General features: G+C 39.3%; 1 protein-coding gene across 1 annotated transcript; it reads right to left on the minus strand.

The window, feature by feature from the left end:
* Positions 1–34,451: 34,451 nt before the first annotated feature.
* On the minus strand, positions 34,452–96,283 carry B3GLCT (beta 3-glucosyltransferase). The gene is made up of 15 exons (XM_040543875.1): positions 96,013–96,283; positions 87,255–87,316; positions 85,822–85,861; positions 77,721–77,830; positions 65,818–65,894; positions 62,302–62,413; positions 57,511–57,647; positions 56,126–56,189; positions 50,576–50,707; positions 49,549–49,618; positions 45,041–45,154; positions 42,722–42,821; positions 41,615–41,734; positions 39,200–39,344; positions 34,452–36,086 (listed from the first exon to the last, which is right to left on the minus strand). Exons 1-15 carry the CDS (start codon positions 96,098–96,100, stop codon positions 35,919–35,921), a joined length of 1,539 nt encoding a protein of 512 aa, XP_040399809.1. The 5' UTR covers positions 96,101–96,283; the 3' UTR covers positions 34,452–35,918.
* Positions 96,284–113,154: the final 16,871 nt, after the last annotated feature.

A 113,154-nucleotide genomic window follows, 5' to 3' on the forward strand; every position in this document is an offset into this window, starting at 1 on the left:
CTGGGTGATGCTCTAGCACTAAATGAGTTAAAAATGCTATTCACATTTCTTTCCTCCAGCTGAATCTGTGCTTCAATTACCTCCCACTTCACCTTCATAATTTGCAACAAATTTGTAGCGGTTCCAAATGATTATGGCCAATTTCCCAGCCAGCAATTTCAATAATAAACAGAATTAGATATTTTATTTACCTCAGTCAGGTTTAGATTTCCCATACATGCTTAAATCTTATTTCGACAACTGTTTCTACAGAAGCCTGATTTGAAGGAATGGAAGTGACAGGTGGCGGTACCAATAATTTCTACTTCTATGAGGTTTCCCACAGCTCAAATAGTTTCGATTAATGTCTGTGCTTCTCACTCTCTATCCATCATCACTCATACATCAGAGAGATCTGACTGTTCAGATAAGTAAATAACCTTTCCCTCTTCAGTCTAGTTCAAGTGTAGATATCTCTAATTTCTAGAATAGTAAAAATAAGTCATTTTATGGACAAGGACTTTGGGTTCTTACTTAGTTTTATGTATGCTGTTCGTCCTAACACTAGTCTTCCTCAGGGACAACTCCCAAAAGATCTTCAATAGAAAATATTCTGTAATAATCGTTCTGATAAAAAAACTTATTTTCCCCCTTCCTCTCCAGGTCACACATACTCCTTACAGAGTGTACCACAAGCAAAATTATTTCAGCTGCTGTAGTTGGAAACGGGCTGTACGGCTTTTAAATAACATGCTGCAATAATTCAGTACAGAATTAAAAAGCATGTTATCATAAGACCCATTCACAAATAGACAGGAAAACCTACCAAAATTTAGTGGGTAGCTATTTGGACCTATTGATTTTAAAACTCATCTTTTTAGCAAAGAATACAGTGTTCCTCAGCTGTACACTTCATGCACTCTGTTTCTCATATTTGGCTATCATAAGATCTTGACAAGGTGTTTGGAGACTCTAATCTAATGTATTAAAAATGCTGGTTCTTCTTCAGTGGAAGAATTTCATAATTAGAAAGCTTTATAGTAGTCAGTGAACCTTATTATGTTCAGAAGAATTCCATATTTTGCTCCAACATCTTCCTCCAGAAATAATAATCATCTGGCAACCCATGCAGCCTACCACATGTGGTGGGAAGAAGCGGTACCCATTTAGATGGGACTCACAGCTTGTTAACTAGGTTCCCTCTGCAGTCCATCAATTCTGTCCATAAATCTGTAACACTGATATGTCTAGGATGGGATTAATTGTTTTCTGGAGATGCTAATCTCACTCTTTCTCCCCCTTCTCCCTTTTATTGAGCAGAGGTAGCCCTAATGACTAGCTTAAATCACTCTCTGTCTTATTTATTTATTTGTTTGTTTGTTTGTTTATTTATTTATTTTTATTTATAGTAAGGGCTAGACAAGTTATGTAAGTATAGGGTTTCCCTTTTCTCACCCATTCTTCAGAAAACTTGTGATTTCTGTAACCTGGGAGCATCCTTTGACACCACCAGCCTTTACTGACAATCTTAGATGGTAGACCAATCTTAAGATGGTAGTTCACCAATATTTCTGGTTTCCCCTAAACCGGTTGGTCTGGGATTCAGCTGTAGTCTAAGCCACCTAACTTTGTGTGTCTCTACAGTGGGTTTACATGTGATCACACTACAATCACAGCGAGGGGAGATCTGGTTCTTGCTGTTGGAGACAGCAGACTGTTTTCCCAGGCTGGGATGTACCTACAAACACCAGTCTGTCAGTGGCAAGCCACTGGAAGTGGTTGGCACAGCACATAATGCGATATCACACCGACAGGCTTTTGGGCTTTAATATTGCTCAGGCAAGCACCAATCTCTGCTGACACCAACAGAGTCTCAGCCCCACTGGAAAGATGTCTCAGCCCTGTCTTCTCTTCTGCCCGAGATGTGGCTGCTCTGTACAGCTAGGGAGGTGATATCTGGTTTGCTTGCACCCTGCAGGGCTCACTGTGTACCAGAGAAGGGAAACTTCTGCAGAATTTGAGAAATCCACTTTGACAGGGTGCAAATTCATCTACTTGTCTTTGCCACCGAGCTAACACAGCTGCTGACACAGTAGTTGTCTATTGATGATCAGACACACAGCTGAGGTGAGAGTAAAATCTGTAGAAAAGATTATTTGTCTGGTGGCTGAGACACAAAAGCTCCAGATTTGAGACAACGTGATTAAAACTGAGTATTTGTTAGGAGCTACAGTGACTGCTGCTGAAAAACACCATCTCACCATTGGATGTCAGAGAGATGCAGCCTGGTATTGACATGTCCCAGCAGTCACTGAGGGCAGGGGTAAAGAGACCTTTGCTCTGTTACGCAGTAGGTTTGGACTGAGAAACTCTAGCTATTTGCAGTTACATTTTTGTACTGCTTTTTACAGGTAACTGGTCTATGAGAGCTCAGTACTGAACACACCAAGTTGAAGAAGACTCGGATGAATAAAATGCCAATGGAAGGCATCTCCAAAACCCAACCCAGGCCACATGGAGCATAAGAAACCTCCCAAGATGCCTCCCCTGATACCCCTGCCCTCCCCTGATGCCAAACATAGCCCTGATGCCTCAACGAAATGCTTAAAATATGTGGCATAAATACACAATGCAATGCTCCGGCTAGGGAAGGATACAAGTGGCTTGTGCAGCAAATAATTTCAACAATATATTGAGTAATTAGTTGGCTGGCCTTTTTGTCTATTTCCTTTCTGAATTTTATGTGTAAAATCTCTTTTGTCTGGCTTCAAAAGAGTTTCTGGGCTCCTGCAATGTCACCATTTTATTGCCAACTCATCACCAAGCTCCAGTTCTTGTCCATCCTCCTCCCTGACCCTTGGCATCTGTATTCAATGCCCACACCTGGTTTTCTCAAAGCTTCCTGCATGCACAAACCAGCTGCTCCTTCCTACTCAGTCCATTCCTGATTCAGGTAAAGGTCAGGTTTTTTTATTAACCTTACATGTAATACACGTGATTTTAAACATTCTCCTGAGTATGCATGAAAATAGTTTTACTTGAATAAAGCTCAGCAGCAATTTTGCATTGGCAACATTGAAAAGGAAAAAAAAATGGTGTAACTAGATAAATACTGCTGACTGCCTTACACACTAAAGTTCATACATGATGTTTTCTGTCTATGGTCTAATATATAGTAAATTATAATTATCTTTCTTTAAATTAATAAAAAATTAAGGATAATTTCAATGAAGGAGTGATGAGGCATACCACCTAAGGACTTAACTCCCAGAAATCTGTAACTCCTAGTTTTTCACTAAAATTTGTCTGTGGAATGAGTTATGGCATGGAGTTCTGAAGAACAGCAGGTTTGAAGCTGGGTATAGCTAATTACTTTCATTTCAGCGACATTTCTTGGTTTGCAAGAAATGTCCTTAATTACTACATTATTACAAAAATTAAGGATTCTCTCTTGTGGCAATAGCACTTCAAAAATAGCACCTAGTGGTTTTATTAGTATAGTTTGAACCTGGAATCAAAGTTTTATGTTATTCTTGTCCATAACAATTCCTTTAACTTGTATGGAGTGAGATGAACCAAGTCAGATTTTCTATCTCAGAGAAAATGCAGTTCGAAAAGGCAGTTATCATTGTCAAATGCTACACATGATCCTCAACGAAAAGCTTCTTTGTAGAACTAGTGTCATGAGCTGCACATGAAATTTTCTTCTCTTTGGAAATGCACATAGTTAGGCAGCAGGACATCCTCATTGTGCCTCAAGCTTTTATCTTCAAGAGATCTTTTCAATATGCTGGTCCTGAAGGCTTTGCTGACAATAGCTGACAAATGTAGACTCAGGCTCCCTCACCTTACAGAAGCTTACCAGAACTAGTAAGAATTCTCTTCCACATAAAATTCCAGTTTTCTTCTTGGAAGGTTTTAAATGGTTTCTTCCACATCTGGACGCAAAGTTGAAATGCCTATGTTTCTACAGAAAGAAAATTCAAAAATATTTTCATTTGGGCATAGCATTTGTTTTTGTAACACAAAAACCTTAGACTTTGAGAAAGTAGGATCAAAATAGTATGATCTTATATAATATTAAACACAATGTACTTAAAATATGTAAGCATAGAAGTATATACTATATACAGATAAATACATATATGTAATATCTAACACAATGTACTTAAAATCATATTTAAGTATATAAGTATATAGTATGTGCAGGAAAATTAACACTAATGACAAAAATTGATATTGCATTTTGAAGCAAAGTAGGGCAAATTATTATATCATTATATTTGTATTTATATATATATTTACATATTTTTTCTTCTTTTTTTTCCATTAAATTACTTCTGCAGAAATGCTTTTGTTGTATCAAAACTACATTTTTCTGATGAATATTTTACCACCAGTACTTTTTAAGTAGCTGTGCTGATTTGATTGTTTATAGGAGAGTAGATTGCACTGGAGAGAAGTCCAAAATGTAGGTCCTCTTAACACATGTAATCTGCAAGCAGATATCTTGAGGACACTCACTGACAATCTTCCACTTGTTTTTTTCCTCTACTAAATGTTCCTTTCTACCTGAGACTTGTGAGCTCTCTTCATTTAAATGAGATTGTGGGAGTATTTAGTATTGAAACCTCAATGCTCACTTTTACAATAGTACCTTGACTGTATCGAATGTTCGGAGCCTCACACACTACCCTCTCAAATTCTGGAAAACAATGAAACCTAGTTTCAACTTAGTGGAATAAAATATTGCTAAAGTTACAATGAATGCTTTTTTAAAAATAATTACCTCATTGCATTTTTTTTATTTATTTCAAGGCTGCATGGGCTGCCACCAAACACCTATCCCTAGCAATGACTTCTTCTGCCACCTTTTTCTTTGGGCCAGCGTCATCAGAGGTGATCAGAAATGTCATTCAGATAGTATGGGACTTGAAATCTTCTCTTCCTGAGGCCATGTCACAATATCATATCCTGGACCTTTATCCTGGCATCTGCTAGTCACTCATAAATGTCAAATTTCTGAAAAAAATAATATGATGAAAAGGACTCCTGTGTGATATTGGTGAAGCACTCCAAATATTTCAGTGTGTTGTCAAGGAAAGGCTTCATTTTGGTTAATGATTACTTCTTTAATTCTGATCATGTCGATGTAAGTATTAAGATCTCATTAAAATGCTATAGAAGATGTAGAAAACAGTATTTTAAAATTGGTATTTGAATATAATTTAACTGATTCAAAAATGAAGTAAAAAATGGACATTTTGCCATTAAAATTTGAAATGGTAGATTTTATTTTTGTTGGCAAGGGAGTAAAAACAATTTCTGTAAGAAAAAAAACAATTCTTAAAGAAAAACTATTTGAGCCATTTCTTGAATCCTTTATTCCAACAACAAAGCACATTTTTAATTGCTCTTAGTTGTGGGGAATGTAACAACATACTTATATAAACATATTTATGCACACATATGCATTATATATATATGTGTATATATATAAATGCATATCAGCCAAGATAAAAGGCTAAACACAACTCTTCTCTGGGAATGTGATGAGTGAAACCAAACTTTGTAGTAAAGCAAATACAAAGCAAAAAATACAAATAAAATATTGCTTTTCACTAATAACTAAAGGATAGCATCACAGGTTTCTGGAAACCTCCTTAAATTGGATTTTGGTGCCCAAGTCCTACTCATTGACTCGGCAGTGATCAATCTTCTGTGATCCTGAAATCAACAGCTACTCCCACAAATAGTGTGAGAGGTCCCATGGCAGCTGGAGTTAGGCTGCAGGGATGCTCATTGCTGGTAAAAAACTGAGGAGAAGAAAGAAAGTGAAAGAAGATCATGATTAATATTTGCAGTCTGCATCTCACTCTACTAATTAATTCCTTGTAGTCAGATAGATTGTACTATTTTTCCCATTTTCTTACTTGTCGTAATAGTGTCAGTCAAAGCATTACTATGGCAACATTGGTCTCTCTGCATTATAATATATGGTCATAAATTGAGACCCCAATGCTTCTCCATGACAAGATGACATTTTACTATTGACTGTAGAACCAATTTAGAATTGAATTTGAAAATAAGCACAGGGTTGAAAATGGAAAATGTAATTAGAACATGCCCTAAGTTAGGACTCCAAGTCAGACATTGTCATAAACAGATCTTGCTTCCATCATTTAGTTATAAACTCCAACCCTCTGTCCCTTACTGAATGGGAATGGGAATGCTCAGTTGTTAACAAGAGAGTTATTCATGGGTACAAATGGGCTGAAGTGGGGCCTGAGGAGAGGAGGAGGGTTTCCCCTTGGGTTACGCATTATTAAGAAGAGCTTGGAGAGGAGATATGTATGTAATGCATGGAGAAGGGAAGAGCACACCTGTGAGATCACAAACCAAGCACACCTCTTTTTTGACCTTCTAGAGTGAGGATGTGCAAACCAGAAAGCTCCCTTTGCAACCCAGAAGACAATTTCCAGATTTGAAAAGGAATAAGGAGGAGGGGGAGAGGAGCAGCTCAACATTTGGGGGAATAACTGGCACAGTTCTCTGCAGCAGGTTTTTCTGAGAAAGACAGGTTTTGCTCTTACAAAACGCAGGCATCAGACTGGATTTATCATCATAAATAGAACAATGTGGACGTGCCTCCTGTGTTGAGGCATCTTTCACACTGGGCTGAGGATCCAGCAGGAAAACCTTCCTCTCATCACTTACGTGCTGGCATGAAGAGAACCTGCAGAGTGCAGGGAGATAAGCCTCAGCTGCTCAGCAAATGCACGACGTACCTCAGCGAGTACATTATACAAATAAACTGATATTTGATGGGTTTGCAATTTAATCGTGAAAGCTTATGGAGTGGAACACTGTTAACAGCATAAAAGGCATTAGTTGGTGGGTGTTTCTGTGATGAACCTAGAAAGTAGGCTCAGCAGCTGTCCTCATTTTCTCCTCATTGATTTTTTTCTCCAGTGGCGAGTTCAATCCGTGCCGTGGCTCCACAGTTGCCATATGCTCCTTGACCTGCTGTGCAATTCCGGTACATCCTCTGAGATGGGGGCAAGGCAACTGGGAGCAGCCGTGCACTCGGGGTCCCTTGTGCTGCCCCTGAGCCTGTGCCAAGGGAAGGGCATGCGTAACGGGCACATTGCTCTCCTCCAAGGCAGCCGAGTGATGCAAGCTGGCAGCTTGCAAATAAGAAACGGGCACAGCCACTCAAAATGAATATGAATAACAAGCTGTGTGTTCAATTGCCTGGCTCACTTTTTGAACCACCTTTCCAAGCCTGTTAGGTTTACGTTAAATGCTTGATATTGGACTCACCGTTTCTGAAGCCAGCCCATTCTACTAGCTGGAGTTTTGCTCCTACTCATCACGCTGAACCATGATTCTTATTCCCTCCTCAGATTTCTCTTTCTGTAGCCTTCTCCTGACCTTCCATCCTGCCTTTGACTTCATGCCCCAAAACTACCCCACCAAACACAAAGTCAGTTTATGCATTTAGAGACTAGATTGTTTTCAAGCTGCCCCCACACTTACTGAATTGCAACTGTGCATCTTTTTTTTTTCCTTCTTTCACTCCACATGACTTAAGAAGTGCTTTCCATTTATTGAAATGTAAAGAAAATGTAAGGTAATTGCAGGGTATAATTTAGCTTGCCTTTTGGCAGTTTTTCACTCTATCTCAATGCTTTCTGATCTCTAAGGCTGAAGAGGATTTGAGTTAATTTATGGCCACTTTGCTCTGCAGAAGCCTGGAGTGCTCGTACAATCAGTTCTGATGTCTTCAGCGCTGGAGGAAATGGCCTCCAGGTGACAATAACCATTTGAACCACTTTTGGTAGAGCTATGTGAGCACGATTTTTAACACCATCTAGCACCTTGCAGCGTTTAATGACTTTGTAAATCAAAGAAGAGTACCCTTAGACTGGTATCCTGTAGAAATAGATGGGAAGCAATACTTTATCCGAATACAGTGCCCCGGTCTAAAAATTGAGGCAAAAAAGAAATAATAATAATTTAAAACTCCAACTAACTTGTGACATTGGTAAATACTGATTATCCATGTTTCTGAACTGTAAAGAAAACTATAAAAAACACAAAGAGTAAAGATGTCTTCTGATAATAATCCTGTGACTACGACGGGATTATTTTTCTGCCTCTAATATCATACAACAAATGCTGGAGGAAGTTGCAACAGTAAAAAAGACAGAAAGATATATTCTGCTGTTTTAATTAAAAATTATTACAAAACTTGGTTTTATTAGTATCAATACAATATCAATCCATATCTCCTGGGGAAGATATCCTGTATTTCTCATTTATGAATGAAGAGAGGCATGGAGAAATATATTAAATCAGAGCCAGGAATTTTAAAAGTGGGTAGCTGGTCTTACTTCAAATTAAAAAGTGATGTTATACAAATCATTTCTATTTTTATTGACAAAACTCTCTAAGCAGCAAAATTATTTATGTGCTTTGCTGTTGCAGAAAGTTTCCCAGTCCTTTCGCACGGTTGAAAATAAAACTCATGTTACAATGTCATATCCAAAATATGAACACCATGACAGTTATCTAGAAGTGGTCATAAATTTTTTGGCCATGTTGATGTAATAAAGAACATCTCTGGCAACTACAGCTAGAAAAATATCTGCTCCCATAAGAAAATATTCTCCCAACCAGAAAACCTCTCATCTGTGTTTCTTTTCAGTGCTTCCTCAGCCAAGATGAAGTCTTGTGTTTGTGTTGTTTCAGTTACATTATTACTCCACAGGTTGTGAATCACCATAAAAAACTGCACTACCCACCCAGCCCTAAAGGACAGAGAGCAGGAACACAACGTGCCGCCGCTGCATTTCGCCATGGGAGAAAAATCAATACCTGGAAAACATCTGTAAATTTCCTGCTAGGAGCTTTCAATATATCATATGGTAGCAAGATGGGATACGCTTTGCCGCTGAGGTATACAAGGTATGTCAGCCTCCACTCTGAAGAATAACCCAGAAGCTGTAAATAAACCTCTTTTCCCAGTATCTCTGAAAGGAATAAAGCAGATGCATAGACCTGGCGGCTGTTCCCTCATCTCCTGTTGTAAGCTCAGGCATTTGAATCTGGAGCTTGCTCCTGGTATTCTCCCTCCCCGGTCCAAGGGCATCCTTAATATCACAATAGACAGGAGTCACTTATCCATCACTGTAGCTCTGCAAGGCATCTCCTGATGTATATTTCAAGCAAGATGTGTTTGTTCCCCAATTCAGCATTAATTTATTATCACCCTTCATACAGGCCATGAGACTGGCTACAGTACCTGTAAGCTTGAATTCAGTGCAATGTTCAGGTAGATGACTCTGAGCATGCAATAATTTCTTAAAGGGAAAATCACAGCACTAGCTTCGGAGAAGCAGGATATTTGTTTTTCTTAATTAGAGTAGAAATTTCTATACTCTCATTTTCCTGCTTTATCTTTTTCAGTGTTCAGATTTAACACAATAGTGACTATATGACTCACATGGATGAGTGTCAAATGTAAATGCGGGTCTGTAAAAAGGATCACCCTACAGCAAGGCCACGGAGAAGTTTTGGTATGCAAGGCTGTTGGTCCTGTCACTGCAGTATTTCATGCTGATAGAAGCAAAAGAATGAACATTATTAGACTGACGATGAGCCAAGCGTTATCACTTTTATTCCATTTAAGAACTCAGTCAGAGGAAAGACAAGTTCAATTGAATAAGCAGGTGTAAGAAGTAACGGCTACGTTTCCTCTGCTGTTACCTCGAAGCCCCACTCTGTGTAAGAAGGAATGAATTTAAGGGATGAGAAAAAGCCCTTCCAGGAATGTACATGAAACAAGGTACTGTAGGGGTGAGCATATCCTGAGTCCAGGGAAAACCAGAGGGGAAGAACTAATGAGGATTGTTGAAATATTTTAAGGTCTTTCATTCCAAATATCTATATTTTATAATTAGGTTCTAATAATTTTGTACTAAGAAATATTCATTAATAAATGCAAGTTTGTTAGCAATGTTTTAATCTGTGTTTATTATTATTATTAAAAGGAATTATAAATTGAGGTCTGTACCAATCCTAGTACATAAAAGAGCTCTCCAGTAGCATATATGTAAAGGAATGCTTTGACAAAACAAAACAAAACAAAATTTAAAAAAATGTAAGAATGATAATATCTGAATTATAATTTGCTGGCACATGTATTAAAGCAATCTATGTTCTAACTGTGTGTTGCTCACTTGAATATAAAGCAGGAAGATAATTTATAGGATATTTTCAGAATTGCAGAAGTGCCAGTACCTTTCAGTTGAACTATGGAGAGAAAAGTAACTTAATAGTATGAGACAGTGAGAAATCGACATTTTTGGCTGGAACACTGTGTATCATTGACTATAGGACATCATATCTCTATTAAAATAGAATAGACGAAGAGTGTCTGAAGAGAGCTGGTAGCCCAGAACTCATGGGTACAATGTGTTATGCTTCTCATTGAGGAGAAGGAAAATCGTGCTCCAAAGGTGGAAGGTTAAATGGAGAGGTTTTGTGTTTTGAAAGCACTCTGAGAACTACCATGGAGAAACATCCTTGAACGAGTACACCAATAAAGCATTCTCAAACCAGTCAATGACAACACCAGGTTTGAGCATTATCTTTTAAGAGTTCCCCGGGAGTCCAAGTGAGTGGGGATACAGCAAAGATCAAGATGGAAAAATGTGTTTCTAGTAAAGAGATTAATATTCACAAGGAAACAAAACCACAGCATTTGCCAGCTATGCTTACTATGCTTCAGTGTTTCTCTTGGTGAAGTGCTAGGATTTGGCCCTGGTTCAGCTGAAATCAGGAGTAATAGTCTCTGAAGGGAATGGAGAGAGGGCCGTGGAGTGGGGCAGGCACAGACAGAAAAAATATTAAGAAAGTTTCATTCTTCCTTAGGACTTATTACATTTTTTTATTATTATTTATTATACTTTCTCTCTCTCTCTCTCTCTGTGTGTGTAGCCTGATTTGTCTATATGTACTTTGAATAGGGAAACAAAATATTTTATCTGTAACTATTTCATGTGTCTCTATATTTTCTTTTTGTATATTGCACTTAGGGCCAGATTCTGTCATTCTATCCACGTTAGCAGGTAACTTTGCTTCAGTGCATGAACAAGCCCATACAAATCAGTGAGCAAGGGTTTAAAGCAGTTTTTTACAGTTCAGTGGATGGAACAACTCACTGCTCCTAATGGAGCAACTGTTGGGATCCATGGGGGAAGCATTTAATTTTTCCTTGGTAATGTAAGTTAAGACATCATTGGAAACAACTAATTTTGGTGAAAATTCGGTACCTCCCTTACCCAAAATGCTTCGTACTCAGACTGTTGAATTGTGATCTTTTTTTTATTTTCTCTACTGGGAGTGCTCTTCTGGGCAGCAAAATGATGGATACTGAAGTTGTCGATATTAAAGCTGTCGAGAAAGGTGCTGAGAGAATGTTTAGAAAAGAAGCGAGGAGATACTTGTATACCATTGCTGAGCTCAACGTGTACATTATTATCTTGTGAACAGCTGGCTTTTTAGTAAGACTGTAAAATAGAGTTTTCCACTCCACAATGTCACAAAATGAGTTTTCCAGAAGAGTGTCAATACAGCAAAGGTAAAGTGGGTGAGATAAGAGCTTTGGTGTTTTTAGCAGGAAGAGAACTCATTTCTTTTTTTTTTTTTTTTTTATCCCAATCTTCGAACCTAGCTTATTTTACTCAGCATCTTTGAAGATATGAACGTGCATGCATTCCTTCATAATAAATGCTTCTTTGCAATTAGCACAGCTAAATGCATCATCACTGGTTGTGATCCACAGATTCAGGAGGGATCAGGCTGCTGCTGGCTCTGATCAGTCAGAGGCAAAGAAATGAAAGCACAGGCAGCTACGGCCACAGTGCAGTGGGTGTCTGTGGGACACCAAATGAATAAAGTAAAAATGTAACACAACATGCTGTGAGAAGGTGCCCAGGATAATTTGGACTGAGAAACGAAATAGGAGAATGAGAATGTCTTAAAATAAGACATTTTCTAATGGTCAGGAAGCAACTGAAGAACAGCACTCAGCACTCATTGAACACTATCTAGAATACTCCAGTTTTGGGCCCCAGTCTGAATTCCTGCTTTGAACATGAGACCTTCTGACATCCCTGCCAAACCTGAAAGATTTAATGGTCCTTATGTGGGTTACGACAATGGTTACATGACCAAGTAAGATATAGCCCAAAAGAGAAGGCATTGGATTTTAAAGGAAGCATAGGACTGTTTTGTAACTGTCAATAAGGAGATAATTGCCCCGAGATTTACTATAGTTTATTTGGGAAAAGGTTTTTACTTCCTTCTGGTTGACTTGCAGATATAGGAGAGCATTCAAAAGGAACAGATCACAAAAACATTGCTGTCATGGCTTCAAATAATTTTATTTTTCCCTAGGAGTCTGCATACACAAAATGGCAAAAGGGCTGCTGCACTCAAGCAGGGTAGCAAAAGTTAGCTGTGGTAATTCACTCTATTCTGACAGCAAATTAAATAATCCTGTCCTTTGTGAGCAATAGCTAAAATATACAGGGCTTTTTTTTTTTTTTTTTTTCTCCTTATGAAGATAGATTCCCTAGAGTAAATAGGCTCATCTCTCAACAGAGGAAACAAAGCCCTCGTTGAAAAGGCTGTTTTCTTCATAGGCGCTGATGCCTCAAATACAGTGACATCAAAGCTTTTGTAAGGTATGTTTGTCACTATAAAATTGAAGAGGGGAATTATCGATTGCTTGCTGGACTGCTTTGAAGACGCCAAACTATCTCCTTTTGGAATATTTGAAAATGAGGTGAAGCTATTCACTTTGGTGTCGCATACCAGCAAAAGAAAAGTGACAGAGAGCATTTGTGGTAGATTGCTGCCTGCGGCATGGCAGCGGGTGTGCTATGGGGTGCTTGTTGCTTCCTTCAGAAGCAGCCCATGCCGACCACTTTCACCTGCCCAAAGAGCTTTGGACTTGAAAGGTATTGAGTTTTGTCAACTTTGAAGATATGAAGTGAGGCACTTTCTCACTTGATTGTTCTTCCTCATTTTGTACCTTTGTCCTAAAATCCTTACCAGTTGCCACTAGGTATTTTTCTATTATAGACGAGATGGTTCTACTGCAATTAAGTTCCAGAAGAAAGGATGAAGGTGGGAAAGGTGAAGAGAGTCTTTCACTGTGTGAGCACTATTTCACTTTCACAAGGTACGCAATATGACTCCGTGATGCAATTTTACAATTACAACAGTCCGAACTTGTATGTCTGTGGTCTATAACATCATGATTGGAAGACAGCCTAACACAAAGATTTAAATTTGTTTAGTCAGGTGCTTATCTGCAAATATATCATAACAAAGCAAAACAAACAAATTCCTTAAACCATAAATGGAGTTCACTCGGAGGTAAACACAGTTGTTTTCCCATTTTGACCTCAGGAAAAGAAATATATATTGAGAGAATGCCAGTAAATTGCTGGCTTTCAATCAATAATAGGCACTGAGGAAGGACACGGCAGCAAATAAGAAATCTAAATGTTTTCATTTGCACAGTGGTAGCAGGGGGCTTCTATGTGATAGCCTCATAAATACAGGATACTTCAGAGTTACTGTGTCTTTAGTCATCAGTTTTTACAGAGACATTTTATTTCTCTAGGTAGCTTTATAAGTGCAATGCCTGTTTTTTTTTTTTTTTTTTTTTTTTTTTTTTTGTTTGGTTGTTTCTTTGTTGTTGCTTGGTTGTTTGGTCGGTTGTTTTCTGTTTGGTTTTGTTTGTTTTGTTTGTTTTGTTTTTCTTTCTGCAAAGGATGATTTGGGGTGGTTTTACTCAGTTCATCAGTTAAGCAACTGTTTCACCATTCTCCAGCTAGGATTGTCCCCCTCCTCCTTCTTCTACCTCCAGGGATGGGCAGTCCTCAGCTCAGGAGGAAAAGGGATTTTGGATGCATTTTGGGAGGGACATTGAGCATCACATCCTGGGGTATTCTTATGGAAAGAAAATCCTTCTGCATATATATATATATATATATATATATATATATTTCTTTCCGAGAATACTGTGTTCTCCACTGCTTTGGAAGAAAGCTAGGCTTGTTCTTCAGAAGGTGTTAAAGACTGTGACTTCACAGACATGTCTGCACATATTCAACAGGTCTGACATTTCAATTCAGGATATTTTACCCTTTTAAGCACATATGAACAGAATCTGAGCAGGCAGCTAGATTGGACTGTGTTCACCTGTTTTCCAGTCTGACTGCACCTTCTGTCAGAATTTGGTAATTTAGTGTAAAGATAAAGAAGTAGATTATCCCATGTGGAAGGGAAACACAGCGTCTCTCCCAGGGGCCCACCGCATTGGTCAAGTTATTCCTTGCTCAGAGGAGGCATCTTAGGAAGTTAATGCCCATGAATGATGCACTGGGGGCAGCAGCCTCTCTGTACATGCCAGACACCTTGCCATGCCTCTCAGCTGGTTGGATGTGTCCTCTTGCTTTGCAGTTCTTCACCCCATGCTGTAGACACCTCTGGGAACTGGCTGTGCAGCTGATAAAAGTACCTATGAAGATATTTGTTAGCTAATACATATACTCACCTGAAAGAAACAGTGTGGAAAAAAATACTCTTTTAAATCTCAGCAATAAAAATGAAGTCCCTCCAGTTTTCTAATTTCCTTTGTTTTATCATAGCTGCTATCTAGACAATAAATAGACAATAAGAAGCTGCAATTAGAAATAAGCAATTGATCTTACCCAGACAATGTCAAATTTATTTAAATCAACGTAAAAGCCTTCTCTGAAAGGCTTAAGTGTGATGACATCACTCTTATTATCTGTTAGATGATGTTTAACTAGATGAAAATTGCCATTTTTTACTTGTTTGTTCAAAATAAAAGAAGATTTACATTGGTGGTTGTCTGTACCTGTTACAATATCTGTAAAGGTAAATCCTAGAGAGTCTTGAAGTCACTGGGTGTAGTAGACAAAAACAATCTATTGGGTAGATGTACAGGAAGATTTGACAGGGTTAAAACCGTATGCTTACAAATTATTTTTAACAGCAGCCTTCTTCATAGCAATGAAAAAGGGAAAATGCATTTTTCAAGGGCTGAGGCAAAAGCATTGCAAGACAACACTGCAGACACGCTCAGTTTCAACCCAAGCAAAAGTCAAGATGGTGCTCTTATCTAAAGTGGCTGAGAGAGGAGGCTGGAGAAGACAGTCTGAACTGAGCACTGAACTTCTGTGAGCACTGCCAGAAAGAAGGCAAAGTTTTATTTTAAACAGGCATCTGGAAAAGACACTTATGTATGCAGCTAATCACAGAGACAGCCATTGGAGCTGTGCTACTGATGAGAATTACCAGAATGCATGTGCCAACGGGGGAACTGGCCACCAGACTGTGGCTGGACCTCCAAAGGACACTCTGGAGGCCAGGACAACCAGTAGGCCAAGAGGATGGCATGGGAGTAACACCATTGCAGACAGCACGGAAAGTACCATTTCAAGAATAGCACAGGTCTAGTTTTATGATATGGTTGAGAGGAGCCATTTCAGAGGTATTCTGAGCAGACAGACAGGAACACAGGTGGCTTTCAGGAAATTCAGGAGGCAAATGTAGACAGCACAGTCTTAAGGAACTTAAAGATGAATAGGAAGAAATCCATGGAGCAGTTGTTAGAAGTTATGCCACAATTCAAAACCAGAGCACAGAAAAGGGACCCATTAGATTAGGGCAGATGATGCCCATGGATGGGAAGGTGAGAAGCTTGTCCCAGCTTTTTTATAAAATCCTGGACAATCTCCACCTAACGGCCTCCACTATGGATTGCCAAATCATTGAGTTTCCAGCTGTCCTGGAAGCCCCAGTTGCTAACTAGGGATACTTCTGCATTAACAAGTTTTGATGACCTACTTTGTCAATCCAGGTATGTCTCTGTCACTTCTCTATGCCACCTATTGCTTACATTCTGCTGTAGGTGAAAAAAACTAATCTGTGGAGATAAGTAACAAAGAGACAAAGAACAACTCCTGCCTTGGTTCTTCCCTACCCTCCTCATTTGATACTCACTCATGCAGAGGCAGACTGAATATCGATCACTTTCCTGTCCATAATTTAGTAACCTGACTTGTTGTAAACACCCTTCAGTCTTCAAAACGAGATGAGTAGAGGATCTTCTTGATTCTCCTTGAGTGTGGAGAGAACTTGACATTTTTTAGGTCAAAAACACAAATAACATTTGGAATGTGCATCCCAAGCAAGGGATAAATGCTTGTAAAACCAGAGCTGTGGTTTTTGATCTTAGGTGAATAATACAGAATCAGGTGAGTATTCACCTCAAAAAGAATATGAAGTGAGTCCGTGGAGAACAAGAAGTAGACTGTGGAATTCAGAAAGTATCAGAATAAAATTTTAGAAGAATAAAATTGAGTTAAATTAGGCCATGCAGAGCTAAAATGAAAAGTGAGAGAGTTTCGATCATGTAAATGAAAGAGGAAATCTGTGGTCTGACCCCAGCGCCAAAGGAATGCCTTGTGCCAGTTTTCAGACTCCCACTGAGACTCTCAGCAAGCCAAAGCAGCCCCTCTGGTTCACAATTACAGCATGAAGTATATTTCATTTCACAGAATCACAGAACTGTAGGGGTTGGAAGGAACCTCCAGAGATCATCGGGTCCAACCCCCCTGCCAAAGCAGGTTCCATAGAGCAGGTTGCCCAGGTAGGCGTCCAGATGGGCCTTGAATATCTCCAGAGAAGGAGACTCCACAACCTCCCTGGGCAGCCTGTCGCAGTGCTCCGTCACCCTCACCGTAATGAAGTGCCCCCTCATATTCAGCTGGAACCTCCTGGGCTTCAGTTTGTGCCCATTGCCTCTCGTCCTGTCACTGGGCACAAAACAGGCCCACCTCTCAGCCTGCCCTTGTATGACAGGTGCTCCAGGCCTCTAATCAGAAATAGTGCTTGTGTTTCAGGGAAAACCTAAATGTGAGCTGGTTTTGCTTCAACCTTATTTGAATCTGTACCATTTTAAAGCTGCTGGGAAGGCAGAAAGGCAGGCAGGCAGGCAGGCAGGAAAGAAGGAAGGAAGGAGGACGTTATTTGCAAATATTAAATAGCAAAGAGTTTGTTTGGGGACTTAAAGTAATTCTTAGGAGCAGGGTATGGGCTTATGTTTGTTCTGATTTATGTGTAGAAATGGGGAGTCAGCTTCCAAACTGGCTTGTGTCACTGCGTGGCCCCAGTGGAGCTGTCGTACTCCAGGCTTGCACAGGGCACAAACCAGGAAATAATTTGACTCAAGCTAATAGTAACTCAAACAAAGGGCTTTACATAGCAAAACATTGGGCCAGCAGATTATAAACAGTCCCCTAGTAATGCTATATTTCAAATTTCTTGACTCTTTACAGACTACAGGAGAAGCATCAGTTAAGAGGGGATGAGCCAGCTTGTCCTCTCAGCTAATGGTGTAGGAGGGTGGGGGGGATAATTCATTTTGTTGCTGTGATGTATTTTAAGGTCACCACTGGAAAAACATTGCTAAGTACAATTAGCAATTTTAAAAAGAAAGAAAGAGGTGAAAATGGAGGGCAGGAAAGATCCCAAATCCCTTAACTGACATATGAAAAGTTTAAGAAAACAAGCTGGGAGCCTGCTTTACTTGCAGTCACTGGACTGTGCTGATGGGAGGCCCTTGCAGGGTGACTTCCACAGGACTCTGGAGGCTGATATTCACAGCTCCATTGGACAAACAAGCCAGAACAATACTAACACGATAAATGTTCTATGTTAAATTTTCATAAAATTCTCATTTTTATTATCTTTACATGAAATTGGGCAACTGAGTTTCTGGGAAACAGTGTGGAGATTTACTACACTTGAAGTGAGCTTTGTCTCAGTCAAGAGTCAAAAAATGATCATACTCTGACTGGTTTTACGCTCAGTAATAAATGCAGGTAGCAGGTCAGCAGCCCAAATACAGCAGCTATTATATTTATTTGCAAAAATTATGTGAAGTTCTGTACTAGGATTACCAGACACTTTTCTGATGGCCTATAATTGTGCTGAATTTAGTGCTCTCAACTGTTTGAACAGCTTTCATACGGTTAATATTAGACATTTTGAAATGTTGGATTTAATTGTTTATACATGCAAAGCCATCAATAACTGGTGAACCAAACCATTTTTTCAGATTGACCACATATTCTTTTTATTTATTTTTTTTCCTGAAATAAAAGAATTCTCTGCAGCAATTTTATCAAAATAGAATTAGATGCTGGCACTGGAAAATTGTTTGGAAGAGGATGTAATTAATGATTTGTAAGATTTAGATCTGCATGGTACCTTTTATAACTCATCTCTGTTTTGCCTGATACCATGTTTTTACCAGATACCATGTTTTACCTGATGGCTGCTAGAAGTGTCTTAACTGAGGCTGCTTAAAAATGACATGTTCTTCATGATATGTTCAGTGACATTTCCCCTTTGCCTAATTAGCACAGAGTGCTAATTATTTTGATAGTGCATAGCCAAACCAGCCCGGGAAACAGAGCTGATTTCTGTCCTACCTCCTATCAAACATTACTCATCATTTGAACTCTAGTCGAAGAACTCCAGACCTAGTTCTCATTTATGGCTTTTTAAATAATAAGAATCAAAACCCTGATCTTGATTAAGAGCTAATTATTGAAACTCGAAGAAACATTTTTATCTGGTAGTGTTAAAGATGTGATCTTCAAAGATGTGCAGCTCACACTGATATCCTGAAAGGTGCAAGTGATCACTTTGTAGTGGGACTATTAAAGCTGGCAAGACTTGAAGTGGTCCTGGGCCTGCTCTGTCTTGCAGGAGATGGGAGGTATTTTGTTTGTTAGAGCTTTTCTTACATTTAGACTCCTGCTTTCAAGCATCTATGTGTGATTTCACTTATCTATGGATAACTTTCCCTTGAAACTGGATACCTGTGGTAAAAGCCCTGTAAGGCCTCACACCTGTTAAAAGAGCTCTGCAGTAAGGGATCCCATACACTTAAGGAAGGAAAAAAAAACATAGAAAAATGACAAGGACAGAAACGTGGATGAGGCTATAGGGTTTGGGGAGAGGAAGATTTTGTTCTATCTCCACAACCAGATCCCTGATCCACCATCTCATGTTCTACATCAGGGCTGAAGACAGGATGGGAGATGTTTTCAGTGTGGTTAAAATCCTGCAAAAACTGTAAGTCATTCAACCATTGGACTTACTTGTCAGAAGTCTGAAAAATAAGATTACTCAAATGACAGAATCCCTCCCCATATGATATCATTCAAAATATACTGCACCTATTTTTTGATGAAAAACCAGCCCAGAGCAGCGTCACCAGCTTTGACACAGAAACAGGATTGGCATCTCCTTCACTTGGAGCAATCAGTTGCTCCATGCATGTGCCAAACAGTGCCCAGAAATCAAACTAAATAATGCAATAATTAAATGGAAAGTTTCCAGAGCAAATATGTTGGATTTTAGTTATTCCCATCCATTTATTCCTTATGAACCTACCACATTAAAACAGTCTGCTTGTAGGCAATGTTTCCAAGAAGAATTTTTTTTCTGAAGGTTCTCTCCAGCCAATTCCTTGTTGAAAACAAACAGAAACAGAAACAAAAACATGTGCCAATGGTGCTGATACCAGGGAAGTGGGGACATAAGCAAGCTGAGGACAGTGTTCAGCACTGCTCTGATTCAGATGGAGGACAGCATGTGGGTCTTAAACAGCTTCAGGTTCCTTTCCTCAGTCTTTCTTACAGGGGAACAGAGTTAAACTGTGTTCTAAATAACTCCAGCTAACCACTTTAAGAGAGCTCCACATCTTCAAAAGAACCTGATAAAACGCACAAGCTAACATGCATTATTTAAGAGCAGTTGTTGCCATAATGACTGTGTGCAAAGAGTAACAGAGCCACAAATCCCAGGCACCACATCCTACAACAAAACCCGTGCGGATGTAACCCTAGGACCTCATTAGCCTAATGGGACTTACTACAGCTAAGAAACATGTTGACAAGGGGCAATGGCTTTAACATCTTGCCGTCCAAAACTCGGTTTTTCCCCTTACTTCTGTCTGCTCGGTCCAGCCCTGGGAATTTTGCCACTGAGATCTGGCTTGTAATAGCTGGATCGGCTCAGTTTTCTGAGTGCTTAGGGAAACTGTTAATGCCTGCACTGAGTGCTAGGCAGTGGCCAGTGACACTTTGGGATATGTCTGGCCCAACAAGGGAAAAGCACAGTGCAAGTGATAGCTGGTGCTAATGAAATCTGCCTCCTTCGAATCTATGCAATATTGGCCTGTGCAATATTGATTCATTCAGAGTTTCCTCCTGAGAGTACAATTATAATGCAGAGACAGCTCATGGCGGTGTATCAGAGCTACATACACAGCAGACACACATCAGTAAGACAGAGAAGACAAAAAGAAAGCACTAGGCAGAGCTCCAGAAGCACCACTTACAAGGTCTTAATGACAGCTACAAAAGGGAGCTTTCTGGGTGCTGTTTTAGAAGGGAAAAGACTCAAACTTGTTCAGTTTTTCGCAGGCCAGACACTTAGGTCATTTGCATTTTGGCTAGCTGCTCACTGAGAAGCAGTAAGTAGAGACTGCATAGAAGCTTGAATGATATTCAGCGAGAAAAAGGACTCTGAAAGCACCAGGTCATACATATTCTGCTTTCCGTTACTTGATAAAAGAGTTTTTACCAAATAACTCCCAGGACTTTATGTAAAGGCAGCTCGCAGAGGTATTCACACACATGAAGGAGGTTTCAAGAGCGTTTCCTCAAGTGGATCTGATCACTGTACTCATTTCCCTCATCTCGCTAAGGGTGAAGCACTGTTATTCATGTACAACCTCCACAGAAATCTCCATTTGGGCAAAAGCTCAGTTTGCGTGGCCTTTGAGAGCTGAACAAAGCGCTACCTCTCTATTTGATCCCAAGCACAGTCCCTGGAGTAGGTCTGGGCTTAGGTATGTTTGTGTTGGAGCCCTACCCACTGTTTCCTCCGAGCAAACCCAGCCTCAGAGCCTGCTTTTATTTTTCCATCAGCCACAAGGCAGTCATCGTGCTCACTGTGACAGACAACCTCACATTAATCATGGGAGATAAGCTGTCAGGCAGCTCTGCCTTCCACCCAGCTGATGTTGCAGCTCCCATCTGTCTTCCTTCCTTTTCTTTGAAAGCAAACAGTTCACCTTGGCTTTAAATCTGCACATTAAATCAAGAGGAATACCTGTCTTTTTTTAGCCTTTGAAAATATTTTAATCTGTTCCTTTCCGACAGACAGATATAGCTAGAATTACCACTAATGGGTTTCAATACACAAAGTTTTATGACTTGGTGGCTGACACTGCTTATATCATGTGGATTTTTATTTACATAATTGTGTTTGTCTTGATTCCCCAAGCTGATATTTATTAGCACAGAAGAACTGGCAGAGCTGATATAAGGAGCAGTATTTAAAATATATTTGTCAGCCAAAATGAATCTGTGATACAATGTACCTCTCTGTGGGTTTCATAGAAAAAGCCTTATTGAAGAGCTTTTTTGCAGGGGTTGTGCAATTATCCTGCTCTTAAATACAAACATATATGTGTACCAAACCAGTACTCAGTACTCATCTATCAAGTATAATACATGAGCATAGATAAAATTAACTGTAACCAAAATAATTAGCTTTCCAGAGATACAGGTTGTTCCTGTGGCCAGAAAACTGAGGTAAAATAAAACGGAGACACACTTCACTGAAGGTGGTTTAGTTTCAGGTGTTTGGCTTTAGACATCTGTGGCTTTACAGATTCCCCTGGACTTGTCTGCACTTTAACAGCCACGAGCCTGAGGTACCAGTTGATGTCTGAAGCTATTGCATCTCACCAGGCACAAAGTAACTTGCCTGTGGTCACACATGGTTTTGCAAAGACCCCAAACTTATTTTTCCTGTCCTGCCCACCTCAACCAATATGCATCCTATACCCATTGTCATGCTGGTGGGCTACTGCTGCTTCTGCAACACAGCTGCTCTGGCATCTGCTCTGTGCACCCCACTGGTGCTGCTCAGGATGGAGGGATACCCCAGGAGATGGCAGAGGGAAGGGACTTTGGCAGTCCTATAGAGGCTTCTCACTGCAGTCTCATAGCCTGTAGTGGTCCTTGGGGGGGATGATTTGTGTCCTCTCTCTGTCTGTGGGGTTTCATCCCATTTGTCAGGATGGCAAAGCTCTGGCAGGAGGAGGTGAGCAATAGGTGTATGCAGGGAGAAGTGCTTGGGCCTCGAAGGTGAGCTGGGGAGGGAGTTCATGGGATCACCCCACGTGTACAAGGAGATAGGCACTGCCTGCAAACCTGCAGGTGGGGAGGAGAAGGAATTTTTATGGCTGACTGCTATTAAAAAACCTTTCCCAAAGATAAACCATTACTGAGGCCTGGTTTTGAGTGAAATTTTGCTTAGCATCATAACTAAATCATTACAAAGAAGGATTTCAGTAGAAAAAGCTATGGTTAAAAATAATTGAGATGCCATCAATCTTTGAATATTTGAGACTATTTAAACCTTTTTTCCTCTTAATGTGGGGGAAGAAGCTTGCTGTGCCCAGGGGAACAAGCCCTGTCATGAGGAGCCTGAGGCTGCTCTGGTGTCACCTCCTGAACCAAAGCAGCGTGGACCCAAGCATACAGTCTGTGCTTCACCTAATTATTACTGCCCTGACAAACACTTAGATGCAGCTCCCAAGAATGAGAAGAACCAGCACCCAGAATGCTCTCCTCATTGTGAACACAGTCAGGAAGCATTTTGAAGTTGTTTCCTTACTGCCTTAATATAGCACTGCCTTTTACTAGACACAGGTTGAAAGCCCACTGTCAAGTCCCACAAGAGCCCACTGACATGCTGTGGACCACCTCCTGCTCTTCTCAACGCCATGGGACACCGTCTGAAGGCAGAGCCACCACGGGGTTGTCCAGGCCTTTTGGCACTTCTGAATTAAGACAGCTGCTCAGTGCATTTAGCTGCAGACTCTTGGTCACAGCAGAGAGCAAAACAGCCTGATTTCCTGGGAAAATTATGTTAAAAGGAGTCCCGCAGGCTATGGAGAATTTTCTCCCAGTTTTGCATAGAAATTATACGACAGCAGTGTTCATTGGCACTGCTGAATTTTGCCGGGTGCAGAGGAATTGATTAATGACAAATTTCTAACTGTGCTTTGATCTTCAACGGGCAGCAAAAATCCCCCCTTTTCATTTTTATAGCACTGAGCTCTGTTCCTCCTATAAAGCTATTCCACTTTGACTGTATTCACCAGGCATTTCTAATTCCTCTTCATGATAACCCTTTGGCCAAATCCTGAACACATTCAGCAGTTACATACAGGAACCTTACCACCAGGTAAGGGGCTGGCTGTTAAAGTGCAGAGAAGAGATTTGCCAAGGTGCTGCGAAGTGCAGAAGGCAGCTGAGTGCTGTTATGCAAGGAAACATCAGATTTTATTTTTGCAGACTATTTCATGCAGCAGGGACTGGAAGAAGTGTTGATGCTCTGTGGACCTGGGGTGCTTCCTTACATCGTTCCTGTCAGCTGATGGCACGAATATCTCCTCTGTGGGAGAAAAGCAAAGTAAATATGCTGGTATGTGAGTGCATGGAAACAAGTGCAAAATGGCAGGTGGGAGGAGCAGGAGAACAAATCTGAGGTGCTCTGGGCATTTCCTACCCATCAGATAGCCTTGGTCTGAACAAGACAGCTGTGATGATGTAAAGGGCACTCCACATTGCTAAAGTCCCCTCAGCCTCCCTGCTAAATCTCTGTGTGGATGATGGGTTTATTAGGCCATAAACAAGCCTAGGTAGGAGGAAAAAGAGAAAAATATTTTGGCAGGGAAGCCAAATAACACTGCATGAAAAAGAGCCTCTAAGAGTCTGGTAAGCCATGGGATCTCTGAAGCAGTACTGGGTCTGAGAGACAAGTGGTGGAAAAGTTTGAAGGGTTTTAGGAGGAACCTGCAGACTTGAGATTATTCCTGCAGGACTGATGAAGTCTAGAGCTTTGCAGCACCCTGGGGAGAAGCCCCACCAGGTTAATCCACCTCAGCTGTTTTCACAGGATATTTCTCCCTGCCTGGCTGACAGGTCTGATCTATACCCCCAAAAAAAGAATGAGAGAAACAAACAAAAAATATACTCTACCCTGTGAGTAAATCTGTCTCTTTTTCTTTTTTTTTAATTTCCCATATTTGTAAATAAAATGACCTGAGACACTTGCCCAGCAAAGATTATAATGTTTGTTGTTCAATAGCTTGTGGTTTAAAAGTCTCGCTTCCCACTGCTAGGAGCACAGGACAGCCGTGAGGACGGACAGCCCAGTGCTGCCCAGGAAGGATGCTGTCACTCAGGAGCAGAGGCTGCAGGGAGAGATTAGAGGCATGAGGCTCGCTCGGGAAAGGGTGCTGAGGCAGGGCATTCCAGGGAGTCCACGCATCCTGCTGTAACCATCGGTGATCTCCAATCTCTTTGAACCTATCCTGAAAATACTTAAAAGTTTATAACAGTATTTCAAGCTATCCGTCACACCCTTAATAATTTTTAAACATTTTTGATAGTTTATTGAGGAAAAGAGCTCCTATGCCACATGGATGTGTATTTCTTGAGTAATTAATATTATCCTCCAGGGGATGACTCAGTCAACTCAAACGTGATTTGTATGTGTAATGTGGACTATTTCTGCTTGTGCAATTCTGTGAGACGTATAAGATGTATGAGTAAATGCATTTTAAGATACATTCTAGGAAGACAGAATTAAGGCAGTCTTGCAACATTACTCCCTGTGCCTGAGATGTAGAAGCCCAATATCCACTCACAGTTATCACATTTCTTTCTTTACTTTGGTCTTGCAGTTACTCTGAGGGGATGTGAATGACTCTGTGCTGCAGAGATGCTCTGTGTCCACAATGATCTGGCTGTAACTTTGCTAAACACTGCTCAGTAGGAAGCTGGGTAAGCTCAGCCTTGCCATCTGTGCGGCACCTCATACCTTTCTTTCTGCCAGCAGATCTGGCAGCTGTTCAGCCAGTGGAGAGGAAGACCTGGGATTTACACACTGCTCCTCCAGATGTACTCTGTGCAAAGTGGAACACCTTCAGCAGCAGCCCGTCCACCACTGCTGCTCCGTGTAGTCCAGTGGCTCCAGGTAGTACAGGGGGGTCCTGCTTAAAGCATAGAGATTAGCGTTCAGGTTCCATTTCAGATGACATCCCACCTTGTAGGTGATGCTCTCACCACCATCTGCTTGGGTAGTGAAAGGTCTTGTGCTCTGGGTGGGGTTCATTAACGTAGCCTATCACCAGCAGTAGATGCAGAAATGTCTCGTCTGTAAATCCCAGTGAAGGCTCAACATCAGTGCACGCTCACAACTGAGGACAATCTGCCTGTTCTCACTAACAGGTGCTCGGGTGTCTGAACAGCTTAGACAGAAATGGTTGCAGCTGTGAAGTCTAAGCCTTAAATGCTTGGATCCCTTTGGGGAACTTCAGCCTGTGGAATGCAGGCACATCAGGAAGGGTTTTAGCCAACAAAGGCATTAGGCACACCTGAAAAAAAAATGCACAGGCCAGGATAAATCATTAGCTGTATGCTCATGGATATTGTACCATTTCCCAGTTCAGATGTAAATAAAGGTACTTATTGGTGGCCACTAGGTAAAATGAGTTCCCCAAAGCTATTGAACACTGTGGGTTAACAGAAACAGGTGTCTTTGAAATGGGTCTTATATATGTACAAATGTGGTAAAGAAACACTTCTATATATTGTCTTTGAGCACCTGCTCCATTGAGATTGTCACTGAAATGCAGGGTTTCTTTATTTGCAGATGGGAGAGGAGAATATGGCTTGGACATCTGGAAATCTGCAATTAATTACTATATTTTTCACTATTCAGGGGGACTTAATGGAGAATTTTTCTGAGGGTTAGAGTCATTACAGAAAACCGTATTCAGATCTTAAAAGATGAAACAGCTTTAAGATTGTCTTCTCTAAGCTACGACCTACAGATCATGTCCCTGAGAGCTGTCTAAAAGACAGGCATAATTACATTATATTTTTAAGTGATTTGAGTGAGAAACTTTGTTCTTCACAGCCCAGCCTGCAAATGCCTGTCCCTTCAACCAGCAATCAGTAATTCCTCTGAAGGCTGATACGGGGCTGCAGAAAGCCAACACCAGAGAGCAGCTCCTTGGAAGAGAGCAGTAATTCGGAGCTCCCTTGCCGGTCCTGGTGTGCCCTGCACTTAGCAGTGGGGCTGCCAATTAGCTAGTTGACATGCTTTGAAGATATAAATTGGTTCCTCGGTTCCATCAGGGCAATGAATGAAGCACTGCAATTTTTTTTTTCACAGTGGAAGCAATTGCTTGTGAATATTAAAGGAGATATCTGCCTGCACCAGTCTGTATTCTGATTCCCCTTAGGTGCTTTGATGCGCAGCCTCAGCAGCGAGCACTTCTCTTCTTGCACCCATGCAGAGGCCGTGGTAGGGAGAAACCTCAATCCAACCAGCGAATAACCAAAGTGTGCACTCTTAACAAGCAGCCCACCTGTGAGCTGGTGTGAGCAAGGTACGTCCACACAGGATGCGATGGCAGCCACAGACCCAGCGGGGAGCTGGAGCAGGTCACCAAGCCTCCCCAGCCCCTCCGTGTCACAGCTCCACCTTCCAGGCAGCACAGTCCCTAGGAACCCTCATGCCAGATACTGGTAATGAGCCCTGTGAGGGGAAAGAGTTGTAATTGAAAACAGCCTCTCCTTCATGAGCAGAAGATTTAAAACCTGCACATCACTGCGGTAATTGGCCAATTAATTTCCCACAGGATGAAAGCAGTGGGAGGACCACAGGAAAAAGGGAGAGGGAAAAAGAGGGAGGCAAAATCAAGGTAACAGGAGAGACGGGCTGAGCTGTGACTCGAAGTAAGTGATACAGACAGGCTGAGCTGCTTCCTATGGGGCCACAAGCTGCAGATAAGCCCTTCCGTGGAAAGCTCCTAGGGCACCACTAGCCAAGCAGGGGAAAGGAATGGGCACCTGGGTGGGGGGCTTGCCCTGCACAGACGTGTAGGGTGCATGGACCCAGGGTCGGGGCCCTGCAGAGTTCCTGTGCTGCTACTGAAAAAAGTGGGAGTATTTTGTATAAATGTTACATTTGAACCTCTCTGACATTTTCCCCTCAGTGCTAATTATTCCCAGCAGCTTCCCACCATGCAGCAAATGCCTGGCACTGTGACAATTGCTAAAAATGTGTAAATAGACTCTGGAGGAAAGTGCCTGGAGTCACCTTGCAAAGTTAAAGAGAACCTGTCAACTAAGTAAAAATAAGTCAGATCTCAACCCATATTCAGCAGCTTCAAAGACCTCTCAGAGGCAGAGGCTCAGGGAGGATCTTATCAATGTGTGTAAGTATCTGGTGGGAAAGTATAGATTAGGTGGAGCCAAAGTCTTCTCAGTGATGCCCAGTGCCAGGACAGGAGGCCATGGGCACAGCCGGGCACCCAGGAGGCTCCCTCTGAGCCCCAGGCAGCACTTCTGTGCTGGGCGGGTGACGGAGCCCTGGCACAGGCTTCCCAGAGAGGCTGTGGGGACTCCTCCTTGGGGATCTCCAGAAGCTGCCTGGACGTGGTCCTGGGCAGCCTGCTCTGGGTGTCCCTGCTTGGGCAGGGGTGGCACCAGGGGTGTCCAGGGGTGCCTGGACTACTCTGTGATTCTGAGTTTGTGTAAATGTTGTTCTCTGGGAAGTAGCTGTGACAGGTACTCTTAGAGGTAACTAAAACATGGAGGGTCTGCTCACCCAGAAGCAGCTAGTACAGCATTGCCTCCAGTCCTGTCAGCAGTGTGATTAATGCTGACTGGAGTCAATGAAATACTCACCAGGAGCTGAGCTCTGTCTTCTTCACCTTCTCACACCAGGATAAATGGCCTGGCTCTGTTCACAGCTCCAGCATTAAAGAGACTTTGCAGGATTTAAAAAGCTAGAGTTCCTGCCATGTACAAGTGGAAAGTACAGACAAAGCCAAGCAACTTCGCTGCTTGGAGCTTCAGCTTTCAGGAAGCAAGTGCCTCAGAGCAGGGTCTGGACAATGGTGGCACTGTACAGGCCCAAGGCTGTGTCTCCACCCAGCTCCCTCCCTCATCTCTCTGCCAGTTTCCTGTGGTTTTAGCAATAAATTACCATCTTTAGAGACAAATTGTGGCAGGAACTGCAGCGTGTCAGAGGACACCACGAGCCCTGGGGAGATCTCACTCCTGAATTACCGGAGTTTTCTGAATGCTAGTTCTAATGTAAATTCAGGCCTGATGGGCCTGTGGGCTGTGCAGACCTGCAGCCAGTGGCAGTACTGCTCCATGGCTTGTCACGGTTCCCCTCATGCCTGTTTGTCAGAGCTGTGCCAAAGGAGCTGCTTGCACAAAGGTGTTCAAGAACATTTGGTCTCAGCTGGACATGTAGTCAAAAGTGTGCCTTGTGTCCATTCCTTTCAACCTGTGAAGCCAGAAAGTCAGGGTGTGGCAAAGCACACGAGAGTGGGATGTATCTTCAGATGGCCATCCAAACTACTCCAAATGAGGCCAGGCAGCGCCTACCAGAGTGTCAGCAACCTAAAAGGAGGCTTTGCAGTCCTTTTAGTGAAGTTCAGGACAGTTTTGCCAAGCCAAACCCCATTCCTGGATACTTGTGGGCTTGAGGGAGCAGCAGTTCCAAGGACATCTGGAAGGAAGCTGTGGCCTCACAGGGCTGTCAAAGTGAATGCTGGAGCGTGTCCAAGAAGTTTGGTCCAAGATCCATCAGAATGGACAGAGCTTTCTTAAGATCTGGGGCATGCAGCCTCTATGGTGTGATGTCAAGGGAAACAAAACAGGTCAGCTGAACACCTCGTTTGAAGGAAACCGTCATAAGCACAGGAAAAGGTTCAGATATCTGAAGGTGCATCCTACTGATGAAGAAGATTTCTAGGGATAATCTGTCATTGTTTTTAATAACTTTTAACATATGTCCAGCAGAAACAGTGGCTATCAGATCACCTTCATGAATAGCTGTGACAGTTAGTAGGATGTCCAGAAACCTAAAGGAAGCTGCTGTGACAGATGTCAGGCCTGCAGAGGTGGGGCATCCTTCATGAAAAACATTAACTGGGCCCCACCAAAATATAAGAACTGTGAGATGTGGAAACCTTTAAAGAGTTTTTATTGGAGGGTGATCAGTGGAAATGACCCACAAAGAACTGAGTCCCTCAGCCCTAGCAGGCAGCACAAAAAAATGGAAATGTAAGTCCCTTAAAGGAGACCTGGAGTTCCTTAGCACTCGGAAGAGAAGGCAGAGTCTGCTAGGTAGCCATGGGTGGCCACCAGGCCAAAAGATTTCACCCAACACCTTAGCTGTGAGGGATGACAGGGTTGCATAGCAGCTCCCCCCAGGCACTGTGTGAGCAAATGTGGCAGGAAGGGGAAGGGGCCTTGGGTTTCTCTTTGCCACATTAGGAAAGCTGGTGAAGAGAATTTTTTCATCCAGGAGGAGGTTTATTGAGTTATGATGCTTTGTCTGATGAAACTGGAAGTCAGCCAAATGAAGGAGAGACATAAATTATTCCTACGAAACATGGGATTTAGAAAGAACACAGGTTCAGCCCTGCCTTGCAGCAGACTATCTGTCATTTCTAGTTAGACTTTGGTGCAGATTGACCTCAAAGCACTTTGTATTAAAATATAGTCCCGAGGAGATCAAACCATAACTAGCCCACGTGATAAAGAGACTACTGACAGATGGTTCTGATGCTGTTGACGTATCAGCTCCAAAGCTTGTTCACTTCCTGGCATGAAAAGTTGCTCAGTTTCTCTGGGATCCTAAAACCACATTCAGCAAGGAGAGCTTGGCTGACTGCCCTGCAGAGCCTGGGCTTTGGGATCCTTGTCTTTAGCATGTTCCTTAAGTTATGGTGAATCATCACTTAAGTTTGAATGTAAGGTCCATCATGGTCTATCATCCAAGCCTTGGCAAGAGTTTTCTTGTCTGGGCTCCTCAGGCACTGACAGAGCAGAGGAAAGCAGGGATTTGACAGATGCTCTGTTTTGACTATTCAGCTCAGAGGTGGCTCCGGACTTACACGACCACGGGATGCTCTGATGCTCTGTGTACACAGCGACTGAAGCACTACCCATAACCACCATCAGAAGAAACCAAAAACCCAAAGTCTCCACTTCGAACTAAACTGTATGCATACAAGTATTACATGGAAAGAGTCACAGTGAGGACAAAGGTCTATTAGCCTGGTGTATCTGCCCAGTTTTAAGTATTGGTAGTTCAGAGCCTTAGCTTGAAGTTGTTTTTTGTTTGTTTGTTTTTGAAACCATTGTGTTTATAAGTTATTTATAGACCTTTGTTCTGTGATTTTGTACAAGTCCTTTTCAAGTCCTTTTGCAGTTTTCAGCCTCTGCCACAGCCTGTGCTGTCAGGTCCTGCAGTTTAGTTTTATGCTGTGGGAAGAGTCCTTGCCTGTCTTGAAACTACTCCGACAAGTTCATTATCAGAGTGTGACAAATCACTCCCTACTCACCCTTGCTGTATCACTCATAATTAAGGGGACCCCTGCTCCACTCGTGCCTTTTCAAATGGATAATTCTTAGCTGTTTAGTCTTCCCCTGTACAACTTCCCCATGTTCTTACAGATCCCTATCACCCTTTGCATTGTTTCTCGCTGTCTTTAAAAACAAAAATGAGCAATGGAATATGTTACTTTTTAATCCAAAAGTATGATGTTTCCTACTTAAATGAGTGTTGACAAGTAAACAGCTCAAGGGGCCATAAGAATCTGACTTATCTCGTTGCATTTAAAGTTTCTGTTCAATCTCTCTTCACATCTCATACAAGCAATGACAATTCAACAAGCCTGGCCACAACGTCACTTGTTGGGATCTATTCAGTCCCTCAGCTGGATGGTTCTGCAGTACCATCTTGTGTTTTTCAGTGCATCCAGTAGAGTGCTGTGGTGCTTGAATAATGCTTGCCAAGAACAGCGTTGTTGTTACGTTTGCCCATGGAGCTGCAAGCTGCATTAGCTGTGGTGTTTCAAATCTACTGTAACTTCTGCTATTTTGGGATCTTGCCTGTGGGCAGGTGGATGAAAAGGCAGGAGTTAACCCACCTCCACTCGGAGCCTGAGCGCTGCAGAGGCTGGGGAATGGTGCTAGATTTACACATGAAGAACCAAAGCAATGGTGTGCAGCAGGAAGCTAACCATAATGAAGGTAAATCCACAATCCTTCATGCTGGCAGGGACACAAATGATAAAACTCCTCACAAAGGCTTGTTAAGACCAACTGTAACATGACCTAAAACCTACGAGCATACACGTGCATGCACCAATGTGAAGACATAAAAGCTGCACAGACTGTGGGACTGTGGTATGTTCTTACAGCTTCACCTCAGTATATCTTTACTTTCTGCATTTCTACAACCTCTACCCTGTTCGTTGCAACCCATCTGACATTCCAGGACACTCTTGCAAGGAACCAGAAATATCTTAAGAATGCAGTGGCTGAATTGCTAGCAAAGGTCACGAACGCACCCATAGGCAGTGGCTATGAGGATGCTGGAAGGGCAGCAGATGTTTTATCAGATTTTGAAAGACTGTCAGGACAATTACAGGCTTCTAAGAGGAGCATTTGTTGAAGCGTTAATTATACCACTTAGATGAACAAGTGGCAAGACTTGATGGAGGCGAGCCAGCTCTTGTAAAACAAAATCATGTCTTATTCTGATAGGACTTTTAATCTTTTTTCAGACATTCAAACTGCACTTGACAGAGTTCTTCACATGGAGATAATGACTTGGTAATTATGGGATGATTGTCCACATTTTATTGAGTTAAAAATGTATTTCAGTGTTTATTAAGCATCAAGTAATTCCACAGCTAGTATTTGTAAGATCAGAAGCATTTTAGTTCTTATAATCCATTAACAGGAAAATTCCAGTATAAACAAACCATAATGGCAAGAGAAAGAACAAATGATTAACTTGGTTTGTCAGGACGAGTCACACCAAGAACTTATCAGCAGAGCCACATGAATGGGCAGAAGGAGGCCACAGGCCTGCTGTGTTGGCTGAACCGAAGTTCGTGACCTGCTCCACGTGAGAAGATCCCTCAGGGAAGTATCTCTGAAAACCACAGCCATACTTGTTTCCAAACACAAGTTGTGTTTTCCAAACACAAAGGAAGGGTTGGTGGGGAAAGGGAAGGTCAAAGGTGCAGCCTTGGCTGCAGTGACCATGAAATAGTGGAGTTCAGGATCCTGAGGGCAGCAAGGAGGGTGCACAGCAAGCTCACGACCCGAGACATTGGGTGAGCAGACTTTGGCTTCTTCAGGGATCTGCTTGGTAGAGTACCATGGGACAAGGCCCCGTGGGGAGGATGGGCCCAAGAAAGCCGGTTAATATTCAAGGGTCACCTCCTCCAAGTTCAAGAGCCATCCAACCCAACGAAGAGGAAGTCAGGCAACAATGCCAGGAGGCCTGCATGGAGGAGCAAGGAGCTCCTGGCCAAACTCAACTTCCCCTCCAGTCAACATTGGTGAAGCTGCATTTGGAATACTGCATCCAGTTCTGGGCCTCCCAGTACAAAAAAGACAAAGACATACTGGAAAAAGCCCGTCAAAGGGTCAACCAAGATGATCAGGAGCCTGGAGAACCTCTTCTGTGAAGAAAGGCTGATAGAACTGGGGCTGCTCAGCCTGGAGAAGAGGAGGCTCAGGGGGATCTCATCCGTATCCCTAAATCCCTGAAGGGAGGGTGCAGAGAGGACGGAGCCAGGCTCTGCTCAGCGGTGCCCAGTGCCAGGACAGGAGGCCATGGGCACAGCCGGGCACCCAGGAGGCTCCCTCTGAGCCCCAGGCAGCACTTCTGTGCTGGGCGGGTGACGGAGCCCTGGCACAGGCTGCCCAGAGAGGCTGTGGGGACTCCTCCTTGGGGATCTCCAGAAGCCGCCTGGACGTGGTCCTGGGCAGCCTGCTCTGGGTGTCCCTGCTTGGGCAGGGGTGGCACCAGGGGCCAAGCAGCCTCAGCCCTTCTGTGATTATGTGAAACACTGGATTCGTAGCCCTCATTCTCACATTCAATCAAGTGTGAGACTCAAACATTTCATCACTCACCACTTGTGTGTCCTGCTATATTAAAGACATCAGTATTTCAAGATTGTTTTTGTCTCCTAAATGCAAAGAGAATTCCATGAAAGAAACAGCTTAATACATGTGAATAAACGTGTTATAAACACATTAAAAGGAATCAGTCAATAAGGATCCCCATGTGTTTTTTTTGTTTATTTCACAATACAGTTCTGGAACTTCTCAGAAAAGGGAACTTCATACAACTTTACAATCCCATTTTAATTTGCTTGCTACAGAAGTGATTTGTGAATTTCCTTCTCTTGCTTTGCTTTAACATTACACCATTTATAATCCTCTTGTTTTTCTTTAAAAATCCTAGTACTGCTCAAGCTTATTACAGACCAATTTTGTCCAGATTTCAGATAGTAACTGCCTTGCTGAGTCTTCTAAAACTAATTATAGAAGGCTTCAATTTTGAGAGTTTTTTTCAGAAACTCTGTTTGAAAAAAAAATCTTGCATTTTTCAGTTCATGGAGTAAAATGTCACTTTTGCCATGCTGCTGCTAGGGATGCATATCATTAATTACGTCTAAAAATTTAGAATGACTTTTTGGGACAGGATACTTGAGTAAATTACTGCTTCATTGTTTTCAAAACTATGAAGACTGGAATCAGAAGTCTTATACTCACTAATACCTCCAGAATTCTTGCAGTAAAGCCCAGAGGAAACGGCAAGAGAAAAGGTGGACTTTAAAAGCTACTACCACCTTAGTCACATCAGAAGGAAATGTTTAAGTAAGTAACCAAGCAATGAGTGAGTTGGTGTCTTCCAGTTAAGACAGAAGCACAGAAGTGCAACACAGTATGGATCCAAAGCTTACCAGCTTTGCCTGACCTATTCTGCCTCCACGAGGCCCAAGGAGATGTGAAATGTCACCAGTTTGAAGTTGGAAGTGAATGAACTATGTGATTAGACCTTTGAAGAATGTGATAAATGATAGCATCATTATAGATGGAATTTTGTGATAGCATCAAGACTGCCAATCACATGAGGAGTCCACTGCAAAAGCATTTTTCATTTGTACAAAAATAGAGGCTTGAAAATTAACCTCATCTGGGGAAGTATGTAAGAACAGAATATGAAATCAAACAAAAATCTTTAAACACTCTTTTAGTACAACTGACCATCGAATATTATTCAGCTGATAAAATTATGATGCAGGTGCTTAAAGAATCCTGTACTCTCTCTGCAAAAAGGAAGAAGGCACAAAAGGTTAAACAAGAATGCTTTTATTCAGCTCTCACAGTTCTAAACAGTAAACATAATTAACGATACATCCATGGTACCAGACAGCATACTCCTGGTATCAGTAAAATGTCTACTGTTTAAGGCACTGATAGTGGGAAGGAAAAAAAAATACATAACATGGATTGCTCCTATTTAATCAGTATTTGAATCTATTATGAATATGTGCTTGCTATTCAAATGCTTCTAATTCCACAAACTACATTCACAAACAAGTGTTTATACAACTTCAGTAATTACTGAAACAGGAATCAGTGGCTCCCCTGTTTAGGCGTAAGAACAAGTATTGCATTACTCTGAATGGAATCAATTTTTAACCTACCAAAAAAAAAAAAAAATCCAGAAACAAACCCACAAATGACTTCAGCAGTATGGCTTTAAGGCCCTGTATTTGGTTACAATATAGCAAGCAAAGTTAAATAACAGCATACAAGTGCCATAGTCTGTTCTCGTGAAGTAACAGTTTTACAGTATAAAAATTAGTTCAAAACATACTAATGCCAGTTTTTGTACAAACATTTTTACAAAACTGAATTGCTCAAAGAAAAAAAAAATCAAGAACATTTAAATATGAATCACTTTTTACATGTTTTAAGCATAAAATTACTTATCTTGGTGATATAAATTAGAAATCCTACAAACTTTTTAAAGCTGGCATCCACATACTACTGAAATGCACACGTCAGAAATACTGAAGTGTTAGTTTGTCGAAAATCCTTAAGAGTCACATTTATACTTGCCAAATAGATACACCGCGATTTAGGTTTCTAAAGGAGCCACAGTGACCTCCCGTGGCCACTTAAGAAATCCCAGTCCTTAACTTTTTCGTCTATTTTGAACACGACATTCCTCAGAAATGCTAATCAACTTTAAGGTAAAATAGTAGTTCACACTTGGTCCACCTATCCAAGGGAACTACAGTATTTCTGTTTGAAACGAGTATCAAGGAACATGGCCTTCACAGAATCCAGCTCCTGGCCACAGAAACAAAGTCATGTCTCCCCTCTATCAGGAACCTGTTCCAGAACGGTGTAGAGAACTGTTTTCTGCAGGTCAAGCAGACACAAAGTTCAATAGATGTTTAACAGATGTTCAGTATTAGGCTCCCAAATAAAGAACTTCAGTTTTTGCAAGAACAAAGGAAGGAAATGTGAACTGATGCTGACTAAAAGTCCAAAAGAGAACACAGATAAAGCTGTAGGAGACATTTTAAATGTGTGGCAAGTTCATTGGTATATAAAGCCCTAAAAGAGAAACCAAACTAACAGAAGAATCCAAATGTCAACTACATGCCTTCTTCCATTGCTCTGAAGGAATGTAGCAACCAGGAACAAAACAACAACATCTATATTACAAACAGATGATCAATGTAAGAAAAGCACAAAAATCACAGTAGTGTCAGCCTCTCATCTGCAGTACATTCATCAACAACCTGCTGCTTATAAATCCTCCCTGTTGTAACCAACTTTCTTTCCACTGAGTACCTCTTCTGCGTTTGGTGCCAGCCATGTAAAATATACCTTCACTGGATCGATATTCCAATGCTTGTGAAATGATACTGGAATCTGGTGAGAAAGGTAGTCCTTTGGGTAGTCCATTGGCCGTGCCTAAGAAGGAAGAACAAAGCAAAAGCACCAGTAATCAGTTACGAAGGATAATTTTAGAATCAGAAAGTATCACCGCTCAGTGGCCTCCATTTCATAACAAAGCAACGTGGCATTGACAAACTATATAGGATGACAACAAAGGTCATTTTACATCATCCTGTTAAATTACAGGCATTAGTTTAGATCTTAAACTCATGCTGCAGTCATCATGCTATGAAGTACACTGACAGTAACTCTGCCCTGTTTCTTGAAATTAAATGGCTGCTATCTATGAATGCAAGCAGCAAGCAGCATTGTTTGTATCACATCTGTTTAAACATTCAGTTTGGATTCAATAACGAGAAAATAATTTTACCAAATGTTCTCTTTGTTTCTGCTCTTACTGAGAGATGTCAGCACTGCCAGTGTGATTGTAGGATCCTAAATATAGCAACTGAAATGTATGAAGTTTTATGATGGCAAAAGATCACCAAATGCAGGTGATATCGTGGTGCCAGGAAACTGCATCATTTTTCTTGATCACATCACATAAGAAGAGACAGAATTACAACAAATGCACATAATGCAGCTGACTTCCTAATGTGCCAAGCATGTTTTATTTTCTCTGGCAATTTGATGGCAGGTAAATGCATTATTATATAAACTAGCCTAATCTGTAGTGGTCTCTGTAAACTAACTAGTTTTTTTTTTTTTTCCTAAATAAAAATTTTGTATAGAGAAACGCAAGAAAGGCATGCAAAAACTTACTCAGAGAGCACTGTTTCAACATTTTAAAAACGATTTATTAAAAGATGCATTAATTTTTTTAGAAGTAAAAGAAAATTGAATCAATGAGTTGATGCTGAAGCTCGTAACTGATTTAGTTCTGTACATTTCACCTACTTATAGTCACATTAATGAATTCTACACGCTGCATTCTTCATGCTCTTTCATGTACACCCACTCATAAAACCAGACAAGGGAATTTGACATTACGAAATCTGAGCTGTTTTTTTTTCTCCCCCTCTTATGCTTAGACCACGGACTACTTATTTAAAGAATTAAAATAAAATAATTCAGTGCAATCAAGAGGGAGCCCCAAATAATTTTATGGTTTACAGAAAATCCAATTCTGGTTTCTTGATTTTAAAAATATTTGTTTAATAATAGTGAAATTCAGAGAATAAGCACACTCCATTTTTATTCGGTAGTCTTCCCCCTCAGGCTTAGCTTTTGTTTAAGGTATGCTAAATTAGAATTTGTTATAAGTGACAGTAAAGGTGTATTACAATTCAACTGTAATTTTCTACATGGAAAATCAAACTGCTAGGATTTAACTTTCAAAGTGATTCTGTATCAAATGTATGCTATTAAGGATTACAAAGAAGTGCTTTGTTTTGTTGTGTAAGTGCCACTCCTACAAATCTGTAAAATGAGTTCTATTCTTTCCAGCACTCATTTAAAAAACAAAAACAAACACCACCCCCAGCCTCTACAAGCAAATTATTCAATAATTCTGTTGATGAAGATGCATTACTTGCTTTCTTTCATGCTTATACTGAAAGAAGTGATGATAAACCAGGAAAGAAAAATCAATACGATTTTATATGCACAAAGAATTAGAATTCTGAATGGTGTGTTCTAAGTCATCCCATTTCCCTAAATAGTAAAAGTAATCAGAAAGAAAATCTCAATACAGGAAAAGCTGATAATTTAATTAGCAAACTTCTTCCTCCCTCCCTGACAGCTGCTTTGAATTACTTAATTTTTCAAGCAGCCTATTATCTTAATTTCAGTTTATATTCAGCCACAGATCTTCCCATTTTTTTAAACTAGATTAACATCTGAAAAACATCCAACATTTTACTGATTTAAATGCTGATTTTTTAAAAAAAGTTTTGCCCTGTTTGGAAAAATCACAAGTGCTTCTTCTCTTTACTACCATGGGAGGAAGGCAAAGTGTTTATTTGGTTCACGATGCAACAAATCTCTCTGGGACTCAGTGCATCATGTTTTCCACTACGATATCACAGTTAGATTATGAAAAATTCTGGAAAACAGAAAAAAAAAGATTCAAATCTATTCCAATCCTCTTCTCCCAGACTGGAGAATATGCTCACAAGAAAATTATGTTTTGTGACCTTCTTCTCTTGTGCTAGCATAGGCCAATTTATTGAAAGATATTTCTATGATTCTTCAGAACCCACCATCAAAACAACAGTTACAGGAACACTTTAACATTATATTCATATACACTCAGTAATAAGATGTTTCAGAATACTAAATTCTGAATCACTAGAAAAATTGGCTAAGTAGATGTATTGGGTTTACATAGCAAGGGTATGGTGGTGGGGGGCTGCAGGGGTGAGGAGCTGCCCCATGTTAAGTAAGAGCCAGCTCCAGCTGATGGCCAGAGCCAATCCAGGGAGCAACGCTGGTTGGGCCTCTGGGAGAACAGATTGAAGGAAGCTAAAATCTTCTGCACAACAGCAGCTGGGAGAGAGATGAGTGAGAAATGAGAGAGAACCAGCCCTGCAGCCCCCCCAAGGTGAGTGCAGCAGGAGGGCAGGAGGTGCTCCAGGCATGCAGCAGCAGTTCCCCTGCGGCCCGTGGAGAGGCCCCTGGTGGAGCAGGCTGTCCCCCTGCAGCCCATGGGTCCCACATGGAGCAGATCTCCACGCTGCAGCCCGTGGAGGAGCCCCCGGTGGAGCAGGGGGATGTGGCCTGGAGGAGGCTGCGGCCCATGGAGAGCCCCCGCAGGAGCAGGCCCCGGGCCGGAGCTGCAGCCCGTGGAGAGGAGCCCACGCAGGAGCAGGGGGTCTGGGGGGGAGCTGCCGCCCGTGGGGGACCCGTGCTGGAGCAATTTGCTCCTGGGGGATGGACCCTGTGGTACAGAGCCGTGTGGAAGCAGTTCTTGAAGAGCTGCTGCCTGTGGGCAGCCCCCGCAGGCTCAGTTTGGGAAGGACGGCATCCCATGGGAGGAGATGTTCTGGAGAGAATAAAGCTACAGCAATAGCATCTTGGTTATAGTTATTACACATTGGTCTGCTTTGTAATATTTATGAGTCACATTTTATGTGTATACTTAAAAGAACAAAATGTATTATAAACGCTAGTAAAAATAACTCTCTGACCTGATGGAAGAGTGGACTATGTGTTATAGGGATTCCTAAGCCACTGAAACACATCCCAAGAACCATATCATCAGGCGCGTCCATGCTGTAACACCGGCATTTACTAGCAAGTAGTTTCTGAACAGCTGTTCTGCTGAAAACCATCCTGAATTTAAAAGAAAAAAAGAGTATTATACAATAAGTACTAGAGAAGCCAAACGACTGTAAATTATTAAATATTAATTATAAATATTATTCATACATATTATAAAATTGAAAGACAACAAGTAGCCCTCTAGTGCAGCTTATCAGAAATTTCAAAATTTGAGAAGTCAGTACTGACAACTAATGCAAGAGGCATTGTCTGAAAGATAATTACTTCACATAAAGAAAATGAATTATTCTGTTATTCCAACAGTTACTTATCAGCAGTAAAAACGGTGGCTAGCTAATTACTCTTGCATTTCGCCAGGACTTTCTCTTCTACCTTACTCAAATATATTGTCTAGTTACTTCTCATGTAACCATTAAAAGGAAAAGAACTCAATCTGAATTGTCATTCCTTGAATCCTCTGCTGTACAGAATTCTCTTTATAAATGAAAAATGTTCCTTGAAGCTATTTAAAAGGCTTTTCTGCTCACCTTCTCTTGCTCATCTAAATACGAAGAGCCCCACAGCTGTTAGATTGTTATCACTAAAATAAGCCTCCAATAGACCAGAAACATGACGGTGTCTTAAATTCAACAGCTGAGGGAATATACTCTTGTCTAGCATTCCATAGCTGTCTTTTCTGAAGTTACATCATCCACACAGTTCAATACATGGTACTCCAGCTACTACAAATTACACTAACTAGATTCACACTCCAAAATTGCTACACAGCTTCATGAGTTCGTTCACAACATGACAATCCTTTGCTTGATACAGGGACACGGCAAAACTTGTAGAAATACTTAGGCTAAGGCAAAAAGCCAGGCCTGAGAATATTGTCAGACTGGAGTTGTAGAGTATTTCACATTAGCATTGCAACTTTGAAGACAGATCAACTGCTTGTATCATGAAAAGACAAAAAATGGCGAGCACAATAGGAAGTCGTATTTCAGTATTCAGATCAGAGAAAGAAAAGTCAGCTAAAGCCTTGAAAAAAAGAATCAGCACTTGTCACCAGCACGTGTTGCTATGCAGAAGGTGTGGTGTAAATTGCCCACATCTGGGGAAGATACTTGCTAGTTGATTATCTGGATCGTGTCCCTTCATTTATATAGAATTCTTCACTTTAGACAAACCTCAAAATTAGAGTATGGAGCAAGACGCGTGATCTGTGCCTTCATCTGCTCAAACCCAAGAATAAAAATAATCCCCAAAATTATACATCTAGATGACAGAACAGAAACTCAGACATGCAGAGGTGTAGGACTGGTAGCTAACGAACAGCAAGGTCTTTCTCAACTCTAGCATAAACTCTACTTGAGCGAGATCTTCTGCAACTATGCAAAACAATGAGAAGGTGAGTCAGCGGATCTTCATTTACTCATGGATGGATAAGAAAACTGGTAAGTTATTATAGTCATTACTTTTCACACAGAACGACGCTAAGGCTATTTGGATGTCCACACTACTTGCTTTAGACACAGATAGACAGATCAGAATCTTAAGATGGTTCTCATTGTAATAGGAGCCAAACCAAAAGATCATGCACACATTAATTTAAACCAAATTCTATATACAATCACAGCAGCCCATCTCTCTCATGCATGAGACCAACCCACAATGTTCTCTTTCTATGAGAAATTGCTTTCCAGGACATAAATATCAAGCTCCTTGCCCAGCTACCTCTCCATAAATCATTGCATGAAGTTCAAAAACAGAAACTGAATCATCATCATTTTTATCCATGCTTGGACACAGAAAAAAAAAAAAAAAGAAACGGGAAGGAATGTTTTCATTGCAGCAATTTGTATCACTAAGTGTGCTTCTTTAGGTTCTCCTGCAAACTCCACCACAGTTCAGTTCAGGAGTGTATTTTTTTAGGCAAGTATCCCAATTGTCTCTGCTCACAACACTTTGAATCACATTGTGAGATGGTCTGAGTGTGCAGAAAGAATTCTATCAAATGAAACTGAGCTGTATGATCTGCTTCAAGAGAACATGTGGTGCTGATAACTGGTAACTGTTCACAGGAACGCTCAAGCTAAAATGAACCCCCTTAAACATGCATGACGCTCAGCACCAACTTCTTTGCTCTACAAACCTGTTCCTACTGGGCTGCACAGCTTCTTGCTAGTTGCGATATTTAGGTCTTTGAGCATCACTACATTTTAGTTGTACTGAGCAACATCACAGTTCCTGTTGCAACTGATTTGTATTGTAATTCAAAGCATTTGCATTCAAACTAGGAACTGATGCAGTTCTCAACAGGAATTTAAATACATTACCCTCCTCCTCCAGTGATGTAACTATATCCTCCTGTTCCCAAGCCGTAACCGTAACGCTCTCCAAGAAATACTGGTTCATTTGGGTCATAGCAGCTGAGCAATTTTCGGAGCCTGAATATACTGTAAGAGGAAAATCCATTGAAAAGAGAAAATAAACCATACAGATACTTGTTTTGGAAAAGACATTGCTAGCCTAAGTGGCATTCTAGTAAATAGCACAAAACTGACAGGAGAAATCCAGAAGTTCTACAGAAAGCAGAGATACCAACTTTTTAACAGAAATTTATGATGGACTATTTACTGAGATATGATTGTTTGATTTGCTCAAATGATGAATCGATTAGCTTAGAAATAGTTTTCTGAAGAAGCAGGCCACATTTCTCAGCAGAACTGTCTGATATCAGAGAAAATAGAAAATTATTTTTTCCGAACAACGGTAAGAACTTTGCAAATGATCACTGGCTCAGGAATTAAAAGAAAAAAAGCTAGCTTTAATTATATGAATACTGCTTTATCTACATTTACAGCTTCTTCCAAATTCTTCTGGCATAATTTGATGTAAAGTATTATCTTGAACCACATATTCTCATGTTCATGACTATGTGACCTGATGGCTGATTACTGTGCCTTATTTTTCTTATACTGCAGTGTCGGTTTTCATGCAAATGGGATCTGATTTTCTACAAAGGCAAGTCCCTAAATATAGTTCTAGGTGGCTCTGACAATTGACTACATAATCTTTCTCGCGTATCATTTATGCAAGCAACGCAAGTTAAAAACCACATTATTAGCATTATTAGTATTAGCAAATTACTAAAACCAATCAGCTTGTACATGTCTACACTAAAGAATCATGCTGTGCAACCTCCAAATTTTGAGACTATAGGATTACGTAGTAACACTATGCACACAGTTTTTTTCAAGTTAGAAGACTACATTGTTTTTAATATCAGTGAAGGAAAAGGGGCAATTTTCTTCCTTGAAGGAATACAAAGGTACATAACTAAAAATACAGTTGTATATCTTAAATACAGGAGAAGAGATGAATACTGCTAAAACTGCTACCAACATGAACATTGGTGATTTCTGAAATATTGCAACATATACCTTATCAGTGTGTCATCATCCACTATGACTAACCAAGGAGTTCTGGGAGAGCTATGATTCAAAAACCTTTCCAAAATGGCAAAAGTTTTTCCACAGTGACCTAAAGGAAGAGGAATAACAGAAAATATGATTTAAATATGATGAGATTTTGTAATAAACAATTATTCATGAATTAAAAGGATATTTTACAGCACTATGCAAAACATTTTGGAAATGACAGGCAAAATATTCGAGATGCAAGTTAATTTATATCCTTTGTTATGCTGAATGGTTATTTGTACAAATAGTTCCAACACAATCATTGCTTTCTACGCAGGAACATACTTAATGAAGGATGCTGAAGTATGAAAGTTCTTTGATTATAAAAACCTAGAAAATAAACTATATTTGAGCTATCCTATTGAACTGTTGGACAGTTTGGGGCAAATTACTACTCTTAATTTCTGAAAATATAAAATGAGGAGATTATGACAGAAATATCTTCTGCAAAGTACTCCAAGATATTTTCGTAGTATTTCATGATGCATCTGGTCCATTGTTTGTACATAAATATTTCACAGAATCATAGAATCATAGAATGGTTTAGGCTGGAAGGTACCATAAAGACCATTAAGTTCCACGCCCCCTGCCATGGGCAGGAACACCTCCCACCAGACCAGGCTGCCCAAAGGTTTGCAGAGGCCCACCTCTTGAGCCCATCAGGATCCGTCTGGATGGCATCCCTTCCCTGCAGCATGTTGACTGCACCACACAGCTCGGTGTCATGAGCAAACTCGCTGAGGATGCACTTGATCCCACTGCCCATGTCACTGACAGTTAAACAGTGCTGGTCCCAGTACTCAGTTCCCTGAGGAACACCACTCATTACTCATCTCCACCTGGACATTGAGCCATTGACCGCAACTCTTCGAATGCGACCATCCAGCCAATTCCTTACCCACAAAGCGGTCCATCCATCAAATCCATGTCTCTCAGATTTAGAGACAAGGTTGTCATTGGGACAGTGTCAAATGCTTTGCACAATCCAGGTAGATGATGTCGGTTGCTCTTCCCCTATCCACCAATGCCGTAACCCCATCACAGAAGGCCACCAGATTTGTCAGGCATGATCTGTCCTTAGCAAAGCCATGTTCGCTTAGGTCTACATTTATCTACTGTACTTATAACCAGCAACTCAGGTCCCCGTAAACTCCTCCAAGGAGAGGTCTTAACATTTAAGATCAGACTACAGTGAAATTGAGAGGTAAAACACCCTTTACTAGGAGTTGAAAGGTGAGACATCCTGCTTTAGAACGAGCAGGACAATAAAAACATGAATCTTCAGACTTCTACAGAATCCTTCTTAGATCTTGGAAAAGTCTAACTGCAAACAGTCTTTATTCATCTAGATTACAAATGACAGTGTAAAGCAATTATTGCTATCAATATTACAATTACTAAACAAGAATTAAAAAATAAGGATGGAATGCTGTATTCGAAGTTACACCCAGTTAGAATATCTTGAACAAATGCACTAACTCTCTGCTTAAGAAATAAAATAAGCCTTAGTTCTGCTGATTTTGTGAAACCACAAACATAATTTATTTTAATTCCTATTCTCTGTCTGCCTCTGATAAACTGTATGGAAAAAAGGACAGCTGGAAATAATCCAGAGATCAGAACAACTGAATTAGTGGGTCAGATAAAGCTAATGGGCCACAGCTTGGACACCTCTAATTGAGAAGGTAATAGCCTGTAGCAGAGACCATAAGCCTAACAACAATAGAACATTAAACCCTAAAATGAATAAATTCATTGAAGCCATCATATCCACAGCTTTTTTTCCTATTCAAAGCAAATGAGCACTTTAAAAATCACATCATTTATAATAATAAAAAAAAAACCTTCCAATATTAACATTTAGCTTTTGAATCCAAATTGAGGCGTACTACACACAAGCATACGATACTTGAATACCATATGGGAAGTAATTTATGTTCAGAAAGCAGTTGGCACTGTCTGAGGCCTTTGGTCATAAATCCAAAGTGAGCCCAGGTTAATTACACCATTTTTTGTTTCTTCGAGTATGTCAGCACACCCTCCTTTCAAACTCACAGTAGGTTTCTACTCAAAAAAAATACAATATTCTATCTAGATGGGTGAACTTTACTCTCCATCCATTTTCTGTGTGACAAAAGCATTCTTTTAGTTTTAGCTGCAGGAATGTGCTATAGAAACACACAATTTCTAGATGTCATCCTATGAAACATGCATATCATCCTGAAACATGCCATCTTTACACAGTCACTCGTGCAAAAGTGAGAACAGCCACCGGCTCACCTCTTTCAGTATTAGGTACGCCTAAATCTATAGTAGGAATGGAGATGTCTGCGTAATCACTGTAGTATTCAATAAGTGCAGCTTCTTTTTCCCAAGTCTGCTTTACAACTGGTACTGCAAAACAATTGTTGACATTGAAACGTAAGTAACTGCTAGATTAAAATGTTGATGTCCTTGTTAACTGACATATTCCTTCACACTGTAAATAATATTTCCAATACAACAATTTCCAGAAAATAGTATTTCCAGTAGAGCATCAAGGTTGTAAGCATTCATTCTTTTTTCCTTCCTACAATATTTAGGGAAACATTTTTACATTTTTATGTCATCTAGCCAGGACAGTTTTATTTACACCATAATGAATTTCCTTTAAGAATATGACTATAGTTTCATTCATATTACACTGAAAATGGTGACGTTTACATTTGTGCAAGCCCAACTATGGAATTCATTACTCTTACACTTGCTGTGTTAGACTTTATAGCATATATCAGCAAGAACACTATTAGAGACCAATCATTCTTCCAGTATTGAAACTGTCACATTATAAAACACAGCATATCCAACTGTACAGCATATAAAATACTCTGAATCATAAGCAGACCAAATGCATCTTTTGAAACACTACATATCTATCTTTTGAAACACTATATATCTATCTTTTGAAACACTATATACCTAATATTTGACAGCAACACCATGTTAATTTCAGAAGCACCTATCTCTGGAGGCACACTAGCAAAAGAACATTTATAAATAGACAACCAATTTTTATCCCCTGCAGATTCTACTCAAAGAAGGACTGTTTAACGCTCATCTACAAGAACAACTCTTTCCTTATTAGTTTGCCATTTGACTTAAACATTTAAAATTCATCACACCAAATTCTAGTAAAGATGCTACAAGTGTTTAAATTATTGTCAGCCCCAAAGCAGTCTGACAGTGGGACTTGATGACCTTTGTACATCCCTTCCAGATGGAACTATTCTGTTCTATATCCTCAAGTGAATGAATTATGATTAACACACACAAAAACAAAACCAACACAGAATGGTAGCAAAACCTCTAGGATGTTTGGAGGAGAGTGATCAGCTTAACATCAATGATCTTGCTTATATTTTAAAAATTAAGAGGTCAGGACTTAGATGAGCAACTACTCTGAAACATCATGCTTCTGCCCTCATTGTTTGCCTGCTCTATGTTCCGTTAAGTCTTATTAGGAGTTGCTAGTTATTTAATTGGTCACCAAAGCCCTAAATCCCAAGCATTTTACCTGTGTATAATTTCAGTAATTTTCTACGCTAGAAAAACTACTTTCCTACTAGGAGGAAATATTTATGTAAATTCCCTTTGCCACTATTTAACCGTGATGCTTGTGAGTAACTGATTTCAGCCCCTTGCTGGAACCATCCTTCACCTAAATGTTTGCTGGCTACTTACATGCTTGCTTCCCTCTATTCTGATCACATAAGGATTAATTGTAGGATTAATTATTGATCGACCAACAGTCAGTTTGATAAGATTAAAATGAATTAGAAGGGGACTGTTAGGATAGAGTAGTAAGAACTCAATCCACTAATAGAAAAGGCTGTAGTATATGCAAAAAAATGCAATTCCACCTCTGTAGCAATGTGCAATAGAAAATTGTGCTTTAAAAAGTTTAAGACACTTAAAACTGCCCACAATTTTTGCATTAAAACCTAAAGGGAATTGTGTACAAAAAATATGTTCATACAATATTATGGTGAAGTTCTGAAATGCAAAGTCAGAAATTTCACAATACATTAACTTTACCTCCTAAATAGTAGTGCTAAATAATATTACTATATAGTAATATTATTATATATATAATAAATATAGTATCTATATAGCATATAGATCATATAACTGCATAACCATGCACTAATTGGCAGACAATACCATGTAAAACTTATTTCATCCAGAATAAAAAAAAAATCAAGTAGAGAGGAAATGATTTTCTTATTTCGTCAAAGCGTTCCACTTCAAAGACATTTCTCAGAAGAACAAAACCAGAAAGCTTTCACAAACTAAGGCCCGAAAACAGAAATGTCTCAGATATACAAAACTCTTCTAACCTTCATGTGGTAGCAGAGGCACACCTTTAAAGGTTTTTTTTTTTCCACTCTTCTCCAAATAAGGACCTAAACCTCAGTACAGTGCTTTAACATACAGAACTATTTGCTGTTAGGGACTAAGCCCCTCAGTTTTTTTGGTGGAGTCCCCTTTGTATAAACAAACAAAAGAAAAAGTTCACTGAAGTGGGGACCTGCATGTCACCTTAGTTAAATGTTCTAATAACGGAGCTACTAGCTAAAGCATCTCTTTTCCTTGCTTGTTTTGATGGAAGTGTCACCATCCAGACTAATGACTACTGTAAATTAAATTCCACAAAAAGTTCCAATTTTTAACAACATGTTTTCCGAGAAAAAAAAGATATTTGAAAATTTCTGACCAACCACTGCTTCAAATATTTATCACTATGTGTTAGTACTAGGGATCACAAGGAACTTTAATACCACACTGCAGAGATACTTACAGAAGGTCATCTCTAAGCTCTTAATTTCATTTTTGTTGTGCAATTTCTAGAACCCTGATGTATGTTTGCAGTCTTGAAATCTTCTTATATTACCATATACAGTGTGTGTATGGAGAGTTATATTTGAATTAAATACTTAAATTTAGCTACTTTTGTACATCAAGCTCCAAGCCTTACTGTTGTATTTATGTAGATTTTGGTATACAATAAAAAAAATGACTTACCAGGTAAAAGGAGCTCTCTGAAGCTGGCATCCATTAATCATTCAAAATCTTGAGTAAGATTATCCTCTATTGCATAACACTGGAAACTGTGAGGAAAGTTCAAGAATTTTCCTCAGTCTTCAACAGGTGTTTCTTGAAGGATATTTATTTATGCTACCTTTTTGAAGTCATATGTTCCTTTTTGACCTTCTAGAAGGTGTTTGTTTTTTTTAATTTTGATTCAAGAAATTAAACATGGATCCAGAAAGGAGAACTCTTCAGTGAACTCCAGTTACAGGACAGTCAATTTTGTTTTGTCAAAAGCTATTTGCTAAAAATATCCAAATGACTATCACAAAACAGTGGAAAGAGGCATTCATCAAGTGCGGTAACAACATCAACAAAATTATTAAAATATTTTCAGAGAAAAAAAAGCACCTGGTAAATAATCTAAATTTAAAAGTGACAGAACCTACAGTTTTAGATGCATCAGTATATGGGGACTTAGTTAAGAAAAGAGCTTTTATCTTCATCCTGTCCTCTGACAATAGGTGTGGCAAACACCCCACAGAATACTAGCCCTTACTTCATTTTTTTCCCCAACAATAATCACTTTAAGCTTATGAACAAAGTATGCTGACACTACTACATACCTGGAGTATTCAAGGGCATACAAAATTAAAATAAATCCATAAATTAATAATAAATAATAAAACCTGAATTTCTTTATTAACAGAATGTCTAGAAAGTAAAATAGAATGTGGCATCAAGTAGGTAGAATGTCTACTGTTAATTTGGAATTTTTCCTTCCAAATTTTGTATACACTTTATCTACCTCGACTTAGCTAAGCCTTACTGTTTATTAGCTGAAGCTGACTGTCTCTGTGTCTTTATTTTCCTGGTGCCTGAGGCAGAAGTTAATACCCACTGTACAGATTTGTTTGGGCTATGCTACTTTTTTTTTTTAAAACCATGGAAATCATGGTTCATGGTCATATTTTCATGGTGACTATCATTACTTGTAGAACACCACAATTTCCAGATGAAATACTACAGTGTTGCACACTTGAGAGATTCTTGATCCGGACCATGGCTTCAACAAAGTACTACAGCTGATAGATTTCTACGAGAGAGAGAATTTCCCATTCCAAGCATTATAAAACACCTGTGCACAACCAATTGCTTAGGGTGACAACAAGTAAAAGCAATATGACAGCATAAGCCACTCAATCTCCCTTTTATCCTGCTCTCCAGTCCAATAAAAGAACAAGTGGAGAGAGCTTTCATCTTACTCAAATTCCTGAAGCAGTCACCACTGAGTTGCACAAGTGTCATTGCTAGCACATAGAACAGAACTGAATCAACTAGCAGGGGAACACACTGAAGGATATAAAAAGTGGCAGTATTAATATCACAATAGCACCAAGTTACATCAATATAATTATGCATATTTGTAATACAGGTATTCAATTTTAATATTGTCAACCAATATCTAGCTATGAAATACCAAACTACTGTAACTTTGTCTTAAACATTTTGCAGCCTTCCTGAAGAACTCTGAATAGGAAAACAAAAAACTACCTAAAGAATAATTCAGTAAGACTTCTGAAGCTTTCATGCTTCCCAGTGAATTTTGCAAATATTTAGTCCTAAGAGCAACACGGACAGCATGTATCAGCTTGTTTTTATATATTAATTTCATAAACTATATTGTATAGACCTACTACCTTGACTAACCAACAACTTACTTCTGTCTCCATGAAATTTCCGACATGTTTTTACAGCAACAAAGACATCTTCCTTTTTCACTGGCTCTTTCTATTTGGACAGAACAAAAATGAATTTTGTAATTGCAGGCTCTGCCTTTAACATTTTATAGGATATGTATGTCCATACATATAATAAAACAGAAGATACCTTTTCATTGTACAGAGTATCAAGTCAAATAGTGTATTAGTAATAAAGTAGAACTGAAATTTTTGTCTCTTGAAAAAGGATCATTAACAGTTTAAAATTCCTAGAATAACATTATTGAAATACTTTTTCTGTTGATATAGTATTCTAACATGAACTAAAAAATCTATCATTAGGAAAAGAAAATGAGTGGTGAAACTTGTTGCACTAAGAATGATTTGTCTGAAAAAAAAAGTTTTGTTTTTTTTTTTTTTTAACTTCTTTGTGAACTATATGATGATCATAAAAAGAAGCTTAAACACTACACATGAGAAAACTGAATTTCCTCAACTCCACAAAAGACAAAAAAAATCATTTAACCACCTTTATTTTCCTTTTTGGCACCTAGAATTTTGCTCTCCTGGAATCGTGGAACACTTTTATACCTCTAGCAACAGTTAATGCATAACATCATAAATGTATTCTCCTAGAGGTAGAAGAGATGGATTGTACATTAATGTACCAAATACTGTATTACATTTTATCGTTAGCCTAAACAAGTTTTAGATTTCCATCTGTGGGGAAAAAAAAAAAAAGAATATCTGTACTTTAGTATCTCACAGAAACACACAGAATTACTTTAAAGATCATAGGCTGCTAAAGCATTGTGGTAAAAAGACCCATTAAAGCATATGTGATAATGGTTTGCCAGGAAATATCCTGTGCCATGGAAGGCTGAAAACAAAGACAAATGCCACAACAAACTTTTTTTTTTTGAAAAATATTTTCTTAAGCTTTGAAATGTTTTAAAGTAAAATATTATGTATTTTAGTAAGAGTTTTACCTTAACTAAGCAAGTGGTATTTAAAGTTTGGAACTTACACAAAGTGGCAGAAAATTACTGAATGTTGTAGCACACTGATCAACCTTATACGAGTTCACGTCATCTGTGCAGAACTCAGGCACTGGTGTAAGATGGGGTCCATCCCCTTTCTGCCAAATATACAGGGCAATCTATCAAACCAGAAAGCATTTATATCAGTAAGAAAAATTCAATAAACATATTTGGGGCTTACAAAAAAAAACACATTACAAGTTAAGCTTAACAAAGGAAATGGAAAATATGAGATGCCAGAGAGGATCTGCCTTTATTGATTTACTAGCTGGATACTTTACTTCTTGCTTACATTTCTAGAGCCAACATCTATTTTTTTGCTATAACAAATTCTATACATACTCAAGCTTTAAAGGATTAAATTAGTTTAATATATTCAAGCACGTCAAAACAACTGATCTCTAACTTTTGTAAGAAGAGGTGGAATGAATATTTGCACTGTCCTTTAAATTAAACACAAGTTCTTATTTTGTTGCTTTTTGGAAATTATTTTGATAATTTGGAATAGGTAGGGCTACTTCTTCCTATGTAGGAGTTTTCAGCTTTTCAAAAGAGATACATTCTCTAGTGACAATTTGAAATTAAATTTAAAATTTAAAATCAGCGATGACATTGAGAAGTTGTAAAATACACTGAAAGAAAATGTAGTAAATATTCTAAACTATAGTAGAGCCTTGTCTATTTTAAACGGAGCAACAACCAAAAAGGCAGCAAAAATTTACAGAAAAAAGCGGAAGAGGCAAACCAGCGATGCCTGAAGCTGACAAAGAAAATACCCTTTGAGTTTATGTTACTAATTTTATTACAAATTAAATGAATACTTCAATCTGTATTTTCTCAAACATCAAGAACACCCAGACTTGCCCAAAATTTGTATTGCAAACCTTTTACACTGCTTATAATGCCAGACTAAATATTCATGCATAAAAATTCTATGCTGGGTGCCTTCCTCAGACCAGTTAAAAGATTAACTTCAGTTCATCTAAAATTGTTCAAAAATTTGCTAGAACAAAGTGAAGTTTCTCAAAATCTAGAAGGCAGAAAAGAGCATCTCATTAAGTATGTGAATTCAGAGCTTCCCAGCTGCACTGACATTCACTTTGAATGCTTAAACTCAAGGACAGCTCAAAGATGTGAAAGCATCTTCCACTTTGTACAAGAGCTCTTTGAGCATAGACTGACGATGTAGGAATCCCCAGGTTGCTTCCGCCTAACTGTCAGAAATTACAGTTTCTACTTTTGAAAAGGTTGCTATGCCAACAAACCATGGACATTCTGGGAAGACTCTCCATGCTGCCTCATGAAACAGAGTTAGTGTGCAAAAATTAAGAGTCAAGGAACCAACACAGTGTAGCAAAGAGGAGTCTGACTCTACCATACAGGGTGAGTGGGACTCCTCCATGCAAAGAAAATCAATCTTGGGTTTTCAAATGTTCCCAGAGACCCTTGCATGAAAAATAAGTGTGTGTTTCACTGGAATATGGGACTAGACCCAGCACATACCAAAGGCAATGAAATTGAGTCTCCTCCTCACTGTTTCATACCTGCTTGGGAAGTAGGAACCATTGGTTTAAAATCCCCTCAGGTTATGCAGGGCCAGAATACAGATCCTCTTTTAGGGGTAATTCACCATTAATCTATTATTAAGAGAGCAAAATATTTTCTCCTCACCAGTGTTTGAGAAGAACTCAGTGCAAACCAAGAGCATTAACTATGGTCTGGACATACCCAGGTCATCACAAATTAGAGACTTCTGATCTCAGCCCTATCAACAGACTGAGTCACAGAATCACAGAGGGGTGAGGCTGGCAGGGACCTCTGGTGGTCTCTTTGTCCAGCTCCCTGCCCCAAGCAGGGACACCCAGAGCAGGCTGCCCAGGACCACGTCCAGGCGGCTTCTGGAGATCCCCAAGGAGGAGACCCCACAGCCTCTCTGGGCAGCCTGTGCCAGGGCTCCGTCACCCGCCCAGCACAGAAGTGCTGCCTGGGGCTCAGAGGGAGCCTCCTGGGTGCCCGGCTGTGCCCATGGCCTCCTGTCCTGGCGCTGGGCACCGCTGAGCAGAGCCTGGCTCCGTCCTCTCTGCACCCTCCCTTCAGGGATTTAGGGACATGGATGAGATCCCCCTGAGCCTCCTCTTCTCCAGGCTGAGCAGTCCCAGCACTCTCAGACTCTCCTCATAGAAAAGGTGCTCCAGTCCCTGCATCATCTTTGTGGCCCTATGTTGGTCCATTTCCAGTATGTCCATTTACCTCTTGCACAGGGTAGATCCCAAACTGGACACCAGGTGGACCTTCATCAATGCTGAGTAGAGTGGAAGAAGGATCATTTCTCTTTAGCTGCTGGCAGTATTTTGCCTAATGCAGTCAAAAACACTGCTAGCTTTCTTAGTGGCAAGGGCACATTGCTGACTCGTTGAAGAATCTCAGCATCCTCAGAAAAATCCAGTAACCTATGCACAGCCAATTCTGGAACTTAGGGGGAATAAAAGAGAAGGACTGCTAGGACTGGAGGCAGGCTTGAGAACAGAACTGCATTCTTGAAACTTAAGCTTAGAGATTTGAAAGTTTTTAGACAGCAAACAACTAGTGTGCAGTCACACACTAAAACAATTAACTGACAAGATTTTAAAATGTTGCTGGTTATAAGTGCACTGTCATAACTACACATGCACTCAGACCACTTCAATTGCACAGTAGTCTTCAGTTTAACTGCACTGAAAAGAGTTTAAATTACTGCATTTTAATTTGTACCTGATGGGATACAGACAACAGCTGTGAGTGCAGACACGGTTGCCACCAATGCTCAGATGGCAGTGACTAGTTAAGGCACTGTAATTAAGTTGCAGGTTCTTCATACACAAGGAGGAGTTCTGTAGTTTGTAAATTCTGATTTCGTAAAGCCTCACCATTGTTAAGTGGTCTGTTTCTTTGCTGTTTTAGCAATATTTTGGAAACACATATGATCTTAGCATTAAAAGTGAGTTCAACAAGGTACTAAAGAGAAGGGCCTCTCTGTATTGAAGAAAATGGAGAAGCATGAGTAGCAGTTCAGCTTAATACCATTAATAGTGGTTGGAATAGAAGAAGAATATGGAAAAGACATGGAACATATACACGCTTCTGGTAAGGAGCAGGCAAGGAACACATCCATCTCCAAAGTTCTCTCTTTGCCTTGCTACTATAATCATGTTACAGAATATAAGTGGTTTCTGACCCTGTCTTGTAGCTGGGAGACTACATAACTTCATAGCCTCCAGTACATTTTAAGACTGTATTAGTTCAAAATTCAGCTATTCAGAATGAACGTTTACCACATGAACCAAAAAAAAAAAGAAGCATGTGTGCTGCACAAATAACATTTAAGAACTGTAAGTTAACATTAATTATTTATGAAGGTTTGTGATGCGCTATGATTTCCCACTAAATAATGAATCTTGAATAAAAATCCTTAGACTAGTGTCAAACTCTTCTATTTCAGGGGCGAGGATAGACTGCCCTTTTGGTTATAGAACAGGATGACACTGTCCTTAAAATAATGGAAATAGATTTACAGTAAAAGATGAAAGACAGCCTTAATCCTAGTTTAAATCTAATGTTAGATATGTTATATATACTATATACTAATATAGTGTGTGTGTGTGTGTGTGTGTGTGTGTATATATATATATATATATATACACATAGTTCACTTCCAGTACAGAGTAGCAGGACTTATGCTATATCAAGCAATTACAAAAAGTCTAAAAAACCATCTAAAAATGAACAACAGCATGAGCGTATTTAAAGATAGGCATTCCAGATGGGAAGGGAGATAAATGTTATGGATGTAAGTAAGAACTTGGGGAAAAAAGAAGGGTAAAAAAAGCTGATACAGAGCACAGTAAAACGCCAAGGACTAGAGGAGCACGTTATTAGGACTCTGTCAAACTAAAACATTTCTGAAAACATTTATCATCTTTCATAAACTTAAACATTACGTGCAATCATTAAAGATCACAGATTATATCCTTTCATGTGTTGTCAATCTTGATTCACGCAAGAAGGCTGTAGGAAGACAGAAATGATTTAAGAAGACAGTGATTTATAAATGAGGAGGAATGGATCTGTCTCCAGGGAGCTGTGAGACTGTGCAGAAAGAATAACCACAGAGCTGAAGCAGGTTATCAATGGCAATAAATTTGAAATGAAACATATGCAAAGAATTGCTAACAGAATAAGGAGATGGAAATAATTTTTCCAGACAAGTGATCAATTGCTTTTCATTTATCAGCATGTGGCACACAAAAGAAAAATCTGCTAATGATTTATTCTGATGACACTGTGTTTAGAGGCTTTGTCAGTGCTGAGGTAGACTAGAATATTGTGAATATCCAAATGACTTTGAGGTAAGTTACAAACACAAGATTAACAGTGTGAAGCACAAGGTCTTGAATTCAGGAAAATTAAAAAGTGGAAAGAAACAGCTTGTTGGCATGTTTCATGTAGCAAAATGGAGGCTGAGGGGTCCAATTGCTTTGGAGAAATACATCAGTCAAGGAGGGAAAACCATGTGAAAGAACAGCACTGGCACAAAATCAAACTCAATTAAATATGCTACCAATGCATACTCTATAAATACACTACAGATTTATGTTGGAAATGAGGAGCTTTCTAACCATTACAGCAAAAAGATCTGGAACCGCAGCAATAGCTTTAAGATATTTTTTGTGGTGTTTTTTTTTTTTTTTTTCCTCTCGTTTCCATCTGGGCCAGAACCACAATTTATGGCTGACTTTTAGGAGAGTTTTTGGTTTTTTAAATTCAACATCACTCATTATTTCAGGCCCAAATCAGCAAGCTTACTCCATATTCATCTTCCCATTGCCCCACCATTCAGTTCACCTTTGGTGACAATACAAAATCCCAGGCTGCATAAACATTTCAAAGGAAAAAAAAATACAAAAACATCAGAAAAAGGCATCACTGATCTTTCAGATCCCCACTCCTTTCTTCTCATGCTCCTTTCAGTCAACTCACCTATTCTCTGAAGACCTCCTAGTAGCTACGCTTTAAAACTGTTCGCAGCCAGAGGCAAAGAAATTTCCAAACTGCCACACTGCAAGTTGATCACACTGACACAAGTTTCCATTCCTCAAGCTATTTCATCCGAAGTTCAACACATCTAGCTGTTAGAGTCCAATTTAGAAAGTAAATGAGGCTTGCCAGTGTCTGAGACGCTATTTGCGCCAGCATACGTTTCATTAATTAGAAGACTTCCTCTCTATAGAGCAAGCCTCAGAAGATACCTCACTGTACACAACCATGCATATTAATATGAATGCAATTTTATTTATGAATTCTTTCATGCCTGAAATGCAGTTTTAAAGTGTTACGTTATAATATTCTAAAGCAAGGGAAAGAAATTAAACATGCTATCGCATTCAGAATTTTTAGCAACCTCAGAAAATACATCATTGCCATTATAAATTTATCAATATTCAAACATTTGAGACTTTTTTTTTTTTTTACTTAATTCACAGGTATAGCACACTGCTTACCTCATGTTTTAGATCTATAGTAAAGTCTGACTTGAGTGGTTCACTTTTCAACTTGATTGCAAGCCTATACAAATAAAGATGAAGAAATTTACTCGCTTCAGAAAGCATATTAGAAAAATAAACGTTCACTATTGTACACAGTAAAGTGTGGCTGGTGTTTTAGACTATCTTATAAAAAAATCCCACTTCCGTATTTATTGCCGCCCAAATCAACTTGTATTTCTTTTTTGTATTTTTTTTTCTTTGTCTGCACGCAGTGTGATAATGTTAATACTAGTTTTCAGCACACACATTTTGACATTTTCTTCCTGTCCAGGAAGAAAGTTCTCATCTGGAGAAGACAAGAACAGTCTGGCATAACATTTTCAATAGATTTAAAGCAGCAGTGTCTTCAAATCTCCATACTGATCAGCATCTCAAACTTCAGACTCTATTCTCTTTTTTTGTGTATTACAAATCACAATATTTAGGCACCTTCAATTTACGGAAAGATCTTGCTACAGCAAGATGCATTCAACTTGTGAAATCTATGAACTTTTAAGTATCTAAGCTGAGCTAACCATCCAGGCTCTCTCTACAGCATGAGAAAAACATTTCTAGAGGGCAGTGCAGTCACTGGAAGATCCAGGAATAAAACTACTGTCTGGAGGTGCCTACATTTTTAAAATGACAGAGATGGTATTGAAAATTAGCTGACACGATGTTCACTTTTAGATAGGCAGAATTCAGCAAAATAGATCACACGCACAGGCACAACAATGATACAGAAATGTTATTTCTGTACATATGTCTATTTAAAAATTCTTAAGTGTTTATCTATAATAGCAACTCATGAATATATAGAATAAGGAAGAAATGGAATTTTGTCAAAGGAGTATTTTCAGGGTAAGTTTATAGTAGGAGTACAAATCTGTGCATGCATACCCTGAGCTAGTTGTACATTACCATGACTAGCTGGGTATCCTTCTTTGTACCTTAGATCCTCAAACCAAAGTAGACTTGCAGGTATTAGCATGGATGCTGATAGTAAAAGTAACAACAGCAAGAGCCCAATGTAGGCTAGAAAACCAATGCATGAAGTCCAATAAACAGCTATGTCATCAGCCTGCAGTGACCGAGTATATCGCAAGCTGTCTGCCCTAGCTAAGCTGCAATCAGTATTCAAAGACAGCTCAGAATGAAAATTTGACTTTGGATATTTACATGATCTGTAGATGTTCAAGTGTACTGCAGGCACGTGTTCAACTTTTATAGAAAATATTAATCCATATGAAATCATAACTTGTTAAAATAATATTGATTAGCAACTAGAAAAAAAAGTAGAAATTTAAAACTTAATTGCTATCAATAAACAATTAAGAAGTGATTAAAAATCCCATTCTTACTTGTTAACAAGTGGAATACTAAGTGCCCATCCAGCAGCAAAATCTGGAAATTTAAAGACTGTTGGATTTTCAGCAAAGGCATAGTGGTGAATTATTGTAGATTCTTCATCATATAATGCTTTACCTAAAAACCACTCCTGTAAAGGAATATAGGAAACAATTTTGTTCATCTACAGCATCCTTTTAGTGAAGATGATGACTGCATTCATGCTGAATAAAGCAAACCTGAAAACAAAAACAAGGGAAGCATATTGTTCACAATAATTCAGACAAAAATTGATAAGAAATGAAAATAAAGGCAGATGCACATTGTAATTTAAAACTTCAGCACGTGCCCTGGATTCCACCTGTTCAAAGAGCACTGAATCACAGAACAGTTGAGGTTGGAAGGAACCTCTGGGGGTCACCTGGCCCAGTCCCCTACTCAAGCAGGGTCAGCCTAAGCAAGTTGCCCATGACTGTATGCAGTCATGTTTTGACTATATCCACAGGAGACTCCACTGCCTCTCCGGGCAACCTGTTCCAGTCTTTGACCACCCAGGTTGACTACTGATTAGATAAGACACTCAGAAGCACTGCATTGCATTCAGGAACTTTTTATACATCCATTTTGAGTTTTCATCTGTCTATACCCTTCTCCACTAGGGAACCTAAAAAGCAAAGACATTTTAAATACCTTAATCTTCAAAACAGTTAAGTGAAGATGGTATCAAGTATGCATTTGTAAAGTAAACAAAAAAACCAAATTATTATTATTATTATTAGATTTTTTAATATGCATTTAAGAATTTAGCACTGATTCTGCTGTATCTGAAGTTAAGCAACTTAAATACTACTTCTCTAACATTACTGTTAGTTGTCCTAATATCTCTGTTTAGAATGGATATAAAATAAGAATACCCCCTTTTTTTTTTTTTCAGAATAAGGACTACAACATGTATATGTTATATTTTATTCTGTATATTAAAAAATGTTTCTCATGGTTACGTGTCCAAATGATGAAACAGAATTCCCAATTACCCTAATGGTTATATTAAATCACTCAGGTGTGGAGTTGTCAGCAAAATGACAGAAACTCAGACTGTCCTTTTTCTTTTTCCTGACAATTTACTAGTTCATCACTAAAATGGATTCAAATTAGGGCAATTTTTTTTTCACTGAAGATACTCCTTCTCCATACTCCCTACCATATTTCATTTTTCTCCTCCTTTAAAGGGGCAGCTGTCAGCAAAAATGAAAAATACCATGCATTAGAATAGTTCACACACTTAAGGTAAATAAATAATTTACATAAAATTTGAGAAAAAAGGAAAAATATTCAAGTAAAAGTACTGTTAAAGCATCCACCTCCAAAAAATGTCTGACGCCAAGAGCATCCTCCTCAGTAGCCACCTTCCTACCTCCAAGCACATGTAGCTATATAGTTTGTGCTAAATTTTATACCTGCCTAGAGTAAATGAGGAAGAATGTGTGAGATTTGGCCACAGCAGGGAAAGTCAGCAAATAGGAGAAGTGAGCTCTGCGTGCACAGGACACACCTCCAGCCAAAACCAACTGGCTGAGCCTGGCAGGAACATGAAAGCATGACTGCTCCATAGGACATTCAGCCTGGCAAGCACCCAGCTGCCCAGAAGGCAATAAAAGGACAGACACCAGGAGCTGCTGGTGATACGTGTTTTCCCACACACACTTGAGTCAAAGCTATGAGATGCTGCCTGCTTCGAGGGCCTCACCTCTGTAAGGATCCTTTGGTGTGGCCAGCTCACGGCTAGGACCCATATATAAGCAACTCAAGCTGAAGCAAATGGATGCCACCCACTCCTGCCCAGAATCCTGATGCTACAAGGGACTGATACAGGTGTAACCTGCCTTGCATATGAACGTGCGTGTGTGTGAGGTGTTGAGTGCTTTACCCCTGAATTCTGATTCTTCTCCTTGCTTTGATCAGCTACTATCAATAAAACTAAATTGAATGAAGCTTGTACTTGACTAGTTACTTCTTCAGGTAACAAAGGCTGAAAAGTTGTTTGCTCCCAAAATCCCCACGTGCCTCCTGAGGCTGAGTGCTGTTCAGGAATCTGTTGAGGAAACAGCCAAAGTTAAACTGACACTATCCATTACGTGAAAAATATAAGGATGAGGAATTTCTTCACCATTTTTTTTTAAAATCAATTTCACCGGAGTTGCTACCAGGTACCTACTTTCTCAGCCCTCGATTTACATCTTCAATCTTAACAGACCCTGTTTTCTCCTTCCTTTATTGGAACAATTCAATAGTGTTCAGTTAACAAACAAAATATTGGGAGGTGAAAGAAAATGGACAAACATACTAATTTTTAATTACAGAGGTGACTGCCTTGAAAAAAATCCAAGTAGTTCTTTAGGAGCATTTCCGCAAAATGTTTTTTAACACTTGTAAGTCCTCCAAGATTTCAGAGTGTTCAAAACACAAGTACTCTATTCAGTTTCAGAAACAGGTAATAAATATTAATATTTTCATATGACAGCAATATTATTATCCTAATTACCTTAATTCTGGATGCTAATTTTTACATCAAAACAATCTATTAACTACAAAACTTTTTTTTTTTAATTATTTCTCTATAAAATACATAAAATTAAATCCATCCATACACCTTTCTCTGGCTTTCACAAAGTATTGTCTCTGGCATTATTAAGCCACAAATCAACACAGTGAAGGCATTCCAGTTTACAGCTGATACTCTGCAAGCTGGTTTGTTTGTAACATCGCTTATTTACTACACTGATATGTAGGATGAGTTGTTTTGTGCAGGCTGGTTTTACAAGATGAAATCAGTTATGTACTAAGGAACTTACAAAGTACTTTGCATATAGGTATTAACAGCTATTAAGTCATTGCTGCCCACCAGCTTGGTTTGCTCATTCTGCATGTCTTTGGAGCTACAGTCTGTCATCCTATTAGGATGATAGGAAGAGGAGTGGCACATACAACTTGGTTTAACCTTGCTGTCTCTCATTATGAAAGCAAAGGTTGAATCAATTGGCTGTTAAATCATAGTATCACAGAGGGGTTGAGGGACACCCAGAGCAGGCTGCTCAGGACCATGTCCAGGCGGCTTTTGAAGATCTCCAAGGAGGGAGACTCCACAGCCTCTCTGGGCAGCCTGTGCCAGGGCCTGGTCATCCTCACACTAAAAAAAAACAAACAGTGTTTCATTTTGTTTGGACACAACTCATCATCTGAGTGCTGGCCTTGTCATTTTTATGTAAATCAGATATTCCTCACTGTTTATTAGTTTTACTGCAGTCAGTAATGTCCTTGGTTAACAACACAGGTCATTCTCTTAACATTCCTCTATGGTCTCTTATGGTGCTTCAACACATCTGTTTTCACTCATATTGCATTCACATCACTCTCTATAGCTCTGTTACTAACCTCTACATATTGAGATTGAAAAGCTGCAGATTCATCAGCTATTCACATGCCCCTTGTAGACCTTTTATTATGATTAATGTATACCAGCTTTTTATTATGCAGACTGCTGACATGATAGAATGAATTATGAATGAGCTCATTCTGGTCTAGCTCATCTTAAATTATGTAAATGATGGACTACTACTTTATATAAGGAATCGGTTATGGACTGTTACACTAAGATGACTATCACTCTATAAAAGCAAAACATTTTATTTTCCTTTTAAAGCAGGTCAGAACATAATTTGTCGCCGTAATAGGATTTACACACCTGCAAAGGAGAGATTTAAAACTGGCATGTAAGCAGCATCTACAAGAAATGTTATGTTTCTGTTCAGGAAACATCAAGTAGAAGTAGGTGTTTCTGAAACAGAAATAATTGGATATCCCAAAGGCTTGGAAATATTCAATAGGCCGTTTTGAAGACAGTGTGTTTAAAAAATGTACAATGTCTAAATAATTATTGTTATCATTTTAGAAAAGAATTGTGTGAAAATGCAACAAGGCCATGTGCCTGCAACAGAAGTAAATACGCTACAATGAGATCTGAAGCAGAGTTCAATATTCAGTCAAGGTAACAATAACGAGGCAAAGCGTATTTCTCACAGGAGATTCTGGCTTCTTTTACTGCAGGCCAAAGGACATCAAGCTGAGGTATTTTTTTCTGAACACTGAGAACTCTAAACATTAGCAGATTTCTTATTAGTTGCACTGCCAAATTCAACTGTGTTCCTTGGTGACTGCTTTTTTCTTTAGTTCTGCAAGTCTTTTGGTGTTCTTTCTTTTCCAGCAGGTAAAGGTTTTACTTCTGTCTTATCACCAAGACAGTTCAGAAAGAGAATGCAAATAAAATACCCTAACATATCAGATCAGAAACAGTTTGACTAGTATTAGTCATTCTGTCTGATGATAATCAGAATAGAGAACAGACAAGAAAAAGGGGAGGGAAGACACAGCAGATTACATCCATCTTTTTACTGCTGATACATCATTTTTGGGATATCCACAGAAGGACATCTTTTCTGCTCAATTTTAACAGTTATTCAACAGCTAGACATGTTCTCATGGCAGTTAAATACCTTGCTCACTCTCAGCATCAAAAATCTATTCCTCTATTTTAAGCTGTTTGAGGATATCCTTCCCAATGCTTAAGCTATAAGCCATACAGTGATATAAAATTGAATTCTTGACAATAGAAACACTTTTATAACATGAAATCCTAAAATTCTGTGTTTATACTTCTGTACTTAAAAATAAAATGACTCCCCCATTTAATCTAAAAACCTATTCAAGCACATTCAAAATAAAATGAAATATCTAAATTTTTACTTCACCTTAGAAGCGTCAAATCTTCCAAGAGTTTCTAGCAGCTTTACGACTTGTATTCTTGTATCTTCTTCACAGAAGAAAATCCATGAGGAATTCCTACCATAGGCAACAGAGAAGCTAACAAAAGAAATTATTGTTTTACTACTAAACTGGCTTACAAACAGAAGGATAGATTCAACATCCCACTCCCCAAATATGAGTACTTGGCAATTAATTATTAATTTACACAGAAACTTTTACTATTAACGTAGAATTACATAATCAGAGCATAACAGTGAATGGATATATTGCCTCTGCTGCTATCTACTTACATAGCGCTAATTAGCCCAGAAAGAAAGGAACAGACAAACAAAGAATGTCCACTCAAAAATGTCCATGTCCTACAGGTGTAGCCATCGATCAATTCAAAGTTTATAGGCGGCAGTTTAAGTTACCATCCCCTCTGTACCTCAACTTTCTTCCAACGAGCCTCATTATTGGGCACATAACACTGCAATAATCCTGGAACTGCCTAAAGAGATGTTTTATGACGGCTGTTTGACACTGATCACATCGTTGTCCCCAACTTAAAAACTTCATTAGCTCTTTCAATACGGTTGAACTATGCAGATTGAAGGGACTCCCCACCTTCCTCAAAGATAACACTAATCCTGATGCAGATTTCCTGACTCCTTCATGAAACTGTCATCTTTAATTTCTCCGCTCTTCCCAAATGATTTTTCCACAACTTAACAAAGAAAAAAAGCCTTAAAAATTCATGACATTGTAATGCTAGGAAAAAAAAAAATCTTTAATTGTCCTTCTCATAGCTTTTATGCTGGTTTAATTAAAGAAATCATCTGAGGAGAGAGAGGGATAAGAAATTAGCTTCTGTAGACATCACAGCGTTCTTCCTCTGCAGCACTGTTTACTGATAAAATCAGCAGTGAAAATAAACAACAGAAATGTAAGTCTGCAAAAATAAGTAAAATAGGGTGATAGGATTATTTATGTTTTAGGGAACTATATTTTCTTTTAAAAAAACACACAAAAAAACAACCAAACAAAAAACGGAACAACACACAACATTGTCTGAAAGGATATTTCTGCTAGAGCATGAGACATCTGCATCTACAGGTCTTCAAATAATGGGCTAGAAGCACCAGATGGTTGCCTGGTACTAAACTAGTTTATTTTTTTTATTCTGGGATAAGTCGCATATTCCTGTAAAGCTACCTTTTCTCTGTGTCTTGCAATGGTATTTGATCAGTCACTGCTTTCTGCTTTTGATATTTGATTTGCTGAACTATAATAGCTGGAAGGACTCACGCTTCATTCATCCTTTCAGTTTGTAAAAACATGTACTTGTTGTCTTCTCAACGCTGACACCTAGGCACTTCTGTCATTCGGGCAACAAACAAAATGCAGTCAGCTAGGAAAAACCTATTTGACATAATACTTCCTAGCTGTTCCTTCTAAAACCTGCCAAATAAGTACCTGAATTGGTATCAGATAACTTCATGTTTTTAAGTATGTACAGTATTCATTGCCCTAACTAGGCTGAAGGCTTTTCTCTCGTGTTTTAGTGAACAGCTAGAACTTTAGGAGAGAAACATCTGGATTTATGTGAAAGCAGGTGGGTGAAGGACAAGGAGAAAACTATAATAATACACAAAACAAGAATTAATGTACCTTGTGAATATAGCACATAAAATTTCACTACAGGAATCACCTGTTCATCTAGCTGCTGACGGACAAATAATGATTTTCAGGGCTATGGACTTACACAGAGTTCATACCATATAAATTTGGAATTCAGAGTCCAAGGAACTATTGGAGAAACTCAGGGAAGACGCAGCTTTAGGGTAAGGGTGCTGTATGTCAATGGATGTCTTATGACTGCATCTTCAGAAAGCAAACCTTTTTCCAAAGTTAAACCCTGCCCAAGAACTAAAAATTAAGAATTTTTGTAACTGTTTAGAGGCCTCCTTAAAATTGCTGTCAACTATGAAATTGAGGGAAGCCATTCTCGTGAAAGCAGTTTTCAGGTAAGAATGCATCTGACATCACAATTCCTACCATTGTCAGCTCCTGCAGAATGGGACAATCCCTTGAATCTTTCTCTCTTCCTCCTCTTCTTTACATTGAAAAAAACTAAATAGTACAAGCCCCACAGCATGAACTTATTTCTAAATTACTCTAAGTGTTTATTCTGCCAAAATGATAAAAGAAACAGGCACAAGGAACTTGATATTCCAGAATTCACTTCAAGATGGAAATCCAGAAAGTCATTTATCTTTTTTGATTCCTGAAAAAAATCTTCTACTTTCTTACACAAATGAATATCTGTATTTTTTCATCTACGTTTTGCTACCTTGTAAGAGCTGTATCTGTAAGCCTTGTCATTGAGACATAAATAATTCAGAAGAGAAGCCATTAGGTCACTGAAAGGGGAGCTAAGAAGGAAAAACAAAGATGACATAGCTGGAACATCATCTTCCAGTTTTTCATTTTATTTCAATTCTCCTTGTGCAACTTTTTCACATGCATCTTAAAAGATAACCACCATATAAGCACCATTTTCATGTTTCTGCTCATACAGAAAGCAATGGAAAGCAGAAGAGAGAATAGTAAGAAAATTCTGTCCTGTAATCAGTCTGATGCAAAACCCCAAAGCCAAACCAAAAAATATTTTGAGTACCTCTAGTAATATCATTGTTCTTCTGATGTGCCATTAGCTAAACTAAACTTCAAGGTGCTGCACAGCATCTGGCATCAATTTCAAAGGCAAGTTTGAGCTGAAAGACAGCCATTGGTACCCTGGAGCTTTAGGTCTTTCTCAAACAGGAATTGTTACTTCCTAACAATTTGTAACATACTACCAAGTAAATGCTGGAAGTCTTCCTCAGAGCAATCTGCATAAGTTAAAATGAAAAGATATTTGAAATTCCCTGTGTCCTCTGACCATGGTAAGATAAAAATTGGCCATAAAAAGTTCTAAAAAGATGTCAAAACCTACACCTTTCCTCTGTAGAGGAGTATTACCTCTTAGGAACACTGTGAGCAATGGAAGATAGAAACCCAATACAGGTATTATTTACTACTTTTCTTTTTTTTTTTTTTTATGACTTATCCTCTTCAGCCGAGTAATCTGACAAGTCAAAGATTCTGAAATACCTCACTCTTTACCCTCTGAGCAAATGGAGAACATACCTTTAAAAATGGTATTTCTTTTGACTAGTTTACTTTCCTAATAATTTTAAGACCCATAACTTTTTGAGGCAGGTAGTTGTTCGTTTATGTTATATTATCACTTCCATAATTGTTCTTAAATTTAGAATATCCTTCTCTGATTTAATGAAATTTAACAGAAAACTGCTTTAGAAAGATAAAAAAAAAAAGAGCAAGAATGTAAAAAGATAAGGTAATAACTCTGATCCAAAAGTTGTTGCTTCTGTGAAAAAAAAAGTCTGAGTAATCCATATTTATATTCTTTGTTAAAAATAAATAATTTGAAAATAATTAGCATTTATTACACTTACTCTCTCATTAATGGCAATATGGTCCATGCACCTTCATGCCTGTCCATCTGATGAATAAGCAGGACTATCGGTAATTCCTTTAAGAAAAATAAATACACTCTTATTAAACATAAACAATATACACTTTTTTTTCCCCTAAACACCAACTAATCTTAAAAAAAAAAATTACTCTGGAATGACTGCTTGGTTCTTCATTGCTCTTACTGGTATGTAGCCCTGCAGAATAGATGACTTAAAATGTTACAAAATAAGGTGACCTACAGTTTAGAGAAAGTGCTTCTTACAACTCATGATTCCTTAATTCTGTATTAGATATAAAGCTAATATACTTTGAGATAAATATTTTGCATAAATCCTATGTAATCAATGAAGCAATATATCATACTCATTTCTTTATCTTACTGTAAAAATCTCATACTGCAAAGAAAGACAAATAATGTAGGATATTTTACAAAGGCTTCCATTGACAGTCTTATTACAGAGTTTACAAGATTTTTTTATACTCTTAACTTTGCTAAATTCAGCTTTAAACGATCACAGTGACATCATGACAGAGACTCACAGGTTTAAACAAAAATCAAGATGAAGGGTTAACATTTTTTTGTACTGAAAAATTGAAAAAACATCCTACAAACCAAAATCTTCCTGTAGCTCTTTTGCTACTTGAAATCTCTTTGGTTTGGCATATCAAGACATTTAGCAAAAAAAAGCCTGGAGGAAGTTCCAAAGAAAACACCCTTTAAAGATCGCTCATCAATAAACCAAACAGGGTAATTTACTCAGGTGTTCAAACATGTAAAAAGTGGGAAATATATAATGCATGATATATAGGCAGCATCTTACTCCATTGATTTACTACCTGTTCATTCACAAGTACAGTTCTCTATTGCAGCACCATTAGGGTTACAACAGCCTCACAAATGACCAAAACCTTTGTGCTAAGCAACTGCAGTAGTAGTAAAGCAAAAATCTTCCTACCAGACATGCCTAACCCCCCAAACAGTTCATCTAAACTTTGCCACCAGCCAAATATATTCCATTGCAAAAATTAACCTAACAAAGAGCTGGTGGTGTTAACGCATTTCAACACAAGTGACTTACTACTTGCAGGCACATGATCCCAGCTTTCCATTACGCAAACTGTTAGGTAATGTGATTAAAGACTCGTCTCCATAAACACAAAGAAACACAGAGCAATAGTGACAAGGGAGGAACCCTACAAACCTTACCAGAGAAAAGTGAGCACCCTGCTGCAGCTCTGCCCAGGGCTGTCAGAGGGGGAGCCACCAGGCACACTGCCCAGGTACGGCACCCACCAGGTCACAGCAGGGAAAGGCTCCCACTCGCCTTACAGCCTGATGGGGGTCACTGCCTACAGGGGTACAGGGGGGATGTTACAGGATTCAGGGTAGGAGCATTATAGGATGGTACAAAACTTACTATGAGATGCTTAGAGGAAGAATCAAAGGTTGTGAAAAAGATGGACGGAGTAGTCTGAGGAGGAATGAATGTGGGTTAACACAGGGAAGAAGGGAAAAAAGGGGTTGGTTGATTGAAACAGATTGCTTGTCAGGATGCTTATCAGGCCATGCCCTGTACTGATCACCACAGCTTGTCCTGTCTTCTCATTAAACTCCATTTCTAGCTATCTTCTTGGGCACAGGGTATCTGTGTGCATGGGCGTGCTTGGAGGGGAGACCGCAAGTCACAGGGGTCCACGCGTCCGTGTAGGAACTGGACAGAGTGGGGTGCATGTCAGTGCCATGAGCATCAAGCTGGGCTAGGAGGAGAGAAGAGAAAGAGGAGGTGGAGAGGCTTGGGAGCCAAGTACTAGAGCAGCCGTGAACTGGGGCAGACACTGGAGAGACCAAGGAGCCTGACAGCTGGTTACTGGAGGGACCAGGAGGTCCCAGCTACCGGAGAGCCTCTTGGGTGCAGGGGTCAGCTACTGGTAGAGCCGCCAGTCTGCACCAGCTCCTGGAAAGACCCACGTGCAAGTACATGGCTGGGAGGCTGGGGAGGGAAGGGGTCAACTACTGGATAGCCCGAGCATCCAAAGCTTCTGGGAGGATCCACAGAGGATCCCTAGCATGTGTGTGTGCAAGCAGTGCTGTGGTTTGTGTCCGTGCTGATCCACGACTGAGCACGTACTGCACGGAGGTGTGCACATACCTTTTGGGAACGCACGCTTGGCCTTGCTACTGGCTGCTCCTAGAGACACGGGGCTGCAGCAGCATCGCCTTGGCCGGGCTAGCAAAGTCTGCAGCTCCCACCACGAAGTGCCTTCATCTCCCAAGGGTTTAATTCCTTTCCACTTACACCATGCACATGCCAGTCATTTTTGGCTTGATTAATGCTTCTCATGAATGTAAGCTGATGCCATTGGCATAAAATTCACATTTAAGCACAAAAATATTTTATTCTCTAAGTAACGCTGTAAGATAAAGTTTACGCTTGTTGCTATGTCAGGTTTACATTAAAACCTTTTTAAGGGCAGTTAAACCATAGCAACTAGGCATACATAAAACCTCCTAGTTTCATACACTAAAGAAAACATCTCTATCACTCTAGAGAATAACTGTGTCTTTCAAGATTGCATTAACCATCAAAAAATAACTACCTACTTCTTTTTTATTATTATTATGTTATCGTGAATGACACAAATTGAAAATAAACTATGCCAAAACCTTAATTTGGACCAGGATATTTAGCTGCATCTAAAACATGAGCTGTTCTGATTTATGGTTCTAGTTCAAGCCAATCTATCAAATTGCTTCTGGCTACAGTTTCGATCTATTGCAAAACCACAAAGTCCAGAGCTTTTTAGTGGATGTGGCAAATCTTAGTATGATCAACATCTGGTGTTTCACAACAATCTAAATACACTTTATGGAGAAACAATAAAAATGTTCTCTTTTGGGATTGCAGATAAGAAGGTAAAAGGACAAAACTCTGTCTTTACATGAACGGCTGTTTTTACATGCATACAAACCCTACAGTTGTGCTAGGATTTGTATATGGCCACGGATCTTATTTCATGTGCAATAGGAGTCAGACGAGATATAGACAGTTAATATCAACATATTCAGTGTCTATATTACATTAAAGGCTGAAGTTGTATTCTTTTAAGTTACATTTCCCATGCAAAAGGTATGAAATTATGTGATTTAGAGAAGCTCTATCACTTACTCAGCTATCTCCACTTTAACAGAAAAACTCTTTCCTTTATGCAGATCAAAGGTGTAATGATACAGAAAAGGTACTCTTTCTTGAGCTAATCTGATACTTTTAAAAGGTGTCTCTTCTCTCTGACATTTTCATAAGCCTGCTCTCTTTCTGTCCCTACCCAACTCCCTCTAAAACATGAAAATACATCTCTGGCGTATATCACTCTTTCAGCTCATCTCTAACAATGCATCAATTCTGATTTAGTAAGTGAGAAGCTTAAAAGAACTGTACAGATAGAATAGCCTCCTCCTCTCCCCCCTCAATAAAAAAAATAAAAAAACCCTACTAACCAGGATGACCTTTGTCGCTTTTCCTTTCTTATTTTATGCATTTTCACTCTGAACCTGTTCATTTTACTTATTCTCCTTTGGTACAAATATAGAAAAAAGGCAAAAGATAAGTGGTAGCAGCTTTGGGAAGCAAAGGGACATATACAGATTGGCTTATAGAGGATGACTGGATAGTCAAAGTAGTGATAAGCTTACAGTAAACTAGATACGGTTTCTGCGCATCTCAAAAACTCTCCTCCAAATGCTCAAATCCTTACAACACCTATACCCTGTACTGTATTCAATAGTTTTCTTTACCTTGAAATTATTATGCTTCCCCAATTACAGAGCCCATATGCCTACAGGGATTAACACTTCAAATTTTACTTACACCATGTGTAACCTAAATAAGATAATGTAATCACTTTTAATGACCAAGAAACCATCCTCTCCACTTTCACAATCAAGCTGCCTTTAAAAAGGCAAAAACCAGAAAATAGAATCTCTTGTGGCCTGAAATAAAGCGTAAAACACTTTAGCTCCAAATGTCACCTGCTGTATCAGCACGCTGAGTGCAGCAATACCTGCCACACGCTACAGCTGTAAACTCTGTACACAAAAGCCCTAAGCAATGTGTGACTAAAGGAGTTAGATCCACATCTTTAAACCAATTCAGAAACATTGACACAGCCTCTTATCTTTAAAATTCTGTATGACATAAAAATGTAAATAAGTGGAAAATGTATCTTTAAAAACAGTTAGTATTACTTTTACCAGTTGAAGTACAAGGATGCTAGTGACATGCTCGGTTTCACAGTAAATCAGCAGCAGAACTGGAATCGTAAACTCTGGCTCTTGAATCCAAATATTAAAAGTCATCCTCAACTCCCTGTTCTACTCTCAGATGCCTAGTTATCATTTTGAAAATGTACCAAATACTGAAATATTATGTGCAGTTTCGAAGGGTTCACGGAAAGGCCACAGCAGTACACTGCCTCCATAAATCAAGAGAAAGATGCCGTGTATACATCTGGCTTCAGCTGATCTTACATTAAAGGAAAGATGGAAGCATTTACCCAATCACACTGAGGCAATAACTGCAACTTAATAAAGTGATTTCGAGTGTTCCTGACTATAACTTGAGATAAGAGGCAAAAAGAAGGAATAGTTGTAACGGAGCAGAAGAATTTTAATTCATTTTCCTACTGTACATTATATTGAGATCCTCAGCACACAACTTCGCAAAGTACACGTGAATGCATAGCCAAAGCACTGACTGCTGAGTGCCCACACGCTAGATCCAACAATTCAACGCCTGACAAAATAGCTGCAATAAGTATTTCTATTTGAAAGCACATTTTAGGCAGTTAGTTTACTGTATAAGGATTGATTTTACAACTATTTCATCATGAAAATAAAGCTTTCTGCAACAATATATTCTGTCTCAAAACCCAACAATTATCATTGCTCTATCTTTTTCATGTGGGTAAGATGCTGGTAGCCATTGATTTTTTGATTTTACCAGGCTGCTCCTCAACAATAGCTGGAGTAAATTTCAGCATGCTTATTACAACACTGTCAATTGCTAACGCGCTGCCTAGAGTTCCCACAATTAGAAAATCAGTAAAAAAAAATATCTGGTAAGGTTTTTGTTATCCAGAAAGAATTATTTGTTTCAGTAGTCATCAGTGTTCATTTGGTTTGCATTATGTTCATGGCTCCACACGATTTTCCTCAAATACTGGTACAATCAGGTCTCCTGCAGCAAACTGAGAAACAGTCATTCACCTAGGAATTTTTAAGTGTGTCTATGTTTTCCACTACCAGGAGCAGAAAATGTGTTGACATCAACACACTTGCCTCCAATCTTTTAGGTGAAAATGTGAACAGATCATCATTCAGGTGACAAGGACATGAGAAGACTCAAGAAACCACTAAAATGAAAAAAAAACATATATATATATTTTCAAAATATATGTTCATCAACAAATTAATTACACACACACACACCAAAAGGTCTAAAAATATAAAATAGTTCTAACTCAATCTATTTTTAATCTAGACTGGCTACATGTTTCAAAAACCAAAATGAAGTCTGGAGTCTTCAATTAGTACTTGCTAACAGAGTTGTCAACTTCTGACTTTTTGAACTGAACGACATAAAAAGCTGATTAATTTAATTCTTATAATTACTGAGATGTGAACAGCATTCAGAGGTCTTGCCCCACTTCTAAATGATTATCATAATTGTTAATACTTACCAAAAAAACAGATATATTTACTAACTGAAGTTCAAACCTAATGAGAAGATTGAGACCTAGACCAAAACCAACCCCTACTGTTTGCTAACACTGCTCTATATATTCAGACTAGGCTAGTCCAGCATGCATTTTCGTGCATTTTTTGTTCTACTCACTGCATCTTCTTGCATCATAGAGTACACAAATTATATTCCTTTGGGATGAAACTAAACCAAAAGATGTGCTCCATCTGCAAACAGATCTCCACAGAAACAAGTCAGAGCTAGTCCAGAGTAAAACCTCTGGAAACATGGTATAACATGGGTGCTAGCTCCTCAGCAACAACTGCACTGGGCTGTGCATTTGTTCCTATTACAACACACTAGTTATTAATGTAGAAATAGCCCAAATAAGCTAGTAGAGGACATTTACTATAGTTCCAGTTAATTGGGATTTAATAATACAATTATATGAATTTTAAGTCAGTCTAACTTGAGCAGCAGTCAGAATTCTAAAAACTAAGACAAGCATGTGAACTTGCTAATTATAAAATGTAGCTTTGGATGAAGACACTTAATAAAGATAAAACAGAACTCACCAGTTTATTCTGCACCTCATTTTCCTTTTCCTTCCCTAGAATTATCCAACATCTTCCCTGTTCTGTTCTTCTGAGAGATAATTATCATCAACATCCCAAAGTAAGTTTTATTTTGTAACAAGACAAAAAAGATGTGGAAAAATACAGAAGAGATTCAAATGTTTATTACAATAAATGCTACCAGACATGTATGTAATGTGACAGTAGCCTAGAATGACAATAAATTGCACTGAAGCACCATTTGCTTGCTCATCACTTGTCTGGATAAAAACCAGTCTCAAATAGTGTCTGCACAGCTCACAGTTTGCAAGAATCCCATATAAAATTGATCATATAGAAGACAGACACATCACATATAATACACAGCTCTTATTCATGAAAGCAAGTATCAATGATGAACCGTAATAATTATATTGCTAACTGATCTGAATAAAATTCTCAATTTAGAAAGTCTGTTGATGATAGATTTTGCTTTCAAGCAAAAACCCTAATATTAATCAGCCACAATATTAAAATCCTTTCTCATCCAAAACTAATGCATAAAGACATTGCAAACATTGAAATTAGGCTATTTCTGGGGTTTTGTTGCTCATTTTTTTTTATTAGAAAATTGACCTTTCAAAACCTATGAAGTCTATTCTAATGTCGGCCATTTCGCAAAATCCACATGTACATAGAAATGGGGGGCAGTTTACTTCTGCTCTTCTCTGCCTTTAATTAAGTCTTTAAATCACTCTTATTCACTCCTCACTAAGAAAGACATACCTTGGCAAAATTGTTTCATTCAAATTTCATGATTTATGTAGAGATTATTATAGAAGAGCCTGAGAGGCATCAGTGCTTAAATCACTTAAACTGGCCAATTTCGTGGATACATTTTGCCCTGACATGATTTAGTCACCTCTGAGGAGATGTAGAGATTCGAGGAAGCCACTGATAAAAGGCTGTAACTTCTTCCTTCCTCCCTTCTGCTGCAACATCATTACTCCAATTTTTTATTTTTTTTTTTAAAGTTCATGAGGGACCCCTTTGAGGGACTTCAGTTCTGGAGGAAGTATGAGTGTCAATTGCTCCACGTACCCATCAGCATCTCTGCCCTCAGCACAGAAGCTCAGGCCTTGTCGTCTCAGTGAGATACCTTCACACAATCTATTGCCAGGCATGTGTCACATTCATCATTTTGCTGTGGGAAGAGTCCAACTGATCAGCCAAAAATCAAACAAGAATCAGGCCAACCAGAGTGGAATACAAGATCCTGTCATGACATCTACAATACTAATCTTCACAATGAATTTCAGTATAGACTGCTATCTGAGCTTTGTTTTACCTAGAGGGGAAAGCAATGGAAAGCTAATGTAGAAGGTGTGCTGAAGAACCTTGTTTTTCATAAATGAAGTCCATAAAAACTGTCCACCACCAGGCAAGATAAACTGACATCTTAAGGGATAAACACTTAAAGAACTAAAGGTGACAGAAGCAATTTGTGAGACTGCAGAATTTATTTGGCCTCAATAAATCCTTGCAGCTGAAAAGAAAGCTGTTTGGAGGAAGGAAGCAGACCTGTACACTAACATGGTAACAAAAAATGATATTTGATCTAGTAACACTGGGAAATAAAATAGTGATGTGTAAAACAGCTCTGTTCTAACAAAAAAAAAGGGGGGGGGGTCATAAAGATGAATCATTCTACACATGGAGATGGATGGGCAGGACTGAATGCAGCCCAACACTTTACTTAAATAATTCATTAAACTTTGTTAAAACTGCAAGATGCAGAAGTGAAGCATCTGACCAGTATCAGATGGAAACAGCTTCCATGGTGTGGGAAGCTGTTCTAGAATCTAGAATTTGAGGAAGAAATCTGTGATTTGAAGCCTCAGATACATTATGGATTGCGCTGCATTGATGGTATTAATTTTAAAAGGCTTCCAGAAAATTAAGTCTAAGAATAGATCTTCTAAATATACAGATTAAACAAATCGGTCGCAGCGAAGAAGTTCTTCCACTAAATTTTATAAGCAAAGCTTTATTAACATGCACGTAAGCTTTACAGCCACAGTAAAACACAGATCAGTTCAGACCTAGTTCAATACTCAAAATCATTGGAAAAATCTAGCTACAGAGTTTGTTGGAAAAGTATGCCTGTTCCTTTGTGGAATGCATCTAATAAGGAACAAAATACAGAAACTACTACTACAGCCCCAGGAAAATATAGATGCATTTTTCAGAGTTATTTCCACCACAGCCTGATACAGTATTTTGAAATTTCTTTCAGGTGAGATATGGACACCAGAACTCACAGTGGGAACTATGGATGTCAGAACTCAGAGTGGGAACAGTATCAAACAATAACAAAAATATTTAATGAAGTTTTTGGACAACAGAACTTCACCTAGAATCCTCCAAAGAATCTGAAAGCAGACGTGGAAGTTGAGCTAGGAAAAACTTTAGAAAACATTAATTCACCCAGAAAAGGAATGCATGTCCCACTGGCAAATTAAGAAACAAAGAAAATATACTCTAGGAATCCCCCAAAAGCAGTCTTTCACAGATGGTCAAAACATGAGCAGGAACAATTTGGAGATCATTTCAGACAGGAATATGGTGAATATATACATTAAAATTCAAGCTAGCTCTTTAGACTTTTTTTCCTCTCAACGCTTTAACAAGGAAATCTGACACTTCGTTGAAACAGTGCAATGTTGCTGCCAGTACAGCCTAGGTAATTAAAAGTAGCAGATTTTTAAAGCACATAATGCCATACTCAACAGCAACTGGCACATGAACAATAGATATCGAGGCCATGACTCTAATGGCATAATAAAACAAAGCTGAGACAGGCACCAAGAGGCTTTTCCAGGTTACAGAGAACACAAAGCAGCAAGGACACTGAGTTATGGTCACTGGGTGTTAGAGACAAAAAACCACAGCCTTCCGTAAGCATGAACCTGTCAGATAACAGGCCGAACTTCTGAGGCACAGACCAACAGCCAGCTGGATTTCTGATCATATTTGTTCCTGCTTCACTTCAGGACACGTGGATTTTGCAAAATTTTTTAAATAAAGAAACAACAGCACAACTACAGGATGCTCCTAACATTTGTCACCTAATTTTAAAATATATATAGGACACCATTCAATCTCTAGCCTTTTCAGAAAAAAATAAAAGCTTTGTGAATATGATAAACTGTTTGAGAGTGTTCAACATAAGAACCTTCAAGAAAAGGAAATAAAAAGTAATCTACTATACCAGTTTTCATAAAGAAATACACAGTCCTTTGTCTTCAAAGCAGTATCATGATCCCAGGCAATTAAATAGCATTAACTGCATCAAGAACAGTATTTCAGACAAAATCCATCATTTTTAATAACAGTATTTTACCTGTGTTTTAGTCTTAAATGTAATAACCAAAAAAAGTAATATTGTTGCTAAATTTTTAAAGAAGATGGAAAGACAGTCCCAAATATTAGAATTTCACAAACTAGCAGCTTGTTTCTTCTTATGTTTTTTTTTTCTTAGGAAGGTCTGGTTTACAGAACTTCTTAGAACAGAAATCTCAGAAAATTAAGAAAATTGGTGAAAATCTTCACAAATTTTCATCATTATGTCCTAGACCTTGTTTAATATATTTCAGAGTTTTGGTTAATATTTAATAAATAGTGATTAATTATGCTATAAGGAATGAAAACAATACTGACATCTACTGGTGACCAAAATTATAGATTAAATTCACTTTTTTTTAAATGCACAATGAAAGAAATGGACAAATTACTTGTAAAGATGTAAAGTAAATATGAATGTGAGTGATATAATCCATTTTAAAGCAATGCAGATACACTAGTGCCATTAAAAAATAATAAAAAATAAATAAATCAAGCAACTTGTTTCTACTTCTCGTTTTAAAATAGTGAAAATAACTAATGAATTCTTAGGGACTAAGTATCTACTGTTTGGTACTGTGAAACAGGCAAGTGAACCTGATATAGATGATCTAGTCTTTTGTTTTTATACTGCCATTGTTCTTTAAATACAAGGATTTAGCTTCCTACACCTCCAAGTAACAATTTCATATATACTCTTATTAATGAAAAATGCAAACTTGACATGCTGATGGGCAGGGTTCTGGTGACCTTCTGTCTCTTCTCCATAATTAGTACTATTAGGTTATGCCTCTCCATGGCCTACAGTGGAATTGAGAGTTTACAAAAAACAGGCAACACACCCCAAGTACATGCCGGCTATACTAATTTTTTCCTGTATATTAATGGCTTTCCCCTTTTCCCAGATTTCAGGTATGAAATTTTTGCTGTGATATAATTCCATCTCTGCTTCTCTAAAATTCCATAAATGCTGTTTAACAGGTAGCACTTACCGTTGGAAAAGCATTACTATTTCAGCATCCCCACACAGGAATCTCCTTAACAACAAAATAAACTTTCCTAAAACCAATTCAGTTTGCTAAAGGCTGAGGGACTCACAGGTATAACTCTTGATTACAAAAAAGATTTTACTTCTCTCACATAAAACGTGCTTATGCTCCTGTCTCACAGAAACTATTTACATTTCCACTTATTGATCTTTTAATCATTCATATTCTGCGCTATCAACTAAGAGAATTCACCTGAAATCTTTGTTTTTAACAACTAAAGTCATAATCCTCTCTGCACACTTACCCCAACCCCAAAGAGGACTCTGCAGAGCAAAGGCTGTTCACATGACTGATTTCATTAAGGGATTAAAAAGTACATTTAGAATTAATTTAATTGCAATAGGTTTGATAAGCTTGGATAAACAAAGCCTAAAGCAACCAGGAACATAATTTAGGCACTCCAGCTCAGGGCCAAGATATACCAGACACAGCTTAAATCAAACTTATTTTTCCTTTACACCAAAGATCCTGGAGCTGAAAAGTAGGTCCAATAACCTCACAGCAGGCTGTATCAGGGTATGTAACCCCCTCCTACTTTTTTTTTTTTAATTTTTATTAAAGAAAAAAAATAAAGCATTGTTTATGTACATCTTAACTTTCAATGCAAGGCTCCTAAAAAAACTCTTCTCTCCAGGCTAGAGCTTTACAAGTAAAATTTCATATCAGAGTATGTCAAAATCAGACCTGAACAGCATGCTACAGTTGTGCAATGAAATTCTGACAAAATCTATATTACAGCATTTTCATCGACACTAATAAAATGATGTACTGACCTAAAAATTATTCTAAGTATTACTAGAGAGATTATGTCGTTTACCTCATAAAGAAAGCACCTTTTTTTAATTAAAAAAAAAAACATTTTACAGTAGCATGGGAAAACTACTCTTCACAGTTTTTGCTTTTTATCACTTCTATATCAAATGCCATCCGCAGAGTTCAAATTAAAATCATTTGGTGATAAATTATGGTGAACAATCAGTGAATAACCACTGAAACAGTTTTCTTACACACACACACAAGACAATTAACAAAGGCAATACAATGGAACAGAAAAAGGGCATAATAGAAAACTATTGTTTTTTTTAGTAAAATGCAGGAAAGACATACATAAAGTACAATCCGTATTATCTAAACATACCTTTCCAAGATCTGCAGCCTGTTTCAAAACATCTCTTTTTAGATCTTCTGCTCTCTTGGAATGAAATGAATTACTTTGACTCTGGATGACAAATACAATTTCTTTTAATTCTGTGAACCAAAAAAATTAACAGATTTAAAAGACAGAATTATTTTCAGTTTTGTTCCCAAGCTGCTGAGAACCCAGACACGGGTGTTAATTATTACATAGCAAGCTATTTCTTTAGTTATACAAACATCTCCAGAAAATAGTAAAAAGGCATAATTTAACACAAAAATACATCCAAGACAATCCTTTTAAGGATTAACATATAAAAGCCATGTCTTGAGGATGAGATCTGCAGCAACAAAGAAAATTATGCATATACAAATAGTAGCCACATTCATGAAATTGCCTTTTCTCCAATAGCCCTGCACTCCCAGTTAACCACTGAGTTAAACATTACAGTCAGAGACCAGCATCCACCTCACTAGTCAGTAGATGAACATAAAATGGAAAAGATGCTTCCTCAATAAAGAACTTAACACCTTAGCTGGAAGCAAACATTAGATGGAGTGAGACACACATGAGAACACTGAGCTATTACTCTTTTATATGATAGGGCAGCATCAATACCTCACATGTTTCTTCATAGTGTTCAAAGCCATCACAACTAAGAACTTTCAATGGGAAAGGAGACTGAGAAATTTGAAAGAAAGTAATTAAGTGGCTTTGCCACTTAACGGCACTTATGGACAGAAAAAAAAAAGTGCTTATTGAAAAGTACAAGTAGATGATTAAGATGATACCATGGGGAAACTGTAGATAGTCAAGTTTTGTTGATGATAGTAGATAGCTTTGAAACTGTGAAGGGATTATTTTGAGAAAAACAGACAAATTTGACCCAGATCAGGAGCAGAAGACATCAGAGGATAAGAAAGTAAAAGGAAGAGAACAGGTACCCTTTCCAAAATTCTTAGCAAGTTTGACCTGTATCCACTCAAGACCCTAACCAAATAGCAATCAAGATGTGAGATGAAGAAACATACTGCTCTATCTGGTTGGTTGGCCGGATAAGGTGGAACTTGCAGATACCATGCAGAAAGCGTGCAGATGAGAGAAGGCAGAGTATAATAGCTTACAGGTCCAAGTCAACAGCCGACCAATGACTGGATAAGGAAAAAATAAAAGGACAGTAACAATCTTTTTCAGAGCTCAAGTAGATAAATAGAGGACTAGTGAGGAGGGGAAGGATTGAAAACTGCATTTAAATTCTGTCAAGATTACAGTCATATCAAGCATGAGAGAGAAGAGATTCTAGTTAATTCAAGGAGAAGACAGCACAGAAAAGGGAGCTGAATTGATGCTTACAGGTGACTTCACTCCAAGATGAGACAGAAGGAAAGACATCAATGATGAAGTCTAATGGGAATTGTGCAGAATGTCAAAGAAACAAAGAGCACACCTATATATATATATATTTATTTATTTATTGTAACATACATATATATATGTATGTATGTATGTTACAAAAAAGATGTAGGAGTCAAACTCCACAAAAGCAAAACTTCAAGACCACTCTCGTTAGGAACATTATGAAATCTGGCAGGAAAAAAAAAAATAAGATAAACCCTATAGGAGAGTTTTTAAGATCAGTTACTGGCATTCCATTGAAACAAGCTTTTACTGGGATATAGGAGATATCAAATTGAAGATAGTCCAGAAGTGAAAGTTCAGTAGAAGAAATCCATAGTCGTAGTTGCCTGAAAACAGCCAGATTTGACTACAGGCAATGTCTGTGTGAAGACAAACCTCCCAAGGGCAGAGCACTCAGAGGAGGCAGATGAAGCTTCTTGTCAGGCAGCAGAGCATTTCAGCACTTTTAATCTGCAGCGCCACTGCAGCAGAAATTCAAATTTTACATCATGCAATATTTATTTTCAAAGCATGTACTTCTGCATTGTAGATCAAGTCAATCTAACAAGTCCTAGTGTCACACTGAGATTTTGACCTCTAGGATAAAAATGCTACCTTGGCAAATAGAGTAGAAGGAACGAACAGTGGAACAAAGATGGGGAGAATAAATGCTCAAAGAAAGAAAGAAATAGTCTCAAAGAAATGTGAAACTGAGCACATGAAGAAGGATCACAAAAAAACAGTGACAATAAAAAGAATACTAACCCCAAATAATCTTCACTAAGTTTACAAGAACATTGCAGTGTCCAACATCTGACCATAGGTTACACTCCGTTGTCCTTCTACAGTTACTTGCTTGTTAATTCAGACCCATGACAGCTCAGAGCTGCCAGTTAAATGTTTTTCTGCCTTTCCTGATGTCCTTTTCCCTCAGTTTATTAGCTTATTCACCAAAACAAACCCTGAAAATGTCAAATTGTGCAAGGTTTCTGGTGATAAAGTTGGGGATATGGCCTAAGTATTGACATAGATCTAAGATCCGATTTCACATTTTTCCCAAACAACACTCCTGCCTGTTCTACCCCAACCCTACGAACTGCTTAAAAACACCCTGCACAATAAAATTTTACGAATAGTAACTATTTGCTATCTAGCAGAATATTTGCTAATTTTCCTGTGCAGAAATGAAAATCGGTGCAAAATTTAAAACTACACTTCACTGATGCTAGCGGGAGTCAAAAGGCTAAATCTATATGCACAATGCTGAAAATATCCCCAGAGATAAAAAGTAAAAACTAGACTGCTTTATCTAATTGCTGTTTTACTATCAGTAATATACAAACATCTGAATTACAGCCAGTTTCACTTACGGTACATTTAACAACAGCTGTGATATCCCCCAACAAAATACTTTTGAGGAATAATCTAACAGCCAGTTTGGTGTTACTGCTTTAATCCAGTGGAAATCGTTTCCTCCAGCACAGGCACTTCAAAATAGTTCATAAAAGGAAATATTCTCAGTATTGAAATGTCAACAGAAAGCATGTAGAATTTTCACCTTTTTATTGCACACCTGAACTGTTTCTCAAGTTGAGAAATAGCCAACCGAGCAAGACAAAAAAGAGAGTCTTTTGGAAGATTAATATGCAGAAGAGCTACTAATACACTGATTTTCTTTCTCATTTTGGGAAATAAAAGAGAAAAGAAGACAAAGGCATTTCTATATCTGGAAAATACCCTCAACAATCTCAAATGCTCACTGATTGGAAAGGTGCTCCAAGTTCACAATGATAAAACAAAAAAGAACTGGGAAACAGGAAGACTGAAATTTCCTGAGTGTTAACACAACTCTGTTTCATTGCTAAGCAGAATGGAGAGGTAATGAACTTTTAACGAGCCATTACCAGCAGTGTGTGTTTTAGAGAGTATACAGTGACTATGCAAAATACATCTCTTTTGGAATTATCACTAAATTAACTGAGAGGTGAAAGTGGGGAAATACTGCAATTTGGAAGACTAGCATTGAAGTATGAGGACCAGCACAAGAAAATGACCTGCATGATATCATGATTTTTTTTGGCAAAGCTTCACCATAAAAGATTGTTTGAGACGATTCAGAACTACTGGAAACGTTAAAACAGATATTTCAGGGGAAAAAAATAATAATAAATAAAAAGGAAAGAGGACAAAAGCTCCAAATACTGGAAGAACGTATGATGATGCTATTGCTTGCTAGCCTTTTTCTTCTAGCCAGAGGATAAAGCATTTAATCAGGATGCAAGAAACCCAAATTCTCATCTGTGAGGCAGTTTGGGCTTGAATCTCTGCCTTGAATGTCTTGGGTTTCTGGTGTTCCAAGTCAGACTCTTAACTACCACACTGCAGGTGGGTCTCACCATTCCCTCCTATTGGTCTAGAAATGGAGAAGAATGAAGACAACTCCTGAGCTTCCAAATTTCATAAGTCTCCTTGAACAGTGGGAATCTCGAAGCGTTTCTCTAACTCGCTGAATGTTAAAACATATCATCAGAAAGGCAGAACAGGCATCAACAGAAAATACAGAGCATTACATTATGATTTATATACTTCCCTGGAGCATGGGTGACATGGCCCAAATCATTTCTGGCAAAGAAGCCAACGATACCTACATCTTTAAAACAGCTAGCATGCACTCTAAGCACTGGTCTATTAGGTAAATGAACGCTGCTGACATCTTTGCAGCTCAGTCAATGGTGCTTAAATCTAGTTCTTCTTTTCTTTGGGTTTTTCTTTCCAAAGAAATGATGGAAATAAAATCAACTTGTTTAAGTCTAAATGGAATATCTGCACAATGAAAAGAGTTTTTATTCCAGTGATAAAGGACAAAATGTCTCTTAATTTTCGTCTGACTAAATAATAAACTGCAGAAGCACTGTGGTGCTTTAACTCACAAACTGGAGACGCTAGTATGTGTACCAAAAAACTGCGCTTCCAATGTCAGTATCTTAATTAGGCCACTTGCGTATTCTGTAGGCTTCCGTGGTATGCCAACTCTAAAAGCAACTTGAAACTCCAAATCAGGATCTTGTACTTCAAGAATCTTATTGCAGCATAGTATAAAGTTAAACCCACAGTTAAACTCAAAGATAAATCTTTTCTCACACTAAGAACGATAAATTGCAAATGTGTTTAGAGGAAATTATTCAGATCTCTCTGGATTAAAAGCAGTGTATCTTTATATATAGATAAACGTGTACACACATACATAAACACACAATCTCAAACGTATGTGCTTATTTATTTATAATCTATTCAATACGCATTGTAATGACTGGTGGTCTGTTTATGGCCTGCGGCACGAGAACTGAAAGTCATCCTAACTTCAAACACCAACTCTCAACAGTTTGAATATTTGTGGTACTTCTGCTTTCTGATTTTACTAAACCATTTGCCTTATTAGCATCTAAAAAAAAAAAAAAAAAACTTTAAAATCAGTTCCAAATGTGCCACATTTTTGAGAACACTTCTTAAAACCGGAAATATAATAGTACCCAGTTGTTCTTCAACAAATTGCATACCCTTTTACAGTTTTGTGATACATTAAGTATGTTGCTTACCACTTCAGAACTCATGATTTGTGCTAACACTTAGAAAGAAAAGTCCGTCACCTATGCATTTGCTCTGATACTAAAGAAATCACCTTACACCTTTACAGGCAGGTGCCTTACACCTTTGCAGGCAGAGTGATTTTCAAGATGATTTTTCCATGTGTCTCACGCTCATAATATCAAATACTTAACCAGCAGGATTTAAACCTTGCAAGTTGTTCTCACCTTTCCACCCAGGCTTCCCATACTAATTCTCAGAGAGCCTAGATAACAGGCAACACTCGGCCAGGCAGGATATTAAAAGGACATTACTGAGAAAAACCCCTTTGATCCTTTCAGAGTATTGTGGGTGTTTGCAGATCAGAGGGGGTATAATATCGCCACATTTGCAAGAATCAAATCCAAGAAAAGAAGCCTGCACCCTTTTCACTTAACACATAAGAAAACAAATAAATAAACAAAAATTTCCCCTCCAAAACAAATAACCCCAACCCCAGAGCCAAAAGCTGGCAGACATCCTTGTGGTGAAAGCAATAGCTCCGGAGAGGAAGACTCAACCTACCTCGGATCTCAATCACCCTCTGGAAGTTGCCCCCTCATTCCACACAAGGAATCTAACATAAGCGCTTCCTTGAGTTTCCAAAGAAGGTGAAATCACTGTACTCTAGCTCCAGTCAACACAGTGCTCAACCAGTGACCCTCTGCATCCTCTGACTTTAGGTTTCCTAGCACACTGAATTAAGCAGATGCGAAAAGATAAGCTTAATCATCACTGGCAAGAGAACGGCCAATACTACAGACAGGATCGATGCCAATTAGTTCTTCAACACCTGTGCTGAGGCTGGACTACAGCCTGCAAAGTTTGTAAACTGCAACCTCGGAAGCTGCCAAATCCTGCCTAGAGCCTCAAGCTATAAATAACTCCACAGATCGTCAATGCCAATTTCATCTACTTCATTGAAGCAATGATAAATATTCAATAAACTTTCTCAATTATCTACTCTGTCTATACTCACCCACAAAGATTTATCCTACGTTCTCAGAAATCACAACATACATTAAACTCATGCAAAGTTTTCAGCAGAAGTGTTACTCCTGGAACCCAACCTTCACATGTTTAAACATATGGAAGATGAGTAACTGCTACACTTATCTGAAACAGCCAGTGCCTCACTTCAAGAAGAGATCTGCTTTTGTTATTCAAAAATGCTAAAAGCTGAAAATATTGTTGGTCAGCAATAGCCTACCTTCTGGGGACAAAGGCACCCACCATTAAAGTACCTACATGCCCATCTGAAGGGCAAGACTTTTTGGCATGGTGCGTCAGTGATGGCCCAACATCAGCGCTGGTCCTGTGTCTGGACTGTAACATCCATGCAAGAAAATCCAGAAAGCCACACCACATTCTGGGTGGACAAAGGGATAACAGTTTGATAAAGATGATTGAAAAAAATCACAAGAACTAAGAACCATCAAGAATTTCACTCTGTTTCATGTCCTTTGATTCTACCCTCCTAAAAGAAATGCTTGAAAACATGCATATTAGAAAAACTTTTTTTTTTTATTTGTTTCTTAGGGAGAGGTAGGATCTCCATTAAAAAAGATAGAGAACACAAGAAATGATGTATTGGATCCACCTAGTCCAGCTTATTGTCTTTAATAACAGCAACAAGAAACGCTATGTAGGGACACCACACTTCACTTTATCCAGTACTCCTCATACTCTACCAGCACCTGCAACTAAATGGATTAGGAAATGCTAGAGAATAAATCACTGCCTATTTCTCTTCCTATACATTTATGGACTTGATCCTCTTGAAAAATGCCAGTACTGTCGGCTTCCTGCTGTAACAAGTTCCTAAATTTTGCTACCTGCTGTATAAAATACTTTCATTTGTCTGCTTTTAAGGGGAAAACATTGCAGATGGTAGCTACATCAGTAATCTACCATCGTAATATTCCTATATACAGCTTTCTTAAGTAATGAGATTTTATAGAAAGTTATGAAAACAGAGCATTGGCAAAAGCCAAAAGAAGTCTGTCGATGCCTCTCTGGATGGTTTATGAAGTGAGACACAACAGGTCTGCAGAGAGTGATAAAAGCAGTAACCAGAACCTGGCTGTGCTAAGAGATTCAACAGAAAGAGATGAAAGAACACAGACAAAGAGGAAAATGACTTCGTTTGACACCACATAAGGAAAGGTGATCAAGAAAGGAGAGTAATAAAACTTCTATAAAAAGGTCCTGACCTTTCAGTGGTAAAATGGGGGGTAAGTGGGACAAGGGGAGAATAGTTATCTGTACTAGGGACAGAGCTAGCAACTAGGTTCAAAAAAGTCCAACAACACAAAACAAAAAAAAAAACAACAGATCTTCTCAGAACCATTAAGAGTTCTGTTAGCAACTCCAGTAAACGCATGATAACGTTCCTGGCATTCAGCTTTGAAGTCAGAATGAACTCTCAACTTCTGAGAAATATGGTCAACATGCCTCTTTTTAGAAGAAGCGGATCTAGGTGCTCAGGGTTTAGAAGAATGAGAAATACCATAACAGTTCAAATTTGTTTTACCACTTAGTATGCCATTAATGTTTAAGAAAGGTGTCAAATACTTGTTCCTAGTTACTACAAAGTTATTACCAGTAATTTATAGTAATTCCAGTTATTACAATTATAATCAGAGCCTGGCAGACTGGTAGCATTCAGTTTCACGTTAAATTTTTACAGGAACTGCTACTAAGTATCATGAAATTTGATTTAAAATTCTGTGTATGACAAAAAGCAATGCGTCAATTTCATAGTGCAAGTGCACATTTTCAGAAAAAAAAAGCTTAACTACAAGGATTGCAAATAAAAATGGAGATCAAGAAGCTCATGTCTGATGAGACTACATGAGCGAGGAAAACAAAAAAGTATTTGGGAATCAGCAATTAATTAGCAATGCTGTTGAGCATTTAGCCGCTGTTCAGAGACTCGCTTTTCGAAGCATAACCATGTTTTATTTATACAAAAAAGACGGCCACAAATAAAAACAAACTAGCTGGACTCAAAACAAACTTGGAATGCAGAAACTTCAATACAAGATTAGTAGAAGTTTGCACAAAACAATTCTGTACTTACCTCTGCTTCTTTTACTCACTGTTCCGCTTTTTTCAGACTTCTGGAAGTGGAAAAAGGAAAATTAGGATGCAGGCAAAAACTCAAGTATTTCTACAGAGTGGTAAACAAGATGACGAAAAAACATTTTACAATTATCTTTATTAAAGAGCAAAACAAATTGTTTACATTTTTTTCCTGTTATACTCCTGCTTAAATAGAATAATCCTGAAGAGTTCTAGGAGTCACCTCAGACTTCATGTGAGAAACGGTTTTGAAGCTAAAACAGCGCAAAAACTTTCATAAATCACATCCTATGTAAAAATGATAAAACTTAAGATTTATGCTGGATTGAGGTGGTTCTGACATTTCACAAAGAGTAACGAAACCATGATGACGCTATCTTGTCTGCCATATACATGACAGCATATCAGCAGTTTGCAATTAATTTATGAAAACTACTACAGATTCAGCAATCATCATCAAGAGCAAAAGCTATTTAGAAACACAGGTCTCTGACCATTCTTTTATTGCATCTGATGTGAGATCACTAGACTTAAATGGCTTGTTATAGATTCTAACTCTTGATTAGTTCCAGTATTTTTATTTGATTTTTCTCCATTAAATCTTCTATGTAAACACACACATCTGTTACAAATGTATACATGTGCACATATGTGTACATATATATATACATTTGCATGTAGAGGTCTATTAAAAGACATGCATGCACACACACATTATGCTCTTTAATTGAATGGCCGGGCTAGCTCTGACCATTTGTTCTTCTAATCTGTTAATTTGAAATTTCATAAGCAAGCATTACCTGAGATGTGATCTGGATAGCAATGAAGCTAATTTGACAGGAAGGCAGCCATTTCCCTCTCAATGTATAGTACGGTTAACAAAATGGAGAAGAAAGGATGACACATCTCTAACTAATAACAGAGATGCTCAAAAACTATTCTGGACAGCATGTAATAACACTATCAACCGGTAGAAGCTAAGCCAAACAGCAGGGTTTTTTATTATAAGTTTCTAATGCACTCCACAGGTTCTCTTGGAAAAAGAAAATAAATTTTCTCTATTATAATTTTGTTCCACATTAAAACTTTTAAAAAACTAATTCTCTTAATAAAAATATCAACAATTAGAAAATCCAATGTAAGAAAGAATCAAAGGTGGCAAGTATAAGTTTATTCCAGTCATTCTAAGAATCCAGGGGATAAGTTAAGATGCTAACAATACCAGAAGAGTAGTATTGTAGTAGTATTACATGTACAGTGTGTCCCAGGAAAGACATCCTACTTGCTTGACAGACCAGGATAACAAGTGACAATGAGCACCACTGAAGTCCTAACAATGTTACAGATGTTAAGACTTTTTCCTCTGGTCTCTTCCAGATGATTTCATAACGGCTGTAAAATGTTTCTGGTCTGGCAATTAAAATTTATTACCTGCAGCACTGGTAGTTCAGTCTTATCTTCTGCATCTTCAAGAACTACACTTACAGCAAAAGCTGAAAGAAAAAGCAGATGTTTTTAAATGTTATAGGAGCTCATTTTCACACTTGACAAAGCTCCACAGAAAAAGAAAAAAAATGTGCAATTTTTCACATTATATGATACTATATTGATAATCTTACAGGAACTAAGACAGTCCTTTCTGACAAAATCTATACTTTTCATGCCTGACAATTTTATTCCTGCACATCTCTAAAAAAACAAAAATCACTCTGATGCGAAGCCAATTTACCTTGGCTTCAAGGCAAGAAAATCCCATTAAAAAAAATACACACACATCTGTTCGGTACAGTAGTTCACCTGACAAGAGCATAACGTGCTATCACATGGGGACCTGTATTCCACTCTGCCTTTAGGTGAAGGTTTGGATTATCAAAGCTTCAGTTAGAACCACAGGAATGACATCACTGATGTAAATTTGAGTCAAACTTGAAGACGGTTAATATAAATCTTGAAGGCAGTCTTTGGACAACGGTCTGAATTGCTGATGTTTTAGAGACCCAAATAAGTATTTTAAAAAAGAAGAGACCCAGCAGAGCAGATTTGCACAAACTTAGTATCCTAAGTCTTTTACACTGACACCTCCCTAAGCATATCCTTTGCTTTGCATTAGGGAAAAAAAAAAAAACTAAGAAAGGGTTCTATAATTTTTTTGATTGCCTTCCTGTTGATGTACTCTAATCGATTTGTCTCAGTTTGCTCATTTGTAAAACTGTAATCCTATTACCATAAGAAAGCTTTGCTAAGATTCTTCATAACGACTCTTTTTCTTGAATGTACTGAAGATACGCAAATTAAAGCTAATTGCTATGACTTGGAAGGAACTAAAGGTACAACTCGTCACAGTCAAGTAGATGATTTTCTTAAAAACTGAGAAAAAACAACAGATTCAAGTGGAGTGTCCCACTGCAATTTTAAATTATTTACCATCTGAAACTGATTTCAAAGTGAATTACCAGCAACTCTCAGTTCCTTAGGCTGGAAATCTGGAATGTAGGAGAAGGAGAAGACAAGATTGTGCAAAGCCTGTGATGCTCCACCTCTGATTGCCTCTAATCCTATACTGTTTCAACTGGAGACCAAATTTGATGAAATATCCAGGAGCTGTGTTTCACACTGACCCCTTAGGTCATCTCAAACCACACCACTAGATGTAGACATCCCCAAACTTATTTTACCATGGTAGACTCACGTTGGCCATAGCCACATTTCAATAAGACATCAAGCCAGGAAGAAGAACACAGGGTACAAATAGGGGTCACCCCCGCCCCCCCCCACCCCAAAAGTCAGGCTCAGGAAATGTTTCGCACTTCTCTTTCAAAAGGGCACAGCAAGTATCTCGATGTGACTATTAAATCCCTTTCTCACTGCGTGTTCTGATCATTTTCATCCTCTTCTTCCAGCCTAACACTCCTTAGGACACCAGATAAGGGATATCTTCCCTTACACAAACCAGACCCACACATTCTACTAGACACGATCCAAATTACAAGATAAACACCAACACCCTTATTCTGTGAAACGTCTTCATTGCACAGCATTAACAAGAAGAATCACCATGTAAATTTGGCTTACTTGCAGAAGTGAACGCGAGCCGAAATTTCATGGGTTTGTTTTCATTCTGCACAGGAGGAATGGCATACAGAGACCTGAAATAGCTGTGATTGACAGGCAGCGCTGCCTCTCTCACCGTAACATTGAATAACCCGTGTCACACAGCTCCTAGGATTTATAAAATTTTAATGTGTGTGACGCTTGAAACAAAACAAACAAGACTCGGATAAACTGGAAAAAAAGACCTGCTCCATACCGTGTCTTTCTGAGAACACATACAAAGCTCCTCAAGGAATTATTTTAACAGCCTATTTCATCTGTGTATCACAGAACCACGCAACACTTGAGGTTGCAAAGGACTTCTGCAGACCATTTAGTACAACCATACCAATCAAGGCATCTTCTTTACTCCCCCGCCTGCCCTGTACAGGTGTTTACAGACGTTAGAAAGACATCCCCTGAGCCTTCTCCTCCACAGGCTGAGCAGCCCCAGTTCTCTCAGCCTTTCCTCGTACGTAAGGCCCTCCAATCCATTAACAACCTTCACGGTCCTTTGCTGGCCTCACTCCAGTACATTCATGTCTCTCTTATACTGGGAAGCCCAAGACTGGACACTGCACTCAAGGTGAGCCTCACCACCACTGAGCAGACGGGAAGAATCACATCCCTTGACCTGCTAACCACCCTTGTCATAGTCACAGAATCATTAGGGTTGGACAAGACCTCCAAGATCATCTGGTCCAACCACCCCCCTACCACCAATGTCACCCACTAAACCATGTCCCTAAGCACCACGTCCAACCTTTCCTTGAACACCCCCAGGGACGGTGACGCCACCACCTCCCTGGGCAACCCGTCCCAGTGCCCGACTGCTCTTTCTGAGAAGAAATGTCTCCTCATTTCCAACCTGAACCTCCCCTGGCGCAACTTGAGGCCATTCCCTCTAGTCCTATCTCTAGTTATCTGTGAGAAGAGGCCGACCCCCAGCTCCCCACACCTTCCTTTCAGGCAGCTGCAGAGAGCAATAAGGTCTCCCCTGAGCCTCCTCTTCTCCAGACTAAACAACCCCAGTGCCCTCAGCCACTCCTCACAGGACTTGTGCTCCAGGCCCTTCACCAGCTTTGTAGCACTTCTCTGGACACCTTCCAGGGCCTCGATGTCCTTCTTGTACTGAGGGGCCCAAAACTGAACACAGTACATGGCACAGTGCAGGTTCCTGGTCAGCTTTGTCCACCAGGAGCCCCGGGTCCTTGCTGCAGAGCTGCTGGCCAGACAGCAAGCCCCCCGTGTGCATTGGTGTGGGGGGCAATGCCTCCCCAGGGGAAGGACACGACATCCCCTTTGAACTGAAGTTAATAGGATTTCTGTCATCCCACTTCTCCAGCCTGTTGAGGTCCCTCTGAATGGCAGCACAGGCAGCCGGTACCTCCTCTTCATTCGCAACATATGCGGACTTGCTGGGGGCGCGCTCTGTACCGCTGTCCAGGCAGGAGGACATTATGGCAGGCGGTGCTGAACGCCTTGCTAAAGCTGAGATAAACACCACCTACTGCTTTCCCCACATCCACCAGTGCAGTCATTTCATTGCAGAAGTCCGTGGGGTTGCTCAAGCATCACTTCCCCTTCATAAAAACATGCTGACATTTCCTGATCAACTTCTTGTCCTTCACGTGTCTGGAAAGGGTTTCCAGGACTATTTGCTCCACCACCTTCACAGGGATTGAAGCGACATGGCACTGTGCTTTAAGCTGGCAGGCAGCTGATCATCAGAGTCCACCGTGGGATGGGGCAGAGAATCAGAAAAAAGGCAGACCTCATGGGTTGAGATAAAGACAGTACAGCAGGACAGAAAAGCAAGGGAAAATAATGATAGAATATATGAAACAAGCGACGCACGATGGAATTGCTCACCACCCGCTGACCGATGCCCAGCCAGACCCCAAGCAATGGTCACCCCCTGGCCAACTTCCCCCCAGTTTTACTGCTCGGCATGGTGCCACGTGGCATGGAATATGTTAGGGTCCTGGCTGCATCCTCTCTCAGCTCCTCGTGCACCCCCAGGTACCTCACTGCCAGGGCAGCGCGAGGAGCTGAACAGTCCTTGGCTCTGTGTGGGCGCTGCTCTGCAGCAACTAAAACATCCCTGTGTTATCAACACTGTTTTCATCAAAAATCCAAAGGACAGCACCATATGAGCCTCTACAAAGGAAATTAGCTCTATCCCAGCCCAAACCAGGACACAAGGATTCTCTTTCTTGCCCTTCTTGAAGACAAGTGTGATATTTGCTCTCATAGTCAAGAGTGGCCTTGCAACGACGCTGCCAAGCTCCATCAGCACTCCCATGGGCTTCTGGATGTCCTGCTTGTTTAAGCGTTCCCTAAACCGGCCCTACTCCAGTAAGGCTGAGTCTTCTTGGTTCAGGCTTTCTGATGAGTCTTACGGCCCTGGGATTGCTGAAGTAGTACTGGTCTTCCCAGTAGAGATGAGGAACTCAAAACCTTCTTTGCCTTGGTCTTCTACGTCCTGGGTTGCCAGTTCACTTCCCCAATTCAGCAGCAAGCCCACATTTTTCCCAGCCTCCCTTTTGCTGCCAGTGCAGCTGTAGAAGCCCTTCTTGCCTTCCACATCCCTCACCAGATTCAACTGCGGGTGGGCTTTTGCTTTCCTAACCCCATCCCTGCACACTCAGCATCTCTGTGTTACTCCCAGGGCGACCTGACCTTGCCTCTACATTTTGTGTCTGAGTTTTATCAGGAACTTTTTCATACATGTGGGCTTCTTGCCATCTTCGCTTGCCTTCCTGCATGTGGGGATGGACCATTCTTGACCTTCCAAGAGGTGAACCTTCGGAATCAGCCAGCTGTCCTGGACCATCTCCCATACCAATCGTTCTGTACTGTTGAGGAGGGCGGTCAACTGAATATGCCTGGCTGAAAATGATTTTTGTCGCAGCTGACCTTAATAAAGGGCAAGTTCAACACCGACATGTACCATTTATTAAACAAACTGAATTCTGACAGTGATGAATGTTAAGTCTCTCTCTATACCTTTACCCTTACAGAGATTTCAAACATGCTGCCTCCCCGTCTTTTCCCAGAATTAAACTTATTTAAATGATTCTGTATCTTTTACTTTAAATATTATAGGAAGATTTTTTTTTCCAGCTAATTCATTTTAAGGATGAGACAAGAACCGTTGATTATTTTTAAACTACTGAAGCTCAACTGACCCCCAAAGACACTCCAAAGAAGCCTCAAGAGTCTCCACCCAACAGCATCTGAGCTTTTCACTCAGGCAGAGCATATGAGTTTATTTTAGTGATGATTATGCCACGGTCCCTGTACAACATTGTTAGCAAACCCGTTATGATCACACAATATAGTTTGGTACGAGTAAAGCAGTCTTCAGGATTACACAGGTATGTACTTGTGGGGTAACAAGTCTTACTAACATATGGCCAAGACGAACTGCTCTGGCTAAGCAACCTGATCTCTCAGCCTGGACACAAATATCCTCTTTTAGGGATTTATCAGAAAAAGGGTAGAGTGAGGAGAACGTGCTAAGTCCAGCTGGTGTAACACTCATCAACAAAGGGGTCACAGGGTTGAAGGGAAATACAGTGCCTGAAAGCCAGTGGTCATCTCTAAGGCGAATTCATCCACCCACAATTAATTCCCCAGAAGTTTCTGAAAAGGGTACGCCCAGAAGCAGAGCACAGACAGAAAAATTCTAACTACAGACACAGGTCATGAGCACTCAGTTGCACAACACAGGTAGAAACTATGAGCTCTGTGGAAAGAATATCTTTTTGTTGTGTGTATGGTACACACACAGAGAGGGATGACCAATGTCTGGGAACTTGATGCTACTGTTAAAAAAAAAAAAAAAAGAGTAACTTTTCATACCCAAATACCATTACTAATTCAGAAAACTGCAGCAGATTTCTTTCAGCACAGAATTCCCTATGAAAGGCACCAGTCTCTGGTGTTAGAGCTACCTCTACCAAAGCCAGGATTTGCCCCTCTCCCTTTGGTTCTGTTGAGGTAATACAAACCTCAAGTGGGCCACTGACTTATCGAGGGGCACAGAGAAAATATATTAACAAGAAGAAACTAAATTACCTGGTAATAGTTCAAACTCTGTAGGCACCGCCATGACCAAAAAGGTTAGGATGATAAACCGTACAATTTCTCACAAACAAAGCTATCTAAACAAAACAAACAAAACAAAAACCCACCAGCACTGTGTTAAATGCAAGCTGTAATTTTGTTTTGTCACTTCATTACTTAATGCATTGTGTTCATTGACATTTGTTAGCACACGCAGCTATTTACATGCTCTGGCACATGCAGCCAGAAGCTGAACATGTCAATTGCCAGTCCTCACCTCCTTCTGCTAGCTGCTCGAGGACTGAGGCTAAGAAAGGAAAGCAAAAAACTTTAGACAGATTTTAAAGCTCTTTCTTTTCATCAAGCTTATCTTTATTTCCTTTGAAAGTGGGGCCAAAATCAACTGAAATGCCAGACAACATTTCTGAATCAATTTCCACAAAAATTGGAAATTTAATCAGAGAATGGAATACAAGCAGTTTCAATTGCTAATTAGTTTTCTCAATCATTCCATTATTTCAACCAAAATTTTGGTGAGCAAGGAGATTTGCTTATGGCACTATAAAATAAAATAAATTAAAAATCCACAACCATTTATTTTCATTATTCAGCAGCTGAACTGCACAAATATGTACCAACAAACTGTTAGGAAAGTGGAAATAAATACTGTAGCATTAAAGTACAATATACTGTATAATGCAATAAAACCATATTATAAAAGTAGAAACAATTCTCTTTTTTAGAATTACCCTTTCAAGTATAAACAATGATTATGTGTCCTTTAAGTGCAAAAGATGTTGTTAACTGAGGAGTTACTTCTTTTGCCTTCATAGACAAAACCATTCGAGGCAACGCTTCTGGTGTTCTTCTCTCTGATGGTCTGATTCAAGGCTGCCTGAACCACTTCACCACGCTGTGGGTTGACTTAAATGAGCTACAGAAAAGTTGTGATTCTATGGCTTACATACAGCAAAATCACAACCAATAACCACTTCAAATAGCAAAAGCTGTGCACAACAGACGAAACATTTAAAACAATTTCCTTATACTTCTAAATACAATTTAATGAAAGGCCTATTTTTGCTTCGGTTGGAGGCTGCTTGTTTTTCTTCCCCCCGTATTTTCAAAGAACATAAGAGTCTACAGATTGACATGAATCCGGAGAAAATCTGCACTGCCACTGTCAGTCAAAGAGATAGGATCTTCCATAATGAGACAGCGTGAGAGCACTAGCAGGCAAAATAAATTAGTTTTATGTATTTACATCCACGTTTTTATGACATTTCTTTATTGTTGCTACCCTATAAGCATCAAAGACCCTGATCTAGCCAGGTAAGGCTGAAGACTGGGGAGAAAGCAGGGGGAAGGGGGAATGCAAGCAAATTTCCAACATCTGAAGCTTTTTATAAAATAAAAGCAACTTTTTTTTTTTTTTACTATATTTCTTTAAGCTGATAGCACATATACAAAGAAGCCTGCTAAAATCACCACTTGTAAAGCACTGAAATGCCTGAGCGAGTGTTGTATACACCAGTATCTTTATAAAAGGTGACCAAAGGAAAAGCATGGAAGAAAAAGCATCATCACTATTCCTTCCGATTGTCTGAAAGTTAGACCAAACAAAATCACCTGAACACATCTTCCCATTCTGCAAGTTGTCACCTGCAAGCTGGAATTTATAAAATAACTACTCACGGACGTGCTGTTTTCTCCTGTGAAATGAAATCCAAATGATTTCCAATTTGCAAACTTGTTATCCTTGCCATCTCAAAAGTCTACAGTACTTACAAAAGAAAGGACTTTAAAATAAAAGGATATTTAAAAAATGGAAGAAAGCCCTGATACTGCAAAAAGCTTCACGTAAGCAAATTTTATAGCAATATCTACCAAGCAAGAGATAACTGCACAAGCAAGAACACAAGTTTTTCCACTTCTGTCTACAAAATATATTTATATACACTTATACACACAGGGAAATTGAAGCTGCTATCCTCAGAGTGTTATCACACTCCTCTTAGAAGTTATGGGTGCAATAGCATCTTGCTGAACCACTGGAGGAAAAATTACTCATTCTTAGAGGCATGGAATACAGCTTCAGGAAGAGCAGTACGGTATCACGACTGCAAAGCCCAAGCAGTATGGGTAAAAGGAAAAATGTTTTACGAGGCAAAAATCTAAATATCACCCTTTCGCTTTGCTAAAAACTGGATTTATTTGCATGAGGTTTCTCCGGCAGGATTTTGATCCACGAGCCACGCTACAGCAGAAGGCAATCACACCCAAAGACCCAGAATAAAGTGATGAGCCTATGCTGACAGAGCCTGGATGCGTTTGGGAACACAAATAACGAGAAACAGAACAGCTGTAAACATTTATTTCTGCTTTCTGCACTTCAGGCAACAGCTCCTAACTCCAAGAGCCCGTGGCGAGCTGATTGCTGACATACCCTCCTCTTGCAATCTTCCCCCACCCGCCTAGACAGATTAAAAAGGTCTCTAGAAATCAAGCCACATCAAGAAATGAGATTTTATTTTTTCTTTCGCGCTGACATTTTAACCGGGCGGCGTTCCCCCCCCCTCAGAAACACCCGCTCTCGGTCCGGTGTTCTTCCACACAGGGCTCCGGGGGGGGGGTTCCACACGCTGTTGAAGGAAGGGTTGTTGAAAGAAGGGTTGATGAGGGCAGGGGTTGTTGAGGGAAGGGTTGTTGAGGGAAGGGGTTCTCTGAGGGCCGCCCAGGGCTGCCCCCTGCCCGCTCCTCGCCGCGGAGCCGCGGCCGCCTCCCGTCAGGCGGCCCCGGGGCGGGAAGCGGCGCCGGCACCGGCCCTCAGAGGCACCACAGCGCCGGGGCCGCTGAGGGGAGCCCGAGCGGCCGGGCCCCGCTGCCCGCCCTCCAACAAAGTTGAGGGGAAGGGTTAAGGGACGGGGTGTCCCCCCCTTCCCATCCCGTCCCGTCCCAGCCCCAGGGGCTCCGTCCCGTGCCCGCCTCCCTTCACTTCGCCATGGCGTCCCGGCCCCCGGTCACTCACCGCTGCTACGGGGCGGCGGGAGGAGGACGAAGACGTGGGCGCAAGCGGCGATGAGGAGCCAGCGCTCGCAGCCGGGCTGCCGAGGCATCGCGGCGGGGGAAGGAGAGGAGCGGGGGGCACGGCGCTGCCCGCCTCTGCCGAGCGGCCTCCGGCTGGTGGCGGTGCCGCCGCCTGCCCGCCCTCCTCCCCTCCCTCCCCCGCCAGGGCCCGGCAGGACCGGGCGCCAGCGCCGGGAGGAGGAGGAGGAGGACGAGGAGGAGGAGGAAGGGAGGGAGGGAGGGAGGGAGGCGGCGTGGGGCCGCGGCGCCCTCTGGCGGGCGGCAGCGGCCGCTCCTCCCCGCCGGCTCCGGCCTCTCGCTGCCGGGGCCCGCAGGAGGCCCCGCGCCCCACTGGTTGGTGCTTGCCTGAGGGGCGGCTCCGGCCGAAGGATACGGCTTAATTTTAAAACCGTTAATTATGAAACATACCCCCATTTATCGTTATGGACTGTATGGTTACGGACTGTAAAGTTACGGACCATATAGGTACGGACTAACTTCAGAATATTATAACACCAAATCATCCTGATAAGCACAGCTCTCCATAACCAGTATCAAACATCAAGCAGCCATTACCAAAAACAATTAAGATGTCTTTAATTCTTAATGCTCAATTACAAACTCCACAGGAGGTCCTCCAACAAGGTTTCTACATTGTCCAATTTAAAGAAGTTTTTTTTTTTTTCTTCATTTCTCATGAGCATACTTAAATATTGTCAAACAAATGATATCCAGCACTCTTACAGGAACACGGTCCAAATTAACAAGTGGTCTAGTACATCTCTAAATGCCTCACAAAGCGTTGCCCCAGAGTATGCTAAGCCTCCAGGCAGCCATCTCATAACTCCCTGTGTAACCACACAGCCCATGTACTGCCATGAACCGGCCGTCAGTTTTGTAGTGAATTTGCAAGGCCTCGGGGCTGCAGCCAGTCTGAACTTTCTTGACCTGCCCGCATCTTTATTTCACTTTGTTTAGCTGTGGCAGCTTGCTCTCTAATCGACCAGGTGTCCAAGACTACATGTACAATTGTCTATCTTTCTTCAGCTGCAGATCATTGAAGAAAGATCACAAATATGAAAGCTTGTTCACAAACAAAAAGTGACCCCACATGTATTCTGGAGTGAGGATGAAGCAGCCATCAACACGAACATCATATTCTTCCCAGTGAAAGACTCCTCAGGCTGACAACTTGCTGTGATGTCCCCAGCACCAGAATGAAACTGCCAACCTTCAGACCCAGAGGAGCAGCAGAACAGTGAGCATAACACCAGGAAAAGGAATAGAAACCAAGCGGTGTATGTACAATGTTAACTACACTGTCATTTTTTCACCATTCACTATCATTTTTTTCATTTGTACCAACTAGGTCTGCATTAATAATGATGAGATCCTTTACCTTTTATTTAACAAAAAATTCTTGGTTTTACTTACATGTAAGGTGTGTTTCCTCTGTGCCCTTAAACACACTTTAGAGTGTGACACCTGGCATCCCGAGGTAACAATTGCTTACACACTGGGTACTCATAGCCATGAATTCCACACAGCTCTGTATGTACACATTTTTTCACATCAAATACAGATTTCCATCACAGACACTCCCCTCCTACCAACCTGATCACTCAGTATCCACTGATCTCACTGGACACATCTGGTTCAACCTCCAGGTAAACCATAAACTTCCTATGTTTTTAATTCAGTAAGGCCAGCAGCGTGGTACCCGACCTAGACCTTTCATAAATACTCTGCAGCTTTTAGATATACTGCCTTCTTTTCCTGACAGATCAAGCATTCAGTAGGGTACCTTAAGTATGCCAGAGAGGTGATTTTGAAGATGAATGGAAACTTTTCATAGTGATAAATGTTCACTGTCACTGCAAGTTCAGGCAAGCACATTTATATCACCGTAACTTGGTAGCAGACTTCACACTTCCCTTTAAAACTACCTCAATAGAAATATATTAGCCAGACTTCCTTAGGGAATTAGACTTGCTAAATCTACTTGCATAGATCCATCTTATATTACTGGTGGTTGAAGAGAAAGGGAAAATCGGACATGAGAGTGAGCAACCAGTTTGTTATTTCCCTTACAGAACAATCTCTTGTAGTTGACATTCTGATTCACTAAATAAGTTACTGGCCTCAAGAACAATTATTCTTATACAAAAGAAGTAGAAACTTTCATACTGTGTTTCTCTAATTCTAATTTTTGAAATTCTGATTTAGAGAATTCTCTAAATTCTCTAATTCTCTAAAAGTTATGAATCCTTCTGCATATCATGTATATCTGCATTTGATTGTTTTTCCCTGTAGGTTTCAGGCACGTTTCCTGCCCTTTCTCCTATTTCTCTGTTCTGTGCTGGTTTCTGTAAGTATGCATGTCACAAAGATCGTGCTCTTAACAGTTGGGATAAACACGATACTTCTCACTTTCAAGATGGTTAAGAAACACCCATATTTGAATGTGTCCCTGCTCAGCAATCAATAAGAAAAAAAGAACAAGAAAGAAAGAAAGAAAGAAAAAGAAAGAAAGAAAGAAAAAGGAAGGAAGGAAGGAAGGAAGGAAGGAAGAAGAAAGAAAAAGAAAGAAAGAAAGAAAAAGAAGGAAAGAAGGAAAGAAGGAAAGAAAAAGAAAGAAAGAAAGAAAGAAAGAAAGAAAGAAAGAAAGAAAGAAAGAAAGAAAGAAAGAAAAAGAAAGAAAGAAAAAGAAAGAAAGAAAAAGAAAGAAAGAAAAAGAAAGAAAAAAGATGGGACGTAGCCAATGTTTTGGTTTCTTTCAAGTATAACAGAAATTTCACTGTAACAACCTTGCTCAAAATATGGAACTCTTACATGAATCGTAATGTTCTCCAACTGTTAAGAAAAATTCCACTTAAATGTTTTATATTCAAGGCTGGGAAGGGGAAGAAATAAATCCTTTTCTTTGATTCTACTGTACATACAAACTCAGATTATGGTTGTCTGTTGTTCTGACTACCGCACTGGGAATTTCCATTTCAGGAAGGATGAAAATAAGGAACTTTCTGGTAAGGAATACAGAAGTTCAGAGCAACACTAAACATCCTTTCCTGATAATATTACATTATATTATAATCATACATTAATAACTAATTCAAATGTAGCACTGATGTTGTCCCATGTTTTAGATTAATTAGGGGGACTACAAATCCCAAAGAAATACTGTCAAATATATATGTGTAGAGTTATGCACATTGAATTTACTTTGTCCTTGTAGGATGTCTTTTCCAGATACTGAATACAAATTAAGCATTTCAGATAAATTATTCTTCACAATGACATTTTTAGAAGAAAACAAAGCAAAAAAAGGCATGTTTTCCAGAACTAAAAGTAAATTAGGACTTTCTGGAAAAAGAGTAATCAAAAAAGTAAATGACTGTGTCTTCTGAAAACCTGCAATAGCATGTGTGTTACAGAAATTTTACATCCAATTTACTATATTTTAGTCAATAAAATCTAGTATTCTAGTGTAAACTGTGTGATTACGAGGCCTGTAGAATTTCTGAGGTTTTTTACTTACCAATTTGTGGAAGATTTGCTGCTTTACTTCAGCTTGACAGTTTGATCCAAAAGACACAGCAACATTTCACCAATTAAAAATTGTCCATGATTTGAATGGGGACAACTTTTCACCTATTATTTTGGTCCTAAAACCACTTTATGTGCCTAAACAGTTAGAGATCAACAGGACCCTGCACATGGTAAATTTCAGTCTTTACACCTTTTAATAGATTCAGTGTTACTATTTTAATCTTTTTCATGTATCAAGTGGCTGCAAGAAGCTAGAGAATCCAGAGTCCCAATGGAGAAAGAAGCTTGTAGTAGTTATGGCAAGTGTTTATTATTATACAAAGCATAAGGATAAACTTTCACAATACAAACTTGTATTCCAACTGTGCCATTTGGGCTAATGTTTTATTCAGTCCTTCCTTTACATAAACCAAAGAACAGATAATGTTTCTAGCCCAGAACAAAATGCTCAGATAGCCGTGTCAGAAAAAATGCAACAGCGGGAGAAGTTCCAAGGTAGAAGATGACAACCAAGTCCACTTGAGACCAGCTGGGCTGGCATGTGGTGCAAGGGTGGTTTGACTTTGAGCACAGGCAGCCCAACTGCAATTCAGGTTACTCAAATGGCTTTGTCATCTATTCCTGCAGGGCTATAATATGGAAAAAGCAAAGGCAAATAATGAACCAGAAACAAGAACAATTACTGAGGTGGAGAACTTGACTGAAACTAATTTGTTATATCATCCATTTGAAATATGTTGAACTAATCCAGGAATGACAGTGCACTTGCATGGTTTCTTGCAATGGATGGGGCAGGAAGGCCTTTTCAGCAGTGGGACATGCCTGTTAGTCACACGAGTTGCGCTCCGTTCCAGCTCTTCCTCAGGCTGCTGCAGTTTCACCTCTTTGTCCAACTCAGCAAGTGATATAAGCAGGGTCCAAACTTTAGGCTGTGAATAATCCTGTAGGAATCAGCAAAAACTATCAAATGAGTCCAAAACTGCACAATTAATTTGAATCACAAGATGCATCTAGAAACTGAATTTCTCAGTTTTCAGCTAGTGGAGACCAAAATTCATTGATAGTTTTCTATTAATGTCATGATATCCAGCTGAACCCTTGGGAGTACATCTACATTTGTTAAATGCTAGGCAGTGAGCTTGATCATGGGTGCTCTGATAGTCTACGCTGCTCAGCCCTTAACTTCACTCCCTCATCCCATTTGGATCACCCAAAATAGCTCTCCCTAGGAGAAGTCTGCAGTAGTGTGGAAAGCTCTGTGTGGTGTGGATGTGGCTTGGGTCAGTGCGTCTCGGGCTGGGCTTTGCCCCATCTTGTTCAGAAGGATTGGTCTAATTGCAGTGTTGGAGCACGTGTGTGCTGCAAGCCTGACAAGCAAAATGCTGAGGGAGATCAGCACTACAGTCAACCTTGGGGCAGCCCACAGTGCAGTCTGAATTCCTTAGTCTCTCTCCTTCTGGGGTTAATTTGGGAAGCACCTGCTCTTTATTAAAAACTGAGGACTCCACCTCGAGGTAAGCCTTAGGGTATTCAATCCAACCTTTATAGAGAATGACCTGGGACTTGGGATGGAAGAAGGGAACATGACAATACAGGTATTTCAGCATCTTTGAATCATAAAGACTAAGCCATGGGTGAGAATCAGGAGTTCTGTCAATTCATGGAACATGACACAGATCCCCAGCATCTTGAGAAAGCTGCTTTAGGCATCAGTGCTTCAATCTCCTTTTTTAGTCCCCACCTTGAAATTTCTGATCGGATCATTCTTGTAAGCATCGCTGAACATCTTTTGCATCTGGACTGCCAGATTCCAGATGTGACTTACCTTCTGAAATGCATAATCTCAGACAAACAAATGGTCATGCTTATTATTCAGGTAGCGTAAAGAATATAACCTTAGAGCTGCAGTTTGTCAAGTTTAATGTTTCCTAAATTTGTGGTTTAAAATGTGCAATAGCAGTAAAACAACAGGTCTGTGTAGGAGAGATGCAACCTTGGAAACTGCAATACTTTGGAAGGTGAAGCTAGAAACTAAATTTCTTCCCTCTCCCCAGGCCCCCAAAGCCTTCATTCCCTTGTTCCCACAGGACCATAGCTTAGTTGCAGAATCTGATCCTTTATTGTTCTTGCCATATTGTTTCGGCCCTTAAATTTCACTGACTGTAATTTAGAACATCCTCAGATGTGCAAAGTCCCAATGTTGGCTTTAGTCATTCTGCACCCCTGAATTTCTACCTCCTCTTTGGCTTTGTTCTAACTACTACAGTATTTCTAATCTATCCAAAAAAAAAATAGATCAAACTGTCAGTATCCTGTGGAAAGCACATAAAGCACATTACCCCTAAGCTAGTGTTAACATTTTGTAACATTCAACAATGTAAAATTATCTTTTTTTTTTTTTTTTTTTTTTTTTTTTTTTGCTTTTCTACTATTGGAAACTCAGTGTTCTGTCCAGTTTTATTTGACAAGATTACTTTTAAAAGCAAACAATTTGATTAGAAATGTGTCTAGGTTCAGAACTGTTTTAAGTGAATTAATCCCATGTGATATTGATAGGAAGATTCAGTTATAAATTATTTTAATCCAAGATTTTTGAAAAACTCTTTCAGAATTGGTATCTGCAGACGAATAGCTGTCAGGCTAAAATTATGGGGGGAAAAGCATTATTTTGATTTCTTGAGACTCTTGGGTGATGAGAAGATGATTTTTGCATCTGTCTTTGTATCGCACACAGTCAAGGAGAAACAAGGGTAATACAAGGGTAATGCTTCTAGAGGCAAATGTAGAGGAACGAAGCTTTTCAGCCTTGATTATAAACCACGGGCATATTGCCGACTCAGTTGGTCAAATGAACAGCCTGCCTAAAAGAACTGTCAGACTTGATACTCTTTCCTGTTTTGTCTCCTGCTGCTTCCATCTGACACAAAATTGCCTCTACCGAGCATATTTGAGCTCTTTGTATTTTCCCTGCTGAAGTGCAGCTATTTGAAAGTAACAAACATCAGTCCTAAAGTACTTGATAGTCTCTTTTTATCAATATATGAAAATACCTCCTTTTCAACGGAGTGAGTCACAGTATACTTGAACAGCAAGGGCTTTAAGTGAGCAAAATGACATAGGAACCAAATGTTTCCATATATTATAAAGAGCTTAGTGGACATACTGACTACTTTCCCCTTCTTCTGTTCCTACAGGAAAAGAAAGAGTGGTATAGAGAATTGCCTTCCCTTCTCCACTGTGTGCTAAGTCATAGTGGCAGGGAGAAGAACGAGGTGAACCGCTCAAGGAACACTGCAGTGGATAGGCAAATAGTGTTCTCTGATTTTGTCTCAGCAACTTTTCTGCTGTTTTGATGTGCTCTCGCAAGGGTTCCATCAGCTGCTGAGTTTACTGCCTCAACATTACAATTCTCACAAGTGGCTTCCACATATTTTATAGTTTTATTACATCTGCACTGTAAACTATGATGGTTTGGGAACCAAGTCAAGTGTTGTTATGCCATCCCAACATGGCAGAAGAAAAAAAAAAATCCCTGAGAGTAGGACAGACAAGTAGGCATTCAGAGATGTCCAAAGAGTGTGCAACATCCGAAGTAGATTTCAAACCAAGGAAAAATCCATCCTGCAAAATGGCAATACCAAAGACTTTGAGGTATGTCTGTCTTACAACTTTTAATGCCAATAATCCCAAGAAATTCAGGGGGTTATACTCTCATCAGAACACTGTAAGCAATGGCTGGAATATAAGAGCTAGATTCTTTAGCTGAAGTAGTTCTCCTGTGATCCAGCTTGGGTGTGCACAATAATCACGCCCTGGAACAAGTAAGGTTGGAAAATCCTCACTAGCTGGTAAGTCTCCACATTTTATTTTGATGTAACTAGATTAGGTGTAGTTTTCTTATTTAGTCATGTGTTTCCATAGCTTTGTAGCTACATCGTTTCATAAATACTTTGTTCTTATCTTAATGACACTTGAGAGAAATCTCATCTCTAGTTGAGTAGCTAATGCCAACGCTATTTCTATAGGAGTGGGCTTCAAACCAGGATACATGGATACTCTCACAGCATCCTGGCACATAGGGTTTTAAAAAGCTAGTGAGTTGCATGGACTGATACAGAGGACCAGCATGTAGAAGAGCCCTCTTTTCATAGAATCATGATCATTATCAGTCAGGAACGTTTTCTGGTGTAGAGCAAGATAACAGGAGGGAGTCCAAACCTCAGATCCAAATAAAGCTTTGACAATGACATCAGTGCTAGGTTGTGTCCTGATATCTGAAGATGTTTAGCACAGAGTGATAAACCACAGCAGCTGCTTTCATGCTGACAGCTCTGGGTTATACAGGCAGCTGGTGGCCTTATTTAATCACTGTCCCAAACAATTCCTGAGGGGATGCACCTTCAGCATGCTTGCAGATGGCTCCAAGCCGGGGGATCAGTCAAAATCCTGGAGGGCAAGGCTGCCATTCAAAAGGCCTCAGAGGGGAAGCTAGAGATTTTTCTCAAAAAGAGCACAAGAAGAGTAAGTGGTAACAGGTTACAGTGAGGGAAATTCTAAGGGGATGTAATGAAAAAAGTCACAGTGAGACAGGTTTGCCCAAAGTGGCTGAAAAGTCCCCATCCTTGGAGACATGCAGAACTTACTGGACAGGAGGCTGGGCAACCTCATCTAGGTACAGAGGTAGCCCTGCTCTGAGTGAGGGGTTGGACCAGATGACCTCCTGAGGTCCTTCCCAACTTAAATTATTATTCTACAATAGTAGGGAAAAGAACAGAAAATGACACGACACCTTTAAGGCACATACCTGTAGACATAATCAACCTATAATTCTGGGGTTGTAAACCATCTCAGAGCACAGAAGTTGGTATTTTCTGCCTGAGGCCCCCACTTTGGCAAAACGGTGGTTTAAAATGATTATTTGGCAGAAGCATCAGTCATTATTAAAGGTAAACTGGTTCAACTCTGAGCTTGCCAGCCATTCTTGCCCATGAGTAGTCACTTAACAATTATCCCTTGACATGAACAAAATCATCCTCTTTGCTATGAAAATAGTTTTAATTATGACTGCATCTTGATCTTCTTTGCTTAAAGGTGGGCATCTGCATCATCCTGCTGAGTGGGGTTAGGGGAAACAAGGGCTGGGATAGTTAATCAGGTGAGGACCTTCTTGAGCAAAACTGACAGAGGCAACCAGAGCACTCCTCGTTCCAGAAATCTTCAGTTATGAAATGGGCCTTAGGAGCCAGTACAGTCTGGTGTCACTTCAGAACAACTGCACTTACTGCAGCCTGTATTAGCCTCAAGCTGTTTTAGATTATGTCCGCCAGCAACTGCTCCCTTAGAACTACTTCTTCTGCTTTTGATACAGAAATTCAACAGGAATTGGATCACAAAAAACACAGAATGTCACATGTGGTGCAGAGGCACTCACATACAACAACATCAAATGAACATGATGCATGAAAAAAGTCAAAGATGTTTAGGACATTGATGTCAAAGCCATAAAGAAAAAAAAATACTGAAGCAAAATATACAGTTCTAAATCAAAAATGCTGTTAAGACTCTTTGGAAAAAAATGCTTTTCAGACATGCCCAGTATGCTGTACTGCTTAACAGCAGTAACAAAACTTTATGTAGCTCTACAAAAACGCCACTAACCCTGAGAAAATGCCTAAGAGATGCACAGTAAGCCCCAGTAACTGGAGCCTTGTGTAAACAGTGTGGAAAACAACTGAAGTGTTGAATTTTGCCTCAAAAGCTGTACAGACTTGGTGTGCTGGGTCTGGCCAGGATGGAGTTAACTTTCTTCACAACAGCCCTTATGCTGCTATCCTTCCACCCCATCCCATCCGCTGAGCCAGAAGCTGGGAGGGGAAGAAGCTGGAAACTCTGACCTGAACTGGCCAAAGGGATACTTCACACCATGTAACCCCATGCTCAGCAAGAAAAACTGTGTTAGAGGAAGAAGGGGGGTTGAACTCCAGTACGGCTGTTGCTTGGAGACTGGCTAACATTGCACTGCTTGTGAGAGGTGATGACTTACTGCCTTAGTGTCACTTCATGTTTTTTCTTCCTTACCCTCTTTCCTTTATTTATTAAACTGTCTTTTTTCTCAACCCACAAGTTTTCTCCCTTTTGCTCTTCCTTTCTCCCCTGTTCTGCTGGGCAAAGGTGAGAGAGAGTGAGCCGCTGTGTAGGTGTTTACCTGCTGGCCAGGGCCAACCTACGACACTCAGCAATGATGTTCTCTAAATCAGTAACAATTTTGTCTTTTCATCACCATTATTTGGCAGAGAATGTACTTGGAAGAACCTTGATCTGATAAGTAGGTTTGAAAGACAAATTATTGTTTCCAACAGATTCTACTACAGAATGTACAATATTAAAATTATGTGGTGGGGAGGGATGGGACAGAACTTATGAATTAGATGACGTCTTGAGGTTTCTTCTGTGTACTCACAGCTACAGGACACAGGCTGCCTGTCAAAGCATGGAGACACCACAAATCAAAACCATTTTCCAGCTATGCAAGAGTCCCATGCCCTGGCTGACACTGAGCACCAAATTCAGGGATCCAAATGAACCCCTATGAAAGGAAAAATACAATCCAGGACATCACTTCTTCAGCCACAGTCCCTAGTCCTCCTCTGCCCGTTTTCCAGTTCTAGTCAGAAGGCACAATGAAGTAGGTCTAAACCATTTTGACAGTTTGAAACACCCATCAACAGAAGCTGCTATGCAAAAATAAGCCAGTGATCTACCTCAGTATTTGCCTCTACTCATGTTTAGAATAATTTTTTATTTATTTATCTTTCCTTCTGATGTCAGACTTAAATCTTACCTGTTTCAGTTTTAGGACTTTACATCTTGTTTTATCATTTATGGGCCTAGGAAAAAAAAAATCCTTACATAGTTTTTCAGTAATATTACCAGAATTCAGACATAGTATCAAGCTTCTTCTCAATTTCTTTTTCCACTAAAGAATAGAGGAGTGGGATTCTTCTTATGTTGAGCCACTGATCCTCACTGGTTCTCTCACTGTGTATTTAAAGCTTCTGTCCACTTTTCAGGTCTGAAAGTGGATTGTCTGTTACTCCAAGTTTACTTGTGAGCCTTTAAGTATTTGGAGAAGGAAAGATCTTGAACTTGCAAAACTGCACTGCGATCAGTTTTGGAGCAGTATAAACAGGTATAGGTGGGCAGATAATGCATTACAAATAGAAAATCCAGTAAATTTATTTTAATAATCTGTTCGTGAGTTTTGTATTTGGGTCAGATTCTACCGAACACATTTCTTACAAGGCTTGAACTAACACTGCAAACTTCTATAGGTTCATAAACAGTTTACAGCAGATACTATGGATATTTGATTTGTTATTGTTTCTGATATCTCATTTGATGGCAACATTTTCAAAAAAATAAGCAATATTTTTATGCTGATTTCTATTAACCCCAAAATTTAGGATCAACAGCCAACAATCATTCAGTTAGCCTTTACCCAAAACCTGTTGTATATCCAAATACTGTATTCCTTTTTACTTGTCTGTCCTGCAGTAGTAAGCACTGTATAACTGGTCAGTCAATTTTCAAAATGAAGCCTCTGTCAATTGACTTAATCTAATGGTAAAATGTTTTTAGTTATCTACTATTTCAATACTTTTGTTCTGTACAATAAATTTAATTAACCTCAGGAAAAAAAAACCACACATATATATATATAAACACACACACACACCAGCAGCTAAAAGAACTATTTGTCATATGCTTTATACCACTAATATATTAATTTTGAAAGTGGCATACATATAAGTGTTTCCTGATCTAAAACAAACTTTGTACCTGCCAGCAAGAAGATTAAGATCCAATTAAAAAGACCTAAATGCATTGTAAAAGTAAGCTGCTTAGAGGAGATGTGGCATATGCAGAAGCATATAACAATATCCGGTATGTCAGCTATGTCACCAATGCAAAGCAGCTTTTAATTCAGAAATCATTTTAAACTGAAGGAGATGAGAATAAACCACCCAAGAGCGATTCCTGCTTTTTGCATTACTGCACAGCTTCACTGTAGGTTGGCTGGGGCACACGCGCACGAAAGCAGATGGGATGAAAAGCACATCTTTCTGTTTTCAGCAAAATGCTTCACAGATGATCTGCAGATCAGCACTTGAAACAAGAGTTCCTTAAATTAAGCAATATCAGTTCTTAGTCAGAAATCCTTTACCATTTAGAGCAAGATGATTACTTAAAAGCAAGCTAAAAAAAAATAAAATAGACAGTTATTAGTTCTGCTTTTTGACTTGCCTAATATAGTTATGCTAGAAGAAAAAAAGAAGCTGAGCCAACATAGTACAACTTAAGATAGGAGGTTTATGTGAGGCTATAGTGCCCCCCAATGTCCACGTTATAGATAAGCTTGTTTTTCTTTACTGAGCAAACAGGCAAAACAAAAAAATGCAACAACTATGAAATGCTTATTAATAATCATTCCCATATGCCAAAGCTTGGCTTAGAAATAAGATTAAAGACTGTGATAAGTTCATGTGAATATTTCTTCTTTCATTTGCTTTGGCTTGAATTCCCTGTTAAATGGATATTAGCACAGGTAAATTCAGAAAAGCTGTCAAAGTTCCTGAGTTCCTTGTTATTTTAGTCTCCCCACCTTTTGGGCCCACCTGGTTAGAGTCTCTCGTAGGGCTTAGTCTTCGGCATGTTCCAAATAGTGCTGTGACACCATGAAAATCAAATCTCTTGCATGACAATCGAGTTCCATCCATTGAGCCTTGAATCTAGCCCACGTTCAAAGATCAAACTTTTTTTTTAGAAAGACAGCCATCCATAACTGTAAAGAATTCAAATGACTTTACCATATTGGAAAAGTCTACCAGGAGATCATTAATGACAGTCACTGTTAAATGGGTACATCTCTTTTTTATTTTGAATTTTGCTCTCATCCTTATAAGAGAGGAACATTAGATGACTATGTCTAAACTTTAAAAAAAAAAAAAAGTCCTCCACTAAGAATACTTTTGTGCTGCAAGTAAATTGAAGTCTCTAAGTAAATCTAAGTAATGGATTACTTATACCGCTTTACAGAGTATGCTATTTGTACTACACACAATAAATGATACTTACACAAGTGTCCAGATCACATGAAGTAGTCCTGTGCTAAGAGCTATATCTCTGTAGTGTAATGCTCTGATGAAGTTTTTCTGATAGTACTTCCTTCGTGCTTACTAGTCCTTTCTACAGCTAAGGATTTGTTACCTTATTTTCACCACAAATTCATAACTGAATCTTATGTCCACCTAGCAAATAAACAAGCACCCTTCATAGTCCCTCAATTTCCAGAATACACTTAATATTTCTTAGTCATGCATATCCCATTTTTTACTTTTAAAGATTCATTTTTATAAGCCTTGGATGTACCACCTTTCAGACATTTCTGATGGAGAAGAAAGCAATCAGACCTTTTACAGCACTTACTCAGCCTGCTGATTTTTGACTTTCAATATCTGATATTGTATTCAATGTTTGTAGCTTTCATATGAAGACAATCTGAAGTTTTAAATTCTCAAAATATATTTTATTGTGTTCTGTGACAGCATGCTTAAGATGGTTGTGTATTTATAATAGCTAATTTATTGTAAGTATAGCCATGCACATGCTATAAATGCTAAAAGAAAACCCTCTTGCAGTACTCCATTAGTTTGTGGCAATTGTTTACTTTGTGACTATGCAAGCAGGCAAATAACAAACCTAGCAGCCTATTCTTAGGAAACAATATATTAAAATGTTGGACTTCTTGTAAGTGCAGACACACACCATATCATGCACAGACGCTTTAAAAGATTATTACAAAAAGATTAACTACAGATGTAATAAAGGCTGGCTCTTTCAAAGCATGCTTTCAGTAAGGTGCAATGTAGCTATATCTAGTTATCTACCTTTTCATGCGGTTCAGGCCTAACTGCTTAGTCAGTATACGTTCAGCAAGCTGCTGAAAAATAAAAAATTAATTTCTTAGTACAGAGGTTACTGATATTTGACTGTTGTTTGGCTTTTTTTAGTTCACATAAAAATCAAAGTTTGGAAGGTGTTTGAAGTGCTTGGGATATTTTCTAATAAAAAAAAAGTTTGGATTGCTGTCAGAAATTCATAGCAAGTACATGTCATACTAATATTGCAAGTGTTATTTTTAAAACATTCTACCAATGTTGAAAGCACAAGAAGTCTGCATAATCCCTGCACATCTCATTAGCACTGAGTCATACGAAGGATACATAATGATTTGGCAGCATATTGCCAGATGGTTTGCTATCAGATCAAGGAGTAATAACTCAGCTTCTTTTTCTCCATTACACCCTCCCCTCAATTTTTTCATTTATATCCATTTTCATTTTCTCTATTTAAAAGTAAGTTCCAGTTTCTTTGATTTGATACACACAAACCAGTCAACAGCACATTTTTTTTTAATCCATACTGCCTCTTTGCAGTCTTTTTACATTTACAAATGTATTTATTTTATTAATTGCACTTAGGCACCAGACAGTTTATGCAATCAAATTCTGTATTTATTTAAAAACTGTTCAACTCTTCTCTTCTTCCAATTAGTAATGTGCAGCTGGTCACCTACATGAAATTTGTTTTGCACCATAATCAGATTGTCTTTTCTCTTGCTCAAAACACTTCTTGTGTCCAAGCAACAGGAAAAAAAAAAGTTATGAGGGAATTGCAAACAGACAATCACTGATGTTATAGTATTTGAGATTCACGAATACTTAAGGCTTAGTATTATTTAGTGCTCCTGAACACCTTGTAACATTAATTTTGTAATTTAAGTCATTCATGGTACACTTACCATACTGTAGCAAGTTTATTAAGTACAAAACAAATAGTTTTAGTGTTCCTTTTCCTAGTCTTCACATTTTCCAGTAGGACAATCCAGCTGATTAAATGAAGGCATTAAAACATCTGTATACGTAAGTGATTAAGACTGCAATGTTTACAATAACCTCAGCACTATAATTTTTAACTTACCTTCTCCAGCATTGCATTCTTTAGTTTCATTGTTTGTTTTGAAATCCAAAGAATGCTTAACCAACATGAGACAGTAATGGTAGTTTCCCAGCAATCAAAGCAAAGATTTACAATACTCAAGTTTTGAGTAATTCATGCTAACCTCAAAAGCAACACCTGCTCCATTTTAATCCATGTTTTATAAGCACACCGCTTAGATCTGTTATTCAGTGTGAAAATTAAGTGTGGAAAAAAAAAGAGATCACAGTAAAAAGGACACCCTTGTACGCAGATTAAAAAGCCATTCTTGTGTTAAGAATCTTATTCAGAGTGTCATGAAGATAAAGCGTCCTCCCCTTGGTTACAATGGGATTTGGATCCATGCTATGCTTGGTGTTAAAGTATTCTGATACATGGACAGAGCCATGAAGAGTCACGTTAGAGTTTGCAAACTGCTGAGACTTACCAAGAGGCATGCAAAATCTACGAAGTGAAGAATGCTTACCTTACTCAAGGGGCTGCACTTTTTCTTTCTTTTTTTTTTTTTTTCAGTGGATTTTCCCCACACTAGGATGCTCTTAACAACGCAGCTCAGATGTCAGCCTTGGGAAAGTAGTGCCCACTGGTTGCTGTGCTTCAAACTGCTTACACTACCACCTTGGCACATATCCCCTTCATTCTTTCTTTCCTTCGCCAGGCTAAGTACGTGGATCAAAGTATTAACAAGGATAATGCTATAGACCCTTATCATTAATGCTTCCTATAAAGAAAAGACAAAAGGCCAAACGAAAACACTTAGTTATTTACAAGCATAATGTGACTTATTGCTTCATATAGTTGAACAAACATTTGGCATTTCATATTATATGTGGATGTAGAAATGTATATGCCTGCAAATCCCCATGGCATTTTACTTATTACTGTCATCTGTTTCACTCAAGTTGCGAAGTGTTTATGTATATTAAAATAAATATCGTACAGTGTTAACACAGTGACATGAAAATCTGTGTCCAAAAAAAAAAAAAACTGTAGTGCAGCATTGTATAGCAAGGAACTACTGGAGCTATGCTGCAAATTTATTCATAGTTCTCGAGAACCATGACTTGATAGGAACATCAGTCTGTCCTTGGGATAAGCAATGATCTTAGATGCCCTTTATCCTTTGATACTTAGTGTCCTACACAAGATCAAAAGAACCCTAATCTCCTCAGGTTTGCATTAAAGGCCTTCTCAAATGAGGAGAGGCAGAAATGATGTGGAACCTTAGACTGACCAGCATGTCCATTGGTACTATCATAGGAGCCAACTGCTTACAGTTACGGAATGCCAGCTGCAGTAAAGCTGGGACAGGCAGCCTCCAAACAGATCAGAATGATACAGCATGGGCTGGAATGCAAGCTCAGTCCACAAATGGAAAGTGAGTACACACATGAAACCCCCAAATAAATGATACAGAGGTCTATTTACTTTTAATGCAATGTATAGATGTTGCCTGCCTGTGCTGGGGTGGGCCTTCCTCTTTTCTGTTTTAAATACTATTCAAAGATTATGTACAGGAGGTCTGCTGAGACAGTAGAGGCAGCATTCTTTGTACTTCTCAATATCTGGGCCCCTGAAACACAGCAGAAATCCTCAGAACTCAGTAGATTCTTATGTTGTGTTCTGTGATACTTTGGCCTTCCATCAGGTCATTAGCTAGTCTTCTTTAGTTCACCTGGGTCATGTTTTACAATGGTAATATTCACTGTGTATACACTAAATTCATTCTGACTCTACCCCACAAGACAGTTTACAAACATTAGGTTTGGTGTAAGAGATGAGATCACCCTTGTCCTAGTTTCAAATTCAGTTTCTCAACACACATTAATGTCTCTAGTTCTGGTAGAGGCCACAACATAGAACATCCAGTACCAAATAAAAATAATTCCTTAAAGGCCTGATCAACTACTATTTTAAAGCATTGCTTGGGCTGATGAAGACCAGATTGCTCTTTTTTCCAAGTCAGAGTGTGGACATAATTAAAGAAGCCTTTAACTGCCACAGACAGCAGGAGCACCTACGTAGCTCCACATGCTGAGGAACAAAGGAAAATTCACAATATATACCACGGCCACCGAACCATCTCCTTATTTACCATAAGCTAAGCACCTACGTAGATAAGATGAGTGTAGCTCAGTTTACCCAAATATTCTAACTGTGCAAGCCAACTTTAAAAAGTTGAAAAACATTGGTCAACCATTATATATTCTGGTAATGAGCTGCGGTGGGACAAATGAAGGGAAGGGCAGCACACCAGTTATTCTCTAAACTCACAAGCATTGCAACAAAACTAATCCCCACAGGAAGTTAGTTAGTGTTCTCCCCCAACCCAAGACATTTATGCTGTCATTATGTGACCCATAGTATCTCTAGTTCAGAAAGGAGAGACACACACAATCTCCACATCATCAGAAGAAATTTTCAGCACTTTTGACGTTTTTTTTTTTTTTATTTTATTTTTTTTTTCCTCCTAGATTTTATAAAAGCTGTATTACCT

This window comes from Cygnus olor, chromosome 1 (assembly GCF_009769625.2).
Source record: "Cygnus olor isolate bCygOlo1 chromosome 1, bCygOlo1.pri.v2, whole genome shotgun sequence".
Classification (NCBI taxonomy): domain Eukaryota; kingdom Metazoa; phylum Chordata; class Aves; order Anseriformes; family Anatidae; genus Cygnus; species Cygnus olor.

Excerpts from the sequence above, each read along its gene's own strand:
- B3GLCT (XM_040543875.1), bottom strand. The coding sequence starts at position 96,100 with ATGCCTCGGCAGCCCGGCTGCGAGCGCTGGCTCCTCATCGCCGCTTGC. Across the intron at positions 65,895-77,720 it reads AGGCTGCAGATCTTGGAAAG|GAATTACCGATAGTCCTGCT; the intron begins GTATGTTTAGAT and ends TTTTTCTTAAAG. Across the intron at positions 57,648-62,301 it reads GAAGATTTGACGCTTCTAAG|GAGTGGTTTTTAGGTAAAGC; the intron begins GTGAAGTAAAAA and ends ATTCCTTTACAG.